The sequence below is a fragment of the Somniosus microcephalus genome, chromosome 22 (genome assembly GCF_052327205.1).
Source record: "Somniosus microcephalus isolate GS21.2 chromosome 22, FLI_Smic_1.0, whole genome shotgun sequence".
Lineage (NCBI taxonomy): Eukaryota > Metazoa > Chordata > Chondrichthyes > Squaliformes > Somniosidae > Somniosus > Somniosus microcephalus.
This window is the reverse complement of record NC_141008.1, coordinates 28116592-28260770: the sequence shown is the minus strand read 5'-3', so window position 1 is coordinate 28260770 and position 144179 is coordinate 28116592. Positions and strand designations below refer to the sequence as shown.

The 144179-nt window shown below is 48.9% G+C and overlaps 1 protein-coding gene across 2 annotated transcripts; it reads right to left on the bottom strand.

Annotated features, from left to right (window-relative positions):
* Nucleotides 1-83772: 83772 nt before the first annotated feature.
* fkbp6 (FKBP prolyl isomerase 6) lies at nt 83773-138226 on the bottom strand. 2 transcript variants are annotated; one of them, XM_085965072.1, is made up of 10 exons: nt 138111-138226; nt 131203-131343; nt 127303-127426; nt 125264-125353; nt 120860-121062; nt 116118-116237; nt 111168-111362; nt 104311-104420; nt 103045-103130; nt 83773-84395 (listed from the first exon to the last, which is right to left on the bottom strand). In XM_085965072.1, the coding sequence occupies exons 2-9, from the start codon at nt 131236-131238 to the stop codon at nt 103046-103048; spliced, it is 963 nt and encodes a 320-aa protein (XP_085821198.1). In that variant the 5' UTR covers nt 131239-131343; nt 138111-138226; the 3' UTR covers nt 83773-84395; nt 103045. The 2 variants fall into 2 exon arrangements, with proteins under 2 accessions (XP_085821198.1, XP_085821199.1); XM_085965073.1 differs by lacking the exon at nt 104311-104420.
* Between the last annotated feature and the right edge of the window lie 5953 nt (nt 138227-144179).

Sequence of the window (144179 nt, the reverse complement as noted above, 5' to 3'; positions counted from 1 at the left end):
GCACTTTACCGTACTATCCTGCACTGTGGGTCGTGGCCCTTCACCGCATTGTCCTGCACTGTAGGTCTTGGCCCTTCACCGTACTGTCCTGGACTATGGGTCTTGGCCCTTCACCGTACTATCCTGGATTGTGGGTCTTGGCCTTCACCGTGCTGTCCTGGACAGTGGGTCTTGGCCCTTCATCATGCTGTCCTGGACTGTGTGTCTTGGCCCTTCACTTTACCGTCCTGCACTGTGAGTCTTGGCCCTTCACCGTACTGTCCTGCACTGCGGGTCTTGGCCCTTCACCGTGTTGTCCTGCACTGTCAGTCTTGACCTTCACCGTGCTGTCCTGCACTGTGAGTCTTGGCCTTCACCGTGTTGTCTTGCACTGTGGGTCTTGGCCCTTCACCGTACTGTCCTGGACTGTGGGTCTTGGCCTTCACTGTACTGTGAGCCTTGGCCCTTCACCGTACTGTCCTGCACTGTGCGTCTTGGCCCTTCACCGTACTGTCCTGCACTGTGGGTCTTGGCACTTTACCGTACTGTCCTGCACTGTGAGTCTTGGCCTTCACCGTGTTGTCCTGCACTGTGAGTCTTGGCCCTTCACCGTGCTGTCCTGGACTGTGGGTCTTGGCCCTTCACCGTACTGTCCTGCACTGTCAGTCTTGGCCCTTCACCGTACTGTCCTGCACTGTGAGTCTTGGCCCTTCACCGTACTGTCCTGCACTGTGGGTCTTGGCCTTCACCGTACTGTCCTGCACTGTGGGTCTTGGCCCTTCACCGTGTTGTCCTGCACTGTCAGTCTTGACCTTCACCGTGCTGTCCTGCACTGTGAGTCTTGGCCTTCACCGTGTTGTCCTGCACTGTGGGTCTTGGCCCTTCACCGTACTGTCCTGGACTGTGGGCCTTGGCCTTCACTGTACTGTCCTGCACTGAGAGTCTTGGCCCTTCACCGTACTGTCCTGCACTGTGAGTCTTGGCCCTTCACCGTACTGTCCTGCACTGTGGGTCTTGGCCTTCACCGTACTGTCCTGCACTGTGGGTCTTGGCCCTTCACCGTGCTGTCCTGCACTGTGGGTCTTGGCCCTTCACCGTACTGTCCTGCACTGTGGGTCTTGGCCTTTCACCGTGCTGTCCTGCACTGTGGGTCTTGGCCTTTCACCGTGCTGTCCTGCATTATGGGTCTTGGACTTCACCGTGCTGTCCTGCACTGTGGGTGTTGGCCCTTTACCGTGCTGTCCTGCACTGTGGGTCTTGGCCTTCACCGTGCTGTCCTGCACTGTGAGTCTTGGCCTTCACCGTGTTGTCCTGCACTGTGGGTCTTGGCCCTTCACCGTACTGTCCTGGACTGTGGGTCTTGGCCTTCACCGTACTGTCCTGCACTGTGAGTCTTGGCACTTTACCGTACTGTCCTGCACTGTGGGTCTTGGCCCTTCACCGTGCTGTCCTGCACTCTGGGTCTTGGCCCTTCACCGTACTATCCTGGGCTGTGGCTCTTGGCCCTTCACCGTGCTGTCCTGCACTGTGGTACTTGGCCCTTCACTGTACTGTCCTGCACTGTGGGTCTTGGCCCTTCACCGTACTGTCCTGGACTGTCGGTCTTGGCCTTCACAGTACTGTCCTGCACTGTGAGTCTTGGCCCTTCACCGTACTGTCCTGCACTGTGAGTCTTGGCCCTTCTCCGTACTGTCCTGCACTGTGGGTCATGGCACTTTACCGTACTGTCCTGCACTGTGGGTCTTGGCCCTTCACCGTAGTGTCCTGCACTGTGGGTCTGGGACCTTCACCGTACTGTCCTGGACTGTGGGTCTTGGCCGTTCACCGTACTATCCTGGACTGTGGGTCTTGGCCTTCACCGTGCTGTCCTGGACTGTGGGTCTTGGCCCTTCATCATGCTGTCCTGGACTGTGAGTCTTGGCCCTTCACCGTACCGTCCTGCACTGTGAGTCTTGGCCCTTCACCGTACTGTCCTGCACTGTGAGTCTTGGCTCTTCACCATGTTGTCCTGCACTGTGGTTCTTGGCCTTCACCGTGTTGTCCTGCACTGTGGGTCTTGGCCCTTCACCGTGCTGTCCTGGACTGTGAGTCTTGGCCCTTCACCGTACCGTCCTGCACTGTGGGTCTTGGCCCTTCACCGTACTGATCTGCACTGTTGGTCTTGGCTCTTCACCGTGCTGTCCTGCACTGTGAGGCTTGGCCCTTCACCGTACTGTCCTGCACTGTGGGTCTTGGCCTTCACCGTACTGTCCTGCACTGTGAGTCTTGGCCCTTCACCGTGTTGTCCTGCACTGTTAGTCTTGACCTTCACAGTGCTGTCCTGCACTGTGAGTCTTGGCCTTCACCGTGTTGTCCTGCACTGTGGGTCTTGGCCCTTCACCGTACTGTCCTGGGCTGTGGGTCTTTGCCTTCACTGTACTGTCCTGCTCTGTGAGTCTTGGCCCTTCACCGTACTGTCCTGCACTGTGAGTCTTGGCCCTTCACCGTACTGTCCTGCACTGTGGGTCTTGGCACTTTACCGTACTGTCCTGCACTGTGGGTCTTGGCCCTTCACCGTAGTGTCCTGCACTGTGGGTCTTGGCCCTTCACCGTACTGTCCTGGACTGTGGGTCTTGGCCCTTCACCGTACTATCCTGGACTGTGGGTCTTGGCCTTCACCGTGCTGTCCTGGACTGTGGGTCTTGGCCCTTCATCATGCTGTCCTGGACTGTGAGTCTTGGCCCTTCACCGTACCGTCCTGCACTGTGAGTCTTGGCCCTTCACCGTACTGTCCTGCACTGTGGGTCTTGGCCCTTCACCGTGTTGTCCTGCACTGTCAGTCTTGACCTTCACCGTGCTGTCCTGCACTGTGAGTTTTGGCCTTCACCGTTTTGTCTTGCACTGTGGGTCTTGGCCCTTCACCGTACTGTCCTGGACTGTGGGTCTTGGCCTTCACTGTACTGTGAGCCTTGGCCCTTCACCGTACTGTCCTGCACTGTGCGTCTTGGCCCTTCACCGTACTGTCCTGCGCTGTGGGTCTTGGCACTTTACCGTACTGTCCTGCACTGTGAGTCTTGGCCTTCACCATGTTGTCCTGCACTGTGAGTCTTGGCCCTTCACCGTGCTGTCCTGGACTGTGGGTCTTGGCCCTTCACCGTACTGTCCTGCACTGTGAGTCTTGGCCCTTCACCGTACTGTCCTGCACTGTGAGTCTTGGCCCTTCACCGTACTGTCCTGCACTGTGGGTCTTGGCCTTCACCGTACTGTCCTGCAGTGTGGGTCTTGGCCCTTCACCGTGTTGTCCTGCACTGTCAGTCTTGACCTTCACCGTGCTGTCCTGCACTGTGAGTCTTGGCCTTCACCGTGTTGTCCTGCACTGTGGGTCTTGGCCCTTCACCGTACTGTCCTGGACTGTGGGCCTTGGCCTTCACTGTACTGTCCTGCACTGAGAGTCTTGGCCCTTCACCGTACTGTCCTGCACTGTGAGTCTTGGCCCTTCACCGTACTGTCCTGCACTGTGGGTCTTGGCCTTCACCGTACTGTCCTGCACTGTGGGTCTTGGCCCTTCACCGTGCTGTCCTGCACTGTGGGTCTTGGCCCTTCACCGTACTGTCCTGCACTGTGGGTCTTGGCCTTTCACCGTGCTGTCCTGCACTGTGGGTCTTGGCCTTTCACCGTGCTGTCCTGCATTATGGGTCTTGGACTTCACCGTGCTGTCCTGCACTGTGGGTGTTGGCCCTTTACCGTGCTGTCCTGCACTGTGGGTCTTGGCCTTCACCGTGCTGTCCTGCACTGTGAGTCTTGGCCTTCACCGTGTTGTCCTGCACTGTGGGTCTTGGCCCTTCACCGTACTGTCCTGGACAGTGGGTCTTGGCCTTCACCGTACTGTCCTGCACTGTGAGTCTTGGCCCTTCACCGTACTGTCCTGCACTGTGAGTCTTGGCCCTTCACCGTACTGTCCTGCACTGTGGGTCTTGGCACTTTACCGTACTGTCCTGCACTGTGGGTCTTGGCCGTTCACCGTAGTGTCCTGCACTGTTGGTCTTGGCCCTTCGCCGTACTGTCCTGGACTGTGGGTCTTGGCCCTTCACCGTACTATCCTGGATTGTGGGACTTGGCCTTCACCGTGCTGTCCTGGACTGTGGGTCTTGCCCTTCACCGTACTGTCCTGCACTGTGGGTCTTGGCCCTTCACCGTGTTGTCCTGCACAGTCAGTCTTGACCTTCACCGTGCTGTCCTGCACTGTGAGTCTTGGCCCTTCACCGTACTGTCCTGCACTGTGGGTCTTGGCCTTCACCGTACTGTCCTGCACTGTGGGTCTTGGCCCTTCACCGTGTTGTCCTGCACTGTCAGTCTTGACCTTCACCGTGCTGTCCTGCACTGTGAGTCTTGGCCTTCACCGTACTGTCCTGCACTGTGGGTCTTGGCCCTTCACCGTACTGTCCTGGACTGTGGGTCTTGGCCTTCACCGTACTGTCCTGCACTGTGAGTCTTGGCCCTTCACCGTACTGTCCTGCACTGTGAGTCTTGGCCCTTCACCGTACTGTCCTGCACTGTGGGTCTTGGCACTTTACCGTACTATCCTGCACTGTGGGTCGTGGCCCTTCACCGCATTGTCCTGCACTGTAGGTCTTGGCCCTTCACCGTACTGTCCTGGACTATGGGTCTTGGCCCTTCACCGTACTATCCTGGATTGTGGGTCTTGGCCTTCACCGTGCTGTCCTGGACAGTGGGTCTTGGCCCTTCATCATGCTGTCCTGGACTGTGTGTCTTGGCCCTTCACTTTACCGTCCTGCACTGTGAGTCTTGGCCCTTCACCGTACTGTCCTGCACTGTGAGTCTTGGCTCTTCACCGTGTTGTCCTGCACTGTCAGTCTTGATCTTCACCGTGCTGTCCTGCACTGTGGGTCTTGGCCCTTCACCGTGTTGTCCTGCACTGTCAGTCTGGACCTTCACTGTGCTGTCCTGCACTGTGAGTCTTGGCCTTCACCGTGTTGTCTTGCACTGTGGGTCTTGGCCCTTCACCGTACTGTCCTGGACTGTGGGTCTTGGCCTTCACTGTACTGTGAGTCTTGGCCCTTCACCGTACTGTCCTGCACTGTGTGTCTTGGCCTTTCACCGTACTGTCCTGCACTGTGGGTCTTGGCACTTTACCGTACTGTCCTGCACTGTGAGTCTTGGCCTTCACGGTGTTGTCCTGCACTGTGGGTCTTGGCCCTTCACCGTACTGTCCTGCACTGTGAGTCTTGGCCCTTCACCGTGCTGTCCTGGACTGTGGGTCTTGGCCCTTCACCGTACTGATCTGCACTGTGGGTCTTGGCCATTCACCGTGCTGTCCTGGACTGTGGGTCTTGGCCCTTCACCGTGCTGTCCTGGACTGTGAGTCTTGGCCCTTCACCGTACCGTCCTGCACTGTGAGTCTTGGCCCTTCACCGTACTGTCCTGCACTGTAGGTCTTGGCCCTTCACCGTGCTGTCCTGCACTGTGGGTCTTGGCCCTTCACCGTACTGTCCTGCACTTTGGGTCTTGGCCTTTCACCGTGCTGTCCTGCACTGTGGGTCTTGGCCTTTCACCGTGCTGTCCTGCACTATGGGTCTTGGCCTTCACCGTGCTGTCCTGCACTGTGGGTCTTGGCCCTTTACCGTGCTGTCCTGCACTGTGGGTCTTGGCCTTCACCGTACTGTCCTGCACTGTGGGTCTTGGCCCTTTACCGTGCTGTCCTGCACTGTGGGTCTTGGCCTTCACCATGCTGCCCTGCACTGTGGGTCTTGGCCCTTTACCGTGCTGTCCTGTACTGTGAGTCTTGGCCTTCACCGTGTTGTCCTGCACTGTGGGTCTTGGCCCTTCACCGTGCTGTCCTGGACTAGGGGTCTTGGCCCTCCACCGTGCTGTCCTGCACTGTGGGTCTTGGCCCTTCACCGTGCTGTCCTTGACTGTGGGTCTTGGCCCTTCACCGTGCTGTCCTGCACTGTGAGTCTTGGCCTTCACCGTGCTGTCCTCGACTGTGGGTCTTGGCCCTTCACCGTACTATCCTGGGCTGTGGCTGTTGGCCCTTCACCGTGCTGTCCTGCACTGTGGTACTTGGCCCTTCACTGTACTGTCCTGCACTGTGGGTCTTGGCCCTTCACCGTACTGTCCTGGACTGTGGGTCTTGGCCCTTCACCGTACAATCCTGGACTGTGGGTCTTGGCCTTCTCCGTGCTGACCTGGACTGTGGGTCTTGGCCCTTCACCGTGCTGTCCTGCACTGTGAGTCTTGGCCCTTCACCGTACTGTCCTGCACTGTGGGTCTTGGCCTTCACCGTACTGTCCTGCACTGTGGGTCTTGGCCCTTCACCGTGTTGTCCTGCACTGTCAGTCTTGACCTTCACCGTGCTGTCCTGCACTGTGAGTCTTGGCCTTCACCGTGTTGTCCTGCACTGTGGGTCTTGGCCCTTCACCGTACTGTCCTGGACTGTGGGTCTTGGCCTTCACCGTACTGTCCTGCACTGTGAGTCTTGGCCCTTCACCGTACTGTCCTGCACTGTGAGTCTTGGCCCTTCACCGTACTGTCCTGCACTGTGGGTCTTGGCACTTTACCGTACTATCCTGCACTGTGTGTCTTGGCCCTTCACCGTAGTGTCCTGCACTGTGGGTCTTGGCCCTTCACCGTACTGTCCTGGACTGTGGGTCTTGGCCCTTCACCGTACTATCCTGGACTGTGGGTCTTGGCCTTCACCTTGCTGTCCTGGACTGTGGGTCTTGGCCCTTCATCATGCTGTCCTGGACTGTGAGTCTTGGCCCTTCACCATACCATCCTGCACTGTGAGTCTTGGCCCTTCACCGTACTGTCCTGCACTGTGAGTTTTGGCCCTTCACCGTACTGTCCTGCACTGTGAGTCTTCGCTCTTCACCGTGTTGTCCTGCACTGTCAGTCTTGATCTTCACCGTGCTGTCCTGCACTGTGGGTCTTGGCCCTTCACCGTGTTGTCCTGCACTGTCAGTCTGGACCTTCACTGTGCTGTCCTGCACTGTGAATCTTGGCCTTCACCGTGTTGTCTTGCACTGTGGGTCTTGGCCCTTCACCGTACTGTCCTGGACTGTGGGTCTTGGCCTTCACTGTACTGTGAGTCTTGGCACTTCACCGTACTGTCCTGCACTGTGTGTCTTGGCCCTTCACCGTTCTGTCCTGCACTGTGGGTCTTGGCACTTTACCGTACTGTCCTGCACTGTGAGTCTTGGCCTTCACCGTGTTGTCCTGCACTGTGTGTCTTGGCCCTTCACCGTACTGTCCTGCACTGTGAGTCTTGGCCCTTCACCGTGCTGTCCTGGACTGTGGGTCTTGGCCCTTCACCGTGCTGTCCTGCACTGTGAGTCTTGGCCCTTCACCGTACTGTCCTGCACTGTAGGTCTTGGCCCTTCACCGTGCTGTCCTGCACTGTGGGTCTTGGCCCTTCACCGTACTGTCCTGCACTGTGGGTCTTGGCCTTTCACCGTGCTGTCCTGCACTGTGGGTCTTGGCCTTTCACCGTGCTGTCCTGCACTATGGGTCTTGGCCTTCACCGTGCTGTCCTGCACTGTGGGTCTTGGCCCTTTACCGCGCTGTCCTGCACTGTGGGTCTTGGCCTTCACCGTACTGTCCTGCACTGTGGGTCTTGGCCCTTTACCGTGCTGTCCTGCACTGTGGGTCTTGGCCTTCACCGTGCTGCCCTGCACTGTGGGTCTTGGCCCTTTACCGTGCTGTCCTGTACTGTGAGTCTTGGCCTTCACCGTGTTGTCCTGCACTGTGGGTCTTGGCCCTTCACCATGCTGTCCTGGACTATGGGTCTTGGCCCTTCACCATGCTGTCCTGCACTGTGGGTCTTGGCCCTTCACCGTGCTGTCCTGGACTGTGGGTCTTGGCCCTTCACCGTGCTGTCCTGCACTGTGGGTCTTGGCCCTTCACCGTGCTGTCCTGCACTGTGGGTCTTGGCCTTCACCGTGCTGTCCTCGACTGTGGGTCTTGGCCCTTCACCGTACTATCCTGGGCTGTGGGTCTTGGCCCTTCACCGTGCTGTCCTGCACTGTGGTACTTGGCCCTTCACTGTACTGTCCTGGACTGTGGGTCTTGGCCCTTCACCGTACTGTCCTGGACTGTGGGTCTTGGCCCTTCACCGTACTATCCTGGACTGTGGGTCTTGGCCTTCTCCGTGCTGACCTGGACTGTGGGTCTTGGCCCTTCACCGTGCTGTCCTGCACTGTGAGTCTTGGCCCTTCACCGTACTGTCCTGCACTGTGGGTCTTGGCCTTCACCGTGCTGTCCTGCACTGTGGGTCTTGGCCCTTCACCGTGTTGTCCTGCACTGTCAGTCTTGACCTTTACCGTGCTGTCCTGCACTGTGAGTCTTGGCCTTCACCGTGTTGTCCTGCACTGTGGGTCTTGGCCCTTCACCGTACTGTCCTGGACTGTGGGTCTTGGCCCTTCACCGTACTATCCTGGACTGTGGGTCTTGGCCTTCACCTTGCTGTCCTGGACTGTGGGTCTTGGCCCTTCATCATGCTGTCCTGGACTGTGAGTCTTGGCCCTTCACCATACCATCCTGCACTGTGAGTCTTGGCCCTTCACCGTACTGTCCTGCACTGTGAGTCTTGGCTCTTCACCGTGTTGTCCTGCACTGTCAGTCTTGATCTTCACCGTGCTGTCCTGCACTGTGAGTCTTGGCCTTCACCGTGTTGTCCTGCACTGTGGGTCTTGGCCTTTCACCGTGCTGTCCTGGACTGTGGGTCTTGGCCCTTCATCATGCTGTCCTGGACTATGGGTCTTGGCCCTTCACCGTGCTGTCCTGCACTGTGGGTCTTGGCCCTTCACCGTGCTGTCCTGGACTGTGGGTCTTGGCCCTTCACCGTGCTGTCCTGCACTGTGGGTCTTGGCCCTTCACCTTGCTGTCCTGCACTGTGGGCCTTGGCCTTCACCGTGCTGTCCTGGACTGTGGGTCTTGGCCCTTCACCGTACTATCCTGGGCTGTGGGTCTTGGCTCTTCACCGTGCTGTCCCGCACTGTGGGTCTTGGCCCTTCACCGTACTGTCCTGCACTGTGAGTCTTGGCCCTTGACTGTACTATCCTGGACTGTGGGTCTTGGCCTTCACCGTGCTGTCCTGGACTGTGGGTCTTGGCCCTTCACCGTACTATCCTGGGCTGTGGGTCTTGGCTCTTCACCGTGCTGTCCTGGACTGTGGGTCTTGGCCCTTCGCCATGCTGTCCTGCACTGTGAGTCTTGGCCCTTCACCGTACTGTGCTGCACTGTGGGTCTTGGCCTTCACCGTACTGTCCTGCACTGTGGGTCTTGGCCCTTCACCGTGTTGTCCTGCACTGTCAGTCTTGATCTTCACCGTGCTGTCCTGCACTGTGAGTCTTGGCCTTCACCGTGTTGTCCTGCACTGTGGGTCTTGGCCCTTCACCGTACTGTCCTGGACTGTGGGTCTTGGCCTTCACCGTACTGTCCTGCACTGTGAGTCTTGGCCCTTCACCGTACTGTCCTGCACTGTGAGTCTTGGCCCTTCACCGTACTGTCCTGCACTGTGAGTCTTGGCACTTTACCGTACTATCCCGCACTGTGGGTCGTGGCCCTTCACCGTACTGTCTTGGACTATGGGTCTTGGCCCTTCACCGTACTATCCTGGATTGTGGGTCTTGGCCTTCACCGTGCTGTCCTGGACAGTGGGTCTTGGCCCTTCATCATGCTGTCCTGGACTGTGAGTCTTGGCCCTTCACTTTACCGTCCTGCACTGTGAGTCTTGGCCCTTCACCGTACTGTCCTGCACTGTGAGTCTTGGCTCTTCACCGTGTTGTCCTGCACTGTCAGTCTTGATCTTCACCGTGCTGTCCTGCACTGTGAGTCTTGGCCTTCACCGTGTTGTCCTACACTGTGGGTCTTGGCCCTTCACCGTGCTGTCCTGGACTTTGGGTCTTGGCCCTTCACCGTACTGTCCTGCACTGTGAGTCTTGGCCCTTCACCGTGCTGTCCTGGACTGTGGGTCTTGGCCCTTCACCGTACTGATCTGCACTGTGGGTCTTGGCCCTTCACCGTGCTGTCCTGCACTGTGGATCTTGGCCCTTCACCGTGCTGTCCTGGACTGTGGGTCTTGGCCCTTCACCGTGCTGTCCTGGACTGTGAGTCTTGGCCCTTCACCGTACTGTCCTGCACTGTAGGTCTTGGCCCTTCACCGTGCTGTCCTGCACTGTGGGTCTTGGCCCTTCACCATACTGTCCTGCACTGTGGGTCTTGGCCTTTCACCATGCCGTCCTGCACTGTGGGTCTTGGCCTTTCACCGTGCTGTCCTGCACTATGGGTCTTGGCCTTCACCGTGCTGTCCTGCACTGTGGGTCTTGGCCCTTTACCGTGCTGTCCTGCACTGTGGGTCTTGGCCTTCACCGTACTGTCCTGCACTGTGGGTCTTGGCCCTTTACCGTGCTGTCCTGCACTGTGGGTCTTGGCCTTCACCATGCTGCCCTGCACTGTGGGTCTTGGCCATTTACCGTGCTGTCCTGTACTGTGAGTCTTGGCCTTCACCGTGTCGTCCTGCACTGTGGGTCTTGGCCCTTCACCGTGCTGTCCTGCACTGTGGGTCTTGGCCCTTCACCGTGCTGTCCTGGACTGTGGGTCTTGCCCCTTCACCGTGCTGTCCTGGACTGTGGGTCTTGGCCCTTCACCGTGCTGTCCTGCACTGTGGGTCTTGGCCCTTCACCGTGCTGTCCTGCACTGTGGGTCTTGGCCCTTCACCGTGCTGTCCTGGACTGTGGGTCTTGCCCCTTCACCGTGCTGTCCTGGACTGTGGGTCTTGGCCCTTCACCGTGCTGTCCTGCACTGTGGGTCTTGGCCCTTCACCGTGCTGTCCTGCACTGTGGGTCTTGGCTCTTCACCTTGGTGCTGTCCTGCACTGTGAGTCTTGGCCCTTCACCGTGCTGTCCTGCACTGTGGGTCTTGGCCCTTCACCGTGCTGTCCTGCAGTGTGGGTCTTGGCCTCTCACCTTGATGTATGAACAAGGAAAAGGGAAAAACATTCTGAAGCATTCAGTTTGGATCATGTGCTGACAAGGAGTATATCCAGCAGGGTTCACACGTCACTGCTCTCTGGAGAGCTGCCCTAGTCATTCCAAGTGAAGCCTTTGAATTGTCTGTCAGTCCACACTGGGATCGTGCTCAAAATTACACTGCAGGTCTTTCTGAAGGGGATTTTTGTTGTTGCCAATATTTTATGATCTCTTAGAAACTTGGCTGTGATTTTTGTGAAGTGATTACATTATCTGTGTCTAATTAAAGACGCAAATCATGTATACAACCTAGCATCTGTACATAGCATAGTCAACATTGTACTAATCCTGGTTGGGAGTTTCCCAGGCACAAGCTCTATGTCTGAGATGGTCACTCACACCAATAATAATATTAATATATGAAAAGTGGCAAGTTGAATTTAGCACATGGGCCACTGGGGGTGGCCAAGAGGCAGTAATATATTTGATGCGCCATCAATAACTCCAGAAGACTAAGAGTTAAACTTATAACAAGTAGGCTTTTATTAACAAAAGAATACGAGTATGCCTCTGCTGGTAGACCGATCCTTAAAGCCAGGGGGACTGGAGGTCAATCACCTTTATACCTGGGCTTAGGGGTGGAGCCAGGGGCGGAGCCAGCTGAGGCATGCCCAGACATGTTCTGTACAGGCAGATTAGTGGTTTACCACATTCACCCCTTGTTTAAAATGAGTCCAGCGGGGTGAAGTGTCTCAGAAGTTCGTATAGGCAAGTCTCTCCGGGGGTCTTGTCTGCCGTAGTGATCGTCGTGGTGCCGGCTGCGGCGGTTCTTTTCCCGCGGCCGTTTCCCGTGTGGGCCGGAGCACCGGCGTGTCGTCTTCGTGGGTGCGGGGTCGGTGGGTGTATAAGGGTGGGTCACAGGGCCCTGGCATGCCGTCTACTTGGGTTAGATGTGGATTCCCTTCTAGGGGTGTGTCGTGGGTAATGGTATTGGGTAATGGTAATGGGTAGTGGGTAATGGTGTTTTCGGTGGCACCTGAGGGTGCGAGGTCTCGTATGGAGACCGTGTCCTCCCGCCCGTCAGGATACGCCACGTATGCATATTGTGGGTTGGCGTGGAGGAGGTGGACCCTTTCGACCAGGGGGTCTGTTTTATGGCTCCTCACGAGCTTCCTGAGCAAGACGGGCCCTGGAGACGTCAGCCATGGCGGTAGCGATGTCCCTGAGGTGGATTTCCTAGGGAAGACGAACATTTTCTCATGGGGGGTGGCGTTCGTGGCGGTACAGAGTAGTGACCGTATGGAGTGAAGCGCATCGGGGAGGACTTCTTGCCAGCGGGAGGTTGGGAGGCCTCTGGACTTTAAGGCTAGCATGGCGGTTTTCCACACTGTCGCGTTCTCCCTTTCTACTTGTCCGTTACCCCGGGGGTTGTAGCTGGTGGTCCTGCTCGTGGCTATCCCTTTTTCGAGCAGGTACTGGCGCAGCTCGTCGCTCGTGAACGATGAGCCCCTGTCTCTATGGATGTAGCTGGGAAAACCGAATATGGCGAAGAGGTCATTGAGACATTTGATGACTGTGGCGCTGGTCATGTCCGGGCAGGGGATAGCGAATGGGAAACGGGAGTACCCGTCAATGATGTTGAGGAAGTACGTGTTGCGGTCAGAGGAGGGGAGGGGCCCTTTAAAATCTACGCTTAGGCGCTCGAAGGGGCGGGTGGCTTTTATCAGGTGCGCCCTGTCTGGCCTATAAAAGTGCGGTTTGCATTCGGCACAGACTTGGCAGTTCCTGGTCGTGGTCCTGACCTCCTCGATGGAGTAAGGCAGGTTGCGGGCCTTAATGAAGTGGAAAAACCTGGTGACCCCCGGGTGGCAGAGATCGTTGTGGAGGGCCCGTAGCCTATCGACCTGTGCGTTAGCACATGTTCCACGGGATAGGGCATCCGGGGGCTCATTAAGTTTCCCGGGCCGGTATAAGATATCATAATTGTAGGTGGATAATTCGATCCTCCACCGCAATATCTTGTCATTTTTGATTTTGCCCCTCTGCTTGTTATTGAACATAAATGCTGCTGATCGTTGGTCAGTGAGCAGGGTGAAGCGTTTACCGGCCAGGTAATGCCTCCAATGCCGTACAGCCTCCACTATAGCCTGGGCCTCCTTTTCGACTGAGGAGTGTCTAATTTCGGGGCCCTGGAGGGTTCGTGAAAAGAAGGCCACGGGTCTCCCCGCCTGGTTAAGGGTTGCGGCCAGGGCGAAGTCAGACGCATCGCTCTCCACTTGGAAAGGGATGGACTCATCCACGGCGTGCATTGTAGCCTTTGCAATGTCCTCTTTTATGCGGGTGAAGGCTGCACGGGCCTCTGCCGCCAGGGGGAAGGAGGTTGACTTGATAAGGGGCCGGGCTTTGTCCGCGTAATTGGGCACCCATTGGGCGTAATAAGAGAAAAACCCCAGACATCTCTTCAGGGCTTTGAGGCAGTGAGGCAGGGGTAGTTCCAGAAGGGGGCGCACTCGTTCGGGGTCGGGGCCGATGATGCCGTTTTCCACTACACAGCCAAGGATAGCGAGGCGGGTGGTGCGAAACATACACTTTTCTTTGTTGTATGTCAAATTTAAGCGCTGGGCTGTTCGGAGGAATTTTTCTAGATTGGCGTCATGGCCCTGCTGGTCATGGCCGCAGATGGTGACATTGTCCAGGTAGGGAAAAGTGGCCTGCAGCGCGTTCTGGTCAACCATCCGGTCCATCTCCCTTTGGAAGACTGAGACCCCGTTGGTGACGCCGAAGGGGACTCTGAGGAAGTGGTAGAGGCGGCCGTTTGCCTCGAAGGCAGTATACTGGCGGTCTTCAGGTCTGATAGGGAGTTGGTGGTATGCCGACTTCAGGTCAATGGTAGAGAATACCCGGTACTGTGCAATCTGATTGACCATATCAGATATGCGGGGAAGGGGGTATGCGTCTAATTGGGTATACCTATTGATTGTTTGACTGTAGTCAATGACCAGGCGCTGTTTCTCGCCGGTCTTCACGACCACTACTTGGGCTCGCCATGGGCTGGTGCTGCCCTCGATAATCCCCTCCCGCAGGAGTCTCTCTACTTCTATTTTAATGAAGCTTCTATCCCCGGCACTGTACTGCCTGCTTTTTGTTGCGATGGGCTTGCAGTCGTGGGCGAGATTAGCAAACAACGGGGGGGGGCTGACTTTCAGGGTGGATAGGCTGCATATTGTGCGCGGCGGTTGTTTTAAATTTTGCCGGCTGCAGACTGTAAGTGGGGGCAGGGGCCCACCGTACGCCATCGTGACACTCTCTAGGTGGCACTGGAAATCCAGTCCCAGTAGCACAGCAGCGCAGAGCTGTGGCAGGACAAGGAGTTTAAAGTCTTTGTACTCTGTGCCCATTACTGTCAGGTTCGCTACACAGTAGCCGCCGACGTCCGCCGTATGGGACTTGGAGGCCATAGAGACCCGGTGGCGCATGGGCATGACTGATAGGGAGTAGCGTCGCACTGTGTCAGGGTGGATAGAGCTCTCCGTGCTCCCGCAGTCAAATAGACAGTTAGTTGCGTGACCGTTTACCTTGATGTCCATCGTGGACCTGGCCAGTTGGTGAGGCCTGGATTGGTCCAGGATGATGGAGGCCATCGTTGAGGTCGGTGGGTCGCTGTTGTACTCGCGCAAGGCAGTGGGGGAGTCAGGGGCCTGGTCCCAAAGTGACGTCCAAGATGGCGGCCCGCACCGCTCACACGCGGCTGGTGATGTCCAAGATGGCGGCCCGCACGGCTCACACGCGGCTGGTGGTGTCCAAGATGGCGACCTGCACGGCTCACATGCGGCGCTGCTGGAGTTGGTCGGTTTCGCCCTGCACACTTTGGCATAGTGCCCCTTCTTTCCGCATTTGGAGCAGATCGCGTCCTTCGCCGGGCAGTGTTGTCTGGGGTGCTTGGCCTGGCCACAGAAATAGCACTTTGAGCCTCTGGACATCGCAGCTGTAGTTGGGCTGCAGGTGGGCCGTGGCGGTGGTGGCGTGGCGCAGGCCTGTGGCCTTACCGTGTCCCAAGATGGCGGCCCCCGCAACATCCACGGGGCGGGGAGGGCCGTATGGTCGGGGGGGGGTAGGCATCCATGTTTCGGAGGGCCACGTCCAGCGAGTTAGCAAGGGCCACAGCCTTCTGCAGGTTGAGCCCACTTTGCTCTAGCAGTCTCTGTCGAGTGTAGCTGGACCTGATGCTGGCGACGTAGGCGTCTCTGATTAGGTCATCAGTATTTTCCGCGGCCGTCACCGATTTGCACTTGCAGTCCCGGCCGAGGACTCTCAGTGCCCGTAGGTATTCGTCACCCGATTCCCCGGGTCGCTGTTTGCGGGTAGCCAGGAGGTGTCTAGCGTAGGCCTCGTTGACTGGCTTAGTATATTGTTCTTTTAGTATCGTGATAGCGGCCGTGTAGGATACAGCGTCTTGGATAATCGAATATACTTGGTGGCCCACCCGTGAGTTCAGTACTAGCAGTTTGTCGGCTTCGGTCCTGACGGTAGTGCTGGAGGCCTGCAGGAATGCTTCGAAGCAGCTCAGCCAGTGCTCGAAGTTATTTGATGCATCCGCCGTTTGAGGATCCAGTTCCAGGCGTTCCGGTTTCAGGATTTGCTCCATTTCAAAACCTTTTGTTAATAAAATTGATGCGCCATCAATAACTCCAGAAGACTAAGAGTTAAACTTATAACAAGTAGGCTTTTATTAACAAAAGAATACGAGCATGCCTCTGCTGGTAGACCGATCCTTAAAGCTTACAGTTTCTGTAATGTAAGAAGTCACACGACACCAGGTTATAGTCCAACAGAAACTGATAGCCAAGTTCCGCACCCATGAGGACGGCCTCAACCGAGATCTTGGGTTCATGTCACGCTACATGTAACCCCACCTGACGCAGGGTCATCCAGACTCGAGTCGACATTGGCTTGTTCTCTCTACACAGATGCGGCCGGATCTGCTGTGATTTCCAGCCAAAAAAAATGTTTTGTGTCTGTTTTTTTGTTTTTCATACAGACCCCAGCATCTGCAATATTTGACCCCTTGTGACCCCACCTCATTGTTCTTTGATGTAATGTTTCCCTGACTGACCTGTTTGGACACCATTCACACCTTTGACTGCTGTGATTATCTCTCTGCCGAGGTGTGATAAATGGCAGTTGGAAAGGTTACCTGTAAACATCTGACATGATTCTCTGACTATATAAGCTGTGTCTTTATGCATTTCTCCACTTCACCTGAAGAAGGAGCAGCGCTCCGAAAGCTTGTGATTTCAAATAAAGCTGTTGGACTATAACCTGGTGTTGTGTGACTTCTTACCTTTATACCTGGGCTTAGGGGTGGAGCCAGGGGCGGAGCCAGCTGAGGCATGCCCAGACATGTTCTGTACAGGCAGATTAGTGGTTTACCACAATATTCTACTGTCTTTCTTTTATTCTCTCTTTTTAATTCACACTTTCGCTCCTACAACCCTCCAGGCATTTGATTTGTGAGTGTTTGCTCTTGCTGGAGAATGGGTGAAAGCAAAAGAAAAGTTATAGAGGCAGGGCTATCTCAGCATTCATAGAGGGCTTTTTATACTGCTATAAATTCTGAGATACGCCTGCCTCCATATTGTTCTCTTGCGGCAGAAAGGAAAAGAAATAATGGAATTTAGTGGCACAGTGCGTACTTTGAGGTTGTGATTCAGAGTTGGACGGTGAGGTATCATGAGTTCCCCATTGAATACAGGAGAGCTGGTAGGCCTGCTTAGAACTTAGTCTGAGGATCAGATGCAAGTTCACAGCCCCTGGTAGCAACTTGTGCTTCTGCTGGAAGCTCGGTGGTTTGAAGAGTGACAGTGAAGCTCATAAAGATGTTCTTAAGACCTTTAAGCGTATGGCAGCAGTTATTCAATGTGGGGAGCCGCTGCTAATATGGACACATTCTTCCAATCCTCCTGCCCTAACTTCCAAAAGACTATGGCAACTATCTGAAGGAAAACGATGGGAACGAGTGCTGTCATTGCAGAAAACCTTCCACTAGTACTGGCAGCAGAAATGATGTGATAGTAAGTCAGCAGATGCAGTAGATGTACAGGAAAAATATAGAATACCTAATTCATGAGACTATCTGGTACTTTGCTACTGTGAGTGTGGGTCGGTCAGTGGGAAGGATGTTCTTGGTTAGCTCTGCACAATACATGGATCTGTGTGGCAATCGCTGCCAGGACAGAGCAAAATAAAAGGGTTTCGGAAGAAAATCCCAGAGAACCTCAAGGGCACAGTGGCTGAAAGAGGTTATGGATCGGTTAATTGGTGTGTCAGTTAGAACAAATGGCTTTGCCTCCAATTTAGTCATAGAATCATAGAATATTCCAGCACAGAAGCAGGCCAGTCCACCTATCAAGTCTGTGCCAGTGTTTTTCTTCACGGACCAGCCTCATCAGACTTTCCTACTAGTATATTTTTTAAATTTCACTCTTTTTCAAGCAACTATCAATAGAGGGGAGAGGGCTCGGATTGAGGCAGGAGATTTCACAGCTAGGGTGCACCTTTGGCACTTCGGCGTAAATTCTGGGAGGAAGAAGAGAGAGCAATTTCAAACACTTTACAGCTCACCACAGATATTGTAATTAGATATTCGTACAGCAAAATCAACGCACTGTCAGTACAAACTACCAATATACATATTTTCCTCAGTGTGTGATTTGCTGAGTATTTTTGAATGAGTGTGCAATAATAGCAGTGACCTGGATAGAAAGCAGCCAGTGCCCTGTGTGAAAGACTCAATCTGCCTCCATTTCCACACACCCTTTAAAAAAATTACTTTAAAAATATGTGTCCACTTCCCTATTATGGACTCTGCCCCCAGCACTGTTTCTGGTAGGACATCCCATGCCCCAACAACCCTCCATGTAAAACGAATATCTTCTACATCTCTCTTTGTTCTTTGATGATCTTAAACTTAAGCCCTTTAGTTACTGACTCAGTGACCAGTGGAAATGGATTTTCCCTATTTACCTTTTCAAAACCTAGTGCATTCTCACTCTCCTGGTCACTCCCCATACCCTTTAACCTTCCTCTTTCCCAAGTATTTATTGAATTCTCTTGTAAATTTACTTATGGACTCTACTTCAACCATGGTTTATCCCGGAGAATTCCATATTTTACCACACTCTGGAAAAGGATTTTTTCCCCTACCTTCCCCAGTGGCACACCATATAGCCTGGAATCTGAAATGTCAGAAACTGTGATTCACCGTGACAATCTCGTGGCCCGAGTTTAGAAAACCAACAGTGTATAAATGTCTCATTGCAAGGTCACTAAATATATCGCAAAAGCTAATTGTGAACTAACTAAGGGAAGCAGGTTTGATGATTTCCGAGAAGAGCTGTCAGATTTTCCTTCAGATGTGGTGTTGCCTTATGTTGGACGCAGTGCAGAGCTCCCTCTACATTATCCTGACAACGTGTCTAAATCGCAGGCTCACGGCCCTGCTCCCTCTACATTATCCTGACAACGTGTCTAAATCGCAGGCTCACGGCCCCGCTCCCTCTACATTATCCTGACAATGTGTCTAAATCGCAGGCTCACGGCCCCGCTCCCTCTATATTATCCTGACAACGTGTCTAAATCGCAGGCTCATGGCCCCGCTCCCTCTACATTATCCTGACAACGTGTCTAAATCGCAGGCTCACGGCCCTTTACACTGCCAAGAATGTTCTGGAGTGTATCTGGTATTTCTTCCAGCCTGGAGAAGACAGCTAGTGTAATCAACGCTCCTCGCACTGTCTTCTCCTCTAACTCAGGAACTTGTTGGGCAGCCTTTCCCCTTTCGTACTTGGGCAGCAACGCCTGAAGGAAAGTCAGGTCATTGAACCCACTCAACGTTCCTCCATGAGCTCCCCCAGGTGATGATTTACACCCAAGTGCCAATTCTACCTTCCTTTGACAATCTTTGAAACCTAAACTTGGTGTCACTTTATCGCTATTTCTTCATTCACTTTGTCTCCTCTCCCACGTTTTTCAATCTTGGTGGTGTCCTGAACTGTGGATCTCCGTCCTTCTGCTGGGTTATTCTATAAAATAATAACAAATGTTATTCCTGTTTGTTGATATTGGTTAGCGCAGCAAAAAAACGGCTCCTGGAGTTTGCCACAAGGAAACCTTTGACCTCACTGTATAGCTGCAGGCAAAATGGACATCGGAATAATTGTCTTTTTGGGGGTTATTACAAAAATGACACAGTAAATAGATTTAATACATTACAGCAATATCTCCTTAGCCATGGCCTTCACAAAGAATGGAGAGACTTGAGGATTTCCAGGATTTTATCTCCTTAAAAAGGTGTGGTCCAGGAACAATACCATTACAGGTGGGGGGACAGGAAAGAGATCAGGAGGGAGTCTCTGGAGAGGGAGTGCGCAGGGTGAACTTCTTCAGCTTAAAGGAAGAGAGAGGTAAAGAGGTGGAGCATTAAAACATAATAGGGTTTAATATGAATAATGTAGTTAGGCATTGTGGAGCTTTGCTTGATATATATTTGAGATTCAGGAAGAAACTTTAAGAACCTTTCCCCAGGAGAGGAAATGGACAAAGACTGTGGCGGAGCAGATTGCATACTATCTGTGGAAGCACGGGATTGATGAGGTCAATGGTGTTTTCTCATATATAATTAATACAGAACTCCTATGGGATCTTCCCATTCTTCAGTGATAGTTAACCACATACAGTAGCTCCGCAATGAATGAGGAAGGAGATCATTTGGCTAAGGTTTCTGCTTCTGACCATTATCCAGTGACGCTCTGCTGGAAAATGTGGATGCTGGGTAAGGGTAGGATTGGGCTTGGCTGTAATGCTTGCGCAGTCATCTAGCCTGCTGACACTCACTGTCAAGGCCATTCCGCTGGGATAATCAAAGGGCCTCCTGGGACTGTGCGCTCGCAGGGAGTCAGTGCCTCCAGGAAAGAAGAGGAGAAAACTAGAAGAAAAAAAAACTAACACTAAGGGACTGAAGGTGTGTAGGCCACGGTGTTTATTGGTGACTCCCATTATCTTCGCAGGTGTTGCATGTGGAACAGATTCCAACATGTAATAAACATCAGGTTGGCTTTGGCAAGATTTCTCAATCACAAACCATATCTGGTGGCGGCACTTTTATCATTCGCTCCTATCCCACTTTCAAATCTGCTCCTATTATGCAGCAAATACGCAGGCGCCCGCTCAGGAATTTCTCCCCAGCGCTAGCCAGCTCCTCTACTGACTGTGGGTAGAGGGAGGACAAACAAACAGGCTCCCCCATTCAGTCCGCACCACGCTCCACCAAACACAAAAGCAAAAAGCAAACAAAAGGGAACATGAATTAGCATTGAATTTCTTTTCTGAACTCAGAGATCTTTATCATGAAACTTTCTTTAGGTGTGTTATATGTCACCCAGCTCCTGAAAACAAAAAAAACCCCAGTAAGAATACTATTTCCCTTGAGAGGAACAACAAAGATAATTGTGTGTGTCAGGAATTTATGAGGAAAACTTAAGGAAGTTGGGCTTCTTCTCTTAGGGAAAGAGAAGCATTCGAGGTGATCTAATTGAAGATTTTGAGACTCTGAATGGCCACTGACAACATTGACAAAGTTTTCATTTATCTTCTCTTCGGCAGTCCCTCGGAACCGAGGATGACTTGCTTCCACATTAAAAATGAGTTCTCAGGTGACTGATGAGTCCAATGCGGGACCTAGAGTCTCTGTCACAGGCGGGGCAGACAGTGGTTGAAGGGGCGGGTGGGTGGGGTGCTTGGGTTGACGTACGCTCCTTCCGCTGTTTGCGCTTGGCTTCTGGCGAAGAGACTTGAGGTGTTCGGCGCCTTCCCGGATGCTGCTCCTCCACTTTGTACGGTCTTGGGCCCGGGATTCCCAGGTGTCAGTGGGAATGTTGCACTTTTTCAAGGAGGTTTTTCATTTATGGTGAAGGGTTCAAATACCAGGAGACACACCTTCAAAATGAGGAGGTGGGTTGTGCTTGGTATATTAATTGATAATGAAAAAGCAGATGCAACAAAACTGGGGCGCAAAGCACTCAGAGATTTCCTTCCTTTGTTTTCCTTATAGTCTGAAATGTGTTTAAGGAATTGAGGGGAAAAAACCCTGCTCATTTAGGACCTTGCACAAGGCCAACATTAGAGAACTTTGGGGCCGATTTTCGACTACGCACAGTAAACGGGGTGACGAGACATGTGTGGTGGCTGCCTGGAGAAGTCGGCGTGGAACCATAGAAACATAGAAGATAGGAGCAGGAGTAGGCCATTCGGCCCCTCGAGCCTGCCCCACCATTCAATGCGATCATGGCTGATCATCCAAGTTCAATACCCTGTCCCTGCTTTCTCCCCATACCCCTTGATCCCTTTAGCCTTAAGAAATATATCCAACTCCTTCTTGAATATACTTAATGAATTGGCCTCTACTGCCTTCCGTAGTAGAGAATTCCACAGGTTCACCACTCTCTGGGTGAAGAAATTCCTCCTCATTTCTATCCTAAAAGGCCTATCCCTTATCCTTAGAACCAGTGTGGTTTTAGCGGTCGATGAGCTGTCAGTGCGAAAGACACTCCTGATAGCCAGCACGCCAGTTTGGAGGCAGGAAATCAGGTGGTGTAGCCACCTGTTAAGGGCTTGCAGCAGCCTACGGGGGAATGTATTTTCTACTGGGAACAGACAGAAACAGCGTGGGAACAGCAGGCAACATGGGTTCAGAACCTACAGCAGCATCACCATAAGCTTCCAAATCTACTAAGGTGGCAAACCGACAAACAACTGCCAGAAAACTGTCTCGAAAATCTCCATTCAGCTACACTTGAAAGGAGCTGAGGATCTCTTTAAATATCACTGGCAATGCCACCCTCCCAATTTGTACCGCCCATGGTTGGTGGGCAGGGGCAGGTAGTTAGGTGGGCAGAGACCCCCATTTACATGTATGTATGAGGCTCCCACCTTTTTCCAAGAGGACCTTCCAAAAGCCACCAGATTCAATCCACCCTGAAATGGGATTGGATGTCAAAGCAGCAGTAGGTAGACAAGACTAGCAACCTCTCCATGTTGGTTCTGCTACTGCCCCGCTTTTGAGTGTAAATCGGACGGTAGTGAGGCAAAGATCTCCCCCATTAAATTTATGTGCAGAGAGGAATAAAAATGAACTGTACACCCTGAGCTCCCATTAACAACAGGAGGTAGGGCCAGATTAGTGCAGCCAGCAGATATTGTTGAAAAATAACTCAGTTCACCGTGCAGTCGAAAAATAACAGCCAGGGATTTAAAGAAAGACATGCATTTATATAGCGCCTTTCACGACCAACGGACGCTGTAAAGTGCTTTACAACCAATGAAGTACTTTTTGAAGTAGAGTCACTGTTGTAATGTGGGAAACAGGGCAGCCAATTTGCACAAAGCAAGCTCCCACAAACAGCAATGTGATAATGACTTGATAATCTGTTTTTGGTATGTTGGTTGAGGGATATTAGCCAGGACACTGGGGATAACTCCCCTGCTCTTCTTGAAAATAGTGGCTGGGGATCTTTTATGTCCACCTGAGAGAGCAGACGGGGCCTTGATTTAACGTCTCATCCGAAAGATGAAACCTCCAACAGTGCAGCACTCCCTCAGCACTGCACTGGAGTGTCAGCCTAGCTTTACGTGCTCAGGTGCCTGGAGTGGGACTTGAACCACAACCTTCTGACTCAGAGGCAAGTGTGCTACCCACTTTAAAAAAATATATACTTTATTGAACATTAAGAACATTTACAACATCGTGATCATTACATTGTATCATACAAATCAATTCCGCCGCTCTGCACAGCCATTCCGCCACCACATTTTAACATCAAAACCTGAAGTTTAATTTGCCTCCTGTAACATATTAATCGATTGTACTTTAAAAATTGATTGTAAAATACAATCTTTAAATTCCTTTCTGAATAAAACATCCACAGAGCTTTATAATGATCTTATAGCTTATATTTAAAATATTATTTTAGATTGATTCTCCTCCCCTTAAAAAACAGAGCATTCCTTCTTTGCACAATCACGAATCTAGCCAAACTGAACATTAAATTAATTGCCGCTCCACTAGACTCGGGCAGACTCCCCTGCAATCCCCATCTCAAAATTGAGTCCCACGGGATTCCCATTCTCGTTCTTCGGTCCCCACCCAGCAAAAAAACTTCACACAACTGTTGAACATAGTACTTAAAATCATTTAACTGTGGACATAACACCAGTAAATGGGACAGAGTCTCATCCCGTGTCCCACACTCTGGGCAAGTTGCCCCCTCCACTCGTCCAATCTTGCACAAGACCGTCATGGTAAAAATCCGGTTATGAGCCAATTTGAAATCCAGTTCAATCCACTCTGGACATTTAAAATTCACCCACACTCCCTTCCAAATCCTGTTGAAGTCCAGCTGTGGTGAAAAGATCGCAAAGTCTCTGTTTGAAGAATGGACTCAGTCGAGAATATTTTTGTGGAGTTTATGGGATTTTCTGAGGGCTTTTCCCTGTGGTGGGATCGTCCTGTGCAAATGCGTGAGGGACTGGTTTGTTAAAACTCCAGAGAATGCATGGCAGTTGGCTGTGACAAAGGAACTGTCAGTCATCCAGAATGTATGGATTCTCCCGACAGTCCTGGAAAAAGGAAGGGGGCCATTGAACTTGAACTTATTAGAAAGCCACTCTAATATGCAAAAGCACTTCTCACCTCCATCTCAGAAGAGAAGCAGAACAATGAACCCACTGGCCTCAGCCAGCCGAAAAGGAGCCAGTTTTTTTCCCAACACAAAGACCGAAAGATATGTCCCAGACTTAGGGCCATTAATCCAATACTCATGGGTCCAAGGATGACTCATCACTGATTAAGCACCGGAGTACTTAGAAACAAAAGAATTTTAAAGATTGGCGGGAAAAAATAGGGGTAGCCAGACTACTATAAAGATAGATTCTTTTTCCACCATTCTTTCTCTCTCTCGCTCCAACAAGATCGACTTAACAAGAAGTACCAGAGAAAGAAGCCGCTGAGCAAAGCAATCGAGCCAAGCCGGTAACCAGACATCCCAGGCAAGCTGGGTGAGGTGTAAGGGGCTCAGGGTTTTTCTCAGAAGTTAAGTTTTTGGGCTATTCCGAGGGGGGGAGCTTCGTTTGGTTCAGCCAGGCGAAGGGGTTTATGCGACTGGGTAATTCGTTGGTAGGGGGGGGAATTAGAGTCCACCATAGCAACAAGGGAATTACTGCTCGTTATAGTCCCCAGTTGTGTACTGTATGTATGTTGTTTGTAACCTGGATTTTATTCTCCACAGGGACAGTGATTTCGTTTAGCAGTGCATGTTTTAGCCAGTGTATGTTAGACCAAATAAATATAAGTTTGATTTTTCACCGAAGCATTCCTGTCCGTGACTTATTTCATTTACACTCTGAATAATAATTCCCGGGTATAGAACTTTTGTAAGGCGGGGGCGATTCGAACTGTCCGTCTAGCAATTGGGCTAGGATCAAAAACCGCGTACAGTGGGTAAATACTCTGCCAAAACTCCTGACCAGCAGGTGTCTTGAATCTCCATTCTCTAAATACCTCATAGAAATCTCGAGTATTACAGTTGTCAAATTGGACCAACTCTCCCCCTTTCTCCAGCAGAAAGCTTGGAAAAGCGGGACGCATTTTACTTCCTTTGGAGATTTCCACATTTATTTCTTCCATCCAATCCTGTGGCATTGCCCTCACAATCTTCTCATACATGATCCCTATTGCTTTTTCCTCTACCTCCTGATCCTCCTCGCACACCATGTCCCTCACTATCGTTTCTGGCAACCAACCTGGAATTACCTCATATAATACATCTTTCACACATATAATACCAGCTTTTATAAAAGCTTGATTAAATAAAACCTCTCCTTCGATGTTGACCCACCTGTTCAAAAATAAGGGCTGTTCTAAAAATTCCTCAGCCCCCTTGGGCATAAACTGCACACTTTTTAAAAATTGGGCCCAAGTCTCTACAACCCCCTTATAAAACCTAGGGAGAAATTTAATCGATTTCAAAAACATATTATTGTATTCCATATACAATATCCCCTGCCCTCCTATCCCACTTCGTTTTAATAAATGCTCAAAACAACTCTTCCAAAAACTTGTATTTGACTTCTGAAGAAATCTCTTCACCCATTTGATTCTAAAGGATTTTTTCTTCAAGTCAATATCTGGGAAATTGAGTCCTCCCTGATTTCTCCGTCCAATGATGGTATTGTAAGCCACCAAGGCTGGTTTCCCTTCCCATAAAAACCTCACACAAGCCTCTCGGATGGACTTTTCCGCCCACTCAGGAATATCCTCCACCGTCAATAAGTACCATAGCTTAGATAGCAGGAGAGCAGACACCACTGTCGCTCTTCCTTGCACTTTCAACCACCTTCTTTCCCATCTTCCCAAAATCTTTTTAATTTTCATAATCTTTGGTTCCCAATTTAATCGATCCACTTCATCCCTTTCTTTCTTGCACCCCATATGCACCCCCAGAACTTCCAAAACCTCCACCACCTTAAAGGGGCTTTCCCCCAACCATTCCCCCAGACCCCTTCCTGCAACCAGGCATTGGGACTTACTATAATTCACTCTGGCTCCTGAAGCTCTACAATATTCCTCCATTACATCCATAGCTTTTCTCACTGACTCCCCATTTCTCAATGTTAAGGTTGTGTCATCTGCATATTGGTGTACAGAAACATAGAAACATAGAAGATAGGAGCAGGAGTAGGCCATTCGGCCCCTGGACCCTACTCCGCCATTCAATGAGATCATGGATGCCAAACTCAGTACCCTGTCCCTGCCTTCTCCCCATATCCATTGATCCCTTTAGCCTTAAGAAATATATCTAACTCCTTCTTGAATATATTTAATGAATTGGCCTCAACTGCCTTCTGTGGTAGAGAATTCCACAGGTTCACCACTCTCTGGGTGAAGAAATTCCTCCTCATCACTGTCCTAAATGGCTTACCCCTTATCCTTAGACTGTGACCCCTGGTTCTGGACTCCCCCGCCATCGGGAACATCCTTCCTGCATCTAGTCTGTCTAGTCCTGTTAGAATTTTATAAGTTTCAATGAGATCCCCTCTCATTCTTCTAAACTCTAGCGAATATAAGCCCAATCGACCCAATCTCTCTTCATACGTCATTCCTGCCATCCCAGGTATCAGTTTGGTGAATCTTCGCTGCACTCCCTCCATGGCAAGAACATCCTTCCTCAGATAAGGAGACCAAAACTGCACACAATACTCAAGGTGTGGTCTCACCAAGGCCCTGTACAACTGCAGCAAGACATCCTTGTTCCTGTACTCGTTCCTCTCGCTACGAAGGCCAACATACCACTTGCCTTCTTAACCGCCTGCTGCACCTGCATGCTTACCTTCAGCGACTGGTGCACAAGGACAGCCAAGTCTCGTTGCACTTCCCCTTCTCCCAATCTATTGCCGTTCAGATAATAATCTGCCTTCCTGTTTTTGCCACCAAAGTGGATAACCTCGCATTTATCCACATTATACTGCATCTGCCATGCATCTGCCCAATCACCCAACCTGTCCAAATCATACTGGAGTTTCTCGGCATCCTCCTCACAGCACACACGCCCACCCAGCTTTGTGTCGTCTACAAACTTGGAGATATTACATTTAGTTCCCTCATCTAGATCATTAATATATATTGTGAATAGCTGGGGTCCTAGCACCGATCCCTGTGGTACCCCACTAGTCACTGCCTGCCACTTGGAAAAAGACCCGTTTATTCCAACTCTTTGCTTCCTGTCTGCCAACCAGTTCTCTATCCAAGTCAGTGCTTTGCCCCCAATCCCATGTGCCTTAACTTTACACGCTAATCTCTTATGCGGGACCTTATCGAAAGCCTTCTGAAAGTCCAAATACACCACATCCACTGGTTCTCCCTTATCTATTCTACCAGTTACATCCTCAAAAAATTCCAGTAGATTAGTCAAGCATGATTTACCTTTTGTAAATCCATGTTGACTTTGTCCGATCCTGTCACTGTTTTCCAAGTGCTCTGCTATTACATCTTTTATAATGGACTCTAGCATTTTCCCACTACCGAAGTCAGGCTTACCGGTCTATAATTCCCCGTTTTCTCTCTACCACCTTTTTTGAATAGTGGGATAGCATTAGCTACCCTCCAATCCATGGGAACTGTTCCAGAGTCTATAGAATTTTGGAAGATGACCAGCCCAGAACTGGGAACCACAATCCCAACTACACCTTGTTTCTTTCGCATCATGTAACCTAATGGTTCTGCTATCAATGATTACAACAATGGGGACAGGGGACAACCCTGTCTCACTGATCTCTGTATCGCAAAATACTTGGATAAAAAAACTATTACATTTAACACAGCTAAATATGTTTGAATAAAAAATCCTTATCCACTGAATGAAATTTTCCCCGAAACCAAATGCTTCCAAAACCTTCAATAAAAACTCATGAGAGACCCTATCAAAGGCTTTCTCTTGATCTATCTTTAATACATAAGCCTCCCTCCCACTCTCTTCCATGAGCTCTATCGCATCTCGGATTGAGACCACAGAGTCTGCGATGTCCCGGCCTATGACTCCTTAGGACTGAGAGGGCAAAACTATCTGCGGCAACACCTCCTTCATATGATTTGCCATAACCCTCACCAAGATCTTATAATCCACATTTAATAATGTGATGGGCCTCCAATTCTTCAGATCCCTTCTATCCCCTTTATTTTTATATAAGCTAAGCTTATGACACCTCTCCTCATAGATGGGGCCAGGCTTCCCTCAATTTTAATTTCCTTAAAAACTTCTAAGAGCAATGGACTTAAAATCTCAAAAAATTCTTTATAAAATTCTGCACTTAGTCCATCGGACCCTGGGCTTTTCCACCCCTTCATTCCACTTATTGCTACTTTTATTTCCACTAATCCTACTTCTTTGTCACACATGCTTCTCTCATCCTCCTTTAAATCCTCTTCAATAAAAGCAGTAACCTTCTCCATCGCCAAATTGGAAATTTCTTCTTTTGTATATAACTCTTGATAAAAGCTACTAGCCACCTCTAAAATCTCCCCACTTTCATGAATGATCTTCTCCCCAACCTTCAACTCTCCAATTAATGATAATCTCTGTCGCAGCTTCTCTTGCTCTAGAAAATATCTAGTGCATCTTTCGCCCTCCAATGCATCTCTAGCCTTTGCAAGGAGAATGGCCCCCTTGCATTTTTCAGCTTGCAATAATTCCCACTCTTCCTTTAGCACCCGGAACGTAGTCTCAGCTCCCTTATCCTCTCCGTCAACTGCTTTACAGACATCCATAAACCTTTTGTTTATATTCTCTTCTCGACGTTGGTTAGCTGCCGCTCTCTTTTTCCCATAACGTACCGAAAAAACTTTTACCTCACATTTGAAATTGTCCCACCAAACTCTTCTTTCTTTCAAGAACAAAGGTTCCTTCTGAGCATTCTTTATTATATTTAAAATCCCTTCTTTATAAGCAATTTCTTTCAGGTATTGATTGTTTAAAATCCACAGCCCTGAACCGATTTTAACTCTGCTGTTCCTAATTCTAAGAACCAAAGTCGAGTGGTCACTAAAAAATACTTTTTTATAATAAATCTCCATCACCTCAGAACTTAACCCTTCCTGTATTAACACAAAATCTATTCGGCTCGGTTTTGAAACATCACCCACCCAACCTGTTCTGGAGAACTCCCTTTTTATGGGGTTCCGGTCCCTCCATAAGTCTCTCAAATTTAAATTTGCCATCATTTTTACAATCATCCCTCTGGAGTTATCATCCTTAAAGGTCATCTGGGCTGAAATGTCCATCCGAGATAAAAATACATTAAAATCCCCCACTATACAAGGATTTTCCAACTCTGCCATTTCAGTGAATAACCCCCGAAAAAACTCGCGAAGCTTGCAATGGTCGTTCGGTGCATTGATATTAAAGAGATCACAATTAAATTCCTCCATTTTTACCCTTAGCCGTAAAAATCTCCCCTCAGTGTCCTTGTCCACCAAGGCAACGTTCTCTTTTATGGACGGGCTCACCAAAACAGCCACCCCTCTACGGTTATTGTTTGCACAACTTGCAAACACCTCTCCCTTCCAAAACTTCTGAACTCTTTCTAGGATATCCTCATCCCAAAAGGTTTCTTGCGGACACAAGTCCATGCCTTTAAAACCCTGCAACAACTGCTGCAATTTCTTCTCACCCCTCAGTCCGTTCACATTAATCGAGACCAATGTAATCATGGCTCCGAATAAGGGACGTATGCCTGATAATCTCCCCATCATTTAATCTCAGGCCCTTCCCTCCTCTCATGCTCCTTCCCAACTTTACAGCCAGCTGTTGCTTTTTCCTGCAGCCTCCGACTCTTTTTCACCTCCTGTTTGAACCTTCCCTGCTGTTTCAGCCTCTTCCTTGCATTAAGTTTGGGCCAAGGAGCTGCCCTTTCACCCTCCTTCTGCCCCTCACTAACCTTTCCCTTTCCACATGATGCCACCCCACCCCCCACTTCCATTTCTCTGTCCCCCTCTAATTCCTCACTCGCAAGCTCTTCTGTAACCCTGTGTGCCTGCTCCCCGTCAGATACATAATTCTGCTCCCTGTCAGATACATCATCTCCCATAGAGAGTCTTCCTGCTATTGCGATTTCTCCAACAGTGCCGCTCCCTTCGACCTGATCTCTACCTCTGACCCGTGCACCCTGATCCTCTCTCTGGGACAATGGCGCACCTAATTGCTCCCTTCTGGCGTCTTTGTCTCGCCGCTCCCGTCCCACTGCCCCTTTAAGGCTCCTGCTTCTTGCACCCTCTCCTTGTCTTGCCCCCTCCTGCTCACCGAGATGTCCGACTCCCCATCTTGCTTTGGAGTACTTACATTTACCACGCACCCTGCTCTGATCTCCTCTCCCCCCGCGGACACCAGATTCTTTCGGGAGAGTTGAACCGTATTAAGGCTTGAGTCTGTACTCGACCCTTGCTGCCCTCTGCTGTCTTTGTTCTTTTTCACTGTACTTGGTGTGTTTTCCACCATCTCCATCCTGTTCTCTGCTTCGCAATTCTCTGCCTCTTCCTGTGCTCCTTTCTCCTTCAATTTACCAGCTATGTCCTCCGACTGCTCTGCTCCTCCGGCCGTTCCACTCACACCTCCTGCTCCTTCTCCCAGCTCCTCGTCACACATAGAGCTTCCTTCTGCCTCACACTCAGGTGGGGCCTTTGTGGCACACCCCGCAGCTCTCCGCCTTGCAGCTCCGAGCGATGTGTCCAGACTCACCGCAATTATAACAGTACAAGTTTGGACAGTTTCTGACAAGATGGTCATGTCCAAGACAATAATAACAAACCTTCACTTGGTTATCATGCAGTACTCGGAAGTACTGCACTCCTTCCAGTGTCTCGAACTTCATGCTGTACGGTAATGACTTCACCCCCTCTGGGAACCGCACCTTTACGTAACAGGTTCCATCTGCTACCCGTGTTCCTGGATAGTACCTCCTCTTTATTGCTGAGCAAATTTTAACATCCCACGACTCCAACTTTTTGATTAGCACTTCGTCCTCAATATAAACTGGCAAGTTTAAGAATGAGACCACCACCTCTTCCGAATATAGCAGAGATACCTCCAAGAGCTTATCGCCAACTTTCAAACTGAGTAAAAGTCTTTCCACCTCCTCTCGGCCACTGACCGTCACCTGAAACCCAACATTCGGCTTTGGTCGGCAGGCAAAGCAGCTTCCCTGGCCGCAGTCCTCATGTACCGCCTGGATAATATCCCAAGCTCGTATCTCCTTATCCTCACACTGCACCACCACCATGTTTTCTTTTCCAAACCTCCTGGAGTCACGGCCCAAATCCTTGGGCCTTTTTCTTTCCCTTCCAACCACAGTTTCTCCCCTAATTAAATTCATCTTGGGAACACTGTCCTCTGAGGGGCCCGGCCCTCCCTCAGCAGCCACCTGGCTATTGTTTATGGGCCAAAAAGGCCCTAAAAGCTGAAAAAAAAACACCACCAACTTTTTACAAACTCACTCCAACTCCCTGCAGTAATCAGACAACCAGTAACACCTGCTCACTCCTAGCCCCTCCCACCTAGAATGTGCTACCCACTGAGCCACAGTTGACATTAAGGATGATGTGGGAATGTGGCACATACTAACCCAACTCCTGATAGACACCATCCTTAACCGGTCCAATGGAGACCATTCTCACCCGACCCGATACACACCATCCTCACCGACCCCCGATACACACCATCCTCACCCGACCCGATACACACCATCCTCACCCCTGATACACACCCTCACCCGACCCCTGATACACACCATCCTCACCCGACCCCCGATACACACCATCCTCACCCGACCCGATACACACCATCCTCACCCTCGATGCACACCATCCTCACCCGACCCCGGATACACACCATCCTCACCCGACCCCCGATACACACCATCCTCACCCGACCCGATACACACCATCCTCACCTGTTACACACCCTCACCCGACCCCCGATACACACCATCCTCACCCGACCCCCGATACACACCACCCTCACCCGACCCCCGATACACACCACCCTCACCTGACCCGATACACACCATCCTCACCCCTGATACACACCCTCACCCAACCCGATACACACCATCCTCACCCGACCCCCGATACACACCATCCTCACCCGACCCCCGATACACACCATCCTCACCCGACCCCCGATACACACCATCCTCACCCGACCCCCGATACACACCATCCTCACCCGACCCCCGATACACACCATCCTCACCCGACCCCCGATACACACCATCCTCACCCGATACACACCCTCACCCGACCCCCGATACACACCCTCACCCGACCCCCGATACACACCATCCTCACCCGACCCGATACACACCATCCTCACCCGACCCCCGATACACACCATCCTCACCCGACCCCCCGATACACACCATCCTCACCTGACCCGATACACACCATCCTCACCCCTGATACACACCCTCACCCGACCCGATACACACCATCCTCACCCGACCCCCGATACACACCATCCTCACCCGACCCCCGATACACACCATCCTCACCCGACCCCCGATACACACCATCCTCACCCGACCCCCGATACACACCATCCTCACCCGACCCCCGATACACACCATCCTCACCCGACCCCCGATACACACCATCCTCACCCGACCCCCGATACACACCATCCTCACCCCCGATACACACCATCCTCACCCGACCCAATACACACCATCCTCACCCAACCCCCGATACACACCATCCTCACCCGACCCCCGATGCACACCATCCTCACCCGACCCCCGATACACACCATCCTCCAACCCCCGATACACACCATCCTCACCCGACCGATACACACCATCCTCACCGACCCCCGATACACACCATCCTCACCTGACCCCCGATGCACACCATCCTCACCCCGATACACACCATCCTCACCCCCGATACACACCATCCTCACCCCCGATACACACCATCCTCACCCCCGATACACACCATCCTCACCCGACCCCCCGATACACACCATCCTCACCCAACCCCCGATACACACCATCCTCACCTGACCCCCGATACACACCATCCTCACCCGACCCCCGATACACACCATCCTCACCCGGCCCCCGATACACACCATCCTCACCCGACCCGATACACACCATCCTCACCCGACCCCCGATACACACCATCCTCACCCCTGATACACACCATCCTCACCCCCGATACACACCATCCTCACCCGACCCCCGATGCACACCATCCTCACCCCCGATACACACCATCCTCACCCGACCCCCGGTACACACCATCCTCACCCCTGATACACACCATCCTCACCCCCGATACACACCATCCTCACCCGACCCCCGATGCACACCATCCTCACCCCCGATACACACCATCCTCACCCGACCCCCGATACACACCATCCTCACCCGACCCCCGATACACACCATCCTCACCCGACCCCCGATACACACCATCCTCACCCGACCCCCGATACACACCATCCTCACCCGACCCCCGATACACACCATCCTCACCCGACCCCCGATGCACACCATCCTCACCCCCGATACACACCATCCTCACCCCCGATACACACCATCCTCACCCGACCCCCGATACACACCATCCTCACCCGACCCCCGATACACACCATCCTCACCCAACCCCCGATACACACCATCCTCACCCCCGATACACACCATCCTCACCCGATTCCAGTTAGTAGGGAGAAATGTAACACAAATCTATATATATAAAAGGATACATCTGTCTGTCTGTCTGTCTGTCCTTCGGTGTGTCTGTCCGGCTATACACTCTAAAGTTATAGAGCGTACCTACACATGCGTTACATCAAAAGAAAGCTTACGATTCCAAAACGGTCGTAAGCGTATTTACGTTTCGGCTGGACAAGAATTGCGCCCGCGGTATCCAAAAAACGTTCAAAATTCCGCTCATTAGCATCTCATTATCCGCTCATTAGCAATAGAGTGACGTTGAGGTCGACCAATCGTACGATCGAGCGACCTGACGGTCGACCAATCGCTGCGTGGCGGGGGCGGGTTCCTGGCGCGTGTGGGCGGGCCCTCCTAGAGTCGAGTGACGGGACGATTGACCAATCCTACGCTTCGGTGGCCTGACGGTCGACCAATCAGTGCGTGTGTGGGCGGGCCTTATCGTTCTGAACCGAGGTGAGTCGCCGCCATCTTGATTCCAAACTTTTCATTTCTTTTTCCCGCTTTCTGCGTCTTAAAAAAAAAAGTTGCTTTTAAAACACATATTGTTTTTAAAAAAAGTTAATTACTTTCTAAATCTTTTATCTAATCTCATTAATTTTCCCACCTTCCCCGTTTTTGCAGGTAGGCCTCGAAGCCTGGGCGTCTGTTGCCAGCCATGCTGGACCCTAGGCAATTGTTTTGTCGCAAGCTCCTCCCACCCCTCACCTACCACCCCCCCGCTGGGCCCGGTTCCGAACCAGCGGCCAGCCATCTTGGTAAAGGCTGGCTGGGCTCACTGCAAGCTCCTGGCGGTTCATTCGGGGGGGGGGGCGGAGCTCGGGAGGGGAGGGGAGGGGGAGCGGAGAGGGTTACCCTGGCAACCGGGCTCGCCAGCCGCAATCGGCCGCTCAGGCCCAGGCCCGGAGATCGGGAGGCGGAGAGGGGAGGAGGGTTACCAAGGCAACCGGGGCTCGGGAGGGGAGGGGGAGCGGAGAGGGTTACCCCGGCAACCGGGCTCGCCAGCCGCAATCGGCCGCTCAGGCCCAGGCCCGGAGATCGGGAGGCGGAGAGGGGAGGAGGGTTACCAAGGCAACCGGGCCCGGCCAGCCACAATCGGCCGTCTCAGGCCCGGCCTCGGGAGGGTGGGGCTCGGGCTCACCGGGGCGCTGCACTCGGCATGTCAGTGCGTGGGGCGGCACGGAGCTCAGCAGAGCCATCGCCGGCAGAGGGGAGAGGGTCTGCTGGCTCCCCCACACCCTTTCTCCCCCCCTCCTTCCTCCACCTCCCCCACCCCTCCCCTCTCCCCCTCCCCTCTTCCCCCCCTTCTCCCCCTTCCCTTCCCCCCTTCCCCCCTCTTCCCTTCCCCCCTTCCCCCTCTTCCCTTCCCCCCTCCCCCCAGTCGCTCTCTCTCTTCCCCCCCAGTCACTCTCTCTCTTCCCCCCTGTCGCTCTCTCTTCCCCCCCAGTCGCTCTCTCTCTTCCCCCCCAGTCGCTCGCTCTCTTCCCCCCCAGTGTAACAGAGTGCATGTGCGGCCATCTTAGTACAGGAACATAGAGTGGGTGGGGGTTCTGTGCTCCCAATCGGGTCCTGGTGACCGAGACAATCGACTGTGTGGGCGGGGCCTAATCTTTCCAACTGAAAAGCAAGCGGCGGCCATTGTTTGTGATACAACACACTGTAGGTGAGGACCCCTTTTTTAATAAAAAGATTGGTGAGGTTGTGAAGTGTATGTTATAGAAAGATTTACCAAAAATGTTTTATAAGTACTTTAAGTTTAATGTTTCCCCACCCCTTGCTCCCCCACCCCTTGCTCCCCCACCCCTTGCCATGTCAGTGCAGGGGCCCGAGGCCTAGGCTTCTCCAACGGCTAGCAGCGCAACTCCAGTCCCAGGCTTCTGGCCCAGACAGGGACCAACACTGGGAGAGGGTCTGCTGGCTCCCCCCTCCCTTTCCTCCCCCGCTCCTTTTCCCCCTCCCTTTCCCCCCTCCTTCTCCCACACCCCCTTCCCCCCCAACCACCCCCTTCCCCCCTCCCCTCCCTCTACCCCCTCCCTTTCCACCCTTCCCCCCCACACCCCCACCCCCCTTCCCCCCCACCCCTTCCCCCATCCCCCCACACACCCCATCCCCCCCACACCCCCCCTTCCCCCCACACCCCCCCAAACCCCCTTCCCCCCACCCCCTTCCCCCCCACACCCCCCCCTTCCCCCCACACCCCCACCCTTCCCCCCACACCCCCTTCCCCCCACACCCCCTTCCCCCCCAACCCCCCCACCCCCTCCCCTCCCCTTCCCTCCCCCACACCCCCTTTCCCCCCACACACCCTTTCCCCCCACCCCCCCTGACCCACCCCTTTCTCCCCCACCCACCCACCCCATTCTCCCCCACCCACCCACCCCTTTCTCCCCCACCCCCCCACCCACCCCTTTCTCCCCCACCCCCCCACCATCCCTTTCTCCCCCACCCCCCCACCCATCCCTTTCTCCCATCCCACCCACCCACCCACCCCTTTCTCCGCCACCCACCCCACCCTTCTCCCCCCCACCCACCCCACCCACCCTTCTCCCCCCCCACCCACCCCACCCTTCTCCCCCCCACCCACCCCACCCTTCTCCCCCCACCCACCCCACCCTTCTCCCCCACCCACCCGTTTCTCCCCCACCCCCCCGTTTCTCCCCCACCCCCCCGTTTCTCCCCCACCCCTTGCTCCCCCACCCCTTTCCCCTTTCTCTCCTTCCCTCTCTGTCTCTCTCTCTCCCGCCCTCTGTCTCTGTCTCCCTCTCTCTCTCTCATTCCCTCTCCCTCCTTTGCTTTCCCTCTCTCTCTCCTTCCCTCTCTCTCTCCTTCCCTCTCTCTCCTTCCCTCTCTCTCTCCTTCCCTCTCTCTCTCCTTCACTCTCTCTCTCTCCTTCCCCCTCTCTTTCTCCTTCCCTCTCTCTCTCTCCTTCCCTCTTGCTCTCCTTCACTCTCTCTCCTTCCCTCGCTCTCTCTTTCCTTCCCTCTCTCCTTCCCTCTCTCTCTCTCTTCTCCCCCATCTCTCTCTTCCCCCCCGTCGCTCTCTCTCTTCCCCCCCAGTCGCTCTCTCTCTTCCCCCCAGTCGCTCTCTATCTTCCCCCCCAGTCGCTCTCTCTCTTCCCCCCGTCGCTCTCTCTCTTCTCCCCCCAGTCGCTCTCTCTTCCCCCCCAGTCGCTCTCTCTCTTCCCCCCCAGTCGCTCTCTCTCTTCCCCCCCCAGTCGCTCTCTCTCTTCCCCCCCGTCGCTCTCTCTCTTCCCCCTCAGTCGCTCTCTCTCTTCCCCCCAGTCGCTCTCTCTCTTCCCCCCCAGTCGCTCTCTCTCTTCCCCCCAGTCGCTCTCTCTCTTCCCCCCAGTCGCTCTCTCTCTTCCCCCCCGTCGCTCTCTCTCTTCCCCCCCATCGCTCTCTCTCTTCCCCCTCAGTCGCTCTCTCTCTTCCCCCCCAGTCGCTCTCTCTCTTCCCCCCCAGTCGCTCTCTCTCTTCCCCCCCAGTCGCTCTCTCTCTTCCCCCCCAGTCGCTCTCTCTCTTCCCCCCCAGTCGCTCTCTCTCTTCCCCCCAGTCGCTCTCTCTCTTCCCCCCCAGTCGCTCTCTCTCTTCCCCCCCAGTCGCTCTCTCTCTTCCCCCCCAGTCACTCTCTCTCTTCCCCCCCAGTCGCTCTCTCTCTTCCAACAACAACATGCCCTCGAAAAAGCCTCGGCACCGCCGGGCACTCCAGCTAGTTTAACATGTATGAGTGATAGGAACCAGAGCAGGCTATTAAGCCCTTCAAGTCTGTCAGCCATTAAATTAGATCATGGCTGGTCTGTATCCTATCTCCATCTTTGGCTTCATGTCCTTTAACAGCCTTAGCCAATGTTCCTCTAAAAATCTTTTCGAGTGTGCTGCCTCTTTAAGGGGCTGTGAGGTCTTTTTAAAATTCTACGCATGCCTGGTTTTTCTCATTGCGAGCTGGCTGTGCTGGAGGTCCAGAGAGCTGCATGGCCATGCAAGTTAAAGGGAACATTGCTCTTGGCTCGCAGAAATCTATCAATCTCAGATTTATAATTATTAATTAATTAAGCTAACATCTACTGCTTTTTGTGGGAGAGAGTTCCACACTTCTACCACCCTTTGTGTGTAGAAGTGATTCCCAACTTCTCTCCCGAATGTCCTGGCTCTGATATTAAGGTTATATCCCCTTGTCCTAGACTCCTCCACCAGCGGAAAATGATTTTCTCTATCTACCTTATCAATTCCTGCCAAAGTCCTAAAAACCAATCAAATCAGACATGTACGTGAAGAGGACTAATTTGCAGGTTTATGGGGAAAGAGCGGGGTGTGGGACTAACTGGACAACTCTTTTAAAGAGCCGGCACAAGCACGATGGGCTGAATGGTCCCCCTCTGTGCTGTAAGAGTCTATATAGGCCTAGAAATTGGGTTGGGGCGCCAAAGTGGCGCAAAAGTCGCCTGAGCGCAGGAATTAGCGCAGCGATTGGAGTAATACTGATCGCCAGAAATTCAGTTTCAGTGCCGCTCGAGGGACACGGGGCGAGGCTCGAGGCGCTCCACGTCCCTCTTAGGGCGCTGAAACTGATTATCGCAGCGCAACGTGCCGCAGCGCCACACGCTGCAGCATGGCACGCTGCGGTACTGCAGGCCTTCCTCCCACTGTTAAGGAGGAGGTGCCTGCAACAGCGCGATCCTTGGTGCTGGGCTCTCGGGAAACAGCCGGCAATGCCACGGGGGTGGGGGGGGTGGTTAGAAGGCCGGGGACGGAGGTGCTGGCAGGCGGCCGCCGAAAAAGCGGCTGCCCCGCACCTCCACCTTAACTTGCGCCGCTGCCAGCACAGTAAGGCCCCGTGAACCGGGCGCGGGTAGCGAACGGCGCAACTGCGCCGTTTGCTACCAAATATCGCGAACGGGGCACGAATGGGGCGCTGCACACACCGATGACGTCATCGATGGTGGCGCAGCGCAAATGCCTAACGCCACCATTAGCGCCCCTACTGAATATCGCGGGAGACGCAGCCAGTGGCGCTACAGCCACTGACTGCCTCTTTAGGCGCTAACAGGTGGCGCTACTCACCCAATTTCTCCCCCTATGATTCTAAATCACCCCTTAACCTCCTATATTCCAACGAATACAAGCCTAGTTTATGTAATCTCTCCTCCAATGTTCCCCCTAATTTTTTTCTGGGTGCGCGGTCCCTTTAACAGGCCGCCCGGCCCATTCAAAATTTTGTGCATTTCAGATTTGAAAAGTCGGTCCCGACCCCCAATACACGGGACCCCCGATGCGCGGGACCAGCAGACAGCTGCACGGCTTAGAGGGAACGTTGCTCTCTTCATAATCTAACCATTGGAGCCCTGGTAACATTCTGGTGAATCTGTGCTGCACTTCCAAGTTCAATTTATCCTTTCTAAGCTGCGGTGCCCAGAACTGTACACAGTGCTCCAGATGTGATCTAACCGGGGCTTTGTCCAGCTGTAGCAAAACATCCTCCAGTTTATATTCTAGCCCTCTAGTTATAAAGGCAAACATTCCATTAGATTTTTTGATTATTTTTTGTACCTGACTACTAAATCTCTCTGGACCTCCACTATTCCCAGCTATTCATAATTTAAAAAAATACTCAGATCTATCCTTCTTTGGTCTAAAATGGATGACCTCACACTTAGCTGCATTCAAATCTATTTGCCACAGTTTTTCCTACTTACTTAATCTATCAATGTCTCTGTAATTTTATGTTCCTGTCTACACTACTTATTATGCCGCCAACCTTCGTGTCTTCAGCAAACTCTCCATTGTGTTAGCTAAGTCATTAATCAATATAATGAATAGTTGAGGCCCCAGCACAGATCCTTGTGGGACACCATGTCACTTCCTTCCAATTCCAGTACATATCCATCATCCCTACTCTCTATCTTCTACCGCCTCACCAATCTCCTAACCAGGTCAATAATTTGCCTTCAATTGCATGAGCTTTAATTTTAGCTAACAGTCTCTTATGTGGAACCTTATAGAATGCCTTCTGGAAGTCCATATAAACTACATCCATAGACATTCCCCTGACTACTACAGGTAGACTATCCTTTATCCGAAAACCTCGGGACCAGCCGTGTTTCGGTTTTAGGAAAATTTCGGATTTCGGAAGGTGCGCGAAAACACTTCGGTTTTCAGAGTAATTCGGTTTGCGGGAGTGCGGATAAAGGATGCACTATCCCTTATCCGAAAGGATGGGGGTCAGCGGGGGGTCGGGGTCGGCGGGGGGGTCGGGGGTGGGGGTCGGCGGGGGGTCGTGGTCGGGGGTGGGGGCCGGCAAGGGTGGGGGTCGGCGGGGGGTTGGCTTTGGCCGGGGGGTCGGGGGTGGGGGTCGGGGTCGTGCGCACGACTTACGCTGAGCGATTTCGGTTTTCAGAAGTCATGCTTTGCGCCACTTTCGGCTTTCAGAGGTTTTCTGGTTTCGGATGTGCGGATAAAGGCTGGTACACTTACGCTGAGCGATTTCGGTTTTCAGAAGTGCGGAAAAATGCTACACTATCCCTTATCCAGCTAGGCCTGTAAGTCGTGCGCCACTCTGGTCATGTCGTGCGCACGACTTACGCTGACCGAAAAAACCTTCGGTTTTTAGAGGGTTTCGGTTTTCGGAAGTCCGGATAAAGGGTAGTCTACCTGTACTTTAGTTACTACCTCAAAAAATTCAATTAGGTTCGTGAGACACGACCTGCCATTTTCAAATCCATGATGGCTCTCTCTAATCAGCTCAAATTTCTCTCAGTGCTCAGTCACTGTGTCCTTAATTATAGATTCCAATAACTACCCCACGACAGGTGTAAGACTAACAGGTCTATAATTCCCAGATTTCTCTCTCACCTTCCTTAAATAATGGAGTTACATTTGCACTTTTCCAATCTAAAGGGACGATTCCTGGAAGATTATGGCTAAAACATCTGCAATTTCCTCACTTACTCCCTTTAAAACCCTGGGATGAAAACCATTGGGGATTGGTCAGTCTTTAGTGCCATTATTTATTTTTTCTAATACTGTTTTCTTGCTTACGTTAACTTTAGTGAGCTCCAGATGTAGTTATAAGTGTCAGCATCTTTGAGATATGAATGAGACTGTGACACTAATGAATGAGCATACAGCTGACAGTTACAAAGAGGGAGAAATTTGATGGGTTAGTGCCTCCCGTTAGCACCCCCAGGGGGTGATAATAGGGCGTTAACGACATACCGCCCAGGCGGGGCGAGATGAACGAGTCCCGCTAAATTGGCCGGGATGTTTGCGGCTGCGGTAACACTTTGCGCCACGATCTCCTGCGCCAGGAGATTGTGACGTCATTGCCGTGCGCATCACCCCGGTAGCGCCCCGGACCTGAACTTCGGTTCCACCCTCTGCAGCATCGCCGGGCGAAAACATTGACAGATACAGGAGGCGTTCATTGGGAGGCCGGGCACTTCGGGGGCGGAAGTTAAAGGGGAGGTTGCCGAGGTAAGTAGGAAAATTTCTAAAATTTAAAAAAAAATTCTCCTGGGTTGCGATCGATCAGCCCAGCACTCTGCTGGAGTGCATGGGGCTGATCGGGCCAGATCGCGGCTGCCGTCGGGGACCAGCTAACTGGTCCCTTTAAGGGAGGGATGGAGCCTCGGATCACGGCAGCGCTGCACGGGACATTGAGCAGCGCTGCACCACTACCGCCCCGCCTGCGTCCTTTAGCGTTCCAGGAAGGAAGTGGGGCACTTGATTTAACGCTCCACTTCCTTCCTGGAGCGCAAAAAACAAATTTAGAAAAAGCTGGGTATCATTAGCGCCTGGCGCTAAGTTTCCCAGCTTACAAAAGCTACTGCCTGCAAACGGGGTGATACTGAATTTCTCCCCCAAAGACTGTTTACATCACTCAGTTCCTCAATTGTTGATTTTAATTAGAATGTTTTAAATATTTAAAGGTTCTAATTTAAAGTCAACAATCAGGGAAACTGGCTCTCCTGCTCTCTCCTTCATTGGTGGGCGTGCTCTCCTCCTCACTCATTGGTTAGTGGGTACGTTCTCTGCCTAACACATTGGCTGGTGCTTGTGCTCTCCTCCTCACTCATTGGTTAGTGGGTACGTTCTCTGCCTAACACATTAGCTGGTGCTTGTGCTCTCCTCCTCACTCATTGGTTAGTGGGTTTGCTCTTCTTCGCACTCATTGTTTAGTCTGTGTGGCCTTGTCCTCACTCATTAACCTCATCGCTTTTCACTCTGGTGAGTGATTTTTTTTGGATGGTCCAGTTCCATTTTTGGTCTGATTTGTTATCCATTTTTCTGCACTTCTCCCTTGCCACGTTTGTTGAGTTACTAAAAGGGGATGGTTTCATCTCTTTGCTTCTCGTAGAGAAACTTGAAAGCACTCATTTACGATTTTGCTGTAAGGACATCTGCTTATGAAGATGCTTCTTGCGGCTCCTTCAATTCCTTTTTATGTGGAGTTATTGTTATTTTCTTGGACAATTCTTGCCCAGGGTAACTCTTTGTTTCTCAGTGTTAAAAATTCTATGTAACTGGGTAATTCCCTTTCAGAGAGTTTATGCGCTATGTAACTCGGTAGCTTCCTATTGCCCAGCATTCTTCCGTGTCCCAGATTTCATCCTCCTTGTAGCTGGGGAACTCCCTGCTCCCCAATGTGTGCCGTCCTTTAAAGCTTGTCTTTTGTCAGTAAAAGCCCTTGGTTATAAACAGTTGCTCTGAATTCTAAAATGAAGGTCAGGAGCAGCGAAGCATGGAAGGAAAGACTGAAAGATTCGAAAATGAAACAAAATCACTAAAAGGATTAGACCAGGTGGAACAGGTAAAATTCAGTAAGATGAAAGTTACAATTGAGAATATACAGAGAAAGAATAGGCAAGAAATGAGTACTATAAATAAACACTGGATTGCAAACACTAAAAAAGATTTAATTTTCTGATGTTAAATTGTGTAGTTTAGGGGAGTATTATGGTAAGATGGCAAATCCAGGCCAGACTGACGGGTGAGTGTCCTCTGTCTTGGCTGCAAGGGGTGATACACAAAATAAACCTGGGCAATCTCACTCCAGTTCCTACTCCGAATGGGTTTACAGCACAAAGCTGGCAACTCTCATCGGTAGGGTCACTGGATGGTTGGCGTGGAAAATGTAAAATGTGCTAGGGGAAACTGTTCTAAGGTTGGGGTTAAGGCATGTGGTAGTGGCTGAGTAGGGGGTGAGCTTTACTTGATATCTAACTGTGCGTAGCCTCACCTTGTAACTTACTTATATTAGGCTCATTATGTGATCTTACTAACCATTGTAATGAACTTAATATAAGAACACTGCAACCCACTACTGTAATGAAGCTAATACAAGGACACTTAATAAGAACATAAGAAATAGGAGCAGGAGTAGGCCATTTGGCCCTTCAAGTCTGCTCCACCATTCAATGAGATCATGGCTGATCTTCTGCCTCAACTCCATTCACCGGCCCTATCGCCATATCCCTTGATGCCCTTACTAGTCAGAAATCTATCGACTTCTGTTTTGAATATACCCAATGACTGAGCCTCCACAGCCCTCTGGGGTAGAGAATTCCAAAGATTCACCACCCTCTGTGTGAAAAAATGTCTTCTCATCTCAGTCCTGAATGGCCTACCTTTATCTTGAGGCCGTGGCCCCTGGTTCTAGACTCCCCAGCTAAGGGAAACATTCTCCCAGCATCCATCCTATCAAGCCCTGTAATAATTTTGTATGCTTCAATGAGATTCCCTCTCATTCTTCTGAATTCAAGAGAATACAGGCCTAGTTTACTCAATCTCTTCTCATACGACAGTCCCGCCATCCCAGGAATCAATCTCGTGAACCTTCGTTGCACTCCCTCTATGGCAAGTATATCCTTCCTTAGGTAAGGAGACCAAAATTGTACACAGTACTCCAGGTGTGGTCTCACCAAGGCTCTATATAATTGGAGTAAGACTTCTTTACTCCTGTACTCAAATCCTCTTGTAATGAAGGCCAGCATACCATTTGCCTTCCTAATGGCTTGCTGCTCCTGCACATTCACTTTCAGTGTCTCATGTACAAGGACACCCAGGTCCCTTTGAGCATCTGCATTCCTCAATCTTTCACCATTTAGGAAATACTCTGCCTTTCTGTTTTTTCTACCAAAGTGGATAACTTCACATTTATCCACGTTATATTCCATCTGCCATGTTCTCACCCATTCACTGAGCCTGTCGAGATCCCCTTGAAGCCTCTTCACATCCTCTTCACAACTGACACTGCCACCTAGCTTTGTATCATCAGCAAATTTGGAAATGTTACATTTAGTCCCCACATCCAAGTCATTGCTATAGATTGTGAATAGCTGTGGCCCAAGCACCAATCCTTGCGGTACCCCACTCGTCACAGCCTGCCATCCTGAAAAAGATCCGTTTATCCCTACTCTTTGTTTTCTGTCTGTTAACCAATTCTCAATCCATGCTAGTATATTACCCCAATTCCATGTGCCCTAATTTTGTTCACCAACCTCTTGTGTGGGACCTTATCGAAGGCCTTCTGAAAATCCAGATACACCACATCTACCGGTTCCCCTTTGTCTACTCCACTAGTTACATCCTCAAAGAACTCCAATAGGTTTGTCAAACAGGATTTCCCTTTCATAATCCATGTTGACTCTGCCCGATCTTACTATTAGTTTCTAAGCGCCCAGTTATTGCAACCTTTATAATAGATTCCAACATTTTCCCAACTACTGATGTGAGACTAACAGGTCTGTAGTTCCCTGTTTTCTCTCTCCCTCCTTTCTTAAATAGTGGGGTTGCATTTGCTATCCTCCAATCTGCAGGAACCGTTCCAGAATCTATAGAATTTTGGAAGATGACAACCAATGCGTCCATTATCCCAATGGCCACCTCTTTTAAAATGCACTGGAAGTTGCTGTGAGCGGCGAACGAACGGCCCCTGCCATTCGTTAGACTTACACTTGCCCATAGACTTAATATGGGATTTTGACCGGCAAGTTGCTGTCAGTGGGACATCCAAATGGTGCAGCACCCTCTACAGAGCATCTGGGACCTGTGTGAATGGGCAAGCAACTGTGCACCTCCTTAACCAATCAGATTGAAGAATCATTACTGAGCTGTCCAGAGTCTGAACGAGGAGTAGAATTTTTTTTTTAAATCTCCAACAATAATTAAAAACTGAAGGAATGAGACTCCACACTTGTACAAGTTAATTTTTAGTGCCAGAGAGGATGTTTGGCAGTAATTAAAACTTTCCACAACGTCAAAAGGTTACTTAGGCTGGAATGGACAACACCGTAACTTTTTGTGGCAAGCTTAGTTTTTATCTTCGAGCTCAGTACAGGAACTTCATACTGTTCAATACATGTGAATGGGGAGTCAGACAGCGAGATTGTGGTGTATGTGCCTTTAAGAGCAATTATGGTGTATGTGCCTTTAAGAGCCCCAGGTGTGCGTAATGCCGGTAATTGCCACTTGGGCTATATAAGCCTGTGTATTGTGTATATCCTTTAGAAACCCCCCCCCCCCAGACTTGCTTAGTAAATACCTATGAACCAACTCCTGTCTTCAGTGTCTTTATCTACACACGGACACTACAGAGATGCCTTTTTGTCACAGTTTACAGAGGAGCGGCACACTTTGGAGGGCAAGTTCCGGATATTCGTGTTTAACTGTGCATCTCCGCTCGCCGGAAGTTGCCGTCCAAATAGCGCATAAATAACGATGAGTGCTGTTAGCCTCACCGTTATTTTCACAGCAAAATCCGGCCTAATGAATTTGATAAAGTATCCTTATATTACAAAGATGACAAAAATAAACACAGATGAGATCACTTCCTTCCACAATATACAGTCCACTGCATCGCAGCGTCTAACTTCTTGTTGGATGAGTCCACAGTTTTCACCTCCACCTGCCAGACCATTCCATGTGTTAGAATCATAGAAGAAGGCCATTCGGCCTGTCGAGCCCGTGCTGGCTCTCTGCAGGAGCACTTGAGCTAGTCCCACACCCCTGCCCTTTCCCCTTAGCCATGCAAATGTTTTTCCTTCAGGTACTTATCCAACTCCCTTTTGAAAGCCACGATTGAGTCTGCCCCCACCACCCTTTCAGGCAGTGCATTCCAAATCATAACAACTCACTGCGTAAAAAAGTTTTCCCTCATGTCGCCTTTGGTTCTTTTGCCAATCACCTTAAATCTGTGTCCTCTGGTTCTCGACCCTTCTGCCAATGGGAACAGTTTCCCTCTATCTACTCTGTCTAGACCCTTCGTGATTTTGAACACCTCTATCAAGTCTTCTCTCAATCTTCTCTGCTCCAAGGAGAACAACCCCAGCTTCTCCAGGCTATCCATGTCACTGAAGTCCCTCATCCCTGGAACCATTCTTGTAAATCTTTTCTGCACCCTCTCTAAGGCCTTCACATCCTTCCTAAAGTGCGGTGCCCAGAATGGGACACAATACTCCAGTTGAGGCCGAACCAGTGTTTTATAAAAGTTTATCATAACTTCCTTAATGTGTTACTCACATTTTTGTGTGAAGAAGTGCTTCTCAACTTCAGTGCTGAACTTGCCCTTTACTATGTGGAAAGGGTGGACAGCTTTAAGTTCCTCGGAGTCCACATCACGGAAGACCTCTCCTGGTCCCTCAACACCTCCTCTCTGGTGAAGAAGGCCCAGCAGCGCCTATATTTCCTAAGGAGGCTGAAGGGATGTAACCTGTCACCCCTGATCCTCTCTAACTTTTACCGCTGCACAATAGAGAGCATCCTGACAAACTGTATCACAGTATGGTATGGCAGCTGTAGCTACTATGACCGGAAAGCCCTGCAGCGGGTAGTCAAAACTGCCCAACGCATTACCGGCACCCGGCTACCGACCATAGAGCACATATACCAGAAACGCTGTTTATGGAGGTCACGGTCCATCATCAAAGACCCTACCCACCCCAGCCACAGTCTGTTCGCCCTCCTGCCATCTGGGAGACGCTACAGATGCATTCGCACCAGTACGACCAGATTTAGGAACAGCTTCTTTCCCAGGGCTGTCATCCTACTGAACTCCACAAATAAACTCTAAAGCCTGCACATCTGCCAATGCACTTTATTATGGTTATGTTTATGTTAATGTATTACAAGCCAAATGTATGTTGAATGTTTAAATGTCTTAATCTAAATGTACACTCTCGGGAGCCGCAAGCCTACATTTCGTTGTACTGCACTTGTGCACTAACAATGACAATAAAAGTTGATTTGATTTGATGTCCTCTTGTCCTGCAGTGATGATGTGGGGCGGTGGGCTTGTGGTTACCTTTTATTAAGTGTATGCTGCCAATTAGTTGATGGGCAGAGTTGTATGGTCCTCATATTTAACACATCCCCAGCTACTGTATGGAACTCTGGGATCTGCTCAGGAGCAGTTTTGATGTATAACAGTGACAGGCTCTGAGAGTGACTGCAATTGCGTGTTTATTAGACGTAGAATCACATTTCTCAGTCACTCAGATCCGGTTTTGATGGTCTATCCAGAATCAAACGGTGTGTTTAGCGCCATTATTTACATTACTTCAGTTGTATAATAAATAGATAGAATTCAAAGCTTTTTCTATGGCAGGCATCCCTCACAGCAGATTAAAGAGGTTTCCAGTTGGTAACATGGCCCGGGTGTGGGGGACATGGGTAGAGTTTGTGTTGGAAGTTTAACCGGAAGGAAGGGGCCATTTTCACTTTCACCAAATTCAAACTGCGGGTGAAATAAATCCCATTAAAAACAAACTGTCCAAGCTGCTGTTAAAAACATCCGCAAACACATAAATAAATGGATAAAATGCTTTCACTGAGCAGATGTCTGTTTGACACAGCTTGCTCCTACTGTCAGTTAGCAAATAGAGGTTTGGTTTTCTTACACTCGGCGAGTTTCTCTCTCCCCCTAGTTTTCTCCTTTCCTTCCCTGTAGGTGCTAGCTGCTTGCTGTAGGAGAGCTGCATTTGGTTACTAGGAGCACTCTGCTACCTCAGCTCAGTGTCCCTCCTTCCAGCCAGCAACTGTTGGTCAGGCCAGTCAGCTGCATAAAGCATCGCAAATCGACCTTATGCTCCCTCGACGAGCTCTTTTCAGCAGGAGCCCAGCAGGATTGGGAACCCCTGAGGCAGAATGTAGCGTCTGTACTGCTGTTCCAGCAATCAGCGAACCCAGAACAGATCAGGAATCTAACCTGGGCCTTCCAGCACTATTGGAAGTATTGTCTATCAAATGAGATGTTAAACTGACGTTCTCCTCTCCTTGCTCAGATGGCAGTCAAAGATCTCATGGTTGGATTTAACACAGTTTTCCTCTATCAGAGAAATGGTGGGGGGGTGGTGTGGAAAAGAAAAGCATGAGAATCAGAAACAATGTAAGAAGTATCCCCTAATGGTCTACTGGGTAAAGGTACCATGCAGTGTGGCACTGAGACATAGAGACCAGAATGACCAAGTTTTGAATCCCTGTCTGTGGTCTCTGCTAGGCAGGACTTGGGCACTACAGTTAGCCTCTGCACACTTGAAATATGGAGGGGGGAAATCAGCCATGGCCCCTGCTCCTGATCGTGGGCAGTAACCCTGGCTGGAAGTGCAGGTGAAGATGCCAAGTGAGTATAGGATTGGGCTCAGCGAAGATGCTCACTGTGATCAAATATATGTTGTTGACAATCACTGCCGAGGGTCACAGTGAATGTCAATAAGAATATCCAATGGGGTGAAGTGTGCTGGCTTGCTGGGCACCCATGGAACTGAACCCCCCACCCCAAACCTCAGGAGCATAAGTTAGAAATAAAATAAGTGAGAAAATGAGCATGACGGAGAGTTGGTGATGCACTGGATTAAATACTGACCTTCATCTCCAGGGCCTGTGTGTGAATCTAGAAAGGCTTCACTCTCTCTGGGCTCAAGACAGTCTAATCCAGTCCCTGCAGGCTGAAAGTTCATAGCACAAAACTGCCATAATTCAGCAACGATTGACATTAAATTGGCAGTTTCACACAAAGAGGCCACAGGAAAGCAGGAAATGGAAAACAAAATACGCGGGTGCAGTAGAGGGGGGTGCTTGTTGGAGGTTAGGATGAAGACACTTAAACAGTGTGGAGTAAAAGTTGTTTAACACTGAATTTAACTCATATTGTACCTGGCCTGGGAGTGCTAAATGGGGTAGAGGGAGCTTTAATCTGCTTTGTACCAGTGTTATACTGATCTTGATAGGACAGTGCTGAGGGACCTTAAACCTGTATCTAACCTGTACTGTACCTGACCTAGGAGTGCTTGATGGGGCAGAATAAGAGAAGCTTTATTCTGTACCTAACCTGGTGTACCTGCTGCCGACATTGGGGGAAAAATACAGTAAAATATTTCAGTACTAGGACTGGAATCCCTTAGGTTCGACGGAACAAACTTTATAAAAAATGAAATATGATGAGCCCAGTCAAGGAAAAGGTTCCCCCCCCCAAGATCAATTCTTCTTTCTTCTCCCCTCCTCTTCTGCAGGCCTGACTCTTGCTTAAGTTGCCAGTTTGGTTTAGTGGCAGTATCTTACCTGAGTCAGCAGGTCACAAGTTCAAGTCTCACTCCAGAAACTTCAGCAAATGATCCAGGCTGGCTGTGCAGTGCAGTTCTGAGGGAGTGCTGCACTGTCGGAAGTGCCGCCCTTCAGACGAGATGTTAAACCAAGACCCCGGTTGCCTGCTCGGGATGATGTAAAGGATCCAATGACACTATTTGAAGAAGAGCAGGGAGTTCCCCTGGTGTCCTGGTCAACATTCCTTCCTCAAACAAAAACAGGTTTACTGGTGATTTGTCTCATTTGCTGTTTGGGATCTTGCCGCGTACAAACTGACCGCTGCTGGGTTTACCTACGTAACAAGTGACTGTACTTCAAAGTAAGCTCTTTCGACATCCGAATGAGGATACTATTTTGTGTATGCAGACTGGGCATTGTAATCACCAGCGTGCAAAGTGTGTAGACCTTTGGTTTGAGGGCATGCTTCAGCGACGTGGGACATGGCTTGGATTTGTCCGCATGGAAATTGGCCGTGGTCATAAAGGCCCCATAGGTGAAGGTTTGAGGAGCCCTATCCCTGCCCAGTTCAAAAGCGGGTGAGAAACATCCAACTGCGACGTGGCCAATTGAATCTGGGTTAGCGGTCTGTTGGCTCCGAGATGACCTGGTGATTTATGGGAGCATCTGCTGCTCACACTTCATGTCACCGAATTGATAAGGAAAAGTCAAAGGAATCAGGACAGCTTGACCACATGGGGTGTCTTGAAGAGAGCCGCGCTGTTGGTGACAACAGAATGTCCTGCTTCGGGGATTTTTGACAGAAGACTTTGTTGCGGGGATCTCTTGCCACTTTAGTAGGTGACTGGTACCAGCACTGGCTGACACTGCTGGTCGGCTCTGTGCTGGCGGACGTCAACTAGCACCCACATGACGAACTAGGCTATAGCTTTTCCGACTGGCGTGAATAAAGTCCATCTGTGAAGTTGACTCTTCCCAATGGAGCTCACTGAGCAGCATCACATGATTCAAGCAGGTGGTCTGCAATATCTGGGCCACCAGATTCCTCGTAGTCTTAATAGGGCAGCGCACGCTTTCTCCCGGCACGGTGTGTACACGGGCGAAAGCCACAAGCAACTGTGGACTTTTCAGCTTTGTAGAGGATACCATAAAAGCATTTATAAGCTTCCTTGATTGGGATGTTATGCCATGGGACCGTTCAATGGTCTCTGTAAAATGTCCAATTAGTTTCCCTGAAGATCCATTGGGTCTTCTTGTACTTTTGATGAATGTTAGTCACAGGCCGACATGGATAAGTGTTGGTCAGTGTTGACTGTTTGTAAGGCATATGAGAACAGTGCACGCAGCTGGTTGTGGGTGACTGCTGGTTGAGGTGACCCAGCAGATGTCAGGGTAGTAGTCTTGACCTCCATCTCGCAGAGCAGAAGGTGCCACGTTGTTAGCGTTGTGGATCAGGGCAAGGTCATTACTAGATGCCCAACTTTGTAACAAATGTGTGTGTGAGTAACCCCAATCTGTACGGTGCGACTGAAGTCACCAACATAGCGAGCTGGATGAGAAAGAGACGAGAGTAGGTTATATCCCCACGCTTTGCTTGGGGGCTTATAAATGTTTGCAATCTTGAAACTACCAATCTTCAATGGTCTAAGATGTTATGGATGTAGATAGCTCAGCTACGCTTTGCAGGAAGTGCCTGACAGAATAAATTGAATCCAGCAATAGCAAAGTGATTGGCTTCAGTTGTTGCAATGTGTGTTTCTTCAAGGGAAATTATGCCAACGGTGTAGCGGATAATGATGCTGTTGGTGATTATTCGCTTCATCGCCGAGCGACCCTCAACATGAAGTTGTAGGAGTTGCAGCACTGGGCCAATGGCCTGAAGAGCTGGAAGAGCCGTCGGTGATGTTATTCGTCAATTGACTGGGGTCTGAAGATTCTTCGATTTGGTCGGCTGGTTGCCTCATTAATTTCAGTGATAAATTGGTTACACCCGGGGGAACGCCAATGCACTGCCCCCCTATCCTGATGATGTGATAAGGTACTATATAAATACAAGCTCGTTCCTTGAGGCTGGGGTGGTCAGGTATGAGAGCGTACAGGGAGTGGAGCCTTTGCGTGCTGCAACATTTCGGGAGGAAACTGGGATTTCTCCGAGCTGAGTAAGGTTGTTATAGTTTGCATTACCCACACTAGGAAGATAGAAGCTCCAATGCCTTGATGGATCTCTCATCCAACCAGTATAGACCTTGACTTGGAGTCAGAACCTGGGACTCTTGGAAGTCTTCACTTAATGTGTCATTGATTATGAATTTAGCACGTTAAATACCAATTTCCAAATAGGTACAGTTTGTGCTCCATGAAAGCCTGACCAGTGTGCCAAGAAATGTTATATTTGGACCAGAGGTTCCGTTGAATGCAGGTTACTGGAAATGGCCTGTTTGTACGATCTGCCTCAGACCATTTAATCTGCCATTTTGTAACTGGCTCAAAATTCAAGGAAATATATATAACATTTTGTGGAAGAAACACTCTGCTTTTTCTACCCCCAGAAGGCAATGACTCTTGCTGAGTTATCTGTTGTCTCTGTTACCTTGCCCGACTGCCCAGTATTCATGTGTGGACCTAGGCAGCGAATGTTGGCAGGCTATTTTACCCAAACACCAGCCTGTCCTAACCTGACCTGCAAATGGGCACATTCTCCAGCAAGGGGTCAGCAAGCAGTGTTCAGGAGCAGGAGCCCAGGCTAATTTCCACTCCTCCCTAATTCCCAAAACGATTTACTTCCCAATAGTCAGCATGAAAAGGTATTTAAATAACTGCAGCTGGCAGCCACTCTCTTTATTGCAGTAAATGGCTGGTAATCTATTCAGTTAGTACAAAACCCTATTGTCCAATTGCGACTGCATGTTCATTGACTGCCTGTGGTAAGCTGAACTATCTGAAGAGTGTTGAAATTAGATAAATTTAGCAGCTTAACAACCGGCACTGAACCACAGACCTTGGCTCACAGCACTGTGGACTTAAAAGCAGCAGAAAATGGCGGCTGAGAAGCAGCAAAATGGATGCCATTCTCTGAGGCAGGACTTGTCAAGCACTTAATTAAAAGAGCAGTGAGGGGGTGGGGCATGCCCCTGTTAGCTGAGTTGTAAGTACTTTGTCTAGTGTAAGACAGAGCCATACAGAAGAGGAAGGGCACTAAGGGGGTAAAAGTTGCACTGAGACGTTCTCCTGCTTGTCCGCTGTAACTCAGTTTATGCCGTTTTGTCCGGGCGTCCCATGGCTCTTCCGCTGAAGATTTACCCCCCCCTTAGTGTTTGCGCAATGGCATTGCTCACAGTGATGTGCAGCCCATAAAGGCAGCTAGATTTCTCTTACCATTGTAGCAATCTGTAAATTACATCTGACATATTTTCCATTCTTCCCTGTTCCTTTAAATTTTATAAACCACTTCTGTTTTGCTGAACAACTATTTTTAGCCAGTTCAGTCTCAGTTTTGATGTTAACCATGTACTCCCACACTGTCGCTGTTAAATTTGCAGCCTCTCCTCTAATTCCTTGAAACATTCCATTTTTATTTGATGATTTTTCCCTTGAGTGTATTTTTCTAATATATTTGAACTGTTTTAACTTGCATGGTTTTAAAACAAGCTTTTCTGAAAGCTGCTTTCTTCATCGTGTTATCTCTTATTAACACAGCTCAGTACTGGAGTTTTTCTAAGGTTTTGTTACAACAGAACTGCCGCAATTGGTGATTATTCTGCGAATCTGAATGAAACGATCCCTCTTGAAGGGACTAAGTGCCTGTTGCCTGATAACATTTCAGCACTGCAATTTCCTGAGATACATCAAACACAAAAATCCTTTTTGCAAAAAGTTAGGTCTTGGCCTTATGACTGCCTCATTTGCCAAACTGAACATGATCAGTCTACAACCGCATGAAGCTCATCAACACCGTGAGCTAAAATAAATGGCGGCATGGGAATGGATTTAAATGCAAGGCCCCTGAACTCTCCTCTAACCTCCAATCATTCTCCGTCACAATCCTTCATCTACTCTCAATTACTAAAGTCACTGCTCCTTTGAACTGTCCTTTCATCCTCCTCCCAAACTCCAACTTCACCACCTTACCTGCTTTTCCTCCTCTCTGCGTCCTCATTGTACCATCTCCTACGCTAAACCATTCTTTACTGTCAATTTGAGGCTTCAAAATGAAGAAGGTCACTCCACTCTGACCCCTCCTGACCTCAGCATTGTGCTCGTGATTGGCCAGGGCCCATGCAGAGTGGTGCAGCACCAGACCATCCTGACGCCAGCAGCACTTACTCACTTACAGTCGCCTTGGACTTACCCCGGCTTTCTGGCACATCTCCTGGTGCTCATCAGCAATCCCCAAGCTTTTCTGGTGGGACACCAGCAGAAGAGACATTTACTCCGATCGCTGACACACCTCACGTAGCATTGGAGTGCAGAGGAGAGGGGTTTTCAGGAACTTAGAACATGAAGTTGGAAGAACCAACATAAGTACAATCACGATGGGCCCAATAGCCTCCATCCGTGCTGTGAATTAATGATAATTCATACATTAATAGCAATCCCCTGCATAAAACATCTGTTCTCGCTTGCCATGGGGAGAGCAGAGCGCCTGCATTAAGAGTACATACCACATACACAAAATATATTTTACAAAATTGTGTCAAGCCGCAGAAGTTAGCTGTCTTGTGTATTTTATTCATGGCCGTTAAGAATGCCCTGGGCTTCCTGGTACTTGTGCTGCCTTTGATGTGAGATGGCGGTCAGAGGGTATGCAGGACGCAGCCAGTGTGTTGATCAAGCTTGTTTTGCTGAACACACAAAGGCCTTCAAAAATTAAAGGCAAGTAATGAAAACACAATAAGCGCTGAAAGTAAACTTAGAAGGAAGTGAAGATTTAAAACAACACCAGGGCAAGCAACTTGGGTGTTCCTGTGACTTTACATCTGACTCAGTATCTGTAATGTCTGCACCCAGCTCCCGCAGCTAGGGGTACAGTGATTACCTGTTGCCTACAATGGTGCAATTCAGACAAATGGATTTATACTGAGTGTGCAACTGTTCCCATAACAAGCAGATGGATGAAGATTGGGATGGGATGCATGCTAATTGGAGTGGGTAAACATTTTGGGATACAGTATATGAGCAACTTTAGATATGACATGGTAAGTGTAGAATGCTTGGGAGGAAAAAGATGACTTTGGACCTATGGTTCCCAAACAGCTGGGATTTTCCTCGTGTCATTTCTGGGTCAGTTGATGAGCTGATTAGTCAACAACTCTATTATCATTGTATCAGGCCAGGATGGTAGAAAAAGACTTGCATTTATATAGCGCCTTTCACGACCGCAGGATGTCCCAAAGCACTTTACAGCCAATGAAGTACTTTTGGAATGTAGTCACTGCTGTATTGTAGAAATGCGGCAGCCAATTTGTGCACAGCAAGCTCCCCAAAACAGCAATGTGATAATGACCAGATAATTTGTGTTGGTGATGTTGATTAAGGGATAAATATTGGCCTGGACACCAGGGAGAACTACCGTGCTCTTATTCAAAATAGTGCCATGGGATCTTTTATGTCCACCTGAGAGGGCTAACGGGGCCTCAGTTTAACATCTCATCTGACAGACTGCACCTCTAACCGTGCAGCACTAGAGTGTCAGCCTAGATTTTTGTGCTCGTCTCAAGTAGGACGTGAACCCACAACCTTTTTTTAATTCGTTCCGGGAATGGGCATCGCTGGCAAGGCTAATTGCCCTCGAGAAGGTGGTGGTGAGCCGCCTTCTTGAACCGCTGCAGTCCGTGTGGTGAAGGTACTCCCATAGTGCTGTTAGGGAGGAAGTTCCAGGATTTTGACCCAGCGATGATGAAGGATCGGCGATATATTTCCAAGTCAGGATGGTGGGGAACTTGGAGGTGGTGGTGTTCCCATTCGCCTGCTGCCCTTGTCCTTCTAGGTGGTAGAGGTCATGGGTTTGGGAGGTGCTGCCGAAGGAGTCTTGGCGAGTTGCTGCAGTGCATCTTGTAGATGGTACACACTGCAGCCACGGTACGCCGGTGGTGGAGGGAGTGAATGTTTAAGGTGGTGGATGGGGTGCCAATCAAGCGGGCTGCTTTGTCCTGTCCTGGATGGTGTCAAGCTTCTTGAGTGCTGTTGGAGCTGCATTCATCCAGGCAAGTGTTCCATCACAATGCTGACTTGTGCCTTGTGGATGGTGGAAAGGCTTTGGGGAGTCCGGAGGTGAGACAGTCATTGCAGAATACCCAGCCTGTGACCTGCTCTTGTTGCCACAGTATTTATGTAGCTGGTCCAGTTAAGTTTCTGGTCAATGGTGACCCCCAGGATGCTGATGGTGGGGGATTCGGCAATGGTAATGCCATTGAATGTCAAGGGGAGGTAGTTAGACTCTCGCTTGTTGGAGATAGTCATTGCCTGGCACTTGTGTGGCGCGAATGCTACTTGCTACTTATCATGCCTGAATGTCGTCCAAGTCTTGTTGTATGCGGGCATAGACTGCTTCATTTTCTGAGGAGTTGCGAATGGAACTGAACACTGTGCAATCATCAGCGAACATCCCCACATCTGACCTTATGATGGAGGGAAGGTCATTGATGAAGCAGCTGAAGATGTTTGGGCCTAGGACACTGCCCTGAGGAACTCCTGCAGCGATGTCCTGGGGCTGAGATGATTGACCTCCAACAACCACAGCCATCTTCCGTTGTGGTAGGTATGACTGCAGCCAGTGGAACATTTTCCCCCCGATTCCCATTGACTTCAATTTTACGAGGGCTCCTTGATGCCACACTTGGTCAAATGCTGCCTTGATGTTAAAGGCTGTCACTCTCCACTCGCCCCTGGAATTCAGCTCTTTTGTCCATGTTTGGACTGAGGCTGTAATGAGGTCTAGAAATGAGTGGTCCTGGCAGAACCCAAACTGAGCATCGGTGAGCAGGTTAATGGTGACTAAGTGCTGCTTGATAGCACTGTTGATGACACCTTCCATCACTTTGCTGATGATTGAGAGTAGACTGATGGGGTGGTAATTGGTTGGATTGGATTTGTCCTGCATTTTCTGGACAGGACATACCTGGGCAGTTTTCCACATTGTCGGGTAGATGCCAGTGTTGTAGCTGTACTGGAACGGCTTGGCTAGAGGCACGACTAGTTCTGGAGCACAAGTCTTCAGCATGACAGCCGGGATGTTGTCGGGGCCCATAGCCTTTGATGTATCCAGTGTGCTCAGCCCTTTCTTGATATCATGTGGAGTGAATCGAATTGGCTGAAGACTGGCTTCTGTGATGATGGGGACATCAGGAGGAGGCTGAGATGGATCACCAATTGGCACTTCTTGCTGAAGATGGTTGCAAATGCTTCAGCCTTGTCTTTTGCACTCACGTGCTGGGCTCCACCATCACTGAGGATGGGGATATTCATGGAGCCCCCTCCTCCCGTTAGTTGTTTAATGGTCCACCACTATTCACGAGTGGATGTGGCAGGATTGCAGAACTTTGATCTGATCCATTGATTGTGGGATCGCTTAGCTCTGTCTATAGCATGCTGCTTCTGCTGTTTAGCATGTATGTAGTCCTGTGTTGCAGCTTCCCCAGGTTTGCACCTCATTTTCAGGTACGCCTGGTACTGCTTCTGGCATGCTCTTCTGCACTCCTCATTGAACCAGGGTTGGTCCCCTGGCTTGATGGTAATGGTAGAGTGAGGGATATGCCAGGCCATGAGGTTACAGATTGTGGTGGAATACAATTCTGCTGTTGCTGATGGCCTACAGCGCCTCATGGATGCCCAGTTTTGAGCTGCTAGATCTGTTCTGAATCTATCCCATTTAGCACGGTGGCAGTGCCACACAACACGATGGCGGGTGTCCTCAGTGTGAAGATGGGATTTTGTCTCCAGAAGGAGTGTGCGGTGGTCACTGCTACCAATACTGCCATGGACAGATGCATCTGCGACAGGTAGATTGGCGAGGGCGAGGTCAAGTAGGTTTTTCCCTCGTGTTGGTTCTCTCACCACCTGTTACAGTCCCAGACTGGCAGTTATGTCCTTCAGATTTGGTCAGCTCGGTCAGTTGTGGTGCTACCGAGCCACTCCTTGTGATGGACACTGAAGTCCCTCAACCAGAGTACATTCTGTGTCCTTGCTACCCTCAGTGCTTCTTCCAAGTGGTGTTGAACATGGAGGAGTACTGATTCACCAGCTCAGGGAGGGCGGTAGGTGGTAATCAGCAGGTTTCCTTGCCTATGGTTGACCTGAAGCCATGAGACTTCATGGAGTCCGGAGTCAATGTTGAGGACTCAAAGTACACACTCAGATTAGGGCTGGAGAAATACCAGGCCATTAAGCCTCCTTCTGGCAGTACAATCACTCCCAGTAATTCCCCCATAAAAAGGGGACCAAGGAAAAGGGAGCAGCACCCAGCCCAAGCTTCAGATTCTGCAGCTGCATGTGTCCTGGTCAAGCACAGCCCAAATATATATACAGAAAAGCAAAATACTGCGGATGCTGGAAATCAACGGTTTAAATCAAACATGGCCACAGTAAATAATAATTCTAATAGGTCTAAGAGCATTAAAAAAACAAGCCTGAAGGCTTTGTGTCTTAATGCGAGGAGCATTTGTAATAAGGTGGATGAATTGGCTGCGCAAATAGAGGTAAACGAATATGATTTGGTTGGGATTACGGAAACGTGGCTCAAGGATGGCCAAGATTGGGAACTCAACATCCAGGGGTATTCGATATTCAGGAAAGATAGGCAAAAAGGAAAGGGAGGTGGGGTAGCATTACTGGTTAAAGAAGGGATTAATACAATTGTAATGAAGGATATTAGCTCTGATGATGTGGAATCTGTATGGGTAGAATTGAGAAATACTAAGGGGAAAAAAACATTAGTGGGAGTGGTATATAGACCTCCTAACAGTAAGGCAGAGGTTGGGGATGGCATTAAAAGGGAAATTAAAGAAGCGTGCAATAAGGGCACAGCAGTCATCATGGGTGACTTTAATCTACATATAGATTGGGCCAACCAAATTAGTAACAATACTGAGGAGGCGGATTTCCTGGAGCGTTTACGGGATGGTTTCCTGGACCAATATGTCGAGGAGCCAACCAGAGGTCAGGCCATCTTAGACTGGATATTATGTAACGAGAAAGGATTAATTAGCAATCTTGCTGTACGAGGCCCCTTGGGTCGGAGCGATCATAATATGATCGAATTCTTCATTAAGATGGAGAATGAAGTAGTTGACTCAGAGACTAGGGTCTTCAATTTAAATAAAGGAAACTATGATGGTCTGAGGAGCGAGTTGGGTAGGATTGATTGGGGAATGGCACTCAAAGGGTTGACTGTGGATAGGCAGTGGCAAACATTCAAAGACCGAATGGATGAGCTACAGAATTTGTTCATCCCAGTTTGGCATAAAAATAAAACAAAAAAGGTGATTCAACCGTGGTTAACAAGGGAAATTAGGGATAGCATAAGATCCAAGGAGACGACATATAAATTGGTCAGAAAAAGCAATAATCCTGAGGATTGGGAGCAGTTTAGGATTCAACAAAGGAGGACAAAGGGATTAATTAAGAAAGGGAAAATAGAATATGAGAGTAAGCTAGCTGGGAACATAAAAACTGACTGTAAAAGCTTTTATAGATATATGAAGAGAAAAAGATTGGTGAAGTCAAGCGTAGGTCCCTTACAGTCAGAGTCAGGGGAATTTATAATGGGAAACAAAGAAATGGCAGACCAACTAAATTCATACTTTGGTTCTGTCTTCACAAAGGAGGACACAAATAACCTCCCAGAGATGCCGGGGAACATAGGGTCTGATGAAAGGGTGGAACTGAAAGAAATCAGTATTTGTAGGGAAATGGTGTTAGGAAAATTGATGGGATTGAAGGCCGATAAATCCCCAGGGCCTGATAATCTACATCCCAGGGTACTTGAGGAAGTGGCCCTAGAAATAGTAGATGCATTGCTGGTCATCTTCCAGAACTCGATAGACTCTGGAACAGTACCCATGGATTGGAGGGTAGCTAATGCTACCCCACTATTCAAAAAAGGTGGTAGAGAAAAAGCAGGGAATTATAGACCGGTAAGCCTGACATCGGTCGAGGGGAAAACGCTAGAGTCTATTATAAAAGATGTAATAGCAGAGCACTTGGAAAGCAGTGACAGGATCGGACAAAGTCAACATGGATTTACAAAAGGTAAATCATGCTTGACTAATCTACTGGAATTTTTTGAGGATGTAACTGGTAAAATAGATAAGGGAGAACCAGTGGATGTGGTGTATTTGGACTTTCAGAAGGCTTTCGATAAGGTCCCACATAAGAGATTAGCGTGCAAAATTAAGGCACATGGGATTGGGGGCAAGGTATTGACTTGGATAGAGAACTGGTTGGCGGACAGAAAGCAAAGAGTTGGAATAAACGGATCGGTTTCCGAGTGGCAGGCAGTGACTAGTGGGGTACCGCAAGGATCGGTCCTAGGACCCCAGCTGTTCACAATATATATTAATTGTAGTGTATGTGCCTTTAAGTCAGAACTACTTTTACAGCTCCTGTATACTGTATTACCGGCAGTGACCACACCGGTATATAAGCTTTGCGCATGCCTCTGTACCCCCAGTCTAGAGACTACCCTCCTCCAGTAAAGACCTGTTATTTGTTAATGTACAGCATCCGTGTGATTATTTAATAATAGCATATCCACTGAACCACGGATCCAACATTAATGATCTGGACGAGGGAATTGGATGTAATATCTCCAAATTTGCAGACGACACAAAGCTGGGTGGGAGGGTAAGCTGTGAGGAGGATGTCGTGAAACTCCAGTACGATTTGGACAGGTTGGGTGATTGGGCAGAAAAATGGCAAATGCACTATAATGTGGATAAATGTGAGATTATCCACTTTGGTGGCAAAAACAGGAAGGCAGATTATTATTTGAATGGCAATAGATTGGGAGAAGGGGAAGTGCAAAGAGACCTGGGTGTTCTTGTGCACCAGTCGCTGAAGGTAAGCATGCAGGTGCAACAGGCGGTTAAGAAGGCAAATGGTATGTTGGCCTTCGTAGCAAGAGGGTTCGAGTACAGGAACGAGGATGTCTTGCTACAGTTGTACAGGGCCTTGGTGAGACCGCACCTTGAGTACTGTGTGCAATTTTGGTCGCCTTACCTGAGGAAGGACGTTCTTGCCATGGAAGGAGTGCAGCGAAGATTCACCAGGCTGATACCTGGGATGGCAGGAATGACGTATGAGGAGAGATTGTGTCGATTGGGCTTATACTCACTGGAGTTTAGAAGATTGAGAGGGGATCTCATCGAAACCTATAAAATTCTGTCAGGCCTGGACAGAGTAGATGCAGGATGGATGTTTCTGATGGCCGGGGAGTCCAGAACCAGGGGTCATAGTCTAAGGGTAAGGGGTAAGCCATTTAGGACCGAAATGAGGAGGAATTTCTTCACCCAGAAAGTGGTGAACCTGTGGAATTCTCTGCCAGAGGGCGGTGGAGGCCAGTTCATTAAATATATTCAAAAAAGAGTTGGATATATTTCTTAAGGCTAAAGGGATCAAGGGATATGGGGAGAAGGCAGGGACAGGGTACTGAATTTGGATGATCAGCCATGATCTCATTGAATGGCGGAGCAGGCTCGAAGGGCCGAATGGCCTACTCCTGCTCCTACCTTCTATGTTTCTATGTTAAAAACAGAAAATGCTGGAAACACTCAGCAGGTCAGGCAGCATCCGTGGAGAGAGAAACAGAGTTCATGGCTGGAATTTTCTGTACCTGGGCGGGTCGCGACCCCGTTGCTGCTTCCATCCAGCTCCAGAAATCGACTTTGCGTTAATGGGGCCGATTAAGGCCGCCCTGTGTGTTACCCGGCCCAATTAAATGGTGCGGGTCTGATGATGTCATCCATGACGCGTTTTCAGCCGGTAGATTTAAAGCAGCCATGGCCCCATTGCATTTGAAGGTTCATCTAGGAGTGTGCAGTCACTGCACTGGAGCTTTTGATTGTTCCAAACACTTGGAAACATGACTGCACAGAGGCAGAGGGCTGCCCCCCAAGCTTGTGGAGGGAGCCAGAGCACCCAGGGAGGTCCTCTTCCCTTCCAATAGGTGCAAGAGACCTCCCCAGCAGACCAAAGGAGCCTGGCTCCAAATTGTAGAGGAGGTCAACAGCAGGGATGTTGTGAGGAGGACCTGGGTGCAGTGCCGGAAACGTTTCAATGATCTCATTAGATCAGGAAAGGGGAGTCCAAAGCCACACTCAACTGGTCACGAAGTTAAAAGCCCATTGGATCCGGGGCAAAGTGTCAAGTTGGATTCAAAACTGGCTCCGAGACAGGCAGCAGAGGGTAATGGTTGATGGGTGTTTTTGTGACTGGAAGGCTGTTTCCAGTGGGGTTCTGCAGGGCTCAGTACTAGGTCCCTTGCTTTTTGTGGTATATATCAACGATCTGAACTTGAATATAGGGGATATGATTAAGAAGTTGCAGATGATACTAAAATCGGCTGTGTGGTTGATACTGAAGAAGGAAACTGTCGACTGCAAGAAGATATCAATAAATTGGTCAGGTGGGCAGAACAGTGGCAAATGGCATTCAATCCGGAGAAGTGTGAGGTAATGCATTTGGGGAGGGCTAACAAGGAAAGAGAATACACATTAAATGGTAGGACACTGAGTAGTGTAGAGGAACAAAGGGACCTTGGAGTGCATGTCCACAGATCCCTGAAGATAGCAGGGCAAGTAGATAAGGTGGTTAAGAAGGCATACGGAATGCTTGCTTTTATTAGCCATGGCATAGAATACAAGAGCAGGGGGGTTATGCTTCAACTGTATAAAACACTAGTTAGGCCTCAGATAGAGTACTGCATGCAGTTCTGGTCACCACATTACAGGAAAGATGTGATTGTACTAGAGAGGGTTCAGAGGAGAGAATCTTAGCTATGAGGAGAGACTGGATAGGCTGGGTCTGTTTTCCTTGGAAAAGAGGAGGCTGAGGGGAGGCCTTATTGAGGTGTATAAAATTATGAGGGGCATAGATAAAGTGGATAGAAAGGACCTATATCCCTTAGCAGAGGGGTCAAAAACCAGGGGGCACAGAATTAAAGTAATTGGTGGAAGGTTTAGAGGGGATTTGAGGGAAAACTTCTTCACCCAGAGGGTTGTGGGGGTCTGGAACTCACTGCCTGAAAGGGTGGTAGAGGCAGAAACCCTAACCACATTTAAAAAGTACTTGGATGTGCACTTGGGATGCTCTAACCTGCAGGGCTACGGACCAAGAGCTGGGAAGTGGGATTAGGCTGGATAGCTCTCTGTTGGCCGTGCAGACACGATGGGCCGAAATGGCCTCCTTCCGTGCTGTAACTCTCTATGATTCTAACTTCATCCTGCTGTGCCTCTCATCACTCTGCCTTCCCAAGCCTACTCCTACGCATCCTTACTCACACCAACATACCTTGCACGTCCACCCATCCCTTTCTCTCCATCTACATTATCACATCCCCATCTGACTAGCCACCCCTCACACTCACCCTCATCCTAATGCAATCATACCAACTAACAACACACAAGGCCACTTGGCATTACCACCCCACTCCATCATAGTCTCCCTCTAAAGATGTAACCCATCCATTCGTTACACTCATTGCATCACTCTCACTCAACCTTCTCTTCTTGCCCTCCTTGCAAGAAGAGAGAGCCCACAATAAGAGGGAGAGGGAGAGAACTGGTGGTGGAACGTCATCATTTGCCACCCTCACAACAGCAAAGGAGGCCGCGTTAAACATTAGAAGTATCGGGATTCGCTGAGCAGCTGGAGGTGGGAGGAGAGAGGGGGACATCTCAGCAACCTGGTGACAGAATTACGTATCAAACAACTACATGGTGTAAATCAGTTACTCACGTGAGGACTGATGTCAGCAGCCACTGAATGGCCATCATGTGCATAATGATATCTATACCCATTCTTGATATGACTTATCTAACTCCACTCTTCACTCTCCCACAGGTCCATCAAGAGCCCCTCCCCCCTCCACTGCCCAGAAGGAAGAGGAAGACAACTCCTCAGAGGAGCCTCCAGCCTCTGAGGGTGCACCATCACCAGATATAAGCGCACCCAGCACCAGCGCAGATGTGCACACCTCGATGGGAGCCACGCGAGATAGTGTAGTGTTGTCACCTGGTGTCTCACAACTCACAAGTGAGCAAGAGCAGATGGTGGAGATGGGGACAGCAGTGGAGAGTCCTCACCGGAGGGCGCTAGATTCTCCTAGCTCTGCTCAGCTGCATACAGGCGCTGAGCCTAGGGGGCCATCCAGAAAGAGGACGATCCCAGAGGTGCAGGAAGAAGTGCAGGAGGCTCCGACAGGTTTTGCGACCGCAATGTCTGCAAATTTTCAAAGAATGGAGGAGTCCATCTCCAACATGAGCACCACCATGTCACAGATGATGGCAACTGAAGGCTCTTCCATGGAAAGATGGCCACCTGCATGAAGCAGCTGGTGTGATACTCAGATGAGCATATGCTATTTATGGAGAATAGATGGCAGAGGTGCGTAGACCTCTAGGAGGGATGACAGCGTAGATGTGGGTCCTCATGGCCCCACTGATATAGAGCAAGGTGCTCTCCGGCTCCTTGCTAGCAGGGACGTGCAGGTGGCCCATGAGAGGGGACAGGGCAGTGTGGGCTCCTCTCAAAGCGCTTCCACTTCTCCCCCATTGCCACCCCTCAGTCAGAGCCTCAGATACCTCCTTGGACAGCAATGGCCGAATCTGCCCCTGCACAGTCGCAGGAGGGGCAGACTTTGGCGGGGCCATCAGAGGCCCCAAAACCCAGAGTGTGTCTGCCAAGAGTATCGAAGAGGTCACAGCAGGGAATTGAGCAGCCTGCCTCTACCTCTGCTGAAGTCACAGGGGTAGCCCACCTCGTAGAAGCACGCGGAAGAGAAAAATGACACACAAGTAGATTCACAACGGTAGCCACTTGGGTGTTTTATTCAATATTAATATCAAGTTTCCCTTAATGAGATCTCAACCATAAAAATCTTTATTTCCACCACTTTCTGGTCTTGGAGAAATTTGTGTGCACCTTTGGAAGTGGTTTAGTGAGTTGCAGTGAATGGTGAGACATAACGGTACCTCTACCAATGGTGATCAGTGCGAAAGGAATGGCTTGGGCATTGTGAGCTGGTGCCAACCTGGCACAGCATTTGGCAGCCATATTGGTGTACCGCGTAAAATTAAGTAAATCTGGCCATAATGCGGCCTCCTGGGCAGCAATGTGGTTGGGTGCTGATGCCCTCTGTCCTGTGCGGCATCAGTTCATTGCGGAGAAGGTAGTTGGTGCTGCTGGTGTGCCTGGTGCTGCTGGTGTTGGGGCTCATCGTGGTCAGATTCTGAGGACCAAGGTGAGAGAGGATAAACAGCACCCATGCTGATGGAATAGATGGCAGGTCAACTAGAGTTGACAGAAGCAATCTGACAAGGGTGAGAGAGTTCTTCCAATGAGGCGACACTGGGTGGAGACTTTACTGGAAACACTTGCAGCCTACAGAAAGGTAAATCTATGCTGGGAATGTAGTCAGTAACAGCTTTTGCCTGAGGAAAGTGATCAGCTGTGAGATCAGAGCTTTTATAGTGCATTTGATGCGGTTGACTAATCAGCTGGAGCAATGGCCGCTCAACCCCCACCTCAGATTGACAGACATGGTTCCTGAGCTGTGTGAGTCCCATGGGCATGTAGGGAAATTTGAAAGGTAAGGAGAAAAAGGTGCTCAGGTGTCTGACAACAAGATGATAATGATTTCAATTAGGTTGCCCACCTCTGCCGGCCGGATTGCTGCTGCACCGGCAAATGCGCCTGAGGGAAAAGCGCGTGGGGGCAGGACAACAACGACGGGTTCCCGACCCATTCCGACTTTTTTCAAATTTCCCACCCGACATCGCACCCACACAAACCCCAGAAAATTCTAGCCAATGACCTTTCGTCAGAACTGGAAAAAGTTAGAGATGTAACAGATTTTATGCAAGTGCAGGGGCTGGGGAGAAAAGAACCAAAGGGAAGGTGTGTGATAGGATGGAAGGCAGGAGAGATACAATGACAATATGTAACAGTTACAGCAAACACCGGCACGAAGCAGGGGATGTAATAAACACAACCGCACTCCTGCTGCATCGCTCAGCTGCACCAGCTCAGTGGGTAAGTGCAGTCCAGCACGGAGCCATTCAGCTCAGGACAGACTTGCATTTATAAAACACCTGCTCACATCTTTAGAAATGTTTCCCAATGCCTCGCAAGGAGTTACTCGGGAAATGCACTCACTGTTGTACAGGCAGCAACCAGCCATCTTGTGCACAAGGTTCTGTAAATGGATCTATTGGTGACACTGATTGAAGAATAATATTGGTCAGGACATTTGGAGAATTCCCTGCTTTTTGCTGAATCATGCCAAGTAATTTGTAATATCCTACTGAACAACCAGAACAGGCAGGATCTCAGTTTAGTTTCTCATCCGCTGGTCTAGAAGCTGTGGCAATACAGCACGCCACTCCCTCAGCACTGGCGTGCCAGTCTCTGGGGGAGAATATCTGAGAGACTCTTCCGATTGCCTGGAGAAACAACTGTTTACGCCATTATTCCCAGGGGTTTCGCCAATCTACTGCTGGAGAATCCCTGCGGCAATCCCAGGCAGGTATATCTGTTTGAGAGTGGTATATCGTTTGCAGACTACACAAGGTTGGGTGAGCATGTGTGCTGTGAGGAGGATGCCGAGAAACTCCAGGATGATTTGGACATGTTGGGTGATTGGGCAGAAGCATGGCAGATGCAAAAAAACGTGGATAAATGCGAGGTTATCCACTTTGGTGTCAAAAACAAGGCGGCAGATTATTATCTGAATGGCAATAGATTGGGAGAAGGGGAAGTGCAACGAGACCTGGGCGTCCTTGTGCACCAGTCGCTGAAGGTAAGCATGTAGGTGCAGCAGGCGGCTAAGAAGTCAGATGGTATGTTGGCCTGCGTCGCGAGAGGGTTTGAGTACAGGAACAAGGATATCTTGCTGCAGTTGTACAGGGCCTTGGTGAGACCACACCTTGAGTATTGTGTGCAGTTTTTATCGCCTTATCTGAGGAAGGATGTTCTTGCCATGGAAGGAGTGCAGCAAAGATTCACCAGGCTGATACCTGGGATGGCAGGAATGACGTATGAGGAGAGATTGGGTCGATTGGGCTTGTAGTCGCTGGAGTTTAGAAGAATGAGAGGGGATATCATTGAAACTTATAAAATTCTAACAGGACTAAACAGACTAGATGCAGGAAGGATGTACCCGATGGTCGGGGAGTCCAGAACCAGGGGGTCACAGTCTAAGGATAAGGGGTAAGCCATTTAGGACTGAGATGAGGAGGAATTTCTTCACCCAGAGAGTGGTGAACCTGTGGAATTCTCTACCACAGAAGGCAGTAGAGGCCAATTCATTAAATATATTCAAGAAGGAGTCAGATATATTTCTTAAGGCTAAAGGGATCAAGGGATATGGGGAGAAAGCAGGGACCGGGTACTGAATTTGGATGATCAGCCATGATCTCATTAAATGGCTGAACAGGCTCGAGGGGCCGAATGGCCTACTCCTGCTCCTATCTTCTATGTTTCTATGTTTAAATTCTAGGATGGGGCTCAAAACCACAACCCTCCAACGGAGACAAGGAGCAACACCAAATAAGACAAACCAACAAAGCTCAGCTTACAAGGTCTTGTGTCTGTCTGTGCTCTGAGCTGAGGTGGCTGATCCCAGCCAGAGGATGACACTGGGCTCGATAGGGGAAACATCCCACGGTTCCCACACCTCATCACTATTCAGTAAATCCCGCTGAAAAGTGCATGTGTGGGAGGTGGGTGGACGGTTACAATGTCCGCCATGGTTGTATTCCCTCCCAACACACACTGCCTGAGCTTGAAGATGAAGAGTTACTGGTGCACTGGTGGTGGACAGTCACACCCATGGCACTGTACCCCAGCGTGAACTAAGACCTTACAAGGAGTATTGGCCCTCTAAGTGCTGCCCAGAAGTTTAATCAGCTTAACACACAAGTCACACCCTACTGCTTACGTGGAACATCGGGACTCGCAACTAAAATAATTGAATCTTCTACATTCTTAAGCAATTAACCCTTTCTGCACCACAATAGCGACAATCCCCTCTTAATGGAGTTGGATTGCCAAAGGCTTATTACGATTGCCGAGACACTTCTGCACAGTGTGCCGTATAAGCTGGTGTTAAATCCTTTCCTATTATTGAATTCCCCATTTTTAGGGCTGCCACCTTTTGTGTGCTCGTCAGTGTCTCAGTTGTGAATAACACTCAAGTTTATTCACTGGATCTGAAAAAACCCAACAAAGTCATCAATTTACATTCAGAAATACCAAACGTGCAGCAGTGCTCTTGTTGCAGCCTTTCTTATACCCAGAAATATCTTGGCAGCAAATGAAGCCAAGCACTAAAAACAGCACTGGATGTACTCAAACCAAGACAAACTCAAACCTTCTCACATCATCACTGCCATTAGATTACAGATTAAAGAAAATTTATACCTTCATTACTGTTCCCAATCCTCCTGCTGTCACAATAGCAGTTCTGGCAGAAGATAAAAGCAACTCATTCATCTTTCAGTTCTGTAATCTTCATTCATCACAAGAAGCTGCAGCCTACACAGCACAGCTCAGTCACAGACACCTCTGCTGTGGTAAAGATTAACAGCAACTGGGAGCCCCCCGTGGCAAACTGGGAGCCCCCCGTGGCAAACTGTCATTAGAAGTAACCTTTGCATTTATATAGCGTGTGACGGATTCACAGAAGGATGACAGGACGAGGACCTTCCAACTTCGCAGAGGGCAACCTTCAGGCCTGCCTAGCCGGGATAGAGGGAAGGTGGGATGGGCTCCTCAGCTTCCCCGTGTCCGAGCCCTCACATGTGGTCAGGTAGCGGGCACGGCCAGTGGTGGCTGAGGAGAGCCAGGTGACTCTAACTTGACTGGGGGTGGTGGCCTGAAGAGGAGGGCAGGTGCACTCCCTGGAAAGGACGGAGGTGTGCGACTGTGGCTTTCCATCGACAAAGCGAAGGTCAGCATTCTCCAGCAGCTTCTTCCCCCTCCCTGTCCCCCCACCCACGCCCCTCCTTCACCTGAGGATCAGCAGCAATTGGGAGCCCACTTTTTTCAATCTTTCATTAGAAATAATCTTTGCATTTATATAGCGCATTACCAGATCTCTCAAATGTCTCAAAATACACAACGTACAAAGAATTGCATTGCAGTCACTGTTGAGCAGATTCCATAAGCATCACTCTGTACGTACAGCAATTAAATTAACAGAGTGATCAGCTTTTCTTTTGGTGGAGTTGTTTGAGGGGGGACTGCAGGCCAGGACATCTAGGAGGACTACAAGCCCTGCATCAAATAGTACACAAGGTCCTGGAATTTCCTACGGAGGGGCGGGGGGGGGAACCCGGAAGTAGAACCTGAAATTATACCCATTCCCGACGTCGTTTCCTGGCAATCTCATTAGTGTACACCTGTTACGTAAAATGGCCTTAAATCGGTTTAAATGGCCCAGCGTAGTTTGAATGCAATTGGAACATAACCAATGGGTCCTTATCCTGCAGGTATTAGGGTATACCTTGTTTTTGAACTGTTGCTACAGCTGAGCTAAAAGAATTTGATCCAAAAAGGTTAAATCTTTACTTAAATTTGTCAACGATTGTATAAGTTGTAACATTTGCTAAAGTTTACATTTGTTTGCCTCTAGTTTCCAAACGGTACCTCTTCTTCTTCTTAGGCAGTCCCTCGGCACCGAGGATGACTTGCTTCCACATTAAAAATGAGTTCGCAGGTGACTGATGAGTCCAATGTGGGACCTACAGTCTCCGTCACAGGTGGGGCAGACGGTGGTTGAAGGGGCGGGTGGGTGGGGTGCTTGGGTTGACGTGCACTCCTTGCGCTGCCTGCACTTGGCTTCCGCTTGCTCCTGGCAAAGAGACTCGAAGTGTTCGGCGCCTTCTTGGATGCTTCTTCTCCACTTTGTGCAGTCTTGGGCCAGGGATTCCCAGGTGTCAGTGGGGATGTTGCACTTTTTCAAGGAGGCTTTGAGGGTGTCCTTGAAGAGTTTCCTCTGCCCACCTTGGGCACTCTTGCCGTGCCGGAGCTCCGAGTAGAGCGCTTATTTTGGGAGTCTCGTATCGGGCGTGCGGATGATGTGACCCGTCCATTGGAGTTGATTGAGCGTGGTGAAAGCTTCGATGCTGGGGATGTTGGCCTGAGCGAGAACAATGACGTTGGTGCGCTTATCCTGCCAATGAATTTGCAGGATCTTGCGGAGGCAGCGTTGGTGGTACCTCTCTAGTGCTTTGAGGTGCCTGCTGTACATGGTCCATGTCTCTGAGGCATACAGGAGGGCGGGTATTACTACTGCTCTGTAGACCATGAGCTTAGTGCCGGGTTTGAGGTCCTGGTCCTCACTCTCTTCCTCAAGCGACCGAAGGCTGCACTGGCACACTGAAGGCAGTGTTGGACTTCGTCATCGACATCTGCCCTTGTTGACAGTAGGCTCCCGAGGTATGGGAAGTGGTCCACGTTGTCCAAGGCCTTGTCGTGAATTTTGATAATCGGGGGGGGCAGTATTGTGTGGCAGGGGCAGGTTGGTAGAGGACCTTTGTCTTACGGATGTTTAGAGCAAGGCCTATGCTCTCGTATGCTTCGGTGAAGGTGTTGACAATGGTTTGGAGTTCGACCTCCGAGTGAGCGCAGACGCAAGTGTCGTCTGCATACTGTAATTCGATGGCAGAGGATGGGACGACCTTGGATCTGGACTGGAGGCGATGGAGGTTGAACAGTTTCCCGTTTGTTCTGTAAATTAGCTCCACTCCAGCGGGGAGCTTACTGAGGGTGAGATGGAGCATTGCCGCAAGGAAGATCGAGAAGCGCGTGAACCGTGAGGGATTATGGAGTGTCCGCCTCAAATTCGGCTCCCCTCAAAAGTTTGTCACCATCCTCCGCCTGCTTCATGACGACATGCAAGCCGTGACCAACGGTTCCACCACAGACCCAATTCACCTACGAACCGGGGTCAAGCAAGGCTGTGTCATCGCACCAACGCTCTTCTCGATCTTCCTTGTTGCAATGCTCCATCTCACCCTCAAACGGTACCTAACTTAAATTAATGCTCATTAAAGGTTTATTTTTGTAAATAGTTGTTCAAATTTCTAAAGAGTTTAACATTGTCATAAAGCAGTGTCTGTAATTCAAATACATTTCTCAGGATCTCGTTAAGGTTTCTTTTTGGAGTTCCTGCAAGAATTTGTTGAAATGCCTAAATATTGTTAACTTTTTCAGGCAACATTTAGAGTTATTTGTAACAATTTGCACTTACAGTTTACCCATTACATGAAACATTATTTGTAATAAAACAGCCTTTGAAGTTAGAGAAGACCATGTCTGGGTGGGACCTCAGCTGGGGGCTCTCACTGGGTAAAAGCCAGCGACAGAAGCTGTGATCTGATGGTCCTGCCCTCTGGAGCGATGCCTCCTGTGGATGCGCCACATCCATTGGCTCCGGCTCCCGTGGGCCAGGTTCGGTTAACTCCTCCCTCCCCGTAATGTCCAGACTTTCAGTCATGGCATAACTGTGCAGGACAAAGTGCATGGCGACCATCATCCCTACCCTCTCTGGGGAGTGTTGGAGGACAGCCCCAGACCTAGCCAAGCACCGGAAGTGGATCTTCAGCAGCCAGATGGCCCTCTCAACCATCTGTCTGGGTGGACGCACATACCTGGCCGTCTCTCTCCTCAGCTCCGATCTGTAGCATGTGTGCGATGATCAAGTTGCGCACAATGAATCCAACAGGACAGGCCCCAGGGTGCTGCGCGTTCACATCCAGGATGTGCAGCGAGCGTCGCGGACCATCTGAATGTTGAGGGGGCGGCAGCCCCTTCTGTTCATGTAGCTTTGTGGGTTACATGTTCCATCGATCACTCCCAGCACTCTGGGGAAGCCAGCAATCCTGTAGAAACTCAATGCCCTTTGCTTCAACACAAACATTCCCAATCTGATGAACTCCCCAGCCCTATTGAAAAGGGCCTCAGTTACCTGCCGAGTGCAGGTCCTCTCTGCCCCTCGACTAATCATTCACAGGTTCCCTCCTCAATGAGGCTTTGAAAGATCCAGACTTGTAAATATGGTGGATTTAATTTCTAAAGTTGAGGCTCTGCTGCATGTGGTCCGGGGCTTTGAGTCGTCACTGAGCAAGTCACATGTCTGCCGATGGCCTCCTCTGTAAAGTGCAGCCGTCGCACAGTTAGCTTAGACCCCTCCCAGAAATGTCAGTTGAGGCCTATATATATTCTTCGGGCTGGGCACTTCATCCTCCAGGCCTGCTGTCTCTGGTTCTCTACTATTATAATATAAAGCAGGGGTAGAGCCAAGCAAAAGAGCCATTTTTATTTCTCAAAAAGGACTGGAAAATGGCTGCCTGCATTAACAGGATGAGAATGGCTTCAACTGCTTCCCGGAGCGACAGTTTTGCAGCTGCTTCAAGTGACTATGGGTGCCTGAAAATCTGGTCATAATTTAAAGACAGCCTCTGAGCAAGCGCAATTGTAGGAAACTCATGCATGAGGCCCAGTACCTTGAGGGCGGGGCCATTATTATGGGTGGAGATGCGTTGGAGTCGAGGGATCCCTCGACGATTGCAAAGGATGGAGATTTGGTGATCTTGTAAATAGATGTGCAACATATGCAATCGTTTAGACTGCGTATCTACTTTACATCCTTATTGCATGTATCTCTAGGGGGCAAACATGGAGGAAGTTCCAGGCCAATATTTTTAATGCCCACTTCAATTGGCAGACAAAGTTTCAGTGTAACATCTTTCAAAGGGCGGTACACCTCCGACAGTGCAGCGCTCCCTCAGTACTGCCCCTCCGACAGTGCAGCGCTCCCTCAGTACTGCCCCTCCGACAGTGCAGCGCCGCCTCATTACTGCCCCTCCGACAGTGCAGCGCTCCCTCAGTACTGCCCCTCCGACAGTGCAGCGCCCCCTCAGTACTGCCCCTCCGACAGTGCAGCGCCCCCTCATTACTGCCCCTCCGACAGTGCAGCGCCCCCTCAGTACTGCCCCTCCGACAGTGCAGCGCCCCCTCAGTACTGCCCCTCCGACAGTGCAGCGCCCCCTCAGTACTGCCCCTCCGACAGTGCAGCGCTCCCTCAGTACTGCCCCTCCGACAGTGCAGCGCTCCCTCAGTACTGCCCCTCCGACAGTGCAGCACTCCCTCAGTACGGCGCTCCCTCAGTACTGCCCCTCCGACAGTGCAGCGCTCCCTCAGTACTGCCCTGAAGTGTCAGCCGGGATTATGCGCTCAAGTCCCTGGAGTTGGACTTGAACCAACGACCTTGTGACTCAAAGGCAAGAGTGCCACCAACTGTACCACAGTTGACATACAAAACACACCGATCGGAAAACAGGTGCAGTCAGTAAATGATTTTTTTTTGCAAGTATTGCAGCGCTTTAAGCTTATCACAATTTCTTTTAGACTTAACCTTTAGATTGTTGACAGGTTCAGAGAAATTCCTGCCGCCCAGGGCTAACCAGGTCTGTTTGTTTTTAGTTCACATACTGTGACAATGAAATAATCACTAATATTACAATAATACATTGTGACACTTAAATAAACACTGATGTTATAGTAATAAACATACTGTGGCACTGTAATAAACATTAATATTAAAGCAATAAATCCACTCAAACATCAAGAATACATTATTGGGATTTTAATAAAATAGCGCTCAAAGCAACGCTACATAAAAATTTGAAACACTTTAAACTGTACTTTCCCTCCAATTCGATCCTTTGTTTGAACTTTCATCTGATTCCGTAACTAACTTACTCGCTTTATTTTACCTAGTTTCCTCATTTAATTTTTTTTTAATTTAAAAAAAAGCATGAAGTCTTTAACATCCCCAGTTTCTTCTATCTCTGGTCCCACCATACACTGTCTGATTTGTTTCTCTGTCACCCCGTTCCCTATCCAATGACAGTAGAATTCTAGCACACTTTGGTTGTCCCAGTTGAGAGAAGATAACTTGGCATCTGGGTACTAGCCTGCTAACTTCCTCAGTCTGAATGGATCAGATGTATTATGTACTTACCCACAGAGACAGCACACCCACCCTTCACTTAATTCTCCCCAATCCAGGTTCTAAAGTTCCCTAAAAGGTCAAGCTGGGTCATTAGTGTTATTATGTTCATAAATAAATAGACATTTTCATTATGAACAGCTAGCTTGAGCTAGTCACTTTATTCAGCCATGTGGACTTGTACAGCATCCATCTTGACTACTGCCTTGTGGGTAGCCTGGTGCATCATGGGTAGTCCCACTCATACATACAGCTCCACCTAGTGTACCATTCTAGAATGACATGTTACTGATCATTACATCCCCCTTTCTTTGATGTTAAACAAAATCAATATCAATCAATCATAACGACAAACATCTTCACAACAGTCAATACATTTTCAATATAATTTTCTTTGTATTCAAAGATTAAGTCTATCAGGCTTTTTTACTTCTGGTGGTGAGTGACAAGATTCAGTTGCGGCATTGTCATCGATTTGCTCTTGGATAGTTTCTTGTGTTTTGGTGTTTGACATGTCTCACATTTGCCTATCATGTTCTCAATGGCCTTACTTATGCCAGGCCAATAAACAGTGTCTCTTGCTCTCCTTTTGCATTTTTCAATTCCGAGGTGTCCCTCATGAATCCTTTTGAGCATGTCTTGACGTAGAGCCTGTGGAATGACTATTCTGTTCTGTTTTAGCAATAGTCCACTTGCGACACTCAACTCTGACCTTATGTGAAAGTACTTTGGACAGGAACCTTTTGGCCAACCATGATGAATGTTCTCTATTACTGTTTGTAACACTGTATCTTTTACTGTTTCTTCTGCTATTTGCTTTGATTTTGTGTCTGACATGGGCAGCGCAGCAGTGACCATACTCACATGAACATCCACGTCTTCCTCAGTAGAGCTCACGTGACTCATTGTGGGTGCTCGGGATAGTGCACCTGCTAACACTATGGCCTAGAAATTGGGTATAGCCCCGCTTGAGGCGTTAGAACTGGCGATGCGCTAAGTTTATAGCCAGATGAGAGCTATCCGTGCCTGGGGCGATATTGGGTTGCATCGCCCCCAAAGGGGATTCAGGCGCTAAATCAGCCGTTGCACGGTGCTCTTAAGGCGCAAAAGGTCAGGCGCTACTCAATTTCGACGCAGACGGGCGCAGCACAGGTGAACTCAATTACGGCAAAGCACGAGACCTGCAGGCGCTGGCCGGCTCTTAAAAGGGGTGGGTCAGTCAGACTGAGCTTCAACACCCAACGCCCTGTAGGCCTCAGATTCGGTGCTCGCCCTTGTCTGGCAGTACAAAGTTCATCATTATGGAGAAGGTTAGGCAGAGAGCAGAGCGCTTCAGCACTGAGGCTCTGGACCAATTGGTGGCTGCAGTTGAACACCGTCGACAGGTGCTGTACCCGGATAATGGCAAGAGGCCAAATCAGAAGGCTTACCGATGATCTTGGAGGGAGGTTGCTGTGAGGGTCAACTCCAGCAGCATGGCGACCAGGACCCCTGTTCAGTGCAGGAAGAAATTCAACGACCTCACACGGATCGTTAGGGTGAGTGATGGTTTACCAAACTTGTGCTTCCCTCCATCTGCAGCTGTCTTCGGGCACCCTGCTGCAATGATGCGCCACTGGCCATCTGTCAGTATGCACCCATGGCCCTTTCTGGGCAGACACATGGACAGATGTCTCAAGGCCTCATGTAAGGGCTCTTGCACAATGGGGGGCATGCGAGGATGTATCAAGGCCTCATGTAAGGGCTCTTGCACAATGGGGGGCATGCGAGGATGTCTCAAGGCCTCATGTAAGGGCTCTTGCACAATGGGGGGGGCATGCGAGGATGTCTCAAGGCCTCATGTAACAGAACCTCCCCTTCTTTCCCCTGCAGTTGAAGATGGCGCAGATTAGAAAAGAACAGCGTCGAACCGGTGGCGGACCTGCACAAGTGGTCACTCTCACGGATCTGGAGGAGAGAGTGCACCAGATACTTGGAGGACATCTGTTTGGTCCAGTGACCACTGCATCTGCCGACCCCATTACCGACAGCGAGGGTAAGACTCTCACCTTTTCCACCTGTTGCCTTCCACTTGGTCCCCCCGCCAGCATGCATCCTCAGTGTGCAGCCATGTCAGAGCCATGCCGCAATCTGGCATGCCTTTCAGCAAACCTGTCCTTTTGCTAAAGCCACTCTTCCACCTCCCACTTTCAGATGAAGCAGCACCAACTCGGGCTCAACGCGCTGAAGCTGCCAGTGCCAGCGGAGGTGAGGACCAGGAGGAATCCGGACCAGCCGTTGCAGAATCTGGGGAGCCGAGACATCTGCAGACTGGGGATAGTAGTCCCCCCCTGGAGGGGAGGGGGGGTGGCTCTGAGGATGAACCAGTTGCCGGATCAAGCGGCATGGAGCAACGCAGGGGGGATAGGCAAGTTCGGCCACCGTCTCCCCGCAGGGCAAGGCAGGTCGTCATGACTGCTGCACAGAGTGCAGATGAGGTCCGGCGCCTGGCAGAGATGAGCAAACAGGCCCGGGTCAGACACACGGAGCTGATGGCTGCAGTGGAGAAGATGCCAGAGTCAATAGATTCATTGGCTAGGAGTATGTTTGACTTCAGGGCAACAATGGAGAGGACTCTGCAGGGCTTTGGCGCAACAATGGAGAGGTCTCTCCAGGTGTTCGGGGAAACAATGGACAGGTCTATCCAGGGTTTCGGGGCCACAATGGACAGGACTATCCAGGGCTTCGGCCCAACAATGGAGAGGACTGTCCACGGCTTTGAGTCGGCAATGGAAAGGACTGTTCAGGGCTTCGGACAATCCCTGGAAAGGTCTGTGCAGGGCTTGTCCGAGGCAGTGGAGCGGTCGGCTCCTGCCTTGTCCGAAGCCATGGGAAGAACTGGCCAGGCCTTCTCCGAAGCACTGGCACCCAGGTACTCACTGTTGCCACGCATTCACTTGCTGGGCTCGTCCACAGCCAGATTGACGCAACGCGATGTCTCACTGCAGCCACCCTCTCTGCATCAGATAGGATCACCTCGGGCCCTTCCACTCCCGTACAAGGCCAGGAATCCGTGGAGCCTGCGATTGTGGCGGATGAGCCAAGCCGCGCCCCTCAGATAGCCAGTGTGTCGTCCGACCATGGTGCAGGTGTCCTCTCTCGGCAGGAGACCATTGCACATGCCAGCACTGGGACGCCTGCATTGCAGCTGCCACCACCTGCAGGCCACACTGCTCCCAGCCATGCTCAAAGCAAGCATCCCGCGTCCGCACCCTCCAAGCCCAGAGGTCGGCCAGGCCGTGCCTCAGGGGCTTCTGCGCTTCCAGACAGTCGCCAAGCGTCCCCCAGCCTTGAGGCCACCACTGGGGTGCAATTACGTAGGAGCAGCAGGGAGGGAAGGGGCCGGGCGCGAACGAGAAGTCGTTCTCCCTCAAGGGGCCAGTTGTAGAGGGAGGTGCTGAGACGTTTGTTTGTCCAAATTCACAGACACCCTCACCTGCTGTTATAGGTGCAGATTTTTGTTGAGTTTTGCTGCTTTGCCGAACAGGTCACTTTTATTTTGGCAGTGATGGTTTCTGCTCACTTTACGTTGTTTAGCTGAAATGAAAGACTTTTGTGTCAATAAACAGAAGTTTAAATGTTGCTTTGTGCATGTGACTACTTTCAGTGATGCTGGCATGCAGAGGCCCTCAAACATCCAAAGTGCCCATGAGATAAGACTCTCATCATTCTGCCACAGGGGTGTCGAGACGAGTCCAGAGGAGCCTCTGACGAATGGACCTTCCACTTTCAGCAGCCCTTCCATCTTCCTCCTGCTCCTCCTCCGCCTGCTTGTGCAGGGTCCGAGGGAAGGTAATGAATGGACGCGTTCGCCTATAAAGGGCATCTGTCACTTGCCGGAAGCAACAGCAGACTGCAGCCTGAGTGGCAGTCGCATTGTCCCCAATGGCTGACTGAAAGGAGCCGTTGGCATAAAAATGGAGGCCTTCAGTCAGTGTAGACATCACGGACAGAGGTTCTGCAGCGTTCACGCGGCTGCATATCCTGACCAAGCAGGTGGCACAGATCAGTAACAATGTCCCTCCAGATTCGGAGCCTTCGCAAACACTGCTCCTCCGACATGTCAAGGCTTGTCACCTGCTGCCTAAAGACCCTCGCAGCCTCCCGTCGGATTGGCCGACCTCCATTGCCCCTCCTCCTTCTGGACAATCCCGGCCCTCTCTCCCGCCGTCTCTCTGCCCCTTCAGTGTTGGGCGATGAGGCCGTCGCCCTCCAAACAAGCTCCCATTCGGATGCCAGTTGGTCAAAAGGCTTTTAGGTGTAGTGCTGCAAGTGCTTCGGACAGGGTTGAAGGTCCCAAGTACTGTATAGCTCAAATCCCAGAACTCCGCTCCACATTAGCTCGCCAACTCTCTCCAGCGGCGATCGCAATGAGCAGGCCAAGTGGCAGAAGATTCTGCACTAGAGCTGTCCCCTTTAAATAGCGCCGCCCTACTCCGAGAAGGGCCTGTTAGCCCTCCTTCGAACTGTCACTAATAGCGCTGGGCGCTAAGGTTCCGGGCGCCACCCAATATGCGCTCAGGCGCTCCTAAAAGGCGTTGCACACTGAAATGACGTCATGAGCCATTTGCGCTCGCGGGCGCGCGCAAACACTTAGCGCAGGCGCTAAATGTATAGTCAATTTCAGAGTCGGCGCTATCCTCATAGCGCTCACCCCAACATAGGGCTTCGCCCCAATTCTAGGTCTCTTTAGGCACTCAGCACCGGCGCTACCAACCCAATTTCTAGGCCTATGTGTTTGCCTGGTGTGTAGATCAGTTCAAAGTCATATCTTTGCAGCTTCATCATGAGTTGTTGAATTCTTGGAGACATCTCATTCAGGTTCTTTTTTATGATGGCAACCAATGGGCAGTGGTCTGTCTCAACAGTGAAGGTGGGAAGTCCATATATGTAGCCATGGAACTTTTCTAGTCCAACTACCAAGCCCAGACATTCCTTTTCAATCTGGGCGTATCGACACTCAGAATCAGTCATAGACCTGGAGGCATAGGCAACAGGCTTCCAATCTTCACCCTCTGCTTGTAGCAAGACCGCGCCTAGGCCACCTTTTGATGCATCCGTTGACACTTTGATTCTCTTTGTTGGGTCAAAGAAGGTGAGTACAGTTGTGGTTGTCGGCACTGTTTTGAGGTTCATTCACTCTTGTTCATGTCTTTCTGTCCATGCGAACTCATTTGTTTTATGTAGCAGGTCTCGCAGACAGGCTGTCTTGGCTGACAAGTTAGGAATGAACTTTCCAATGAAGTTTATCATCCCCATGATGCGTAGCATTCCTTTTTTGTCAGTGGGTCGGGGCATGTTGAGTATGGCGTTTACTTTTTCCATATCTGGCTCTATTCCTTTACCAGATAGATTATCTCCTAGGAAAGTGACTTCCTGGACGCCAAACTGACACCTGGCTTTGTTGAGCTTCAGTCCATTCCGACGTATGCTCTGTAGCACTTTAGTCAGTCTCTCATTGTGTTCTTTCAGTGTGGAGCCCCAGATGATGATGTCATCAACATAGACCCGAACTCCTTCCAGACCTTCAATTATATGTTCCATTGCTCTGTGAAAGATTTCAGATGCAGGTATTATTCCGAAAGGCATTCTGAGGAAACAATACCTGCCAAATGGTGTGTTGAAGGTAGAGTATTTGGTGCTCTCTTCATCCAGTTTTAGTTGCCAAAATCCTTGTGAGGCATCGAGCTTTGTGAAGTATCTGGCACCTGACATTTCACTGGTGATTTCTTCTTGCTTGGGAATCTGGTAGTGTTCACATTTTATGTTTGCATTGAAGTCCTTTGGATCCATGCATACTCTTAGATTATTCTTTTTCTTTACACATACCATGGAGTTAACCCAGTCTGTTGGCTCTTCGACTTTCCTGATGACTCCTAGTGTGGTCATTCTGTCCAGTTCTTTCTTGAGCCGGTCACGCAGGGGTGCTGGAACTTTCCGTGGAGCATGTACCACTGGCTGAGCATCCTCCTTTAGCTGGATCTTGTAAGTGAATGGTAGAACTCCAAATCCTTTGAACACATCCTGGAAATTACTCACTACAGAATCCACCGGTCATCTGGTCTGCTTATGGCACAGTTTATACGGTAGACTCTCTTGACCAGTTCTAAGCCCTCACAAGCTTTCTCACCTAGTAGTGAATCAAGTCCTTCAGCCACAACAGAAAACATGAGATGATGCACTTTATCTTTGACTGTCACTTTAAGTCTGCATACACCTAAGCTATCTATTTTCTGTCCATTATAGTCCTTCAGTAGTACTGACTTTCTGTATTTTGGGCTTTTCTTTCATATTTTTAATGTCACTCATACTGATTAAGTTTGCTTTTGCCCCAGTGTCTAGTTTCAATGTAACTAATGCTCCATTTACCTGCAGTGACATTATCCATTTGTCCTCTTTTACTGCATTAACTTTATGTTCAGCATTGTCCATTCCTGAGGGCTGCACATTTTCTGTATCCTTTTCTATATTGTCACGACACCATTCGTACAAAAAATGTCTCACTTAAATCAGTGTCCTCAGTCACATTAACTTGTTGCCCTTTCTTTGCCAAACAATGCTTTTCAAAAGTAAAAACAAAGTGATTCTTTCCATTACATTTTGTGCACATTTTTCCAAACGCTGGGCATTGTCGTGACTGGTGTTTGTAACCACAGCATTTACAATTAAAAATTCCATCCTCCGATTGCTTTGCATTTCTGTTCTGCCCATGTTTCTTCCCCTTGTAGGACACAGCACCGACAGCAGCACTATCACTTACTACAATCGCATTATTATTAATTTCACTGAAAGTCTTCGCGTACTTTTGAGCTAGCTCACTGGCTTGACATATTTTCACAGCATTTTCCAATGTTAGTTCGGTTTCTCTCAACAAACGTTCCCTGACCTTTTTATCATGAATACCAAACACAATCTGGTCACGAATCATGGATGATTTCATTTCAGAGTTTCAGATCGGTCATAAAGCTATCAAAAGTCTCATTTTGCTGCTGTGTCCGTGAACGGAACACGTACCTCTCATAGGTTTTGTTCTTTTTGGGAGAACAATGTGTATCAAACTTCTTTAGCACATCGTCCAATTTTTCTGTTCTCCTCTTGATCAAATACAAATGTATTAAATACCTCTATCGCCTGCAACCGTGAGCAGCAACGCTATTTTCCTTGCGTCTGGCTTCGTACCGAACCCGATGGCAGCAATGTAGAGTTCGAATTGTTGTTTGAAAGTCCGCCAATTGCAGTCGACATTCCTCGTGAATTTCAAACCCTCCGGTGGCTTCAAAGTCTCCATGTCGCGTTTCACAATATTCAGCAGATTTTACCAATCCTGGTACCATGTTATGTTCATAAATAAATAGACATTTTCATTATGAACAGCTAGCTTGAGCTAGTCACTTTATTCAGCCATGTGGACTTGTACAGCATCCATCTTGACTACTGCCTTGTGGGTAGCCTGGTGCATCGTGGGTAGTCCCACTCCTATATACATACAGCTCCACCTAGTGTACCATTCTAGAATGACATGTTACTGATCATTACAATTAGCTTCCTTTGGGGTGAGTTTCTGTCCTTGTGGAGGTGAGATGTCAAGTATTGGGAAAATGGAACACCTTTCATTTCAGGCACTCAGTGTCAACAATAATTACTGCCTGGTCAGTTTTCACAGAGTCAAATGCAGAGTAAAACTCCTCCCATTCTTCCCCAACAATGAATCTTACCTGAATCTCACGTGACGGTCCCCAGCAGCACATTTTCATTCCCATGTCATTCATCAACAACTTGTAAAAGTGGTAGGGTTTAAGGAGGGTCTTAAAGGAGGAAAGAGAGGTGGAGAGACAGAGAGGTTAAGGGAGCGAATTCCAGAGTTTGGGGCTTAGACAGCTGAAGCCAGTGGTGGGGCATGGGGAGAGTGTTGCGCACAAGAGGTCAGAGTTGGAGCAACGCAGAGTTCCCGGAGAGTTGGAGGAGGTTACAGAGATAGGGAGGGGCAAATCTGCAAAGGAATTTGAACATGAGAATTCAGAGAGAAAGAAAGCACAAGCGAGCAAATGAAAGACTTAATTTCATTCGTACAGGCTGGATGTAGTTAAATTAGTAAAAGAGTAAAGTGTTAATGTGGAGAATGGGAAAAGAACATCAGAGTAGTAATGAACAGCACCAGTCATCCCAACCAGAACAATGTTACACCGCTACCATCCAGCTAGAGGTAGGGGCAGAGGAAGTGCCAAGAGTAAAGACAAGCCCAGGATCTAACCAAACCTATTGGACACCAGGCCGTCTCCATCCAGTTCCTAGTACTGCACTAATTGACAACTTTGCTCAGAGAGCCACACATGGCTGGTGTGGGAGACTGAACAGGACACTATACAGTACAGGGTCTCTTCTGGGGTTGGGGCTGAGGCACGAGGCTTGGGGCAGAGTAGCAGGAGCTTTACTCTGCACCGAACTGTACTGTACCCGAGTGCTGGATGTTAACACTGGACCCCCGAACTGGAATCCTTGATGAGCAGAGATTTACAAAAGGCATTATAAAAATAAGACACAAAGGTTAAATGAAGCAAGTAGTACAACCGGCGATCTAAATCATTAGAACTTTCACAATAGACACTTTGATTTGTCGTGTACCTATGCCTGTAGTAGCGTGGTGTCTTTGCATCACCCCTCTACAAGAAACCACAGTAACCAAGACTTCCAGCTTAACTGGGATATCCTGTCTAAACATCTTTCAGTAAATACAGCAGAAAGGAGATTACAGGTCTGGCAGAAGGAAAGCATTTTATTTCACAACTGATTTATTGAAGTCTCTTACATAAATTCCACCGACTTCTATTTAATACCTTTTATGTTCTACACTTGAAGTCCTGTGAGAAGCAGATGTCTTTTCCACCTCCGACCCCTTCGGTCCCGAAACAGTTCAGTTTTTCCCTTCCTTCCCCGGTGACGGTGCGGTGGGCTCCCCAGCCTCCAGAATCCCCTCCTGCCCCGGTACCTCACTCAGCTGGTCATCCACAACGGGCAGTGAGTGTTGGTTGCTGTTCAACCAAAGGAGGCATCACTCCGAGGCCCCACTCGAGACATCCACAACCTTGCACCTTTCCAGACCCCTGCTGCTCGATGTCCATTCCTGTTCCGATGCTCCTTGGGGCTTTTTCTGCATTGCAGGCACTAAATAAATACAAGTTGTTCACAAAACACACGGCAGATAGATGGCCGAGATTGTTAACTCCCTTCTCCATAATGGTAGAGGAGGGCGATGTGAGCAGTGTGCGGCGAACAGCAGCCTTTCTTCCGAGGGCCCTATTGACCTAACCTGGCAGTGGTGCTTATTCCTCAGGGGTGAATTCCAGAATTTATTCTAGAAAGTCAGCAGTTTCCTTGCGGACTTGGAGCTGGTCTGGAGCGTTGCCTGCCTAGACTCTTCTTTAAGGAGTGTACCAGAAAGGCCCACGTGTTTTAAAACATAGAAGCTAGGAGCTGGAGTAGGCCATTCGGCCCCTCAAGCCTGTTCTGCCATTTAATGAGATCATGGCTGATCATCCAAAGGTTTGATGGGCCGAATGGCCTCCTTCTGTGCTGTAACCATTTTAAGATTCTATGCCCAGTTTCCCTCGCTGTGACGTTATCAACTCGCACTTTCAGCAACTTGCCACGCAAAAACTTTAAAAACCTGAATGTGTAAGGGCAAGTCTAACTTACGGCAGGCGCTGGTAGATACCCTGCTACAGCAAATTATAGCCCATTGACTCTTTGATGGGAGGGAAAAACTCAAGTGCTTAGGGAACTGGTTGCTATAGCAATGAAACTACTGCAGTGTTAGCCATTTTGCTGGCACCAAGATTACCACTGTGCTCAGTAAACTCCACCAGTTACTTTAGCTGAATGAAACTCCGAAGAGGTCAGTGTTGCAGACTACAAGGATTGCCTTTACCCTCACCCAGGCAGAGCAGCATGTTCTGTGCAGATGTCCCTTCCAAAACTTTCAGGATCGACTCCCGTGTAATTCCACCATTTTAGGAACCAATTAATTCTAGGAGCCATCGTTGTGTCCGTTTTCTTTCCAGCTTCCTATAAACTTGGATTTCAGCAGATTTGTTCGAAGCTGTGACCCAATGGACTGGAGCAGCAGTGAGGGTTCAAGGAACGGATTCTAGGAATCAAGACACTTTTGAACGGAGCTGGTTTTCAATAAAATGGAAGTTAAAGTATACCTACAAAATAACAGAAGTCCATAGGCAGAAAACAGAACTGTCCGGGACAGAGGCTTCTTCCAGTTACAAGAACAGAGCCAGGGAAACTGACTTGGACAACAGGAAATTAAAAAAAGGCAGATGCCATTTAGAGTGTAATGGGATGACAGGTGCCAGGCAGAGGGGGCATTGGAATAGTAGGCAGTTTTTATAGTTATGATGAGGTACTCTCAGGCAGGAGAAGCTCCAGACCAGGCCTAAACTTTCAATATGTTGATTCTACTCGTATAAAATGGAGGATAATCTATGAGCAAAAACTTTGTGTATATAGTTATAAAATATCATAAAAAGGTGGAAAATTAAAGGGCTCACTAGTTAACAGCAAGGCCAATAAATTCCATTCTTCATAAGAGCCAGTTCACAGGGACAGCCCATAATGCAGACTCCAAGCTGTACATATTTTACCCATTTAGTTCAAGCTTTGCAAAGGCCAGACAAGCTTTAAGTAACCAAACTGTTTATTTAAATCAAAATTAAACAGAGCTCTCGGCAATGGAATATACACATAAAAAACGACTGCCAGCGTCAGTCGATTCACTCCTGTGTGACCAGTACCCCTCTACCAGTGTGGGAGTTAATGTCCATTGTCCCAGCAGCAACTCCTCAAATCGAAAGGTGCTCACCATTAAACTTTTAAAATCAAATTATATTAAAAGCACCGTTCTCCCAGTTACAAATGTTCAGCACCATTCACTGCTGCAACTTTTACCAAGTAACTATACCTTTAATTTTTACTATTTTGAAATGAACCATGAATCTCTCAACGGTTTCTAAAAAAAAAACATGGAGTGAGTGAATGTGGAGAACCTGGTGTCAGCAGCTACACGGCGAGTCGCTGACTCCCATACATGGTCTCAGCCAGCTCTCAGCCAACAGAATGGGTCACACAGAGGAGAGGTGCTACCGGAAACATGAGAGTTGTCTAGAAAACAATTAACTTGCGCTTTGTGAAATATTTTAACAAATTGGAATGTGTATTCCACTTTTGTAGGGCTTATATTTACTGTCATCGCTTAGCAAACAGGTTCACGCCTCCACTGAATCGCCCACCAGATTTGTTGTCGGAGTCCTACCAAGAAAAAGAGCAAATATCAGCAACCTCATTATAAAAATCACTCAATTATAATTCAATGCACCTTGGGGGTAATTTCAATAGAACCCGCTCGGCAGGAAACTGACAGGATCGGGTCGGCCGCCCGTTTTAACTCTCCATCGATTTCAGTGAAGAATAAAACCGGTCGTGGTGTAAAATGGGCGACTGACCTAATCCCATCCGTTATTCACCAGGCGGTTTAGGGTAAAATTACCCCCCTTGAATCACAATTGACCCCTCCCTTTTATCCCATTGCTTTCTCTCACAAGATCATTTTGTTCACAGCCGAGGACGGACTACGCTATAGGTATTTAAACTAAGAGGGCCTCCCCCTTTCTTAGTAATACTCGGCCAGGCCCCTGAGGTATTTCACATCAGCAGGACCTCCCAAAGTGTTTCACATCCAATGAATTACATTGAAATGCATTTACTGTTATGTAGTTGATCACAGCAGCCAATTTACACACAGCCATGATGTAAATGAGCAGGTAACCGGTTTTATTCAAAGTTGAAGAACATAAGAATTAGGAGTAGGAGTCGGCCATACGGCCCCTCGAGCCTGCTCTGCCATCCAATAAGATCATGGCTGATCATCGACCTCAACTCCACTTTCTCGCCCCATCTCCGTATCCCTAGATTCCCCTAGAGTCCAAAAATCTATCAATCTCAGCCTTGAATATACTCAAAGACTCAGCATTCACAGCCCTCTGGGGCAGAGAATTCCAAAGATTCACAACCCTCCGAGTGAAGAAATTCCTCATCTCGGTCTTAAATGGCCGACCCCTTATCCTAAGACTATGACTCCTAGTTCTAGATGCTCCAGCCAGGGGAAACAACCTCTCAGCCTCTATCCTGTCAATCCCCTTCAGAATCTTGTATGTTTCAATGAGATCACCTCTCATTCTTCTAAACTCCAGAGAGTATAGGCTCGATCTACTCAATCTCTCCTCATAGGACAACCTTCTCGTCCCAGGAATCAATCTAGTGAACCTTCGTTGCACCGCCTCCAAGGCAAGTATATCCGAGGGAGGGTGTTGGTCAAAACACTGGGAGAACTCCCTGCTCTTCGATTAATGTCTCAGGATCTTTTACACCCATCTAAACAGGCAGATGGGGTCTCAGGTTAACTCTCATCTGAAAGATGATGCAGTCCCACCTCGGCACTGCATCAGGTTGTCAGTCCTCGAGTGAGACTTGAACCTGAAAACCTTCTGACCCAGGCAAGAGTGACACCAACTAATATACAAAGAGTTAATGGAGCACAAGCTTTAGGCAGCGAGTAGCTTGGGTGAAACTTGAAAGTGGCCAAGGAACTGGCTGAGAGGGGAAGAGCAGACACTAGTTAGGAGAATGATGTCAAACTGGAGATGAAGTGCCTCGGGAATCAATGCTGGGGCCCCTTCAGTTTGATCTCGATAAATAACCTGGATATATAAATGTAATTAAGTTGATCAAGTTCATAGATGATAAACAACTGAAACAAATGCAACTTTGTATATCTAGTGTTCCCGGTGACAGGTCAAAACAATAGACAGCTTTGTTGTTTTGAATGAGCTGCAATTAGCAGAGGAGGGGGAACAAATACGTCCGATGAAGCAGCCAAGGAACTGCAGAAGGACTGTGACAAAATTTGCAAGTAGGTAGGACTGTGGGCAGATGAAACATTAGTGCAAGGTATTACACATTAGAAATAAAAATGAAGGAACATGCTTATGCAATGAATGGTATCAAAGTAGCTGAGAGAGAGGCTGAAAGAACTTTGGGAGTGTTGGTGGACTCCGCACTGACCATGTCCAGTCACAGCAGGGCAGCAATCAAACAGCATGTTGAGCTATATGGCAAAGTCAGTGGTAAATTTTACTGACGTGAATTGCGCTGGGAATTCACACACATGTCCACCGATTTTCCATTTGTAAAATTCACGCTTGCAGACCAAGCCCATCAGAACACCTCCGTTCAGTCCGTAAGGGTGACCCTGAACTTCCGGTCGCCTGTCATTTTAATTCACCGCCCCATTCCCACTCGGACCTCACCGTCCTCGGCCTCTTGCATTGTTCCTCGAGTTTACATTGAGCTTCCGTGGAACAGCACCTCATCTTCCGATTAGGCACTTTACAGCCTTCCGGACTCAATATCGAGTTCAACAATTTCAGATCATAACCTCGGCCCCCATTACATTTTTTATCCACACCTTTGTTTTGGTTTCCCCCGCCCCCCCCCTTTCCTTTTTTTTTTCTCCCTCTCCCGCACGGCAGCTGTCTCCCACTCTGCCAGCGCATTTCACACCTAATCTAGAGCCGTCTTTTGTCTCCACTAGTCCTATCACCATCTCGTAATGTCTCTTCTCTTTTGTTCTCTCCCAGCCCGGCCTCTCAATCTATTTCATTCCCTGTGCCTCTTTAGTCTTGATAAAGGGTTTTGACCCGAAACGTTGACTATTTTCTCTCCACAGATGTTGCCTGGCCTGCTGAGTTTTTCCAGCATTTTCTGTTGTTATTTCCCATCGTACTAAGGCTGTGCATTGCTCTGGTCAGTCCATACCTTGAGGAAATGTGTCCCATGTTCAGTCACTGGGACACACTGGATATATCCAATCCCTGGACGAGAAGGGCCACAAGACTGAGCCCATGTGTCAGAGGACTGAGTTCATATAGAAAAAGGTTAGAAAAACTTGGACTCTCCAACCTTGAACAGACGGATGGATGAGGGGGGACCTCGGGAGGTATACAAGATATTAGGTGGAATAGACAAGGTTCTTCCTGCGCACTATTTCCTAACGGCAGTACAAGAGGCACAGGCAGAAACTGGGAAAAAGCACGAGTGCTCAATACCTGGAATGGGCTCTAGGTGGAGGTAGAAACTCTGGAATCATTCAAGAGGCAATCAGATGCAGTGATGGGGAGACAATGGCCGTGAAACTCGGCTGCTTTGAGCCTGCCGCTAGTGCCACCGGGTATCGCTAATGGGGCACAAAGGGCTCATCGCCCGGCGGGGCATTGCTGAGGCGCTAACCGATAGCGCCCCGAGCTGCTGCACCGCCGGCAATGATGTCATCGCGGTGCAGCGTGACGTCTTAGCACCTTGCCGCGGCGCCACACCGCCTTGCAGCAGAAATTTAGCTGCGCCCTGCGAGGCTGCTGTGGGCGATGTCAGTGCCAGCCTCGCGGGTCGCGAACCAAGCCGTACTCCGCTGGCGGGGAGGTAATTAAAGGTGAGGTGCGGCTGCGACCCGCGTCGCCATTTTCATCTTTTGGCCGGCCTCCAGGTCGGCCCTCTGTGGCGGCCCTTGGCGTGGCCGCCATCGCGCAGCCCGGCACTGCGTCTCGGTGGGCTAGTGTGGGCCATCGGAGACCCTGCAGAGCTCGCAGCGTCCCTCCCCTTTAACAGAAGTGGCGGGGCGGTGAAAGGCATCAGCACTACGCGGAGCGGCCACGTAGCGCGCTGGATTTACCGCGCTTTGCGCCCCCGACACCGCCCCAAGAGGAAGTGAAGCGCCAGAGATAGTGTTCCTCTCCGGGGCGGTAAGCCAAATTTAGCGGCTGGGGCGATACTTCCGCGCTGGGCGCTAAATCTCCAGCACTAATTTGGTTACCGCCCCCAAACGGGGCGTAACCGAATTCCCCGCCCTTCAGGCGATGATGGAAGGATGAGCTAGTTATGCTGGATATCCGCTTCCATCTGTGTGAGACCCAGTAGGTGTTCAGTGTATGGCACTTAGCCCCATAAAACGTCAATGTCCACCTTGCCCGAGGCCTGGTTTCTGGCAGATCCCACCCAGGTTTGCAGGATGGCTCCCATCTCTTCAGGCAAGTCCACCAAACCCTGGATAAAAATCAACAGCATTATACCCAGGTGAAGGGGTGAGGTGCATCTCTGGCCACCCAACAAAGGAGATAGAATGGCAACACTTAGAAGAGAACAGAAATTAAATGCTGAACCTCACAGGTAATAGTCTCTGGATTGTTACCTGAGCCACGCACAAATTGGCATAGGGACAAATTGATTAGAAGGTTAAATGCATGGCTGAAAGAGTGGCGTGGGAGGCAGGGGTTTCGCTTCATGGGGCACTGGCACCAATTCGGGGTAAAGAGGGAGCTGTTCCATTGGGATGGGCTCCACTTAAACTGGGCTGGGACCAGTGTCCTGGCAAATCGAATAATTAGGGTGGTAGATAGGACTTTAAACTAATGAAGGGGGAGTGGGAGGATTCAGGTAAGGGTAAATTCAAAAAGCAATAAGAGAAATGTCAAGGCTATACAGAGTACAGTAGCGATTTGGGTAAAGATACACAGGGTGGGCCAGGAAGAGGCAGAGAGCTTAACCAAGGTAATAGGGTATTAGAGACTGAGGCGACATCAGGGAAAAAAAGAGAACGTTAAAGCCAAAGGCACTATATCTGAATACGCGAAGCATTCACAACAGAATAGATGAATTAATGGCACAGATAGAAACGGGTTTTATAAATAGAGGCATAGAGTACAAAAGCCAGGAAGTTATGCTAAACTTTTATAAAACACTAGTTCAGCCCAGCTGAAGTATTGTGTCCAATTCTGGGCACCACACTTTAGGAAGGACGTGAAGGCTTTGGAGAGGGTACAGAAGAGATTTACTAGAATGGTTCCAGGGAGGAGAGATTACAATTATGTGGATAGATTAGGAGAAGATGGGGTTGTTCTCCTTGGAGCAGAGAAGGTTAAGAGGAGATTTTATAGAGGTGTTTAAAATCATGAAGGATTTAGATAGAGTAAATAAAGAGAAACTGTTTTTAATGGCTGCAGGGTTGATAACCAAAGGGCACAGATTTAAGGTGATTGGCAAAAGAACCAGAGGCAACGAGTGGTTAGGATTTGGAATGCACTGCCTGATAGGGTGGTGGATACAGATTCAATAGTAGCCTTCAAAAGGGAATTGGATAAATACATGAAGGAGACAAAATTGCAGGGATATGGGGAAAGAGCAGGGGAGTGGGACTAACTGGATTGCTCTTCGAAAAAGCCGGCGCAGACTTGATGGGCTGAACGGCCTCCTTCTGTACTGTACTATTCTATGAAATAAACGAGTTTAATCTAATAGCCATTACGGAGACATGGTTGCAGTGACCAAGGTTGGGAACTAAATATTCCAGGATACTTGACTTTTAGAAGAGATAGGCAAAATGGAAAGGGGGGGGGGGGGGGCGGATGTAGACCTGATACAAAGGATGGGATAAAGATAGTAGGGAGAAAGAATTTTAGCTTGGAAAAGTCAAGATGTAGAATCAGTTTGGGTGGAGCGAAGAAACAACAAGTGACAGAAACCACTGGTGGAAGTACTTTATAGGCCCCCTAACAGTAGTTGTTGTGTCGGGCAGAGTATAAATCAGGTGCACGTAACAAGGGTAATATAGTAATTAAGGGGGAATTTCATCTTCATACAGACTGGGCAAACCAAATTTGTAGTAATAGTGTGGAGGGCGAGTTCATGGAATGTATTCAAGATAGTTTTCTATATCAGTATGTCGAGGAACCAACTAGGGAACAAGCTATTTTAGATCTAGTATTGTGCAATGAGAAAGGGTTAATTAATAACCTTGTAGTAAAGGAACCTCCGGGGAAGAGTGATCATAATATGATAGAATTTTATATCGAGTTGGAGTCCGAAACTAGGGTCTTAAATCTGAAAACAAACTATATAGGTTTGAGGGGGCGAGTTAGCCAAGGTAGATTGGGAAACTAGAATAAAAAATATGATGGTAGATAAGCAATGGCAAACATTTATAGAATTAAGTCATAATTCGCAACCAATGTACATTCCCTTAAGGAATAAAAACATCACGGGAAAAGTGGTCCAACCGTGGCTAACAAGCGAAGTTAAAGATAGTATTAGATCAAAGGAAGAGGCTTATAATGTTGCCAAGAAGAGTAGAAAGACTGAGAATTTTTGGAAGGATTTTAGAATCCATCAAAGGATGACCAAGAAATTGATAAAAAGAGAATGATAATAAACTAGCAAGAGACATAAAAACAGATCGTAAAAGCTTCTATACGTATGTAAAAAGGAAGAGATTAGCGAAAGTAAATGTGGGTCCCTCAGAGGCAGAGACAGGAGAAATTATAATGGGGAATAAGGAAATGTCAGAGAAATTAAATAAATACTTTGTATCTGTCTTCATGAAAGACATAAATGTAAATAGTGGGGAACCAAGGGTCTAGCGAGAATGAGGGACTTAAAAGAAATAGTACTGGAGAAATTAATGGGACTAAAAGGTGACAAATCCCCATTACCTGATGGCCTACATCCTAGGGTTTTAAAAGAGGTGGCCAGAGATAGTGGATGCATTGGTTTTGATCTTCCAGAATTCCCTAGATTCTAAAACAGTCACTGTGGATTGATAGGTAGCAAACGCAACCCCCTCTATTCAAGAAAGGAAGGAGAGAGAAAACAGGAACTGAAAGGGAAATCGTGTTTGACAAATCTGAGTTTTTTTGAGGTTGTTACTAGCAGGGTAGATAAAGGGGAACCAGTGGATGTAGTGTATTTGGATAAAGTGCCACACAAGAGCTTATTACACAAAATTAGGGCTCAGGGGATTGGAGGGTAATATATTAGCGTGGACTGAGGATTGGTTAACGGACAGAAAACAGAGTAGGAATAAACGGGTCATTTTCAGGTTGGCAGGCTGTAACTAATCGGGTACCGCATGGATCAGTGCTTGGGCCTCGACTATTTACAATCTATATCAGTGACTTAGATGAGGGGACCGAGTGTAATGTATCCAAGTTTGCCGACGATAAAGTTAGGTGCGAAAGTAAGCTGTGAGAAGGCGGCAAAGGGATATGGACAAGTTAATTGAGTGGGCAAGAACAAGGCAGATGGAATATAATGTGAAGTAGTGCGAGGTTAGCCACTTTGGTAGGAAAAATAGAAAAGCAGAATATGTTTTAAATGGTGAGAAACTGGCACATGTTGGTATTCAGACAGACCTGGGTGTCCTTGTACACAAATCACTGAAAGTTAACATGCGGTACAGCAAGCAACAAGGAAAGCAAATGATTTGTTATACTCCATTACTCTTGGCCTTTATGACAAAGGGATTGAAGTCTTACTACAATTACATAAGGCTTTGCTGAGACCACACCTGGAGTGCTGTGTACAGTTGGTCTTCTTAACCAAGGAAGGATATACTTGCCATTGAGGGAGTGCAACAAAGGTTCACCAGACTGATTCCTGGGATGAGGGGATTGTCCCATGAGGAGAGGTTGAGTAGACTAGGCCTATATTCTCTAGAGTTTAGAAGAATGAGGTGTGATCTCATTGAAACATAAAATTCTTAAGGGGCTTGACAGGGTAGGTGCAGGGAGGATGTTTCCCCTGGCTGGGGGAGTCTCGAACCAGGGGTCACAGTCTCAGAATAAGGGGTCGGCCATTTAGAATGGAGGAGAAATTTCTTCACTCAGAGGGTGGTGAATATTTGGAATTCTCTACCCCAGAGGGCTGTGGAGGCTCAGTCATTGAGTATATTCAAGACTGAGATCGATAGATTTTTGGATATTAAGGGAATCAAGGTGATATGGGGATAGTGCGGGAAGGTGGAGTTGAGGTAGAAGATCAGCCATGATCTTATTGAATGGTGGAGCAGGCTCGAAGGACCGAATGGCCTACTCCTGCTTCTATTTCTAATGTCCTTGTGTAATTCAGCCAAATGGCAGAACTTTAAATGATATAAAAGTTCAAACTGACATAGATGCAGATTTGAACATCCACTGATGAGAACCAGGGACAAACTGTACCCAGGCCAGGACAGTGTAATCCACAGTAACAGCAGCAACAGAGCCTAAAGCATCAATAGGACCAACACCAACAGGCCCCAAAGCACCAACAGGCCCAGTACCTACTTATGATTACATCTTAGCAGACAACGCAATATCTTTGCATATAAAAGTAAAATCATGGGTTTAACAAAGTAGGTTTTTGAAGGTTCCATTTAAGCTAGATCCATCAGTGAAACATCCAAACATCCAATTTATATCAGTGTGTCACCACAGTGAAAAGAAAAACATACTCCCACCAGTTCAACACTTTAATCAAAGGTTACAACCCCTGACTGATCTGTACTAATCCCAACACTCAATACCAGTTTTTCAGATACTTGCCAAATGTTGCAAAATTTGTAGATCGGCTGAGAAAATACTTCAAGCTCGATCAGAGTGGATGGATTGCAGATGTTTACTCACTTGCGGGGAAAGGTAATTGGTCATTTATCACTTACAAGGGCCTTATAAAAAATCCGCCAGTCAGCCGGCCAGAGTCAGACATTAGGTTCCAGCTGTAAACATTCAAACCGTGTCAACTGCAAGACAGATTCCTGGGATATTTCTCCATGAAACAGAATCTGCTTCAGGACTCAACTTGATGGAGTGATAAACTGCTGCTTAAACCAAGTAGGGTCAGAATTTATGGGAGATTAATTTCTCTCCCCTCTGATGTGGGAAGATCACAGGCTCTCCAGTTTCCAGACCGAGGTGACAGCACCCTGGCTGCAGCGTCCCCAGTGGAGATCATTCACTCCAGTCTCTACTGCGGTGAGCAACCGATACCCTGATCGACGAATCCTAAACAAAATTCACACACGCAGCGACGGTATAGTACAGACACGCCAATTTGAGGGTGCTGACAGATTGCGGGAATCAAACTCACCAGCGCCTGCAGAAGCCCTGCTACACGACAGAGATACTCAAATATCAGGAGCAGCCTTATTACTGAAAAATTAACCGCATCATAGTTTTAAACTGCTTTTGCACGTTCATATTTCTCCCTACCCCATTTTTCATTTCTAATTCTATTTAAGCTTTACTTTTTATTTGGTTTCTAACTTATCCTATCCCTTTTTCTTACTCCCTGAAACAAACTGCAAACTTACATTTATACAACCTTCCATCACATCTTTCGGAACATCCCAAAGCACTTCACATCCAATGAACGGTCTTGCAGTTTGGTCATTGTCAAAGCAAGCAGTTTTGTGCACAGCAAGATCCCACAAACAGCAATGGTGGTGCTGGCTGAGGGAGGAATGTTGGCCAGGGGGCACAAAGAGAATTCGCTGTTCATCTATCGAACTGCACGAAGGGACCTTTAAACACCACCTGAACCGCAAGAGCAAGCAGAGGGGACATCGGTTAAATGTTACATTTGAAGGACAGCACCTCTGACGACCCCTCAGATCCTCCACTGCTCTCTCTGTGGAGTGCCAGCCTCGTTTCATGTCCCAAGTTTCTTGAGCGTGACCTGAGCCCGCACCAAACCCAAGTTTACTCGCCTCTTTGCTGCTGCCTCCTGTTGTGTATTTTGTAGGTGGGACCCACTTTTAAATAAACGGCCTCTGCCAGCCTGGTTTCTTCAGCTAATCAAGGCCTGAAAGTTGACAGTTGTGTCGGTGACATGATCAGGTCACCTGACACGGCGTAGAATAGTAAACTAAGAGTGCTACCGCAAGGTGAGCTATTCTGTGTTGCGTAGAGTTAAAAACCATCCCTTCACTACTGGAATAAGGTGTCTTCTCTTTTGGTTTCCTTACTCTGCCCTCTGCTGAAAGGACAATGACAATTGCCTGCTCAGCTATTCTGTAAATGGCCTCCAGGGGGCATGCATCAGCTCAGACCGATTCTTTAGACATTGCCTCACTGCGAGGAGACACTTGACCTTTGCTCAGAGATCAGCCACCCAGTGTCTGGGAATTCATTTTTTATTTTGCCATTTTTCTCCACCCTCAAGGTGCTGACTTGTATTGGGTACAGTTCTATGGAGTCTGGCGGTCCTCCAGTACCTCATCCCAAGTGGGCATGCACGAGTCCCAGCAGGCTGCTTCACCACAGAGGGGCACCACAGCACAGTCCGACCCCAGTCTTCAATTGCCATCACATACATGCATGTCCAGCAGGGTTGACTGGTTGGTGATAAGCAGGAGCCCTGGTTGACTTTTACCATCCCCAACTCAAGGGTGCCAAAGCCACCTGTGGGCCCCACGTTGCAGTCCCAGCTGAGATCAGTTAACGCAACACAGACTGGGAACTGATCTTGGGCTTCCTGGTCTGTATGACTCAGAGCTACACCAGGTAGTGGTTAACCGTTAGAACCTTGAGGGAGCTATACAAGGAAATAGAAGTTTCCTATCACAGTAGAGTGGGGCTCCATGCCATTGCACCATGCAATAGCGTTTCTGAACCCATCAGTTCTCCTCCATGTCACACACCATCCTGACTTGGACATATATCGCTGTTCCTTCATGGACACTGCGTCAAAATCCTGGATCTCCCGACTTAACAGCCCCGTGGGAGTATACTTGCCACTCGGACTGTTCACATGGTTCAAGAAAGTGTCCCAGCACCACCACCTAGGGATGGGCAATAAATACCAGCCAGGCCCACATCCCGAGAATGAATTAAAAAAAGCTGCCCTGTGTGAGGGTAGTCAGTGCAATATTTGAACTCTTGACCTCTAGCCGTTTGCCCATTTTTTGGGGCATCTTCTGCATTATCCTAGTCCGTCCTATACAAGGGTCTCCCTCAGCCAGAACAGTCCAGTCTGATGTGGGTTCCACCCTAACATTTCTTTGCGTTAGAAACTGTAGTTTTAGGCTCAGATTTCTTGCACGTTATTTTTATTTCCATTTTTACAGAAATTTGATTGACCCAAATTATATTTTGACAAAACTTATGAAAATCACCTGCTGTATGAATTTTTAAAATGAGGGAATCCCAATATTTCACTAACCGCCCCTGCCCCCCCACCCAAGCTTCAGATTAATTTGCTCAGCTTCCTTTAGTCCTTTATACATGCAGCTGTACTACACACACACACCAGATCTTTCCTTTCCATTACCCTGCCCCTCCTCCACACCAACAGGCATTCTAAACATCTGTACCAAGGAACACCTCCTCCCTCCAGGTGTTACAGCTGTTGTGACAGTGTACCACAAAGTATGGGCTTCACCTTCACGGCCCCTACACGTCCCCAATCTCAGCCAGATGGGAAGAGGGAAGCCTTTATAAAGGAAGGGTGGGGGAGGCTCGAGCACATCCCAATGGCCAGTTAGAGACAGTCACATGGCAGAGGCAGGACACTTGCCCATCGCCTTGGTCAACAACTGATGCATGTGGAAATGGGAGAATAGCTCACAAGGGAGTGAGGAAAAAAAGAGATCAATGACCCTATAAATACAGTCAGCCTCATTGGCTGTGTCACACAGTAGCTGACCAAGTGAAGAAACAGAATCGCTGGGCTGCCTCTCCCTGCAAGAAATTTCAGGCAGGAAGAAGAGTTTCATTCCCTGGATCTCTGTGGAAGAGCGTTCCCAGGTTGACATCATCCCCGGTTTGAGGCTGCTGGAAGCATAAACCTGCAAGGCTCCTTAGAAAGGTCCCTACATCTAGCAAAGTGCTGGGGTTAATGATTTCTCCTGGATTAGGGAGCTATATACATGAAAACAGGGAACTACTTTGTGTTATATACATGATGAGTAAGGGAATCATGTGATGCAGTATGTGGTTAAACAGGGAGGACCAGCACACATTGCAGTTCAGAGGTACTTCAAACACCATCAGGTACCTCCTAGGAGGCAGGTAAATCGGTGTGTCTTAGATTAAAACCAAAGGGCCAATTTACCAGACAAATCTTGCAGCAACATTAAGGCATTACTATTTCATGAGGTGTGCAGATTATCGGAAGGAGATTCTGTCATGTTACACAGGAAAGTTGACCCATGTTGTGGGCTTGCTACAGTCCTATTAGAGTGTCCCTTGATTTTACCAGGTGGTCAAAGCCCAGCTAACTACCAGCACAAAGCCACCGTTGATTGGTCAGTGCCCAAGGTGCCGTTCAGCATGGGAGAACCCAATGTCTTAGTCCCACCAGGATACAAGGAGCGAGAGACTAACCGGTTGCTAGTCATGCTAGATAAAGGAAAGCTAATTTTCTTTGCAAACCTACAAGGCGCTAGATTGAAAATAGATCCAAGTCAAATGAAACTCAGTTGTACATAGGGGTTTGGGAGGGAAGTGGATAATCTCCATCCAGCCGACAAACAGTACCATTCTGCCAGGATCATGTGAATCCATTTCACCCAGAGATCTAATGGATCGCCACACAAGTTTTAGATCTATGGCAGCCATAGTTTGCCCAAACCCCTTTGATCAGAGGTTTACTCGCTTGATAACTTGGGAGTTGTTTTTCTGATTTCCTTGTTAAATAATATGAAGTATTAGTTTTGCCTTTGGTGGCTGTCCCTTTAAATCCAGTCACAATACACAAGTTTAAAAGCCGGCTGCAGTTCAGTTCCGTGTCTCCGCCTAAATCGATACGAATGTTACAAGGACGGTTCAAGCTGGTCTTCGAACTGTAGGCTCGAGGGAAGGAGCCAAACCTCGACCAAACAAACACACATTGTGCAAATTAGTCAGTTGTGTATATGGCAGCCAGTTATGTTTGAACCCAGCTGTCAGTTATTCAAATTCACAATTGGTGCAGGAATACACGCGTGCCTGAGTTGAAAGAATCTGCTTGGAAATCAAGAGTTAAGCCAGGTTAGTTCTGCTTCTGCAGTGAAGAGAAATACAAGAATCACTGTGTAGATAAAATGTTAACTTAAAAGAATACCAATTTAGTATTGGGATTGTGACCGTTTCTTATTTTCATTCCAAGGAATTAGTGTAACTTTACATACATTAGATTGCTGTTATTTATTCGCTTATTCATCTTTTATTCCACAACACTTGGTAGTTTGAACCTAGAATGAGATCTGATGCTGCAACAGTCCACTGCTTATCAGGCATGGTCCACAAGTCCAGAGAGGCATGGGTTAATTCTAGTAGCTAAAATACTTATCAGAAGGCTTTTCTGTTCATTATCCTCAGCTTATTACCAAAGGCTTACCTAGATATCAAAGCTATTGAAGATACTCTCAAAGTTATCTTAAGAGATGGGATTCAACTACGAGAGTAATCTAAATATGGAAGCTGAAAAATCTAGAGCAAGAAGGGTGGAACTGTTCCAAAAACTGCAGGTTAAATCCTAGGTGTAAGACCGCCTTCCTCCACTCCCCTCTTGCAGTGTTCGTTCCATAGCACCGGCAGCTCGGTGGTACCTTGTTCCAGTGACTACTACTCATATTCACACCGAGGCAACGAGTGTCCATCATTGATGGTAAGGTAGGCGAGTCCAATCCAATTGTCATCCAATAATCTCATGTGCACTTTGCAGCAGGAGTCATTGGATAACAATCTGGAGCTAGAATCTAGCTGGCTGAACGGCCGTCTCGCGGCTAGCCTGGGAAATACACCTAGTGCACTGCTTAATACTACACCTCAAAAGGGGAGGGTGAAAGAGATCAATGTATTTCCTTTTATGGGGAGGTGGGAGGATGAAGAAAGCATCCTCAGCCCAGCCATCTTCAGCGGTTTCATCAATGACTTTCCCTTTCCCCCCGTCATAAGGTCAGGAGTGGGGCTATTCACTGACTATCAGTGTTCAGCTCCATTCACAACTCCTCCGATAATGAAGCAGCCCATGCCAGCCTACAGCAGGAGCTAGATAACACCCAGGCAAGCGGCTGGTAACATTCGCTGACTTGGACCAGTCATATCAACACCATGGCTAGAAGATCAAGGCAGAGGATGGTTACTCTGCAATGAGGGGCTCACCTCCTGACCTCTCAAACCCTCTTCACCATCTACCAGACTCAAGTCAGAAGCGTGCTTGCTCACCACCCTCGCAGTCACAACAACAACGCTCAAGAAGCTCCAGATCGCTTCATCTGTGCCCCGACACTGGACTCAACATTTTCTCCATGTTCCTGCAGTTTGTACAGTCATAGGATGCACTGCAACAACTCACCAAGGTTACTTCAACAGTATCTCCCACCTGTGACCTCTACCACCTAGCAGGACAACAGCAGAAATGTGGGAACACCATCATCCGCACACCATCCCGACTTAGACATATTTGCCGTTCCTTCATTATCGCCGGGTCAATATCCTGGAATTACTTACCTAAAACCATTGTGGGAGCACAATCACCAAAGACTGCAGCGGTTCAAGGCCCACCACCACTTTCTCAGGACAACTAGGGATGGACAATAAATGCTGCCTCGCCAGATTCACCCACAACCAGAGAACAAGTAACAAAGAAAGAAAGAAAGTGCTTGCATTTTCATGACCTCAGGACATCCTAGAGCACTTTACAGCCAATTAAGTTTTTTTTATAGTCATTTATGGGATGTGGGCGTCGCTGGCAAGGCCGGCATTTATTGCCCATCCCCAACTGCCCTTGAGAAGGTGATGGTGAACCGCCTTCTTGAACCGCTGCAGTCCGTGTGGTGAAGGTACTCCCACAGTGCTGTTAGGGAGGGAGTTCCAGGATTTTGACCCAGCGACGATGAAGGATCGGCGATATACTTCTAAATCAGGATGGTGTGTGACTTGGAGGGGAACGTGGAGATGATGTTCCCATGTTTTTGAAATGCAGTCACTGTTGTAATGTAGGAAACGCAGTAGGCAATTAGCACACAGCAAGGTCCCACAAGCAGCAATGAGATAATGACCAGAAAAAAAATTTTTGTTTTTAAAATTATTTTTAAAAAGTGACGACAGTTGAGGGATAAATATTGGCCAGGACACCAGGGAGAACTTCCCTGCTCTTCTGCGAAGAGAGCCATGGGACCTCTTGCATCTGCCAGAGAAGGAAGACGGAGCCTCGGTTTAACGTCTCATGTGAAAGACGGCACTCCCTCAGTCTAGGCTGGCACTTCAGTGCAGTACTATGTTCTCAAGTCTCTGAAGTGGGGCTTGAACCCACGACCTTACTCTTACTCAAGAGGCGAGTGCGCTACCACTGAGCCAAGGCTGACAACTTGAAAAACATTTTAAAAAAAGAGATAAAAAAGTGAGAGTTCTGTGGTTTAACGAACCCTTTTATTTTCCCCAATGACCTCAACATGCATCTTGGCTGCTGGTCACTCTCCTAGTCACAGCCTGAATGAAGGATACACAGTGCAGCTATTTGTCTTACACTCCCCTGTAAGTAATTAGAAAATTCACAAAAGGTGAGATGATGATTAGTGTTAAGGCTCCAGAGACAGCATGCAGTGCAGTCAGTGGCAGAAACACTTTGCATTCTATCCAAAACTATCACTTTACACAAAACTGGGTTTGTTGAATCCACCAGAGCTGGCCAGCACAAACATGTAGCGCTGGTGAGAGGACGATCACGTGACACAGCTGAGGCAGTGTTAGTGGTTGGTGCCAGGAGAGGGGGTGACAGGCAATGGCTATCCGGGGGCATCACAGGTTTCTGCTGGGCTGCCATCGGTGTCAATCAATGTCACTCAGCAACTCCACACTGGCAGGTATTATAAAGCTACATGGATCTGATGAGCTAGGGCTCGTGGAATTATTGGCATATTCAGCTGCTGGATTGAAAAGGGACCTGGAATAGGAAGCGGAAGGTGGTGATAAATGGAAAGAGCTCTGTCTGGGGGGAGGGGGGCAGTGACTAGTGGAGCTCGACGGGGGCCAATTCTGGGTCGCCTGCTGTGAACGCAGAACTTGAGGACAGATTTAAGGCTAAACGAGCCTCAAGTGAGACAAGACGTTAGAAAAACCTACCTGCCTCCCCCCCCCCCTGCTGAGCAGTGGCTGTAAGGAACAGACTGTAAACTAATTAAAGCAGTCAATTAATGGCCTCAAACAGGGAGAGATTTGATTCGGAACGAGACTCATACTATCGCAATGGGCCAAGACTGAATCAAATAAATCCATGGGAGAAGACGGGCTCTGCTAGAATGGGGGTGGGGGGGGGGGGGGCTGTGGAGAAAGAGGCAAAAGAATGTTGTGTGTGATGGGCAACAGGCCAGGGTTGATTATTGGAGAGGTCAGGATAGATGAGCATTCTGGAGTTGTGCTTGATTACTCTTCCGAGATCACAGAGTATTTATATAGAACTTTCCCTTGGCAGATTAAATGAGTTGGGTAGAGTCCATGATCGGGAGCAGATCGGTGAGCATGCAGATTATTCCCCTCTCTCCAAAGAAACTGCCACAGCTCTTTGTTCAGTGACCCACTCCGAGCTGGCGAGACCCCCACTAAAGGGAAATAGAACAGCCATCCACTGCTAATGCTGCAGCTAACCTCACAGGCACAGTAGCAACAGAGGGTTCATCAGACTGCATGGAATGGCCAGTGAGTGACAGAATTCGAGGCCTGCTGATCATTCTGTTGACTGCGTGGTTTATGTGAGATCAGCCACTGCTCATCGTGTCTTGATGTTGGTTTTGAAATTAAAGTACTCATTTTGGAAACTTTTGTGGTGTCCTGATCAACAGAAAATTAACAGTCTCCTGGGGGGAGACAACAAAAAGAGAAAACTTCACAGCTGCCTGGAGTGAGATCAGAGTTGCTTCCAAAGAAATTGTTCATTAATTTTTTTTTCCATTTTCGATGTCTTGCAGAAACTTTTACACAAGATATACCATTGCCCTTTTAAATGCTTCTGTGGGACACACTCTCTAGATATGAACCGGAATTGAACAGAACTTTCCTACTGAAAAGCGACCTCGGTTTCAGACCTATATGTGCCCAGATTTTGTGGTACCAGTGATGTTCTTACACTTAATTTTAGTATTAATATAATTTAGATGGAGAAAAAAAAATACATTGCACTTAGTGTGTTACTCTTAATTCAACTAATAAAGTAGTCACCACTAGTGACAGACCTGTACCCATCATTACTGCACCCCAGTGTTATACAGTGACAGACCTGTGCCCACTAGTACTGTACCCGTTATACAGTGACAGACCTGTACCCAACAGTATGGCACCCCAGTGTTACAGTGACAGACCTGTACCCAACAGTACTGTACCCCAGTGTTATACAGTGACAGAGCTGTACCCAACAGTACTGTACCCCAGTGTTGCACAGTGACAGACCTGTACCCAACAGTATGGCACCCCAGTGTTATACAGTGACAGAGCTGTACCCACCAGTACTGCACCCCAGTGTGTGACAGAGCTGTACCCAACAGTAATGCACCCCAGTGTTATACAGTGACAGACCTGTACCCACCAGTACTGCACCCGTTATACAGTGACAGACCTGCATCCAACAGTACTGTACCCTAATGGTATAGTGACAGACCTGTACCCACCAGTACAGTACCCGTTATACAGTGAGAACTGTACCCACCAGTACTGTACTCGTGTTATAGGGACAGACCTGTGCCCACCAGTACTGTACCCCAGTGTTATACAGCGACAGAATTGTACCCACCAGTACTGTACCCCAGTGTTATAGTGACAGACCTGTACCCGCCAGTATTGTACCCCAGTGTTATACAGTGGCAGATCTGTACCCAACAGTACTGTACCCGTGTTATGCAGTGACAGACTTGTACCCACCAGTACTATACCCCTGTATTATAGTGACAGACCTGTACCCATCAATACTGTACCCCAGTGTTATACAGTGACAAACCTGTACCCATCAATACTACACCTCAATGGCAAGGGTGTGAAATGGGACCCTCACACTCGTTTACTATGGGGTGCTTCTCGGAGGAATCATGGAACATTGTTGGGCACAGTAGAGGGAGCTTTACTTGACTGGAGAATGCACAACATCAATATCCCTCACTTGGACCACAACATTAACCAGTAGAAAAGTTTGACCTTCCTACAGCGCTGTGCACAGAGTCAGGCAACAACATGCCACGTTCAGATCAAACAATCAGCCAGCTACACTCCAGTCAGATCAGACCAGAATCAGCCAGCTACACTCCAGTCAGATCAGACCAGAATCAGCCAGCTACACTCCAGTCAGATCAGACCAGAATCAGCCAGCTACACTCCAGTCAGATCAGACCAGAATCAGTCAGTGACACTCCAGTCAGATCTGACATCCATTAACTGGCACCACAGCAAACATTTCAAACTACCAGAGAAATCCTGGTCTTTGCCAAGTTGGCTGATCTTAGCTAGGATGGCATTAGGGAGCAACAACTGGTGCCGTCACCCTGGGTTATGAGGGGGGAGGGGGAAGTAACAGCCAGGATTGCTGCACCAATCGTTATCCAGCAAGTCGTGGGTGTCAAGAAGGGACAGGCTGTGAGGCCTCCATTGTCAAATTATCCACCAACACCCAGTATCGAAGATAGGCATAGGAATCACTAGACGGAAAGAGACCAAGGTGGATCTAGCTCACCACCTAGCATCCTGCATGATACAACGATAATGCAGTTGTTAACTAATCATAGCGATCAATCTCGATCAATGAGTCTACAACAGACCCAGACACGAGGTGAGGAAAACCCCAGCGGTGGAGAGCTTTGGGAACCAGAGGTCCAAAGTCACCTGCTTCTCCCAAGCACTCTACACGTACCACACGTCATGTCTCAGATTACTCACATACTGCATCCCAAAGGTCGCTTGGATGAGCCGCAGATGATGGTAAAATTGCAACTCTCAGCACCTTCAAGGGCAGATACCCGGCAATAAGTCCTCCCACCAGAGGCAGCTGAACAAGCCCCGCGCTACAATGAAGCAGAGTGCCTGCTCTCAGCTACTTCCCACATCTACGTAGGAACAAGTCACCCGCGACTCACCTTAGTCTTTCACTACCGCAGGTTCCTTGGCAGCAAACATCCTTCTACACATTTCCTTCTCCTTCAGGTTCCACTCTCGATAGCAGCTAGGCGAAAGGGAAACCGAACAAAGACAAAATTCACCAGCTAGAAATTCCACACTTCAGGGCATCACTTATGGAACACTCTCCCTTCCCTTTAGGCTGCCGCCTCTCCAAAACATACAATTCCTAGGCCCATTTCCTTGGTTTAAAAAAATATATATATAAAACCAATGCCGCCCTGACCAGTGACCTGATGGTACATGCGAGTGAGGCGACACACTTAGTGGTTTCCGCCTCTGTACTCAGATTGCAACAGGCTGTAAAATCATAGAATTATACCCATGCCCAATCAACCCAAGTCACACCAATGCTGGCGCTCCAAAGCGCTGCTCGACAATTTTGCTTTTACGAACAAGGTTTTAAACAGTAGTGTGAACAGAGTTGCTGGCCTCAACATGCACCAACACTCTGTATTACTGTCCCTCGTGGCAAAGCCCACCAGCACCACCCAGTGCCAGAATCGCAGTACTGCAAGGATAAACTGCACATCACTCTCCGAATGCCACCATCGCTGAACTATGCTCGCTGTCTTAATATTAGCATTCCGCGGGGTCCCGTCAGCTTACCAACTACTGGCTCCTCTGGCACATCAACTTCCAAAGCACAGAAGTGAAATTTCCTTAAAAAAGATTGCAGTAAAAGCATTTTCTCATTCCTAGACACTGACGGACTGAGCCTGCTGCCTTCTGGCATTCACATTTTTAAAAACATCTATGATGTGTTCATTTTAATGTTGAAATACATGTATGAATTTACCCTGAAATACTGCACTGGAGACACCGACTATCCTCCCGATCCCAGCAAGTCCACCCCCGATCTGGAGCTCAAAGGCTCAACTGGAGAACATCTTATCGCCGTGGCAATGCTCTTAATACAACAATGGAATTAAAACAGTAATAAAAAATAAAAACTGCGCATTGTTGCCTTCTGTGATTATAATGAACGGTCAGTTTGATTATCGTGTGCTCCTGATGTGGCTCAAAGGTTTTCCGATGTGCATTCCTGGTGGGTGAGACTCCCTCACCAAGAGCACAGTCAGAAAATAGCCTCTTATCATCTGTAACGTCCCGTTATTTTAAACATGCAACTTATTTTTTCCATACAACAGTCAGCAGGTGAGCAGGGAGGCCGTGCGTTATCGCCTGCAGATCCAGGGGTTTCTGGGCGGTCAGACTCTGCTCACCTGTCCAGCTTCACCAGGGCACGGTTGATGTCAGGGTTGAATGGCTCCAGTTTCTGTGCCCTCAACAGGAAATCCTTGGCCTTGTCGTACTCCAGCAGCAGCAAGCAGGCCTGGCACAGGGCAGCACCACAAAAGGAAGCTTGGTTAACGGCGAGAAGGACTACACGCACCATCGCTCAGATCAGGCAACCATTCGGCAATTTGCTCACTGCAAGTGAGGCGATGCCATTTGGGAAACAACAAAGTCACAAGACAACCTCACTCCTGAATGGAGCGAGATCGTGAAACTTTCTATATAGTCTCCCCATGTTCTCCTGAAGGTGCCGACTGTTGCTGATCTACATTCCACACATTTACCTCACCCAAGCAGCTATTCTTCATATGTAAGCCTAGACTGCAAGTACTGGCGAACTATTTTATCGTGGGGGGCATCACAGCTTAACCCAATCCTGACATCTATAGATGTTTGTGAAGAGCGAATGACTTTGGACCTCTGGTTCCCAAAACTCTTCACCACTGGGGGTTTTCTCGCCTCATGTCTGGGTCTGTTGTAGACTCATTGATAAGAGTTTGCTTGCTATGATCAGTCAACAACTTCATTATGATTGCATCATGCAACTACTGGGATGGTAAAAGGCGAACTAGCCGGTCCGTAGGCTTTTATAAGAACAATAAGAAACAGGAGTCGGCCATTCGGCCCCTCGAGCCTGCTCCGCCATTCAATGAGATTATGGCTGATCTGATCTTGGCCTCAACTCCACTCTCCGATATTTCAAAAATCTATCTATCCCTGCCTTGAATATATTCAATGACCCAGCCTCCACAGCTCTCTGGGGTAGAGAATTCCAAAGACTCATGACCCTCAGAAGAAATTCCTCCTTATCTCCGTTTTAAATGGGCGACCCCTTATCCTGAAACTATGCCCTCTAGATCTAGATTCCCCCATGAGGGGAAACATCCTCCCTGCATCAACCCTGTCAAGCCCCCTCTGTAGTGTATGTACCTTTAAGAGCCCGTGTACTGTAATACCGGTAGTGACCACTCGGGTATATAAGCCTGTATAGCGTCTTGTATCTTTTAGTTCACCTCCAGACTTTGTTCAGTAAACACCTGTTAAACCAACTCCTGCATTCCGTGTCTTCATTAACACACGGATACAACAGTGGCGACGAATTGGAAACGGACTTACCTGCAATTCGGCAGCACCTCAAGGAGATCGATTCCTCAGACAAGAGTCGGGAAAAAAAGAAGAAAAACTGTGGTTTCACCAGCTAGCCGGGCTGGGGGCAGGTACTGCACTAATCCTTCCTGGGCGGCGGGCTGGGGCTCGATCGGGTGGCTCTGCAGCGGGGCCGAGCAGCGAGTCGGAAGGCGGAGACAAACAGAGATGGAGGGTGGAGCACTCGGGAGACGGCCGGCACTGCAAAGCAGGTCGGCATTCGGACCAAGCAGAGGGAGGGAAAAGTCCCAAAGAGTCCGGCGGGAACGAGTCTCCAACTATTAAAAATATCTGTGTAAATAAAAACCGCGGAGAACAGCGTTGTCAGCAGCGGCAGCGGCGGGAAAGCGCGGGAGGCGCCATTTTTGATTTTTCAGGATGCCTAAGACTGGCAATATTACTGCTTTCGATAGTGATATAGAGGATTGGACCACATATGTCGAAAGAGTGGAGGTATATTGCACAGCGAATGAAATAGAGGATGATAAAAAGGCATCGGTACTTCTAAATCTGATGGGCGCAAGGACATAAGGGCTGTTACGAAACTTAATCACTCCAGCCAAACCGATGGAAAGAATTTTAAGGAGATTGTTGATACCCTACAGGAGCACTTAAACCCAACACCGCTGCTAATAGCGGAACGATTCAAATTCTTCAAGAGGAATCAGCACAAGAATGAAAGTAACGCTGATTACCTCACCGAATTAAGAAAGCTATCAAAGCACTGCCAATTCGGGGCAGGACTGGCAGATTCTCTGAGACAAATTCGTCTGCAGTCTCCTAAGTGAAGGAACATAGAAAAGGCTACTTTCTGAGAAAGATTTGACACTGGACAAGGCTTTCAGTATGGTATGGCTGTATCATACGAAGCAGCAGCAAGAGGAGCTGCAGAGATACAGCAAAAGCCACAGGACTTTGGCACCCATGAAATGACACGGGGTTTCGAGAGATGTTATCGCTGCGGCAGATCCACCCATGACCAGAGGGACTGCTGGTTCAAGGACAAAGCATGCAGGCAATGCGGAAAGATGGGACACATTGCACGTGTATGCCGATCTGGAAAAAAAAAAATCCACTGACAGAAAAAAAATCAATAAGGAAAAGTACAGAAAGGTACAAATGATGACGGACAGTAGCTCCGAAGACCAGAAGAGCGATAGCGACTCCGGAAACAAGAGACTAAGCTGTCTCAAATTACATAATGTAATTGCCAAAGAAGATTACCAGACCATTTGGGTTAGCCTCACAATAGCGGGGTCCCCAGTTAAAATGGAGCTAGATACAGGATCAGCTCTGACCGTCATAAGTCGACGGGATTACGAGCGGCTATTTCCGCATATACCTTTGAAAGACACATCCATTATCTTGAAGACATATACGGGGCAGAAAGTATACCCCAGAGGGAAAATAAAAGGTGCCTGTTGTATACAACGGCAAGGAAATACCGAAGTTGTATTTATACGTTCTGCAAGATGGTGGTCCACCGTTGTTGGGACGTGAATGGATCAGGAAGATACGTTTAGACTGGCACTCCATTCAGGCACTGACGGTGACCAGTAAGAAAAAAAATGATGATGACATCATACCTGAACGATTAAAAGACATCTTGGCTAACGCCAAAGAAGTGTTTCAACAGGAACTAGGAACCTTGAAAGGCGTCACCGCCTCAATAAAAGTGGAAGATGCGGCAATTCCCAAGTTTTTTTTTTAAGGCAAGGCCGGTGCCATACGCAATTCGTCCAGCAGTCGAGGCAGAGCTGGAGAATTTGGAAAAAGCAGGCGTGTTATCCAAGGTAGATTGGAGCGAGTGGGCAACACCCATCGTCCCGGTCATGAAGAAAACGTTGAATAATGATAACTCTGAAGAACAGAGAAAAATTCACATCTGTGGGGACTTCAAGGTGACTGTAAACCCGGTCCTTCACACAATACAGTATCCTCTTCCAAGGATAGAAGATATTTTCGCCTCACTATCCGGAGGGAAACGTTTCACCAAAATTGACTTGGCACAGGCATATCTACAGATGGAGGTTGAGGAGGCCTCTAAAAAGTATCTCACGATAAACACACACAAAGGCCTGTACCGGTACAATCGACTGGTTTTCAGAGTAGCATCAGCTCCAGCTATCTGGCAAAGAGCTATGGAGCAAGTCCTGCAAGGGATTCCGGGAACTCAATGCTACCTAGACGACATCCTTGTAACAGGAGAAAACGACAACGAGCACCTTGCCAATTTGGAGCAGGTGCTCACTAGGCTGAGGGAACGGGGCCTACGAGCAAATCGCCCCAAGTGCGAATTTTTCCAGAAACAAATATCATATTGTGGCCATATAATTAACGAAGAAGGGTTGCATAAGTCACCTGAAAAAATTGAAGCGGTCATAAAAGCCCCAGCACCTGAAAATGTCTCACAATTAAGGTCGTTCCTGGGATTGATAAATTACTATCATAAATTTTTACCGAACTTGTCAACTGTTCTGCACCCTCTTAACGCACTGCTACAAACGGGAGTAATTTGGGAATGGAGCGAAGACTGTAAACGTGCTTTCCATAAATGCAAAGGCTTGATCACGTCCAAGGAAGTGTTGGCTCATTACAACCCATCACTGCCAATCAGACTGGCGTGCGATGCATCCCCTTACGGCGTAGGAGCGGTATTATCGCATAGATTCCCTGATGGCTCAGAGCGGCCGATAGCTTTTGCGTCACGCTCATTGAACTCAGCTGAGCGTAACTATGCCCAGATCGACAGGGAAGCACTCAGCCTGGTGTGGGGAGTGAAGAAATTCAACCATTACCTACATGGACAAAAATTTACCTTGTTGACTGACCATCAACCCCTCGTCTCCATATTCAACCCTAAAAAGGGCGTTCCCATTATGACCGCGCAAAGGCTACAGAGGTGGTCCCTTTTCCTAGGGGCACACCAATATGACATAGAATACAAAGGATCAAAACAGCATGGGAATGCTGACGGTTTATCTCGCCTACCGTTGCCAACAGTAGAAGAGGCACCTACAGTGGACGCAGTGGAGATGTTCCACTCAACCATAGTAGAATGTCTACCAGTAACAAATTCTACCATTGAAAAGGAAACGAGAAATGACCCGACTCTCTCACGAGTCTACGATTTAACGGTGAAGGGATGGCCAGCACATGGCGAACCACTGTTGCCAGCATTCTCGCAAAGAAGAGAACAGCTGTCAGTGTGCCGAGGAACCTTGATGTGTGGATCCAGAGTGGTGATTCCACCCAAACTCCAGGATAAAGTGCTAAAGGAGCTTCACGAGGGGCATCTGGGTGGAGTGAAAATGAAGAACCTAGCCAGGGCGTTTGTGTGGTGGCCAGGTATCGATGGAGACATCGAAGAAATGACCAAGAGCTGTCTAGGATGCCAGAAGGTCCAAAACGCCCCACCACAAGCCCCTCTACATCCATGGGAGTGGCCCTCATCTCCATGGCAAAGGGTACATATCGACTTTGCTGGTCCATTTATGGACTCAATGTTCTTAATCGCGGTTGATGCACACTCCAAGTGGCCGGAGGTAATAAAGATGTCCTCCACCACCACGGAAAAAACCATCACAGTATTAAGGACCATATTTGCCAGGAATGGGCTGCCTGAACAGATCTGTTCTGATAATGGACCACAATTTGTGTCCGAAGAATTCAGGAAGTTCTTAAAAAACAATGGGGTGAAGCACTACACGTCCACCCCATACCATCCCGCCACCAATGGATTAGCTGAAAGGTTTGTCCAGACCTTCAAGGCGGCCATAAAGGCCATGGGTAATGAAGACATAAATCTACAACATAAGGTAGATAACTTCTTGTTTGCATACAGGAATGCAACACATGTGGTTACAAACCAAACTCCCGCCATGATGTTTTTCAATAGAAGACTAAGATGCCGGCTGGATTTGATCAAGCCAAACATCAGAAGGGACGTTGAGAACCGGCAATTTCAAGGCATGAATGAAAGGCCAACTAGAACCTTCCAGATAGGTCAACAAGTTTTGGCCCGGGACTACCGTACCGAGAAATGGCAGCCTGGAACTATTTGCACACGACTAGGACCGCTGATGTATACCGTGGACATTGGTGAAAGCATAATAAGGCGCCATGCTGACCAGATCATAGAGTCATCCGAAAAGGGACAACCTACACCACAACTCTATACGCCTAATGATGAAGCAGAGATACCCATAGTATCTACCTCCGATCCGGTGATACTGGAACCAGATGAACCCGACACTGGCATTCAAGCCGAATCGACCTTGCCAAAAGAACCTACTACACCACCGAAAACTACTCCACCACCGAGGCGTTATCCGGACCGAATCAGGAAGCCTCCAGAGAGACTGACTTATAATTGATTAACTGCAGCAAATGTGTAGATTATTGTTCTTGTAAACATGTTAATTAATGATTACTAAAAATGTTATGTACTAATTATCTAAAAGGGGAGGAATTGTAGTGTATGTACCTTTAAGAGCCCCTGTGTACTGTAATACCGGTAGTGACCACTCGGGTATATAAGCCTGTATGTATAGCGTCTTGTATCTTTTAGTTCACCTCCAGACTTTGTTCAGTAAACACCTGTTAAACCAACTCCTGCATTCCGTGTCTTCATTAACACACGGATACAACACCCTCAGAATCTTATATGTTTCAGTAAGATCATCTCTCATTCTTCTAAACTCCAGTGAGTATAGGCCCAACCTGCTAAACCTTTCCTCATAAGACAACCCTTCAACTCAGGAATCAACCTAGTGAATCTTCTCTGAACTGCAATGCAAGTACCGTATATGAAGTTATTGTCCAGCAATTCCTATGTATACTCCCTAGCAGGGATTACTGAATCAGGAGCAGGAAATTTAGTGGATTCTTCCCAAGGCAAATTGTTAAGCCCCAGCTAACTCAGCACAGGCAGAGAATCGAACCTGGGGCGTCCCTGGTCTGTACTATGCTAGACAGTGCATCATAACTGAGTCACTGGGGAGCTGAAACTCCGACTCAGATCAAAAACTTAAATATACCTGGTCATTTAATTTACAAAACTTCAATCTTAAACGTCTCCATTCTTTGAATGCAAGCATATTCAGCATAGGCTAAACAACATGTTGTCACTAAAGTAGTGCATTTCCCTGTTGGTGGATCTTGGCAGGTATCATATCGATCAAGCTAGGCTCTTAAAGGTCACTGCCAGTGCTCCCTGTAAGCTTTGTTGAGGATTTCCAAAGTGGCCCAGGTTGTGAATCTGTCCTCAAGTATACAAGCACCAGCAGTCCTTTCTGCAGTCTGGGGATATTCCTCCACTTCCCCCAACATTTTCAACCAGGCTTAAAAATGGAGAACCTCTCTCTGCACAGCCACAATCTCCCTGGGCAACCACAGTCGCTCCACTCTCTAGAACGTCCATGACGGACTGCTGAATGTGTACAGGTCTAGTGCCCTATCTTCAAAATGGATGCATTGAAGTGGGGTCAATGCTTAATGCCGATCTGGGCCAGAAATGGTTCTGTTCCACAGCATAAAGATCCCTCACCTTGAGCACAGAATTCACATCAATAAAAATAAAATGGCGGCTTACTGGGCAGGGGACAATGTGGGTTTACAAGTGTGCACGCCCACTCACCTGGCCACACCTGAACAGTGCTTTGGGGTTCTTGCTTTCAATCTGTAGAGCTCGCTCCCCATAAACCAGCGCACGGCCTGGTGAATTCAGCTTCAGACTGACTATTGACAGGTTCAGGAACAGCAACAGTTTGGAGGAGTGAACTTGCTTTTGCTCGTCATCGGCTGGGTGGCGGCGAGCAAACACCGACAGAGCCTAAGTAGAAATACTGAGAATGAGGACAATGTGTGTGGGGGCGCAACTCTGACACTGTGCTGTCCCCTCTGGGACTAAACATAGCCGAGAAAATAACATGCAATTAAGACCGTGAAATTGGCAAATTAGTTCCACATTCCAATGGATGCAACGCTATAGACAGAGGAACCCTTGAAGGAGATAATGAGATAGATGAGAGAGAGCGACACAGACATTCAGCTCGAGTTACATGGCACGAATTCAATTAGAAAGCTTGAAGGAGAATTTTCCAACTTTGCACTCCCACCGGAGAGTCTCACCCAGAGAACATACTGGAAATTCAGGTGGAATTATGGAACCCTGTAGGGGGCGTGGCCACTAATGAGGGATCATGGGGACCCGTGTAGGGGGCGTGGCCACTAATGAGGGATCATGGGGACCCGTGTAGGGGGCGTGGCCACTGAGGGATCATGGGGACCCGTGTAAGGGGTGTGGCCACTGAGGGATCATGGGGACCCGTGTAAGGGGTGTGGCCACTGAGGGATCATGGGGACCCGTGTAGGGGGAGTGGCCACTGAGGGATCATGGGGACCCGTGTAGGGGGCGTGGCCACTGAGGGATCATGGGGACCCGTGTAAGGGGAGTGGCCACTAATGAGGGATCATGGGGACCCGTGTAGGGGGCGTGGCCACTGAGGGACCATGGGGACCCGTGTAGGGGGCGTGGCCACTGAGGGATCATGGGGACCCGTGTAGGGGGTGTGGCCACTGAGGGATCATGGGGACCCATGTAGGGGGCGTGGCCACTGAGGGATCATGGGGACCCGTGTAGGGGGAGTGGCCACTGAGGGATCATGGGGACCCATGTGGCCGGGGGGGGGGGGGGGGGGGGGTGACCAGAAGAGCTTACACCCCTCTGCTCACACCAATGCTTTCTGGAAACCTGCGCTGTCGAGGGGATGGCGTGTAGGCCGCACCCAGTCAAAGTGAGGCTGCATATGGGGGCTTGATGAGAGAGGGGGCAGAAGTTAGAAACTTTAAATCTCAGTACTCGAGCAATGTTGACATCCCAACACCAACTACGATTGAAGATTACACTCAACAGAAGGAAAGAGAACCGCCCAGAAATATACAAGACAACAGCATCGAAAAGAGATGACAGCTTAATGCTTCAGGTGGGACAAACGAGGGGAGAAGACAAGAGGTAGCAGACAGGAGGACAGAGTGAGTACTAGGAACAACCAATGTCTTTAATAGGCTGTGAATAGATTTGTAACAAAGCTGAGCAAGAGTGGATGATAGCCAGAGATACTGCCAGCAAGTATCCCAGGAGCCCGAGACTAACATATGCACCATCAATATCGAGGGCCATTGATACTGGCAGATGAATATGTTGCTCCTTACCCCAATCTAACTGATGGTGCTTTTCAGTTTAATCTTGTAGCCTTGTTGGCTCCTCCTCCCCTAGGTTTGAGGCCACTGCTGATGTCACTCTGCAGCAACCAACTTTGGGGAGAGGAAGAGGGAAGAACATATTTCGCTATGTTTACTCTCCTTTTCCTTCTCTCCCCCCCCCAAATGATCACCAGCACGCTGTCCAAGAATGATAGGAACTTGTTGGGGCAGAAATGGATTGTAATCTGTACAGCGAGATTCAATCCAAGGGATTATCGCCCAAGGCTACATTCAATATTCTATTGAACAGAAAGGCAGAGTGAACCAACCCATTTGTCTATTACATCGCCCTCACGGTGCAAGGTTGTTTCAGGCCACACAATGGGGATCTGAGGTGGTAACTGATCATACAACACATACAATCTCGAATATCTTGTGCTACTGGCAGAGATGCCCGACATTGTACCATTAAGACACATTGCTGCTTAAATTGTTCCATTTGGTCTACAGCCTGGTAGCCCTGGTCACACATCAAAAGGATAAACCCTGAAAAATGGAGGCAACGGATTTGATTGGCTGCTGTTCGAGTCCTTTGAAAACGGGGCAGGTCCCTCGATTGGCTGGCTCCCTCAGATTGACACACGGGCAGATGTTAATATTTATTCAGATATTGGGCAGAAAAAGGTGCTCGCAGGATCAGCGGGTGGGCTCTCTCTAAATACCTCCTGTGAATACCGTCACAGCCCGAGGGGAACCCCGTGAATACGGTCACACCCCGAGGGGAACCCCCCGTGAATACCGGCACACCAGGGGAACCCCCGTGAATACTGTCACACCCCGAGGGGAACCCCCTGTGAATACTGACACTCACCGAGGAGAACCCCGTGAATACTGTCACACCCCGAGGGGAACACCCCGTCAATACTGACACTCACCGAGGAGAACCCCGTGAATACTGACACTCCCCGAGGGGAACCCCCTGTGAATACTGACACTCCCCGAGGGGAACCCCCTGTGAATACGGACACTCCCCGAGGGGAACCCCCTGTGAATACGGACACACCCCGAGGGGAACCCCCTGTGAATACGGACACACCCCGAGGGGAACCCCCTGTGAATACTGACACTCCCCGAGGGGAACACCCCGTCAATACTGACACTCCCCGAGGGGAACACCCCGTCAATACTGACACTCCCCGAGGGGAGCACCCGGTCAATACTGACACTCCCCGAGGGGAACACCCCTGTGAATACTGACACTCCCCGAGGGGAACCCCCTGTGAATACTGTCACACCCCGAGGGGAACCCCCTGTGAATACGGACACACCCCGAGGGGAACCCCCTGTGAATACTGACACTCACCGAGGGGAACCCCCGTGAATACTGTCACACCTCGAGGGGAACCCCCTGTGAATACGGACACACCCCGAGGGGAACCCCCTGTGAATACTGACACTCACCGAGGAGAACCCCCTGTGAATACCGTCACAGCCCGAGGGGAACCCCCTGTGAATACCGTCACAGCCCGAGGGGAACCCCCCGTGAATACCGGCACACCAGGGGAACACCCCGTCAATACTGACACTCCCCGAGGGGAACACCCCGTCAATACGGACACTCACCGAGGAGAACCCCCTGTGAATACTGACACTCCCCGAGGGGAACCCCCTGTGAATACGGACACTCCCCGAGGGGAACCCCCGGTCAATACTGACACTCCCCGAGGGGAACACCCCGTCAATACGGACACTCCCCGAGGGGAACACCCCGTCAATACTGACACTCCCCGAGGGGAACACCCCGCCAATACTGACACTCCCCGAGGGGAACCCCCGGTCAATACTGACACTCCCCGAGGGGAACACCCCGTCAATACTGACACTCCCCGAGGGGAACACCCCGTCAATACTGACACTCCCCGAGGGGAACACCCCGTCAATACTGACACTCCCCGAGGGGAACACCCCGTCAATACTGACACTCCCCGAGGGGAACACCCCGTCAATACTGACACTCCCCGAGGGGAACACCCCGTCAATACTGACACTCCCCGAGGGGAACACCCCGTCAATACTGACACTCCCCGAGGGGAACACCCCGTCAATACTGACACTCCCTGAGGGGAACACCCCGTCAATACTGACACTCCCCGAGGGGAACACCCCGTCAATACTGACACTGCCCGAGGGGAACACCCCGTCAATACTGACACTCCCCGAGGGGAACCCCCCCGTCAATACTGACACTCCCCGAGGGGAACCCCCCGTCAATACTGACACTCCCCGAGGGGAAGCCTGTCAATACTGACACTCCCCGAGGGGAACACCCCGTCAATACTGACACTCCCCGAGGGGAACCCCCCCGTCAATACTGACACTCCCCGAGGGGAACCCCCCGTCAATACTGACACTCCCCGAGGGGAAGCCTGTCAATACTGACACTCCCCGAGGAGAACCCCCTGTGAATACTGACACTCCCCGAGGGGAACACCCCGTCAATACTGACACTCCCCGAGGGGAACCCCGTCAATACTGACACTCCCCGAGGGGAAGCCTGTCAATACTGACACTCCCCGAGGGGAACACCCCGTCAATACTGACACTCCCCGAGGGGAAGCCTGTCAATACTGACACTCCCCGAGGGGAACACCCCGTCAATACTGACACTCCCCGAGGGGAACACCCCGTCAATACTGACACTCCCCGAGGGGAAGCCTGTCAATACTGACACTCCCCGAGGGGAACACCCCGTCAATACTGACACTCCCCGAGGGGAACACCCCGTCAATACTGACACTCCCCGAGGGGAACACCCCGTCAATACTGACACTCCCCGAGGGGAACACCCCGTCAATACTGACACTCCCCGAGGGGAAGCCCGTCAATACTGACACTCCCCGAGGGGAAGCCCGTCAATACTGACACTCCCCGAGGGGAAGCCCGTCAATACTGACACTCCCCGAGGGGAACCCCCCATGAATACTGACACTACCCGAGGGGAAGCCCGTCAATACTGACACTCCCCGAGGGGAACCCCCCATGAATACTGACACTACCCGAGGGGAATCCCCTGTAAATACTGATACTCCCGAGGGGAATCCCGTCAATACTGGGACACCTCGAGGGGAACCACATCAATACTGGCACTCTCCGAGGGGAACTGCCTGCCAATACTGGAGCTCCTCGAGGGAAACCCTCGTCAATACTTGCGCACCCAGGGACCGCTCCTCTAATTCTATCTACCCAAAGGTGAGCAGTGTTACAATTACAGACTCTATTTACAGTTTGTGATCCAGGGCCTATTTCTATCCCGGGTTTCACAGTAGACCCATGGTGTCAGTAAGCTGCCTCTCTCCTTCACTTATCCCTGCCTGTTCGGTACCTTCTTGTATTGGTCCTTTGCATCCTCGTAACGTTGCTTTTGGAAGAAATAGTTCCCAAACTCCCGCTCCGTACTGGCCACTTTCAGCAGCTTCTCCAACGGATAAATAATCTGCTGCTCCTAAAACCGAGGAAACAAAACATCATCAAAGCAAGAACCGGCTGCCATCGGGCCTCTTGCCCACGCCCCAGCACCGCTCACCAACGCATTTTGGAACAAACAACCATTTAAAAAATGAAGTAGAATTCCACCGTGATCAACAACATGGGTTTTCATACTGCGCCCCTGGATCGCACAGAATGAGACAAGTCATCAGCCTCCTAGATATCTTTATTAAATTAACATATTTCTGTGGCAGTAATTGTAGCACTGCTCACCTTTGGGTAGATAGAATTAGGAGAAGTGTCTCGGGGAGCCCCCGCATCGAGTGGGGGTTCCCTTGGGAAGCCCCCGTTTCGACTCGGGGGAGGTTCCCCTCGGAGTGTGCCAGTATAGACTGAGGTTCCCCTCGGGGTGTGTCAGTCTAGACTGAGGTTCCCTCGGAGTGTGTCAGTATAGACTGAGGTTTCCCTCGGGGTGTGTCAGTCTAGACTGAGGTTCCCTCGGAGTGTGTCAGTCTAGACTGGGGGTTCCCTTGGAGTGTGCCAGTATAGACTGAGGTTCCCTCTGGGTGTGCCAGTCTAGACTGGGGGGTTCCCCTCGGGATGTGCCAGTCTAGACTGGGGAGTTCCCCTCGGGATGTGCCAGTCTAGACTGGGGGTTCCCTCGGAGTGTGTCAGTCTAGGCTGGGGGTTCCCTCGGGGAGTGTGCCACTCTAGACTGAGGGTTCCCTCGGGGTGTGCCAGTATAGACTGGGGGTTCCCTCGGAGTGTGCCAGTCTAGACTGGGGGCTCCCCTCGGGGTGTGCCAGTCTAGACTGGGGGCTCCCCTCGGGGTGTACCAATCTAGACTGGGGGGGGGGGGGGTTCCCCTCGGGGTGTGCCAGTATAGACTGAGGTTCCCTCAGGGGGGTGTGCCAGTATAGGCTGAGGGTTCCCTTGGAGTGTGTCAGTATAGACTGAGGTTCCCTCGGGGTGTGCCAGTACAGACTGAGGTTCCCTCGGAGTGTGCCAGTCTGGACTGAGGTTCCCCTCGGGGTGTGTCAGTCTAGACTGAGGTCCCCTCGGAGTGTGTCAGTATAGACTGAGGTTCCCCTCGGGGTGTGCCAGCATAGACTGAGGTTCCCCTCGGGGTGTGCCAGTATAGAATGAGGTTCCCCTCGGGGTGTGCCAGTATAGAATGAGGTTCCCCTCGGGGTGTGCCAGTATAGACTGAGGGTTCCCCTCGGGGTGTGCCAGTATAGACTGAGGGTTCCCTCGGAGTGTGCCAGTCTAGACTGGGGGTTCCCTCGGGGTGTGCCAGTCTAGACTGGGGGTTCCCTCGGGGTGTGCCAGTCTAGACTGAGGGTTCCCTCGGGGTGTGCCAGTCTAGACTGAGGGTTCCCTCGGGGTGTGCCAGTATAGACTGAGGGTTCCCTCGGCGTGTGCCAGTATAGACTGAGGGTTCCCTCGGAGTGTGCCAGTCTAGACTGGGGGTTCCCCTCGGGGTGTGCCAGTCTAGACTGGGGGGGGGGGGGTTCCCCTCGTGGTGTGCCAGTCTAGACTGGGGGTTCCCTCGGGGTGTGCCAGTCTAGACTGGGGCCTCCCCTCGGGGTGTGCCAGTCTAGACTGGGGCCTCCCCTCGGGGTGTGCCAGTCTAGACTGGGGGGGGGGGTCCCCCTCGGGGTGTGCCAGTATAGACTGGGGGTTCCCTCGGAGTGTGTCAGTATAGACTGAGGTTCCCTCGGGGTGTGCCAGTACAGACTGAGGTTCCCTCGGAGTGTGCCAGTATAGACTGAGGTTCCCTCGGAGTGTGCCAGTCTGGACTGAGGTTCCCCTCGGGGTGTGTCAGTCTAGACTGAGGTCCCCTCGGGGTGTGCCAGTATAGACTGAGGTTCCCCTCGGGGTGTGCCAGTATAGACTGAGGTTCCCCTCGGGGTGTGCCAGTATAGAATGAGGTTCCCCTCGGGGTGTGCCAGTATAGAATGAGGTTCCCCTCGGGGTGTGCCAGTGTAGACTGGGGGGTTCCCTCGGGGTGTGTCAGTCTAGACTGAGGTTCCCTCGGGGTGTGCCAGTGTAGACTGGGGGGTTCCCTCGGGGTGTGTCAGTCTAGACTGAGGTTCCCTCGGGGTGTGCCAGTCTAGACTGGGGGTTCCCTCGGGGTGTGCCAGTATAGACTGAGGGTTTCCTCGGGGTGTGCCAGTCTAGACTGAGGGTTCCCTCGGGGTGTGCCAGTCTAGACTGAGGGTTCCCTCGGAGTGTGCCAGTCTAGACTGAGGGTTCCCTCGGAGTGTGCCAGTCTAGACTGGGGGTTCCCTCGGGGTGTGCCAGTATAGACTGAGGGTTTCCTCGGGGTGTGCCAGTATAGACTGAGGGTTTCCTCGGGGTGTGCCAGTCTAGACTGAGGGTTCCCTCGGAGTGTGCCAGTCTAGACTGAGGGTTCCCTCGGAGTGTGCCAGTCTAGACTGGGGGTTCCCTCGGGGTGTGCCAGTCTAGACTGGGGGTTCCCTCGGGGTGTGCCAGTCTAGACTGAGGGTTCCCTCGGGGTGTGCCAGTCTAGACTGAGGGTTCCCTCGGGGTGTGCCAGTATAGACTGAGGGTTCCCTCGGAGTGTGCCAGTCTAGACTGGGGGTTCCCCTCGGGGTGTGCCAGTCTAGACTGGCGGGGGGGGTTCCCCTCGTGGTGTGCCAGTCTAGACTGAGGTTCCCTCAGGGGGGTGTGCCAGTATAGGCTGAGGGTTCCCCTCAGGGTGTGTCAGTATAGACGTGGGGGGGGGGCGGGGGGGGTTCCCCTCGGGGTGTGCCAGTATAGACTGAGGGTTCCCCTCGGGGGGTGTCAGTACAGACGGGGGGAGGGGGGGGGGTTCCCCTCAGGGTGTGCCAGTCTAGACGGAGGTTCCCTCGGGGTGGGGGGGGGGGTGTGCCAGTCTAGACTGAGGTTCCCTCGGTGGTGGGGGGGGGGGGGGGTCTGCCAGTATAGACTGAGGTTCCCACTAGAGGGAGAGAGTTATTGCCTATCTACTCTGCCAATTCTCTTCGTTGGTTAAATACTTTAATCTGATCACCCTTAATTGACCCATCTCCAGGGAATATAACCAAAGTTTGCCCCCATCTCCCTCAGCTCGGTGCCTCAAGTACAGCACAGTGCTGTAGTGCTAGGAACACCCACCCGAGCTCCATACCTGCTCAACACGTCACTGTATTTCTGCAATGTGCTCCCAGGAATAGGTTTCACACAATGCTTAAAATTATACTTGCTGTCCGATCTGGTTTGTGTTTTAAATCAGATTGAAGACTGTTATAGTGCTTCAATGATTTCACCCCAATCCTCTCTCTACAATGACACACATTCAATCTGTAACATTCATCAAACCACGAACCGCTGTTCCCGGATTGATGAACCCAGATAGCTCCCAGCTACTCTCGCCCTTACGCCTCCAAACTTCAACCCCATCACCACAGTTCTTTGAAATTTCTTTGTATAAGGGACCATCTGAAGATATGGAGTAACTCCCAGAATCTCCCTGTCCCAACTCGAGAAAAACAGGGTCAGCTACCCAGGGGAAAACAGTACTTTCATTGGAGAACGTGTTGTTCGATTATCATTAATGCACAGCTCATTAACATACAGCAGCAGAAATAACATGTTCATAATTCAACACATAAATGACTAACACAGGAACCCTTAGGGTTCATGGACGACCCCAGTTTTCAAACCCATACTTTAGTATATAACCTGACAGAGCGCAGGGATATATAGTCAGAACAGTGCCATACAAGTCTACAGAACCTATGCTCAGCCTCTACAATGCAATGCGCACTTATTGTTAAAACATCACAAAGATGATACTGGAGAGGGCGCAGAGAAAAAGAACAAGACTGATCTCATGAGTAAAGAAGTGAGCTAGGAGGAAAGATTAGAGAAGTTTGAACAGAACCATGGTTAACTGGGGGCCTCATTGAATTATATCAAATATTAAAATGGTACAGATGAGGTAAATCAAACAACAATTTGTATTTAAACCCAGATTATTACTTTAAGTTAAGCAAGGAAAGGGGGACAAACAAAAGTTGAAAGGGATGGGGAAAAGGGACTAAGTGTATAGATCGTTCAGAAGTCGATGGGCTGAATGGCCTCCTTCTGTGTTGTGAAATCCTATAATTCTAGGAAGACCTGAACAGAAATGAGAGAACAGCAAATTTAAAGAGATCAAGAAAAACTTCTTGGAATTATATACCAACCAAGGTAATAAATACAGAAACATTGGGATTATTTAAAATACAGTGAAATGCCATCACATTGTGGACAGGCTCCAATGGGATGAATGGTCATGTCATCATCGCACTGACCCTGGATTTAAAAGGACAATCATTGGCTGGTCAGGCTTCATGATGTTCGGATTTAGCCACCAATGAGGCAGCAGTTCCAAGAACAGCCCTTCCCAAATTTCCAGGCCCAGCACATTCAAACAGGACAAACCACTGAAGAAGAAATGCAAACACAAACAGGAGAGAATTGCCTGGGCTCTTGGGTGCCACATACAGCCCATGGGCTGCAGTTCAGATACCCCTGACCTAGCGGCCAGGTGCCCATTCTAGTGGCAAGACCCTTACAAATGAAAACAGCTGGAGGGATACCTATTCTGCGACCAGCCGAGGCACCTACCGGTGACAGAATGTAGTATTCATCGGACTCCAAGGTGTCTAGAAAATGCAGAACCTCCAATTCAAACATTACTGTGGCGTTTGCAGGTATCCGCGGGGGACAGCCCATCTGTCCGTACGCGTACTGCGGCTTGAAAAGAAACCGGGAGAACTCGCCCTCTCGCATAGTCAGTATTGCCAGTTCCATACCAAGCAGCGTAATATCTGAAACACAGCAGGACACCAGCACTTAGCAGAACACCTTTCAGACAGAGGGTGGGTCTAGGAGCCGAGCTGCAAGACATTTTCAGCCACATCACGTTCACTAGTCCATATAGATGACAGACAAGTGGGATGGCCCATTGCTACCTCCAAGAGCTTTCTCCTCGTCACACCTTCCCCCACACTACTCACCTATACAGCCCACAGAACTCAGCACTTAATCGCCCGTAACTCGGTTGCGACGGCACATCATCTTTCCAACCCAGCACCTGTTACTACACTTCTAATCGGTCGCCATGACCACCAAACCAGCACCTCAAATCTCAATTTCCGGCACTGCCGGCAGGAGCAGAGATCGGGTGGCAGATCGGTGAAGCTTCTGGCAATCTTCCTCCTGTGGGAAAGAGCTCTGGGGTTTTGTGTGTTCATTAGGGGGAGGGATATTATTGATGGGAAGTGGAACACTATCCATTTCAGGAACCAGAATCAAACACTCCCAAGTCAGATACAGAGTAAAGTTCCATTTATACTGCCTTATCAAACACTCCCAGGTGAGGTACAACATGGGTCAGATACAGGGTAAAGTTCCATTTATACTGCCTTATCAAACACTCCCAGGTCAGGTACAGCATGGGTCAGATACAGGGTAAAGTTCCATTTATACTGCCTTATCAAACACTCCCAGGTGAGGTACAGCATGGGTCAGATACAGGGTAAAGTTCCATTTATACTGCCTTATCAAACACTCCCAGGTCAGGTACAGCATGGGTCAGATACAGGGTAAAGTTCATTTATACTAACCAATTAAACACTCCCAGGACAGGTACAGCATGGGTCAGATACAGGGTAAAGTTCATTTATACTGCCTTATCAAACACTCCCAGGTCAGGTACAGCATGGGTCAGACAGGGTAAAGTTCCATTTATACTAACCAATTAAACACTTCCAGGTTAGATACAGAGTAAAGCTCCCTCAATACAGCCCTATCAAACATGCCCAGGTCATGTACAGCAGAGTACTATAACCAGGTGACCTTTCTCAAGAGAGCTGCCAATTTAGTGCCAAGTTGGGGAGTAGACTATGTAACCTCATTTCACACAATGACCAGCAGGGGACATTTTCATTTCACCAGTCCAGCCCAGTGACTAACCCCCTGCACTACTGGCCCTTAGGATAAAGAAGTTCTTTCATTTCTGGAGCATCATTAGGCAATGGATAGCCGAGCTTGTCTCGTCACCCCAGACACCTTCTCCAATCCTTTCTCTCAGGAACCTGCAGTATCAGACACACAAAACACTCCTTGTTGACAGCAGCATCAGTTCTGCGCTCAAATGTATGAAACCCCAACAGGAAGTGCTGAAATACTCAGGTTCCGTGTCTAGATGGCGCTGGTGCACCATGGATCAAGCAGGAGTGAAGAGTCAGTGACAAACAGCCACAAAATGTCAGGCTTTTCAACGCAAGCACAAGCTCACTACCTATTAGAGGTGGTGTGGTACAGTCATTTTGTGAGGGTGTGGAGAAGCTACATTTATGCAGTTATAAGTAGTGGCAGAGGGTCCAAGTTCAGACCAATGCTCCTCACAGCGAGACGTCCCACATTACACTCCGAGCCGGTTTTTTATTACTCTCTGCCAAGGTGGGCGAGAGCCCGGAATGTGTCCTTGCTCAGAACTCGGCAGAGCAGAGTCCAGCTGCCGCTTTGATTGTAGTGTTAGCGAAGAGCACATGGGACCATCTAACAGGCCTTTATAAAATCTCACTTCACACTAGTTACGATTACAGTGCAGCAAAATGGAGCCAGCTTCCTGGAACTGTTCTCTCAGATTAACTCAAGTAACACATGCAGATTTTACACTAGTGAGACACAAGCCGTTCCGATCACTGCCAGAATGCACTATTTGTTGGGTGCGCGAGTCAGACACCTCAGTCTTTAAACCCTGGTAGAGAGAAAGCGGTGAATTATAGACCGGTAATCCTGACATCGGTAGTGGGGAAAATGCTAGAGTCCATTATAAAAGATGTAATAGCAGAGCACTTGGAAAACAGTGACAGGATCGGACAAAGTCAACATGGATTTACAAAAGGTAAATCGTGCTTGACTAATCTACTGGAATTTTTTGAGGACGTAACTGGTAGAATAGATAAGGGAGAACCAGTGGATGTGGTGTATTTGGACTTTCAAAAGGCTTTCGATAAGGTCCCGCATAAGAGATTAGCGTGTAAAGTTAAGGCACATGGGATTGGGGGCAAGGTACTGACTTGGATAAAGAACTGGTTGGCAGACAGGAAGCAGAGTTGGAATAAACTGGTCTTTTTCCGAGTGGCAGGCAATGACTAGTGGGGTACCACAGGGATCGGTGCTAGGACCCCAGCTATTCACAATACATATTAATGATCTAGATGAGGGAACTAGATGTAATATCTCCAAGTTTGCAGACAACACAAAGCTGGGTGGGCGTGTGTGCTGTGAGGAGGATGCCGAGAAACTCCAGTATGATTTGGACAGGTTGGGTGATTATACTGCATCTGCCATGCATCTGCCTAATGTGGATAAATGCGAGGTTATCCACTTTGGTGGCAAAAACAGGAAGGCATATTATTATCTGAACGGCAATAGGTTGGGAGAAGGGGAAGTGCAACGAGACCTGGGTGCCCTTGTGCACCAGTCACTGAAGGTAAGCATGCAGGTGCAGCAGGCGGTTAAAGAAGGCAAATTGTATGTTGGCCTTCATAGCGAGAGGATTCGAGTACAGGAGCAAGGATGTCTTGCTGCAGTTGTACAGGGCCTTGGTGAGACCACACCTTAAGTATTGTGTGCCGTTTTGGTCGCCTTATCTGAGGAAGGATGTTCTTGCCATGGCGGGAGTGCAGCGAAGATTCACCAGACTGATACCTGGGATGGCAGGAATGACATATGAGGAGAAATTGGGTCGACTGGGCTTATATTCGCTGGAGTTTAGAAGAATGAGAGAGGATCTTGTTGAAACTTATAAAATTCTAACAGGACTAGACAGACTAGATGCAGGAAGGATGTTCCTGATGGCGGGGGAGTCCAAAACCAGGGGTCACAGTCTAAAGATAAGGGGTAAGCCATTTAGGACAGAAATGAGGAGGAATTTCTTCACCCAGAGAGTGGTGAACCTGTGGAATTCTCTACCACAAAAGGCAGTTGAGGCCAATTCATTAAATATATTCAAGAAGGAGTTAGATATATTTCTTAAGGCTAAAGGGATCAAGGGATATGGGGAGAAAGCAGGGACAGGGTACTGAATTTGGATGATCAGCCATGATCTCATTAAATGGCGGAACAGGCTCGAGGGACCGAATGGCCTACTCCTGCTCCTATCTTCTATGTTTCTATGTCACTAGCCTTTGGTCCAAGACAACAGTCAGCAGCATCTTTACTCAAAGTTCACTTACAGGAATATTCTAACACCCTACGCCGCTGACCACTGCGCCCGAGACATCCCACACGGTGATGGGACGCCGGGCTGAGACACCCCACATGGTGATGGGTCACGGACCTGAGATACCCCACATGGTGATGGGACGTGGGGCTGCGATACCCCACATGGTGATGGGATGTGGGGCTGTGATACCCCACATGGTGATGGGATGTGGGGCTGTGATACCCCACATGGTGATGGGATGTGGGGCTGTGATACCCCACATGGTGATGGGTCACAGGCCTGAGATACCCAACATGGTGATGGGATGTGGGGCTGCGATACCCCACATGGTGATGGGTCGCGGGCCTGAGATACCCCACATGGCAATGGGACATGGGGCTGCGCCCGAGACACTCCACACAGTGATGGGACGCGCGTCTGTTCCCGAGACACCCCACATAGTTTTAATAGGGCCCTTTCACTTGCTCTATGGCAGCTGGGATAACCCCGCCTCCTGTTGCCTGCTCTCACTGGGCAGCAAGAGGAGGAGATGGTGCGACATTGAAACCCCCTCAGGCAAGTCATAAATGGAGGTGCAGTGGCAGGTGGGGCAGCAAGTCTGTCGGGAGTCGCTGGTGAAGTGGGACTAGGGCAGCAAGTGTCCCTCTTCGGGCAGCACTAGGACTAAAGCCTCAGAGGAAAGAAGTGCAGTGAGCCAACATGTGTAATGCTGCATCTAGCCACTCCCAGTGGGCTCAGCAAGGCTCCTCAATCCACATGCTTACACAGCGACCAGAGCAGTCCATACTCACCCTGGCCGAGTTTCATGAACCTTGGCACATTCCTCTGCACGTTGGAGTCAAAGGGTTTGTCTGTATATTCGCTATAGGCACTGTAATGAACTGCAAGAAAGGAACACAGAAAAATAAAGTGTAACTACAAATCTGACTTCAGCACTGAGCCCGAGCAGGATTCAAAGCGTTTAGCCACACGTCAACCGGCTATTCGAATCACAGTGGGCATCACAAGCAAGCCCAATCTTGCTATCTATTAGGTCCACACAGGTACACTACATATTGATCCAGAGCAGAAACCCTAGCAAGTAGCTCCCTCCTTCACCCAGAGGCACCGAGGGCAACTACAGAGCCCAGCTATTGCAGCATTTCCTGGGATCGAAGCTTGGACTTTAGTCTGCGCAGCCGAACATAAACAAGATGGATCACTGCCGTGTGTTAAACCTGATCTACAACGAGGTGAACTCGTGCAGGTCCACATGGCTCATGAGAAATCCCCCCAGCATTAAGTCACCGCCCCTCCGAAGCCGCAGACATGCACGGCACGAATTTAGCTGAAGGCTGATACAAGGGAGGCCATTTGACCCATCCCGCTCATCCCACCACAGACACCTGTAATCCACCATCTCAGCATCCAGCTGCCTCCGGCAGAATCCCAGAGATTGTGGCCTAGAAATTCAGTTTGGGGCGCCCAGCTCGCCTGGGCGCCGGAATTACCGCTGCGCGCGGAGCCACTTGCGCCAGCGGGATATTCAGTTTCAGCGCCCCAAGTGGAAGCCGGCCGCTAAACAAGGGTTTCGGCGCCCCGCTTGGGGCGCTGAAACTGAATATCGGCGTGTAAAGTGCCGCAGTGCCACCCGCTGCGGCACGGCAGCCTGCGGTACTGCAGGCCTTCCTCTCACTCTTAAGGGGGAGGTGCCTGCAACAGCGCGATCCCCGCTCGCGAGTGCCGGCAAATGAGCCCGGCACCAAGGAGAAGTGCCGGGCTCTCTGGAAACAGCCGGCAATGCCGCGGGGGGGGGGGGGGGGGGGGGGGGGTGGCTGTAGGAGGCCGGGGACGGAGGTGCGGGCAGGCGGCCACCGAAAAAGCGGCCGGCCGCACCTCCACCTTAACTCGCCCCACTACCGGCACAGGTAGGCCCCGTGTACCGGTCGCTGTTTGCGGCTGGCGCGGGGGAGGCGGCAGCGACCAAATATGGCCAGCGGGGCGATAGCGGGGCGCTGCGCACACCGATGACGTCATCGGTGGTGGCGCAGCGCTACTGGCTAACGCCGCCATTAGCGCCCCGCTAAATATCGCGGTAGGTTTGCACAGTGGCGCAAAAGCCCTCTTTGGGCGCAAACTGGTGGCGCAGGCCACTGAATTTCTAGCCCTGTGTGTCTCTATTACCAGGGAGCTGCTACTTCAGACAGTCCCTTTACTGTCTAGACTGGTGCAATAGGGTCAACCTGACCTCTTCCTTTTGAAGCTATCTCCAGGTCGCCCCACGCTGTTCAGTTACTGTTTCAAACCGGTGAGCATTTGGGTAGGTCAGAGGTGGCAGGAGGGGGTGACAGCCAAAAACATAAAAGGGGAGCCCATCCACCAAATATTAAACTCTCATGTTACAGCCCCCATACTTAGACATTTACAGAGGGGAAATAAAGGAAACAAAAGAGTGCACCTGTGTAAGGAACGGGAGAGCCTTGCAGTGAGGATAGGGTTTACCCAACATATTTGTACTTCAAATGATAAAGATCCCCCTATCCAAATTTCTGCCCCTGGTTAGTGGTTCCCTGCAACATTCCTCGTCAGAGATTGGCTCATTCTGGGCCAATACCCCTCAGCCGCCAACTCCCTCTGGCTGACTGACTGACCGACCTCACGGTTCCTCTGGGAATTGGAGACTAACTTCAGAATTCATCGATTAAATGGATTAAAAGGCAAATACTTAAGTGTTTCAGACTTTGCCCTGGGAAACTCCCCACGTGCTGGAGACCCTCCGGTATGGGGCATCCTTGACCGCCCCCCTTCTTGAAACTGGCATCTGCTCAGGATACCTGTTGGTTGACCGTACCAGACACTGACGCAGTAGATGGGATAACACTGCCCGAGCCAGGCCTGAGAACCTCCTTTAATACACCGCCATCTCCAGTCACATCTTGCATTCTCTGGGACATGTAGTAGAAGGGACTCTGAAACTAAAATACATTAAATATCACTTAAAAGTGCCATGTACCTGCAATATTCAGAGTCAGGCTTACAGTCAGCATTTACAGCAAAACAAGAGTGGAAAACACATCTCAACTCTCCTGTAATGAACCACTCCTCCATTACCCCCAGTCATCGCCAGGCTTTTCTGAAGGTGCCGACTCACGCTGGCATAATGGTTACCCCGTGGTACAGTACCACACCAGCCATGTTTCATGTGCAAGTGTGGGCTGGCTATTGATCCATGGAGGCATCACAGCCCAGACCAAGCTAGTTCTCACCCCAATATCCACACACATGCACCCACTTAACAGGGGTCACTGGATGATTCAGGATCCTACTAGTGCCCTAGAGCGATTGGTTAGCTGAGCAGAGACCGGGAATGGTCCAGCACCACACCATGTGGTGCAGTTACCCACTGCAGAGCCTCAAACACTGCACAAAGAAGAAAATCATCACCATTTCAAGCCCCCTTCAAAGCTCAATCTTGAAAGCAGGCTGCAGTGATCTTACAGGCACTGGTCCGAGAAGGGGGTTGGGAACCTGAGCAGGGAGGCAGAGGAAAGGAAAACAAGGATAAAAGCAAAAGATAGGAAGGAGAAAAACAAAAGTGGCAGTCAGAGAAATCAACGGTTTAAATCAAACGTGGCCACAGTAAATAATAATTCTAATAGGTCTAAGAGCGTTAAAAAAACAAGCCTGAAGGCTTAGTGTCTTAACGCGAGGAGCATTTGTAATAAGGTGGTTGAATTGGCTGCGCAAATAGAGGTAAACGAATATGATTCGGTTGGGATTACGGAAACGTGGCTCAAGGACGGCCAAGACTGGGAACTCAACATCCAGGGGTATTCGATATTCAGGAAAGGTAGGCAAAAAGGAAAGGGAGGAGGGGTAGCATTACTGGTTAAAGAAGGGATTAACACAATTGTAATGAAGGATATTAGCTCTGATGATGTGGAATCTGTATGGGTAGAATTGAGAAATACTAAAAGGGGAAAAAAAACGTTAGTGGGAGTGGTATATAGACCTCCAAACAGTAAGACGGAGGTTGGGGATGGCATTAAAAGGGAAATTAAAGAAGCGTGCAATAAGGGCACAGCAGTCATCATGGGTGACTTTAATCTACATATAGATTGGGCTAACCAAATAAGTAACAATATTGTGGAGGAGGAATTCCTGGAGTGTTTACGGGATGGTTTCCTGGACCAATATGTCGAGGAACCAACCAGAGATCAGGCCATCTTAGACTGGGTATTATGTAACGAGAAAGGATTAATTAGCAATCTTGTTGTACGAGGCCCCTTGGGTCGGAGCGATCATAATATGATCGAATTCTTCATTAAGATGGAGAATGAAGTAGTTGACTCAGAGACAAGGGTCCTCAATTTAAATAAAGGAAACTACGATGGTATGAGGCGCGAGTTGGGTAGGATGGATTGGAGAACGTTACTCAAAGGGTTGACGGTGGATAGGCAATGGCAAACATTTAAAGACCGAATGGATGAACTACAGAATTTGTTCATCCCCGTTTGGCATAAAAATAAAACAAAAAAGGTGACTCAACCGTGGCTAACAAGGGAAATTAGGGATAGCATAAGATCCAAGGAGACGACATACAAATTGGCCAGAAAAAGCAATAATCCTGAGGATTGGGAGCAGTTTAGGATTCAACAAAGGAGGACAAAGGGATTAATTAAGAAAGGGAAAATAGAATATGAGAGTAAGCTTTCAGGGAACATAAAAACTGACTGTAAAAGCTTTTATAGATATGTGAAGAGGAAAAGATTGGTGAAGTCAAGCGTAGGTCCCTTACAGTCAGAATCGGGGGAATTTATAATGGGGAACAAAGAAATGGCAGACCAACTAAATACATATTTTGGTTCTGTCTTCACAAAGGAGGACACAAATAACCTCCCAGAAATACCGCGGAACATAGGGTCTGATGAAAGGGTGGAACTGAAAGATATCAGTATTTGTAGGGAAATGGTGTTAGGAAAATTGATGGGACTGAAGGCCGATAAATCCCCAGGGCCTGATAATCTACATCCCAGGGTACTTAAGGAAGTGGCCCTAGAAATAGTAGATGCATTGCTGGTCATCTTCCAGAACTCGATAGACTCTGGAACAGTACCCATGGATTGGAGGGTAGCTAATGTTACCCCACTATTCAAAAAAGGTGGCAGAGAAAAAGCAGGGAATTATAGACCGGTAAGCCTGACATCGGTAGTGGGGAAAATGCTAGAGTCCATTATAAAAGATGTAATAGCAGAGCACTTGGAAAGCAGTGACAGGATCGGACAAAGTCAACATGGATTTACAAAAGGTAAATCATGCTTGACTAATCTACTGGAATTTTTTGAGGATGTAACTGGTAAAATAGATAAGGGAGAACCAGTGGATGTGGTGTATTTGGACTTTCAGAAGGCTTTCGATAAGGTCCCGCATAAGAGGTTAGCGTGCAAAATTAAGGCACATGGGATTGGGGGCAAGGTATTGACTTGGAGAGAGAACTGGTTAGCGGACAGAACGCAAAGAGTTGGAATAAACGGGTCGTTTTCCGAGTGGCAGGCTTTGACTAGTGTGGTACCGCAAGGATCGGTCCTAGGACCCCAGCTGTTCACAATATATATTAATGATCTGGACGAGGGAATTGGATGCAATATCTCCAAATTTGCAGATGACACAAAGCTGGGTGGGAGGGTATGCTGTGAGGAGGATGTCATGAAACTCCAGTACGATTTGGACAGGTTGGGTGATTGGGCAGAAACATGGCAAATGCACTATAATGTGGATAAATGTGAGGTTATCCACTTTGGTGGCAAAAACAGGAAGGCAGATTATTATTTGAATGGCAATAGATTGGGAGAAGAGGAAGTGCAAAGAGGTGTTCTTGTGCACCAGTCGCTGAAGGTAAGCATGCAGGTGCAGCAGGCGGTTAAGAAGGCAAATGGTATGTTGGCCTTCTTAGCAAGAGGGTTCGAGTACAAGAACAAGGATGTCTTGCTGCAGTTGTACAGGGCCTTGGTGAGACCGCACCTTGAGTATTGTGTGCAGTTTTGGTCACCTTACCTGAGGAAGGACTTTCTTGCCATGGAGGGAGTGCAGCGAAGATTCACCAGGCTGATACCTGGGATGGCAGGAATGACGTATGAGGAGAGATTGTGTCGATTGGGCTTATACTCACTGGAGTTTAGAAGATTGAGAGGGGATCTCAACGAAACCTATAAAATTCTGTCAGGTCTGAACAGACTAGATGCAGAAATGATTTTTCATGGCCGGGGAGTCCAGAACCAGGGGTCATAGTCTAAGGATAAGGGGTAAGCCATTTAGGACTGAAATGAGGAGGAATTTCTTCACCCAGAGAGTGGTGAACCTGTGGAATTCTCTGCCACAGACGGCGGTGCAGGCCAGTTCATTAAATATATTCAAGAAAGAGTTGGATATATTTCTTGAGGCTAAAGGGATCAAGGGATATGGGGAGAAGGCAGGGACAGGGTGCTGAATTTGGATGATCAGCCATGATCTCATTGAATGGCGGAGCAGGCTCGAAGGGCCGAATGGCCTACTCCTGCTCCTATGTTTCTATGTTTCTATCAGCAGCTGTTTACAGCAACACGGCACCAGCAGACCAAAGTTATACTGCTGACTTCACAGTACACCCTGGCCAGGGACCAAATGCCAGCTACAGTTACAAGTTAAGTAGCTGACTGGCTAGCCAGATCGCTTGAAACAATAAAATTATGAAAATGACATTTTCAAGAGTTACCAGGTGGCCCGCTGGACCCGGAGGTGGTCCGTTCATTCCGAGGACCCAGACGGAATGATGCAGGTCGTTCTCCGTCTGCTGTAACAGTCCTATCTGGAAAGGGTTTGGGCACTCAGTATGGAGCTTCTAGTGGATGAAAGTCTGCAGGAAAAATGGTCCAGAATTTGAACATTAGTTGGCAGTCTTACATTTGGCATGTATATGTTGGAGTTCATATATGAATCTAAATTCACTTCTGCTTGACCCCAGTCCTCCTGGATCTATGGGAATGGTATCTCTGGAGTGCGACCAGTCAGCGTAGAGTAAGGTAAACGCTGGTTGATTTCACTCTGGGATTTGAAATGAGGAGATCAGAGACAAGATTTAGTGTTTTAAACTCTCATTTAATTTCCTATGAAAGGGAAAATGTCCAAGTTGAGAAAACACAAGAATGTTTAGGAACAGAAAATGGCCATTAGGTCCAACAAGCCTGCCCAGCATTCCTAAATCCATCCCTCCCAACCACTGCCCTTCGCACCACATCCCTCAATCCCTTCTCTCTCCACATCCCTCAATCCCGTCTCTCTCCACATCCCTCAATCCCTTCTCTCTCCACAAACACATCCGGCTGACTCAACCCCATTTATTCAGTGTGAGCTTCCTGGTAACTCATTCCATAACTAGATTATCTTTTGGTTGCACCCGATTTTATTTCTTACTTTTAATTTCTAACTTACATTCTCTGATATGCCAACCCTTCGCCACAGTGAACAGAATCAACTGTGGCGACTCCCTTTATAATCCTGAAAACTTCAATCGGATCTAGTCAAGGTCCAATCTTCAGATCAGGACAATGCAATCTGTATGTGGTCACAGCCGGGGACGTGGGCTCACTGCATGACCTTCGTGGCCCATATGATTTTGTACATCTCTAATCTCCCCGCTTGGAAAATCTTCACTTTAACCCCATTCAGTATTTCGCCATATTTATTTATTTATTTATTTATTATTATTTTTTTTATTTCTTTCAATTAACATTTGGCACCAAACTAATTAAAAATACCTGGAGCACGTTGTTATCCTTGCTCCAGCCTGGATCGCAGGTACGTGGTATCAGCATCTATCAAACTGCTACTAGGCATTCCTTAAAGCACCAAGCCCGAATCTCTGATCCGTGAAATATTTGATTATAGGGAAACCAGAAATATACAAACCTGAAGTAATAAACTGCCTGAGTTTGAATACCTGATGGACAGGAAAACTAACTCATATCCTTTTAAAATCAAATTCCCATCTATTCTAACAAAAACTCAGTACCTCAAAGCCTGCCATTTTGATAGCATTACCTCTTCTCTTAATCCCTGATGTAATTTCGGCCTGCAGTTTCTTTCCATTTATGAATCCCGATCTCACTCTTGCTCCAACATATCCATGTGCAAAACAGTGGAGATAGTAATATACTGCATTTAAATGCATTTCAATATCAAAATCTAATCTGGCCCAGGGTCTGTTGATATAGATTCCTACATTACTGATGCTTAGTGGTTCATTTCTTACTGAAAGCGACCTTTTAATGTTTTACTTTAGGGCATTTTTGTAGCGGTAATCTTCATCTAAAAGCTAAATTACAAAGCACTTTCTGACCAGTCAGGTAATGACACTGGATGTGTTCTTCATCTTATTGCTTTTTGTGCATTAAACTTTCATTGGAAAGTAAATGAATATGAGAGGTTATTGGCCAAACCTCTTCCCAAGGGGGCACAGCGAGCTTTTAAGAGATGACTTCAGTTTGCCAGAGGTAACCTGTTACTGGTCTGGCTCTCTGGATGGAATTTCTTCTCTGAGTCATGAATATTTGGAATTTTTTATCCCAGAGAGCTGTGGAAGCTGAGTCATTGAATATATTCAAGGCGGAGATAGACAGGTTTTTGAGCAACAGGGGAGTCAAGGGTTATGGGGAACGGGCAGGAAAGTGGAGTCGAGGCCAAAATCGGATCAGCCATGATCTCATTAAATGGCGGACCAGGCTCGAGGGGCCGAATGGCCACTCCTGCTCCTATTTATGTTCTTATGAGCCCATCGCAAATTCACCCGCAGCCCTGTTGTTAGTGTGTTTCTGTACCTCCATGGCCAGACTGGCCGGCTGTAATTCAGTGCTGTTTCCCCTCCTGTTCTTGCTGTCCAATGCAAGCAGTATAATGCTATTAGGAGGTGGAGCGTCCCAATAACCACAGCGGAGGTGAAAGGCTGGAATGTGGGCATACGCAGCAACTGTCGAGGGTGGCAAAGTGTAAGCTCGCCATGTGTGGAATCTTGAGCCCAGACCCACCTCCCTTCACGGAGGTGCAGCATTCCTGACTGTGCTTCTTTGAGCAAGAGGGTGCTGGGGATTCTGGCCAATCGAAGGGCCTGGACTAGGAGATCCATCACCGAATCTTAGTTTTAAGAGTTGCTCAAGGCGCCTGGTTGTCTTCGGCAGGGAGAAAGGCCAACAGGAAGGGAGGAGTTCCTTCACTGCAACTGGGTCAGCCAAGGAGTGCTAATATAGGCGAGTATATAATCATTGCCACTGCTGTAGCTATGCAGCACTATTCACCAGCAGTATCCAGAAACAGCGATGATCAGCAACTGAAGCAGGATGGAGAGGTTTCTGGCCCAGAGAATGAACAGATATTCGGGTAGAATTTCCACTTGTCCCATGTGTAATGAAACAGTAAACCTAGGAAAGCGAGAACTTCACGATGGCTATCGCAGGGAGGATTCTGTGGCTGGTGACGTGGCCTTACAGGTTAAGGTTGTCGATGAATTTTGACAGGCGGATGTCAGAGCTGCTTCCCTGCTCAGTCCAGTTTTGGATTCAGGAAAGGCAGGAACCCCAAAAGGGTTTCATACTGTTCAGTGTGTCAACAAGGGTAAGAGAGCAGTACATCTGCTGCCGACTGTACACCATCAATGTAAAAGGAGTGGACTACACACCTTGAATAACGACTGATACTTGACTTTTCACAAGTCCTCAGAGCTGCTCTTTAGCATCGCAAAACGTGGAACTCTATCCTAACCGCTCTTCAATTGGCCAATAGGAACAGATTCAATAGTACCTTTCAAAAGGGGATTGGATAAATACTTGAAGGAGAAAAAATTGCAGGGATATGGGGAAAGAGCAGGGAAGTAGAACTAATTGAATTGCTTTTCAAAAGAGCCAGCACAGACTCAATGGCCCAAATGGCCTCCTTCTGTGCTGTACTAGTCTATGATTGCACACTACCAAAGAAAAGCTGGGAGGACTGGCTGATCTAGATCATGGGTCATCGGAGTGCCAATCTCCTGGCACCCTGGCGATAGCAAACAGCTTAAGGGAGAGTTACTCACTGGCTACTCTTGCATAACTCCCAGCAAACTGTTTCAGAGCAGCACTGCAGGAGATGTCAAGGGACTGGCGATAACATTTAACAATACCAGCAACTCAACTGAGCAATAATAAAGACTGCGGCCATGAGCTTCGTCCCATTCATTTTCAATGGCACTCAATTTCTGTTCAAAAAAGGTGGCGCTTCAAAACAGCTTAGTTATTCAGTGCCATTCCTCACCAGTAATCCACTGAGACCTTGTGTCCCAGAGCCCAGCCTCATCCACTGAGACCTTGTGTCCCAGAGCCCAGCCTCATTGATCACCCATTCATGACTCGGAGTCACAGAACCCAAGTTTCTGAATGTATTAATAGCCTGTTCCCAAAAGGTGAGACGGAGGAGATATGTCAGTTAAGGAGGTTGCAGTGCAATCAGTTCTCACCCAGACGTTTGATCAATACATGCAGATACAACACCAGACAAAAGGAGTTTAATCTCTTCTTCCACTATAATTGTCTCTGCTCTCCTGGTCTATTGCGCTAAAGGTTGCAGTCACGCTCTGGCATCCCAGCCAACTGGCCATTCTGTGTGTGTCACCCTAGACAGCAACAGTCAATGAACTATGATAAGAAGCAACTTGTCCTTCCTAACCCAGGGGCACCACAACTACTGCTATCTCAGCACAGACTAGGGATTGAACCAGAGTCTGTGTGGCTCAGTACCACACTGTGTGTGCCATAATCTAGCGAAACAGCACGGAATCAGATGTTAAACTTTGCAAAAAGGGGTTTCACCATCAGCATCATTTTGCAAGCCAGCTCCCAACATTATGTTCGCCAGTTCGGTTCTATTTATACTTGAACAATGAGTGCTAGTGATCTTAGGACACTGGCTAAAATAGGTACCAAGGTTGATGGTGCCGAGGAATTAAATCATCAGCATGGCTAATTCGCACAAACGGGAGTAGAAATCTGGAACTCGCCCCTAAAAGGTTGTGGACGTTGGGATAATTAGAGCTTTCAAGACAGAGATTAATAGATTTTTGTTAGGTAAAGGTATCAAGGGATATGGATCAAAGGCAGGTAAATGTTATGACAGTATTTCTCTTGTCTCAGCCTCGAAGGGACCAACTCTTACTTTTCTACTCTCGTCCTTTTTACACACTTGCAGAAGCTCTTACAATCTGTTTTTATATTTCTTGCTAGTTTACTCTCATTCTATTTTCTCCCTTATTAATTTTTTGGTCATCCTTTGCTGGTTTCTAAAGCTCTTCCAATCCTCAGGCTTACTACTAATCTTCACAACATTATAAGCCTCTTCTTTTAATCTAATACTATCCTCACCTTCTTCAGCTAGCCACGGATGGATCACTTTTCCCGTGGAGTTTTTATTTCTCAATGGATTCAGAAACACCAAAGACCAGGAGCTGGATATGTAACTTAAAAAGGGCCAATTTCGATAAACCGAAGAAACTCAAGCAAACTGATTGGGAAACAGAACACCTTGAAAAAGGCATTATGTACGTATGCAGGATACATACAGTATATATTTAAAACCAGCAGCTCAGTCCAAACAGGCATGGCCCTAAATGAATCACGAAATCAGAAGTGAAATAAAGAAAATGACCTCTACGAACTCTGCTGGGAGAAGGAGAATGGGCTTCACCAAGATGAATACTAAAACATCTGTACAATAACAACTTACTAAACAGCAGTCAACATAGATCCAGAGGGAGCAACGTCCTTGAACCGACATCCCAAGTGGACTCTGATGAGCTCCATGATGCATCATATAGACTTCTAGAAGGCATTTGACAAAAAACTATTAATTAAGCTCAATGGGTAGGGAGAAAAAATTGGCTGAAAGGTGGAAAGCAACTGGAGAAGTTGTCGGGTGGGGGATGGGCGTGCACCGAATGGGATGCCCCAGGATTGGTGTTGGGACCACTTCTTCCTAAGTTATTTAAGTGACTTGGACTCAAATTCAATGCAATCCGATCAAATTCGTCGATAATTCTAAACTAGGAGGGCCGTGGAATTGGAGAATGCAACACAGAAATTACAGAATGAGTTGGACAAAAGCTGTACGTAGGCAGAGCAGATGAAATTTAATGGAGACATATGTAAAGTACTGCCCAAAGGAATGAAAAATGGGCAACATGTATTTCATGAAAGTTGCTGAAATAGCGGAGGTCGAAGTTAAAAGCGATCGAAGAGTCACAGTAAACTCAATGCTCAACATGCCCAACCAGTGGAGAGCACCAATCAACAACTCAGCAGAATGGTGCAATATCCAAAATAGTAGAATACAAATCAGAGGAAGTTACAAGGAAATTGTATAGTGCTATCGTCATACCGCACCTCGAGTACTGCACCCAGTACTGCTCAGCTAAACACAAGGGCTAAAGATACATTATCGGGTGATGTAGGAGCAACATTTTCACTGGGCTAGAGATACATCATCAGGTGAAGCGAGGAACCGCCTTCACTGGGCTAGAGATACATCATCAGGTGAAGCGAGGAACCGCCTTCACTGGGCTAGAGATACATCATCAGGTGAAGCGAGGAAGATCTTCACTGGCTAAAGATACATCATCAGGTGAAGCGAGGAAGATCTTCACTGGCTAAAGATACATCATCAGGTGAAGCGAGGAAGATCTTCACTGGCTAGAGATACATCATCAGGTGAAGCAAGGAACGCCTTCACTGGGCTAAAGATACATCATCAGGTGAAGCGAGGAAGATCTTCACTGGCTAGAGATACATCATCAGGTGAAGCAAGGAACGCCTTCACTGGGCTAAAGATACATCATCAGGTGAAGCGAGGAAGATCTTCACTGGCTAGAGATACATCATCAGGTGAAGCAAGGAACGCCTTCACTGGGCTAGAGATACATCATCAGGTGAAGCGAGGAAGATCTTCACTGGCTAGAGATACATCATCAGGTGAAGCGAGGAAGATCTTCACTGGCTAAAGATACATCATCAGGTGAAGCGAGGAAGATCTTCACTGGGCTAGAGATCTATTATCAGGTGAAGCAAGGAAGATCTTCACTGGGCTAGAGATACATCATCAGGTGAAGCGAGGAAGATCTTCACTGGCTAAAGATACATCATCAGGTGAAGCAAGGAAGATCTTCACTGGCTAAAGATACATCATCAGGTGAAGTGAGGAAGATCTTCACTGGGCTAGAGATACATCATCAGGTGAAGCGAGGAAGATCTTCACTGGCTAGAGATACATCAGGTGATGAAGAGGGAGATCGTCACTGAGCTCATTACAACTCTTTCCTGCTTTGTATTTGACCTGTGCATGGCCCGAGATATCTATAGTCTACTCTATTGCTAGCCACAGCACTAATGTTCACTTTCCTAACACAGTCATCCCGCACCTTGATAAGCACTATACACACACACACGCGCACACTCTTACCGGTATGTATTTGATTTCATTGCAGCCAAGATTTTCCAATGGCTTTTGAAACTATTAGAATCCAAGTTGCTTCCGTGTCAACAGACAGCAAATGATATGAGCGCAGTATTTAGAAGAGCACTATACCAACCACGAAGACATACAGCTTACCTCTGCTCTGACTTGCAACAGCCAATCACTCTTCATGAAGCAGACAATGGCAGGACTCTGCAGTGGGGAGCTCCTCGGGGAATTCTTCCAAAAATGACCTTTTCCAAAAACCTGCATTTGCATTTCAATCAATATAGGAGATTAGCTGGAACCCTCTCATTGAAGCGCAATAAAGAAGCTTCTATATTGACAATACCCCCTAATTAAGTGATGTTACTTGGCATCATTTGCTGGTGCTGAATAATGAACAACAGATCAGGATTTATTTCCTGTAGGATTACGATATTCTTTCTCATCAACCAAGGAAATTTCATTAGCTGCAATCTCCTTTTTAAATGCACCAAGAATAGTACATTAGCAACTATCTCTTCTAACTAAGTGACGTTAGTCCAGCAAGTGGGGAATGGAATCATTTCAATCTTCACAGATAGTACTGCTGGGGACTGTTTGGCGCTGCATTAGTTAATGTGATCACCCCCAAGTCCGACCCAGACAGCAGCTGGGCCGCAACTGGATTCTGGTGCAAACCCCCCCAGAAAGTACTGTCAATACACAGCAGGTCTCCCAGTATCTGGAGAGAGAGAGAGAGACAGGACCGTTTCACGTGGGCACCCATTATCAGAACTAGCAATTCCAACCCTCCAGGCTTGTCCCAGAGTCACCAGCAATTGAAGATTGATCCCCTGACCACTGCTGCAGGGAACCCCAGAAAGACATCATAGCGGCATTAAAACAAAGTGTCACATTTCTTACAATACTTTATAAAAATATTGGAGATGGGGAACAAGGCTGGTTGACTAGGCAGGTAGTTGGAGGTGGGATGTTACATGATGAATTCTCCAGGAATATGTCCAAACAAAGTTGGCAACTCTAATCAGATCACATGAAGCATTAACCTCATTCGGATCCTGTCTATTTACAGCACTTTCTGTTTTATTTCAGGTTTCAAGCAGTTGCAGTTTTGTTTTTTTGATTTCTATTCTGATATTGAAAAACTTAATAACCTCAACAGTGAACACCGTTTAGAGAGAGACACAGGACCATGAGGGAGAAAAAAAACTTCTCTTAAGTCAGTCAGCTTATATCTTGCGAAATCTCTAGGTCCCCCCCTCCCTTCTTCTTGGCCATGCCGAACTATAACTGGGCACGAGGACCCCGCTCCCCTCCTCTTGGCCATGCTGAACTATAACTGGGCACGAGGACCCCGCTCCCCTCCTCTTGGCCGTGCTGAACTGGAACTGGGCCTGGGCACAAGGACCCCGCTCCCCTCCTCTTGGTCGTACCGAACTATAACTGGGCACGAGGACCCCGCTCCCCTCCTCTTGGCCATGCATTATTCCACAGATTAACATGGAGCAGATGATGTGCTCTTCAGACTCAACCGATCCTGCTTTCTAATTGGCCACTGAGAAATGTGAGCAAGGACAGCCCCGATTTCCCTCTATTCTTCTCCTCTGCTTGGCCCCTTCACTATCAAAGGAGTCAGGGACCTAGGGGCTATTGTACCACTCCATGATGCTGCCACTGGTGCCACCTTGCGATGCTAGATGCTGCATTGGGAAGTTGGTAGTGTTAGTACTCTGAAAGGATGAGATCAAGTGGGCTCAAGAGCCTTCTCCATCTGCAGCAGTCTGTGCTGTGACATACTGCAGCACTGACACTGGTATGCTATTTAATCACATAATAGTGCTATTGTTTGGGTCAAGGTTTCCTAATGGAAATGCAATTGTATATGCAGTAGAAGGCTTAGCAGAGGTGGATGATCGCACCGACTCCCTTGTATGCAGCAGAAGGCTTAGCAGAGGTGGATGATCGCACCGACTCCCTTGTATGCAGCAGAAGGCTTTCCTACTTGTACTGTAGAATGAGGCTTTAGCCACTGAACCCTTGCATCTGTCACACCTCAGACTTCTCACTTTAAAAAGAGAAGGAAAGCAGCCACGCCATGGTGGTTTATCTGACTGGCCTCTCCACAAGGACAAGAGCAGGGCTTTTACAAGCACTTGCCAATCTAAAGAAACATCCCTCATCAACTCGCCCCAGGATATGCTTATTTAGACCACTTCCCTACAAGCAGCACCTGAACAGCAGACCAGGCGCACACAGCTTCACCTTGGCTGCTAAACATCATGTAACAAATGTCACTGACCCACACTAGATATTTTCTGAGGTTCTCTCCAGTCATTCCTCTAAGTGGACCTCGCCCTTCCTATGACTGAGTGTATGTTTACTGCCCAATATCTGGTTAAAAAATAGCATGATTAGGGGATGGTAACATAGACTCTGTGGTATTCGTACCAGACGGAGTGTTTTCACACATGCCACCATGTGCATTCTCATGTCTTTGCCGAACACACGCTGAAAAGCACCCTCACAGGAGGAGAAGGCCCAATTATAACAAACAAACTGGCTTCTGTTACCCGAGATACATGAATGAACAGAATACAGTTCTTACAGCAAAAGCCATCCATTTCTTACCACTCCTGATAAAAGTAATAAAATACACGACACTGCCGCTATTCTCAGCAAAACTCGCTTTCAAGCTAGCTGTCGCTAAGTTAACTGATCATAGCTTCCAATGTCACAGGCTGCATGGGTTTATACCTCAGCGAGTCCTCCTCCTCTCACTAGTTCACACTGATGTGACAGCAAGAGCAAGGGAGAAACAGAGGCAGCTCTCTGACCCCCTTCCTCTGGGTGCTGATAATTGGCTAGGTCTGACAATCAAAGTTAACACCTTGAAAGAAATCCCAATCAGCAGAATGACATTGGTAGAAAGCCCCGAAACGATGCTGAACACACAGAAGTGCCTCGGCCAAGCGTAATAGCACCAACATCACGCCCACCCTCTGGGCAGGTTTACAGCCAGCTTCCCTCCCCCACTGAGCAAGTATTCGTTTCACCCTCATGGCCACCCCCCAACTCAAACTTCCATTCATCCGTCTCTGGCTGAAACGCCCCTTCCAATCCCTCACTGGCTGCAGTACCATCATCACAGACTATGTCTATGTTTCTATATTTCCCCGATTACAGTAACCGCGCCCTACCCCAATTGCATTTCCCATCCACCCCCCACCACCTCCGCTCTCTATTTCCCTCCATGATAACTGGCTGTCCCATGCTTCACTTCTATCTACCCCCACCGATTGGACTTCTGTTCCTCTCTCCTTTCTCTCCCAGTGGCTTCTCCTCGCATCCGTCTCCCCTCCCCTCCCCACCTCCCTCCCCTCCTATTTGCCTTCTCGTCCTCCTTCCCCCATAATACTGCCATTTTCCCTCAGCCACCAACACTGCTTGGCCTGGAAAATTCTAATTGGTCTTGCCTACCCGTGTGCAATGCCAAGGGAGATCGACTAGTATACAAAAAAATTGCCAAATCCAATGTATTCATTCCACATGCAAAGTGTCTGTCGCACAACAAGTCCTGATTTTGTTCCCAAGTGAAAATTATTTACTTCAACTCTCAAACTTCTAAATTCTTTCAGCAGCCATATGCATCCTTCCTTCACCTTTGTCCTTTGTAACAGCATTACCTCCAACTCACAATCAGCAATGCCATGGGAGATCCACTAGTGCTATACTAGAAGGCTTTGGTCATGGTGGATGGCCTCACTGTCGCTTCAGATTGGGTTTGTTGCCTACTAATTAGCTAAGATAGTGGCGTTTAGGACCATGTGGAAAAAATTGGTGCACTCGGTTGAAAATGAGGTGGGATATTCAAATTTAATGGGAATTCAACATTTGCTTTACTAACTGTTTAGTTAGCCTGTCATGCCACCTTCAAAGATTTGTACACAAACACCCCCAGGTCTCTCTGTTCCGGCACTCCCTTTAAAATTGTACCATTTAGTTCATTCTTCCGACCAAAATGTATCATCCTTGTTTTCAAATCCCTCCATGGCCTCACCGAGATATCTGTGCTCCTCTAATTCTACCCTCTTGAGGATCCCTGATTATAATTGCTCACCCTTTGGTGGCCGTGCCTTCTGTTGCCTCGGCCCTAAGCTCTGGAATTCCCTGCCTAAACCTCTCCGCCTCGCTACCTCTCTTTCCTCCTTTAAGACGCTCCTTAAGACCTACCTCTTTGACCAAGCTTTTGGTCACCAGCCCTAATTTCTCCTTACGTGGCTCGGCGTCAAATGCTTTGTCTTATACGTAACACGTCTGTGAAGCACCTTGGGATGTTTTACTAACTTAAAGGGGCTATATAAATACAAGTTGTTGTTGTTACCATCTTCCTCACTGTGTACTGCACTTCCAAGTTTCGTATCATCTGCAAATTTAATGTAGATCAAAAACAGCAATGGTCCTCATACTGAACCCTGGGGAACTCCACTGTATACCTCCCTCCAGTCCCCTCAACACTCGGTTTTCTATCCCTTAGCCAATTCTGTATCCAGGCTGCTACTGCCCCCTTTATCCCTTGGGCTTCAATTTTGCTAAGAAGCCTAACATGTAGCAAAGTGACACGTCAGCTTAGAGCAGATCGTCTGTGTCAGAACAAAGTTATATGTCTGAGACAACAGCTCGTGCTGCCGTATGGTAACAAGCCAATAATCTAACAATGCAGTGAAAGCCGAGAGACAAGTGGCTCGCTCTCCTTCCAGAATTGCCTCAACCTCTCACTTTGCTCTGCTAGACAAGTCAACATGTGGGTGGGATCCAACTGGCTACAATCACCCCAATTATTGCTAATGGTACAGTGTATCCTATTATATACATTAACCCGCTAGTGTGACCTTTTATCAAGACCCCCAAATTATCTCCCATTTGGTTTATATAAGCCTTTGTTATTAAGTACAATAATCATTAGAACCACCTCCAGTTGTGTGTAGGTTTGGAATTTACTACACCTGCCTCATCTCCAAGTGCTAATTCCGTAATTGTTCAGTTCGCAGAGACACTGTCGTCTCTTCAATTCCCAACCTGTTCAGTGACACTTCCCCACCCCACCCCACTCCACTCCAGCTTCAACCTCACACACTTTTCCCCCTCCCCCCCCGGCCCCGACAAACCCTCCCGGATTCATTCCTCACACCGATTATTAGGGAACGAAATCAGCATCAGTTATTCGAGCATGGAATGTGTTCTCATCCCTGCGGAGGACTCACCCACAATCACTGTCTGAACAGCTCCTGACCTCAGCCCACAGTTACAGTGCACTGAAATTCTCACACTATTTGCATCATAAATAGTGTTAGCGGACAGCCGATGAGGAAAGATACAAACGATTCCTTTGACCCTCTGCACATGGTTCAGCTTTCAGCCAGAGAATGAGAATTCAATAGCCTGGAGTTTCCGCTGGGTTTTTTTTAGGCCCGCTCAGTGTAACTGGTGCAAAAGATGGTGGAATTGTAAACACAATTTGTATTCAGTGCAAGTCGAGTTTCCGTGATCTTTTGGGCTAGTTTAAAATAAAATCGTGCTGGAAGCAGGCCCCGCCCACCAAACTGGCCACGCCCCCAGGGTGAATAAATCGCCTTTGGGAGTTTCTGCTAACTGTGCTCATTTGCGGGCCTTCAGAGAGGCTTTAAAATTAAGCTGGTTCTTTTGGGTGCAAGGACAGTAAAAGGTAATTTTTAAAGCTTTTGAAAGTAAATTAAAACAAATATTACAAAGAAACTGACTACTGTACCTCAATATTACTAGAAAATTGTTTCATATATTTCTTTTTAAAAGTGAGATTGGGAAGTCAGATGAGTTGTATTTGGGTTTGCACCTTTTAGCTACAAACTACCTTGCCAGCTCTCATAATTTGAAGGAAAGATAATTTAGATACTGCCTTTCATATCCACAGTACATCCCAATGATCAAGAAAGTATTTTTGAAGGGTTAATAAGCAAATGCACAGGTAAATGTGATAAATGACCAGAACTCCTGGCTCTTCCAATAGTGCCGTGGGACCTTTACATCCACCTGGACAGAGGGACAGGGCCTTGGTTTAACATCTCAGTCAAAGGATGGCACCTCCCATACTGCAGCACTGGCCGAGTACTGCACCTCGGCAATGTGCTCAAATCCTGCACCGGGGCTTCAACTCACCACCTTTCCATTCATTAGTGAGAGTGC

Coding starts and splice junctions, on each gene's coding strand:
- fkbp6 (XM_085965072.1), bottom strand. CDS start 131,238: ATGAACGGACCACCTCCGGGTCCAGCGGGCCACCTG. Junction 125,354..127,302: donor ATCTACTGCGTCAGTGTCTG/GTACGGTCAACC, acceptor CCTTTCTTGCAG/TTCATTACAGTGCCTATAGC. Junction 116,238..120,859: donor AATACTACATTCTGTCACCG/GTAGGTGCCTCG, acceptor CCTCGGTTTTAG/GAGCAGCAGATTATTTATCC.